Raw genomic sequence first — 144,179 nt, 5'->3', positions numbered from 1 at the left:
GGTCCCTCTGGAGTGGGTTTTATGTTGTTGGTCGGTTTGGTTTTCCTCGTTGATGTTGCGTCGGTTTCTTCTATTTGCCTCTCGGTTGGCTCCTGAGCAAAAATCAGCTGGAGTTAAGCACACCTTCCCCAGAACGAGGGCCCTGTGAAGAGTTGACTCAATTCCCCTTTAACTCAACTCAACCACAAAGAAAACTGACTCCCACCTTCTTAACTCAACTCTACAACTCAGTGCAAAAAGCTGACTCCAACCTCCAACCTCCAACCCCCAAAAACCTCCAGCCTCCAATACCTTGTGTGTTTTTTTGCAGCCTTTCCTTATAGGCCGTTCATCTTCGCGCCAAAACTGCATGCCATTATCTTGGGTCTTCCTTGAATAAAATGGGTTGTGAATGGCAGTTCGATGTGTATCGATCTATCTGGAATGGGAGATTAGCCACACCTCCTGTATCCTGTCGCTCGCTGATGATTGTTCACTATCTCGACAGAGGTGCCACTCTGTCTGGGCTGGCCAAAATGATTGCATCAGACCTGTGGGCCTTTGTTTAATTATTCAAACTGATACCCTTTGTGTTGCCTTGTATATTACTGGGGGGATTTTCCTGGACATGTTGCCTCTTCTGTGAGGGTTTTACACGAAAAGCTGGAGAAATATCCTTTTAAAATATAAATTTGCCTTGTATCCATTTTCCTGGAAGAACCGAATGTACACTCTTCCCACTTACGGTAGCTGGCTCATCTCCTGTCTGGTTCCATGCCCCTGCAACACTGTCTGTTACTGTACAGGGTGGCCAGAGTCCCATCATCCTCCACGGTTTACAGGCTCTGGGCTGCAGTTGGTCATTTTAAACATGGCATCTTCCCGTTCTCCCTGCCACATGTCTCCGTGGTTGGTTTTGCAGAACCTTACAGTCCCCCGTTAAAACACTGTGTCTCAGGGTGTTTTCAAAATGTGAAGCAAATCCTTTTCCCTCTCACAGAGCCAATCTTCCCCAAATCTTACCTAAACCCACAATAAAATATTAAAATACACCAATGGTAGTCACACATTTGGAATCAATACAATACTGAAAATGTAAAAATGCTTCTCAACCAATACCCTTCACCAAAATCATAATAGTACATAGTATCAGACATCATAGTATTACAGATAGGGAAGTACGGACCTTTTACAAGGTACAGACTTTTCTTTACAGTGCAATACATTCGGCTCGCACAATCAGTCCCGTCATACTGCATGGACTTTGCGAGCCCTCCCTTTTCGTTTGGCCTTTGACTTGGCCTCCCACATAGCTTTCTCAATTTTTAAACAACGGCCCTTTCTCCTAAGCTGGCAGCGGATCACCAACAAATCAGCTACGATGATCAGCTGTGCCACTACCAGGGCGTGAGAGAGGATGAGGTCCCAGGCTCCCAATTTTACTGTTTTTTGTTGTAGGGTGAAATAATGTTTCTGGGATTTTTGTGCTGCTTTGAACAGATCTGGTAAAACTGGAACAGGGTATCCGAAATGTGCTACATAATTGTCCATGCTATTAATCATTGATGCCCCGGTGTTGAAACCGGTAAAAACATCATTCCAGATCCCTCTTCTGTGTCTTTTTGGTTTGACGTTGTCTTTGGGTTGTAGATGGTACAGCAAAATCTTATTCAAATAGCCAAAAATCAAGCTCGTAGAATGTCCTGAACATTTCTCGAAGGAGAGCCTGGTAGAGGTGTTCTGTCTCTTTTGGGCACCACTCAGGTAGGTGCACCTCGATAAGGTTTAGGATGACGGAGGCCACGGCGTAGTGGACCCCCTGGTATAGCAGCTTGTCCGTGGGAACCAAAACCAAACCGTTCTCTGGTCCCTGGGTGGTGGTAGGGCATCTGTCCGTCTCAGTTGGTTCGGTCAGGGCTGTGGGCAGGGGCTGTCTGGGGTGTGCGCTTAACTCGGTGGCATGGATGGAGCTGGGGTGGTTTACTATGCATGCGGCCATGCTCCAGTCCCATCCCATCCCCTCCCCTTCATCCCACCACTGTCGAGAGAATGCTATGGAGATGCCTGCCGGGCATATCTTCTCTGATCCCCACATGCACACACACACTTCTAACTCCGCCTCCCACCATTTATCCCAACACACACTCACTCCCCCCTGGGTGCCCGTGATGGTCCGCTAGGTGCTGTTGTCCAGTCTCTCCCAATCTGCTGTCGGGTTTCCCATGTCCTTGCTCAGCTTCCTGAGCCACTACCACCTTCCCACCGGGATGTGCCCCTTACAGTTCAGGCGAACCCTCTTCCCAACCACTACCCTAACCCGGGATGCGGTCACCTCAATGCTGGGGCAGGAGACTGATGCTTCCCCATACGTGACCCCGGGGTGGCTGGAGTATCTAGTGGAATTGGACCCCACCCACCCTGGCCACCTTCCCCTGTGGGTATATATTGCGGTCCCCTCTACCCCTGGTGTCCCTTCTCCTGTGATGACAGTCGGTGCCTGCCCCCCCAAGCATCCAAAAATGATGGCTTCTTCAGTCTCTCCCCAGTAGCCGATGCACATTCTGATGTAGGTGCACAGGAGCAGGACTTTCCTCATCTCTGGTTCCTCTTCTGAAAGACAAAATCTCATTTGGTTCAAAAACCCTGAGCCTCCTGGCTCATCCCTCCCCCATTTTCCACTCTGGCTATACCTCACAGTACCCCTGCACGGGTTTAAACTGTGTGTGCCTATTGGTCTGACCGCAAACCGCAATTTTACTGTGGAAGTCAAGGGGTTTCAACTAATAAACACTTGAAACAACAAACAAACCTTACACAAAAGAGGAAGTGAGAGAAAAAAAGAAGTCCAGGCTCCCTATCCTATTGGCTCAAAAGCCTCACTGTTATACTCCCGATATTGCAGAGGCCAGCTGAGCCCCACTACACTAGAAAAATCTTTATATATGTACACACCTATTGCTCTCCTTTTTAACCTGCTTACCACCCTTCCTGGGTGGCTGTGCTAATCCTTGGGATGCTCCTTGGTTTTCCTTTTATGCGGGGGAATGTAGGGGGGAGACCACCTCTCCTTTGGCCTCTAGGGCCGGACTAACTTCCGCGGCCGCTCTGTCTCCCCTGCCAAGGTTTCCCCCGTGCTTCGGGTGGTGCTTACTGGGCTGGTACAGCACCTCACCCCCTCCAGGGATGGCTCACTGCCCTCGGGAGCAACGAAAATTCCCCCGGCAGGCTTCTCACTGCCGGGGACTCCCGTATCCTCTGGGGGCTTCGGGTTGTACAAGAGTTCCACCCGAAACCACTCGCAGCTGATACTCTCACAGCGTTTCCTCTGTTCTTCTAGGGACCACTCACTGCTGGGACTCGCCGCCACCCTCTCTCCTGCAGGCTCTGGGCTGTCTGCACCGAAAGCTAGGCTATCTCCGACAGGCTCCTCACTGTCGGCGGCCCCTTCCTCCGGTACAACCCCTTTCCTGTCAGGAGACTCTCGTTCTTCCAGGGACCATTCACTGCTGGGACTCGCCGCCACCCTCTCTCCTGCAGGCTCTGGGCTGTCCGCACCGAAGGCTATGCTAGCTCCGACAGGCTCCTCACTGTCGGCAGCCCCTGTGTCCGGTACAACCCCTTCCCCGCCAGGAGACCTTGGCTGCGGGGTCACGTCCAGTGACTGGCTGCCTGCCCTGCACAGTCCTTTTCCCTTAGTACCTCTCGGGAAAGTAAAACAGGCTGCTAGGGGCAGTGGCACCCTTGGCTGCAGAGTCCGAGTGGATCTCCTAACGGGTGGAGGTGGGTCCTCGTCCCATATGTAAGGTGAGAATCCTCCTTCCTGTGGGTCCCAAATCTGTGGGTAGTTTGTACCTGTGAAGCAACTCATAGCTCCTTGTGGTGGGATCGGTGGGGCTGCAGTGGTGGGCTGGGGGCCTGGGCTTCCCGTCGGGATTATCCCTCCGGGCTGTCCTTTCCCACGAGGTTTTGCCTTGTTGGGGTTAAACAGTTTACATTGGTTAATGTGAAACCATTTAACCCGGCAGGGCATCTTGACCATGTATACCATGGGGCTTGCCTTGTCGACAATGCTGTAAGGCCCCATGTATAGTGCCTCAAAGACTCCCACCCTGGCAAGGTTGCGGACCATGACCTGGTTCCCCACCTGCCACTCGTGGTGTTTGCTCGGTTCCAGCAGCAATCGGTTGGTCTGATGCTGCTTCCCCATGTTAGTGGCCGCCTGCCAGTGAATCTGCTTGAGGTGCTCCAACAGACTCTTGGTAAAGCGGTCCCTATTCACCTCGATTACCTGAGCTTCCATCAGGACCGGGGCAAGTACATGGGTGGGGGTTCGCATGGCTCTTCCAGTCATGAGCTCGTATGGGGAATACCCCGTGCTTTTCGACTGGCTGGCCTGGATCCCCATCAAGACCAAGGGCAACCTCTCCACCCACCTCTGCGGGGAATCCCCAGTCTCCTTCCTGAGTTTTCCTTTCAAGGTCCTATTCATACTAGCCCCGAGGACTGGGGGTTGTAGGCGACGCACCACTTCCCCTCAATCCCCAGCACCTTAAGGGTTGCCTGCATGACCTGTCCCGTGAAGTGGCTCCCCTGCTCGGACTCCACGCACTGTAGAAGTCCCCACCTGGAGAACACCTCCCTAACCAATATCCTCGCGGTCCGCACTGCTGGAGGTCCAGGGCCAAAGCCACCCCTGCACTCTCTTTGCGTCCCCTGTCCGCCCCGGATATCTGCTATGGGGCCTGCCTCGAGCGGGTTCCACTTGGTTCCCGTTCGCGCTCCCTCTTTGGCCAGTTGATCTGCCTTTGGTTCCCTGCAGTCCTGGGCTCATGTTTGTAATGGGCCTTTACTTTGTGAATGCAAATGTCTGCCTCAGTCCCTACTGCCTGCATGATGTGCTGCAGTAGGGGTTTTATGGCCAGGGGCTTACCGTCTGCAGATGTATACCCGCGACGGGACCAGATGGCTAGGTACTCCGTGCAGGCATTGCAGGTGAACATACTATCTGAACAGATGGTATAGGGCCATGGGAATTCGTCGGGGTGGGTGACTACGTACATGACTGCCAACAGTTCAGCATGCTGGGTGCTCATTGTGGTTGGGAGCTTTATGGCCCTGGCAATGCCTGCCTGGGGATCATAAATCCCGCACCCTGTGAGCCTTTCCCCCGCCACCACCGTGCTGGACCCGTCAACATAGATCTCCCGGCCGTGGGGATGGATCCCTGCCCGGAGCCCTATGTCCACGTCCCAGACCCCCTCAACGGAGCAACGGTGGGCTTTCCCGGGGTACAGCATGTTGGCTGACAGTCGGGGCTCACACATCCCTTTTACTCTCAAATCCATCTGTGAGAGCAGGAGGGTCCAGCGAGCAATGCATGCGCTACTCACTGTCCCATCCTTAATTCTCCCATCCAGCAGCATCTGAGTGGGGGTGTGATGAGTGAGGAGGGTGATTGGGGACACCCCTGTAAACACCTGCGACCGCTTCACAGCCCAGTGGGTGGCCAGCAGATGCCTTTCACAGTTTGAGTAACCCCTCTCAACCTCAGTGAGGACCCTGGAGGAGTAGACCACCGGCCTCAGCTGGCCGTGCCGCTGTTGCATCAGCACAGCACTTAAGCTATCCCCGCTGGCTGCTACCTCCAGGAAAAATTCCTCACCCTCATCTACTGCTCCCAGGGCCGGAACTTTCTGCAGGTCTCCCTTGAGGCAGGTAAACGCTGCCTCACAGTCCTCATCCCACTCCCACTCCACGCCTTAGCGCACGAGCCGGGTAGGGGGGCTGCAATGGCTGTGTAATCCTCAATGAAGTCCCTGAAGTAACCGGTCAGACCCAGGAATGACCTCACCCCTGTAACTGTAGTCGGAGCCAGTAACTCCTGAACTGCCCTCCTCTTAGCCTCATCAATGGCTCTCTCCCCTGCCCGCACAGTCAGCCCCAGGAATTTTACCCCTGTCTGGCCGATCTGTGCTTTCTTAGGGTTTACTTTAAAACCCTCCTCGTGCAACAGTCCCAACAGCTCTGCCAGCAGGGGACCGTGCTCTTCCTCCGAATCGGAGAATAGCAGCAGGTCGTCCACATACTGGACTAGCTGTCTGGGTCTGCTGAACTCGTTCAGGCAGTTGGCCATACACTGATGAAAAATGCTCGGGCTGTTGTGGAAGCCCTGGGGAAGACAGTTCCAGGTATACTGCTGTCCTTTGAATGTAAAGGCGAATTTGTACTGGTTCTCCCGCCACAGCGGGATGGACCAGAACCCATTCGAGATGTCCAGCACCGTAAAGACGGCTGCGGACGCGGGGATGGCTGCGACTAGGTCGGCTATGGCTGCCACTGTGGGCGCACAGGCAGGGATATTTTTATTGAGGACTCGGTAGTCCACCATGGCCCTCCAAGAATTGTCCATTTTCCTAACCGGCCAAAGTGGAGAGTTCACGTGAGGCTATTGGCCTCAGCACTCCCTGTCTGACTAGAGATCCCGATGCGACCTCTAGGTCTGCCTTAGCCTTCCTGGGAAAATTATACTGCTTCTGGGGCCTAGACATGGGGTCCCCATCTACTCTGACCTCGACCCCATTTACCCGTCCACAGTCGTGCTTATGCCTGGCAAATGCCACCAGGTTGGCCCGCACAAAAGCCTGATAGATCATCGGGGTGCCGTCTACCAGAGCGCCGAGGTCATATCCCTCCTTCGGCTTTACAGTGCAGAGGGAACCCTTCCCCTGCTTCCCCTGGATGACTGCTGTACCTTCCCCCTCCCTGGTGTCAGCTGTGCCCCACAGACAGTGGTTCCTCAGGTCAACCAGAATTTTCTGGCCGCTGAGGAAATCTGCCCCTAGGGTGCCTATGTGTATCTGCAGTGGTTTGGAGAAGAAGCCCTCGCATTCTTCTCCAGTGGAGCTGGTTAGGCAGTAGGGGATCCCACTAGTTAGGGTGAGGTGGTCGGGTCGTCTACATGAACCAGGGTGCATGAGGCCCCTGTGTCCAGCAGATACTCCCCCAGGACCCCCTCAACCCCCATCATGACACATGGTCTGCTCCACGCATCATAGGTGACTGGGCAAAGGTACGCGGGTTCCTTGGGGTCTAGTCATTGCGGGGTGTTGGTCTGGGCCTGAGGGACTTCTCCCCCGGTCACGGCTGCGACCTTCCCAGTCTGGGTAAAGAGTGCCTGCAGAGCCGCGAGGAGACCCTCGAGTGGGGCGGCAGGGCTGGGCACAGCTGGCTTGGGAGAGCTTGCGGCCGCGGGGACTGGGGCTGAGGTTGGGGCCTGTGGACCTCTCTTTTCCTGCCTCGGAGCCCGGCATTCCCTCCTCATGTGCCCTGTCTCCCCGCACCCATAGCAAACCACCTCTCTGCCTGCCTGCCAATTCCCTTCTTGCCTCCACTCTCTCTTATCAGAGCCGGGGCGGATCTCACACACCTTCCCCTTGGTGGGTTTCTCCCCCCCCGATTCTGTCATTGCGAAAAGAGAGGGTCAGCTGCCTCAGCATCGTCTCCTCTGTGGCTTGGGGGGTCTCTGAAATCGAACCACAGGTTGGCCTGGGCGCGCAACTCCGGTAGGCTGTTTGCCACCAGTGTATGCAGCCAGCGACCACGTCGGTGTGCATCCAGCTGGGTTCGGTCCAAATTCTCACCACTGGCTTCCTCATACACTAGCCACAGTCGATCAGCGAACGCCTGGGGGGTCTCCCCGGGTCTCTGGACAGGGCCTGTACCTGGTCAAACAGACAGCCGGGGTTCAACCCCATGGCCTCCAGGATATCCTCCTGGAGAGCGGCCATTGTTCGCTGACCCCTCTTGCTCTCAGCAGAGAGAGCCTGACACAGGGCTGGGTCCAGTGAGAACAGGAGCAGTTTGCTCCGTTCGGCCTCATCGCAGTCATTTATGTCTCCTACTTGCTCTACTTCCATAAAGTGGACAGAGGGGTCTCCTTTTTGGGTAAGTTTATTCACATGGGCCACCATCTGCCGCAGCTGGGTCGCACTGTGGGGAAGCACGTATTGGTTCTGTCGGGGACCCTCACCCTGACCCACTGCAGGTGGTCCGAATCTACTCTGCCTGATGGAGCACATTGGGGCTGGTCCCGGAAGTTTAGATTCCAGCATTTTATCCTGTCTCTCCTCCGGGATCCCGAATGGGGCTGTGGGAGAGGGCCTGTAGGATTCTTCCTCCCTATCCTCCTCCCCACAGCCTGTTTCACTATGCTCCCCCTTCCACACCTCGGCTGGGCTGATAAGGCACACCACTCCTTTACTGGGTACCTTGCTTTCAGCCCAACCAAGGGCTTTTGTCTCAGCTAGGGCCAGAGCTTTGGTGTCGGGCCGGTTGGGCATTTGAGTCTCGGGCACTTCCAGAGCTTTTGCTCCAGCTAGAACAAGGGCTGCTTTGGCTTCAGCCAGAGCCAGGGTGAGCCGATCAATTTGTTCCTGGAACGATGATCCGCCTCTGCCCTGCTGTGGCACGCCTGAAGCGCAGCCTGTAGCTGGAGACTCTTACCCTCTCCCAACCTTCCCTGGTTCTGAGCCTGGGCAAGTTCCTCCTGCAATCCCCTGACGTAACCTTTTCCCTCAGTTACCTGGGACTGAAGGTACTCCCTGTGGTTGCGATAGCTTTCTCCATCTCTCTCTCATTCCTGCCTCCCCCACTTTAAATCCTGATCCAGCATTTCCCTTTCTTTGCTGGTATTTACTAGCTCCTCTCTCTGCTCAGTTAACTCTGTCTGCAGGACGTCTACCTGCCTGTCCAAGACCTGTATTTGCTTCCGAAAGCAAATCAGCCACACTGCCTTTTCCACTAATCTTTTACGATCTTTACTCTGGCTCCACCTGGCTGCTGCGTCCTCGGGCCGTTCTGCCCTCAGCAGCGCCTGCATCCACTTCCTTGAGCAGTTTATCCTTGCTGTTACATACCTAGCAATCCTACCCTCCATTTTATACGCCTCTCCACCAAGTCTCTTCAACCTCACTCAACGCACGTCCCTTCGTGGTCGCCATTGTAAGGGGAACATAAGACATAAGAACATAAGAATTAGGAACAGGAGTAGGCCATCTAGCCCCTCGAGCCTGCTCCGACATTCAACAAGATCATGGCTGATCTGGCCGTGGACTCAGCTCCACTTACCCGCCCTCTCCCCGTAACCCTTAATTCCCTTATTGGTTAAAAATCTATCCATCTGTGATTTGAATACATTCAATGAGCTAGCCTCAACTGCTTCCTTGGGCAGAGAATTCCACAGATTCACAACCCTCTGGGAGAATAAATTCCTTCTCAACTCGGTTTTAAATTGGCTCCCCCGTATTTTGAGGCTGTGCCCCCTAGTTCTAGTCTCCCCTACCAGTGGAAACAACCTCTCTGCCTCTATCTTGTCTATCCCTTTCATGATTTTAAATGTTTCTATAAGATCACCCCTCATCCTTCTGAACTCCAACGAGTAAAACCCAGTCTACACAATCTATCATCATAAGATAACCCCCTCATCTCCGGAATCAGCCTAGTGAATCGTCTCTGTACCCCCTCCAAAGCCAGTATATCCTTCCTTAAGTAAGGTGACCAAAACTGCACGCAGTACTCCAGGTGCGGCCTCACCAATACCCTATACAGTTGCAGCAGGACCTCCCTGCTTTTGTACTCCATCCCTCTCACAATGAAGGCCAACATTCCATTTGCCTTCCTGGTTACCTGCTGCACCTGCAAACTAACTTTTTGGGATTCATGCACAAGGACCGGAGGGACTGGAGTGCATCATCACGCCCGGCAACCAAATTTTAATTTGATTTTATGTTTTTAAGTTTATTTGTTTTAATTGCCGGTGCTCTTAGTGTCCCCCTCCCCTTTTATAGGGGGCACTTGGAAAAAAAATTTGATTCTGTGCCCAAAAAGAACCCCCCAAAAAAAAAGGACCTTGTAAATGTTGGTGTTTCCCCCAGATCGGGGGGCACGGTTTAATGTTTTTTGTTTACTCCTAAAAGAGTTTCATGCACAAGGACCCCCAGGTCCTTCTGCACCTCAGCATGTTGTAATTTCTCCCCATTCAAATAATATTCCCTTTTACTGTTTTTTTTCCCAAGGTGGATGACCTCACACTTTCCGACATTGTATTCCATCTGCCAAATCTTAGCCCATTCGCTTAACCTATCCAAATCTCTTTGCAGCCTCTCTTTGTCCTCTACACAACCCGCTTTCCCACTAATCTTTGTGTCATCTGCAAATTTTGTTACACTACACTCTGTCCCCTCTTCCAGGTCATCTATGTATATTGTAAACAGTTGTGGTCCCAGCACCGATCCCTGTGGCACACCACTAACCACCGATTTCCAACCCGAAAAGGACCCATTTATCCTGACTCTCTGCTTTCTGTTCGCCAGCCAATTCTCTATCCATGCTAATACATTTCCTCTGACTCCGCGTACCTTTATCTTCTGCAGTAACCTTTTGTGTGGCACCTTATCGAATGCCTTTTGGAAATCTAAATACATCACATCCATCGGTACACCTCTATCCACCATGCTCGTTATATCCTCAAAGAATTCCAGTAAATTAGTTAAACATGATTTCCCCTTCATGAATCCATGCTGCGTCTGCTTGATTGCACTATTCCTATATCGATGTCCCGCTATTTCTTCCTTAATGATAGTTTCAAGCATTTTCCCCACTACAGATGTTAAACTAACCGGCCTATAGTTACCTGCCTTTGTCTGCCCCCTTTTTTAAACTGAGGCGTTACATTAGCTGCTTTCCAATCCGCTGGTACCTCCCCAGAGTCCAGAGAATTTTGGTAGATTATAACGAATGCATTTGCTATAACTTCCGCCATCTCTTTTAATACCCTGGGATGCATTTCATCAGGACCAGGGGACTTGTCTACCTTGAGTCCCATTAGCCTGTCCAGCACTACCCCCCTAGTGATAGTGATTGTCTCAAGGTCCTCCCTTCCCACATTCCGGTGACCAGCAATTTTTGGCATGGTTTTTGTGTCTTCCACTGTGAAGACCGAAGCAAAATAATTGTTTCAGGTCTCAGCCATTTCCACATTTCCCATTATTAAATCCCCCTTCTCATCTTCTAAGGGACCAACATTTACTTTAGTCACTCTTTTCCGTTTCATATATCTGTAAAAGCTTTTACTATCTGTTTTTATGTTTTGCACAAGTTTACCTTCGTAATCTATCTTTCCTTTCTTTATTGCTTTTTTAGTCATTCTTTGCTGTTGTTTAAAATTTTCCCAATCCTCTAGTTTCCCACTAACATTGGCCACCTTATACGCTTTGGTCTTTGATTTGATACTATCCTTTATTTCCTTGGTTATCCACGGCTGGTTATCCCTTCTCTTACCGCCCTTCTTTTTCACTGGAATATATTTTTGTTGCGCACTACGAAAGAGCTCCTTAAATGTCCTCCACTGTTCCTCAATTGTGCCATCGGTTAGTCTATGTTTCCAGTCTACTTTAGCCAACTCTGCCCTCATCCCACTGTCGTCCCCTTTGTTTAATCATAGTACGCTCGTTTCTGACACAACTTCCTCACCCTCAATCTGTATTACAAATTCAACCATACTGTGATCACTCATTCCGAGAGGATCTTTTACCAGGAGATCGTTTATTTTTCCTGTCTCATTACACAGGACCAGATCTAAGATAGCCTGCTCCCTTGTAGGTTCTGTTACATACTGTTCTAAGAAACAATCCCGTATGCATTCTATGAATTCCTCCTCCAGGCTACCCTGTACGATTTGAGTTGACCAATCGATATGTAGGTTAAAATCCCCCATGACTACTGCCGTTCCTTTTTCACATGCCTCCATTATTCCCTTGATTATTGCCCGCCCCACTGTGAAGTTATTATTTGGGGGCCTATAAACTACGCCCACCAGTGACTTTTTCCCCTTACTATCTCTAATCTGCACCCACAATGATTCAACATTTTGTTCATTAGAGCCAATGTCGTCTCTCACAACTGCCCTGATATCATCCTTTATTAACAGAGCTACCCCACCTCCTTTCCCTTCTTGTCTATCCTTCCGAATCGTCAGATACCCCTGTATGTTTAATTCCCAGTCTTGGCCACCCTGCAACCATGTTTCTGTAATGGCCACCAAATCATACCCATTTGTAATGATTTGTGCCGTCAACTCATTTACTTTATTTTGAATGATGCGTGCTTTTAGGTAGAGTGTTTTAATCCTAGTTTTTAAACCGTGATTTTTAGTTTTGACCCCTCCTTTATATTCAGTGGCCGTTTTTGTTTTTTGCCTTGGGTTTCTCTGCCCTCCACTTTTACTCATCTCCTTTCTGTCTTTTGTTGTTGTCTCCTTTTTGTTTCCCTCTGACTCCCTGCATTGGTTCCCATTCCCCTTGGTGTGTGGGTTAGAATCCACACTCCCCTGAGGTTCTGTACGTGCAATTTATGAGGATGGGTGAGTAACGAGGCACCAGACACAGTAGGTAAGAGTGCAAAATGGCTAATGTTGTTTATTTAGAATAGTAAACACAAAAATAGAGGGCATAGGAAGAGGTCGTAAATAGCAATAATGGCACAATCTCACTCAACAACACGAAAAATTCTCGCAACAGGGAAGGGGAAGATAACATTCCACCCACACACAACCCCACCTCCCACTTCCACCCTTTTTACCAATTCCTATCCTAAATTGAGAATGTGAGGGAGTTTGGGCTGTACTCACAATACCATCAACTCCGGAGTTCTAGGGGCACTTATTTCAGCTCGGGGTCCCTCTGGAGTGGGTTTTACGTTGTTGGTCGGTTTGGTTTTCCTCCTCGATATTGCGTCGGTTTCTTCTATTTGCCTCTCGGTTGGCTCCTGAGCAAAAAGCTGCTGGAGTTAAGCACACCTTCCCCAGAGCGAGGGCCCTGTGAAGAGCTGACTCAATTCTACTTTAACTCAACTCAACCACAACGAAAACTGACTCCCACCTTCTTAACTCAACTCTACAGCTCAGTGCAAAAAGCTGACTCGAACCTCCAAACTCCAAACTCCAACCTCCAAGACCTCCAACCTCCAACACCTTGTATGTTTTTTTTGCAGCCTTTTCTTATAGTCCGTTCATCTTCGCGCCAAAACTGCATGCCATTGTCTTGGGTCTTCCTTGAATAAAATAGGGTGTGAATGGCAGTTCGATGTGTACCAATCTGTCTGGAATGGGAGATTAGTCACACCTCCTGTATCCTGTCGCTCGCTGATGATTGTTCACTATCTCAACAGAGGTGCCACTCTGTCTGGGCTGGCCAAAATGAATGCATCAGACCTGTGGGCCTTTGTTTAATTATTCAAACTGATACCCTTTGTGTTGCCTTGTGTATTACTGGGGAGATTTGCCTGGACATGTTGCCTCTTCTGTGAGGGTTTTACACGAAAAGCTGGAGAAATGTCCTTTTAAAAAATAAAGTTGCCTTGTATCCATTTTCCTGGAAGAACCGAATGTACACTCTTCCCCCTTACGGTAGCTGGCTCATCCCCTGTTCGGTTCCGTGCCCCTGCAACACTGTCTGTTACTGTACAGGGTGGCCAGAGTCCCATCATCCTCCGCGGTTTATAGGCTGTTGGCTGCAGTTGGTCATTTTAAATATGGCATCTGCCCATTCTCCCTGCCACGTGTCTCCGTGGTTGGTTTTGCAGAACCTTACAGGAGCTAAGATCACACTTACTCATTGTCTACAGTCCTCAGTGGCATTACTTTATTATGAGCTTAACAATTGGTGATGAGATAACGAACAACCAGTGAAAATGCAAAGAACTGTTGGTATCCTGGAGAAATTCTCAGAAGGGGACGATTGGGAGGCCTTCGTGGAGAGACTAGACCAATACTTCGTGGCCAACGAGCTGGAAGAGGACGAGAACACAGCCAAACGAAGGGCGATCCTCCTTACCGTCTGTGCAGCAACAAACTATGGCCTCATGAAGAATCTTCTAGCTCCGGTAAAACCAACAACCAAATCCAATGAAGAACTGCGTACGCTGGTGGAGCACCTAATCCGAAGGAAAGCGTTTTGATGGCAAGGTATCGATTCTACACTTGTCAACGGTCTGAAGGCCAGGGAGTGGCGAGCTACGTCGCCGAACTGAGGCGCCTTGCAGGACATTGCGAATTCGATGGATTCCTCGAGCAAATGCTAAGAGACTTTTTTGTGCTTGGCATTGGCCATGAGGTTATCCTTCGCAAACTATTGACTGTTGAAACACCGAATCTGAGCAAAGTCATAACGATATCCCAGGCATTTATGTCCACCAGCAATAACACCAAACAAATTTCACAGCATAAAGAGGTTTCGGCTGGTACTCTACACAAAGTAACGTCGTTTTCAGGCAGGAATGCATATGGCCGGCAGCTGCACGAGCTCAGATGACCTAGAGTCCGCCATCAGTTGTTAATGTGAGGCAGTTAACAACTTGTTGGTGCTGCGGAGGTGATCATCGAGCCCATCAATGCCGCTTGAAACAGTATGCATGCAAAGGCTGTGGAACAATGGGACACCTTCAGCAAATGTGCAGACGAGTTGCAAACCACCATGTTGCAGAGGAAGATCAATCCATGGTGGATCAGGCTGAACTAGAGACTCGAACCAAGGAGGCAGAAGTGTACGGGGTACACACCTTCACCACGAAATGTCCACCGATCATGTTAAAAGTTGAACTCAATGGAATTCCAGTATCCATGGAACTGGACACGGGTGCGAGTCAGTCTATCATGAGCAAAAAGGCCTTCGACAGGTTGTGCAACAAGGCACATAGGCCCAAGCTTAGCCCCATTCATACCAAGCTAAGAACTTACACCAAAGAGCTGATCCCTGTTATTGGCAGCGCAAAAGTAAAAGTCTCCTATGATGGAGCAGTGCACGAACTCCCACTATGGATTGTACCAGGAGATAGCCCCACACTATTCGGCAGAAGCTGGCTGGGAAAAATCCGCTGGAACTGGGATGACATCCGAGCACTTTTGTCCGTCGACGACGCCTCGTGCTCAGGTTCTGAGCAAGTTCCCGTCGTTGTTTGAGCCAGGCATTGGAAGTTTCTCGGGGGCATAGGTGCAGATCCACTTGGTTCCCAGTACACGACCCATCCACTACAAGGCACGGGCTGTGCCATATATGATGCGACAGAAAGTGGAAATTGAGCTGGACAGGCTGCAGCAAGAAGGCATCATCATGCCGGTGGACCAGTCTGATTATTCCGGTTCTCAAAGGTGACAGCACGGTCAGAATTTGTGAGGACTATAAAGTAACGATTAAATTTTTTCGTAACAGGACCAGTACCCACTACCCAAGGCAGATGAACTATTTGCGACCCTGGCTGGAGGAAAGACGTTCATCAAGTTGGACCTGACCTCGGCCTACATGACACAGAATCTTCGAAAGGCCTCACCTGCATCAACACGCACAAAGGTCTGAGCATCTGCAATAGATACCCGTTTGGGATTCGACCAGCTGCGACAATTTTCCAAAGGAACATGGAGAGCCTGCTAAAGTCGGTTCTGCACAGCGTGGTTTTCCAGGACGACATATTGGTCACAGGTCGGGACACCATTGAATACTTGCAGAACCTGGAAAAGATTTTAAGTTGGCTAGATCGCGTGGGACTCGGGTTGAAATGCTCGAAGTGTGTTTTCCTGGTGCCAGAGGTCGAGTTCTTCGGGAGAAGAATCGTGGCAGACGGCATCAGACCCACTGACGCCAAGACAGAGGCCATCAAGAACATGCCGAGACCACAGAACGTGTCGGAGCTGCGGTCGTTCCTGGGACTCCTCAACTATTTTGTTAATTTCCTACCTGGGTTAAGCACCTTGCTAGATCCCTACATGTGCTACTCCGCAAGGGAGACAAAAGGGGAGGTGCAACGAGACCTGGGTGTCATGGTACATCAGTCATTGAAGGTTGGCATGCAGGTACAGCAGGCGGTTAAGAAATCAAATGGCATGTTGGCCTTCATAGCGAGGGGATTTGAGTACAGGGGCAGGGAGGTGTTGCTACAGTTGTACAGGGCCTTGGTGAGGCCACACCTGGAGTATTGTGTGCAGTTTTGGTCTCCTAACTTGAGGAAGGACATTCTTGCTATTGAAGGAGTGCAGCGAAGGTTCACCAGACTGATTCCCGGGATGGCGGGACTGACATATCAAGAAAGACTGGATCAACTGGGCTTGTATTCACTGGAGTTCAGAAGAATGAGAGGGGATCTCATAGAAACGTTTAAAATTCTGATGGGTTTAGGCAGGTTAGATGCAGGAAGAATGTTCCCAATGTTGGGGAAGTCCAGAACCAGGGGTCACAGTCTGAGGATAAGGGGTAAGCCATTTAGGACTGAGATAAGGAGAAACTTCTTCACCCAGAGAGTGGTGAACCTGTGGAATTCTCTGCCACAGAAAGTTGTTGAGGCCAATTCACTAAATATATTCAAAAAGGAGTTCGATGTAGTCCTTACTACTAGGGGGATCAAGGGGTATGGCGAGAAAGCAGGAATGGGGTACTGAAGTTGCATGTTCAGCCATGAACTCATTGAATGGCGGTGCAGGCTGGAAGGGCTGAATGGCCTACTGCTGCACCTATTTTCTATGTTTCTAACCCAGGTAAACGGTTACTGCTAGCTTGCGATGCATCTTCATACAGGTCGGGTGTGTGTTACAACAAGCTAACGAATCGGGAACATTGCAACTGGTCACCTATGCATCCAGGAGTTTGTCCAAGGCCGAAAGGGCCGACAGCATGATTGAAAAAGAAGCACTGGCATGCGTTTACGGGGTGAAAAAAACACACCAGTATTTGTTTGGTCTCAAGTTTGAGCTAGAAACTGACCATAAGCCGCTCATATCGTTATTCTCAGAGAGCAAAGGGATTAACACCAATGCCTCTGCCCGCATCCAAAGATGGGCACTCACGCTGTCTGCATACAACTATATAATCCGCCACAGACCAGGCACAGAGAACTGCGCTGATGCTCTCAGTCAGCTACCATTGCCCACCACCAGCAGACTTGCTCTTGGTGATAGATGCATTTGAAAATGAAAATTCACCCGTTACGGCCCGCCAGATGAGGACCTGGACCAGCCAGGATCCTTTACTGTCCCTGGTAAAAAAAACTGTGTCCTCCATGGGAGCTGGTCCAGTGTCCCAGGGGAGATGCATGAAGAGATCAAGCTATTCCAGCGGCGCAAAGACGAAATGTCCATACAGGCGGACTGTCTTTTGTGGAGTAATCACGTGGTTTTGCCTAAGAAAGGCGGGGAAATGTTCATATGTGACCTACACAGTACCCACCCAGGCATAGTAATGATGAAAGCTATAGCCAGATCCCATGTGTGATGGCCTGGCATCGACTCAGATTTAGAATCATGCGTGCGCCAATACAACACTTGCTCTCAACTGAGCAATGCACCCAGAGAGGCACCGCTAAATTTGTGGTCATGGCCCTCCAAACCGTGGTCTAGGATCCACATTGACTTTGCGGGCCCATTTCTAGGCAAAATGTTTTTGGTTGTAGTGGATGCTTATTCAAAATGGATTGAATGTGTAATAATGTCTGTAAGCATGTCCACTGCCACCACTGAAAACCTACGAGCCATGTTTGCCACCCACCGCCTGCCTGATGTCCTTGTCAGCGACAATGGACCATGCTTCACCTGCGTTGAATTCAAGGAATTCATGACCCGCAATGGGATCAAGCACGTCACATCTGCCCCGTTCAAGTCTGCATCCAACGGCCAGGCAGAACGGGCAGTCCAAGCCATCAAGCAAAGCTTGAAACGTGTGTCGGAAGGCTCCCTGCAGACCCGCCTGTCCTGAGTCCTGCTCAGCTACGGCACCAGGCCCCACTTGCTCACCAGGGCTCCCCCAGCCAAACTGCTCATGAAAAGGGTGCTCAAATCAAGGCTGTCTCTTGTCCACCCTGATCTCCATGATCACGTCGAGGTCAGACGGCATCAACAAAGCATGTACCATGATCACGCAAACTTGTCACGTGATATTGAAGTCAATGACCCTGTATTTGTACTCAACTATGGACATGTTCCCAAATGACTTGCTGGCACAGTCACAGCCAAAGAAGGGAGTAGGGAGTTTCAGGTCAAACTTGCCAATGGACTAACTTGTAGAAAGCATTTGGATCAAACCAAACTGCGATTCACAGACAGCCACGAGCAACCCGAAGAGGACACCACCAACTTCGACCCTCCAACACACACATAAGTGGCAACCAACATCACGGTTGACCACGAAGCCGAACTCACCATCCCCAGCAGTCCGGCAAGGCCAGTTGCCCAGCAAAGAACCAACCAACTCCCCCACACCTGCATGTGTACCAAGACAATCGACAAGGGAGCAAAAAGCCCCAGATCGTCTCACCCTGTAAATAAGTGTACTATTGACTTTGGGAGGGAGTGATGTTATGTATGTAACCCGAGGCAATCTGTATCATATTGCTATCAGAGGGCATACCTTTTGGAGTCCCAAGGGATCCCAGCATCCCATGGGAGCACTGTATATAAGCGGGCCTCCTATGCAGTACCGGCACTCTGGAGTTGAAATAAAGGAGCTAAGGTCACACTTACTCATTGTCTATAGTACTCAGTTGCATTACTTTATTATGAGCATAACAATAGCTTACCTTGAGGGGGGGTTACCATATTTGCTATGTTTTGCTGTCGTGCTCTGTCAAGCAGCCTAACCTCTGCCTCACTTCCTGCAAAAAGCTTTCCGTTGCTCCAAATGCGAATTCGTCCATTGATCACCTTCCTCTATTCCTTTCAGACGTGGTATTAACGTAAGTGTAAAGTCTTGTCCCCTCAGTACAGATTCACACGAGGCATGTAGTGAAGTCACGGTCACTCTAGACCTGCACCTTTATTTCTCAGCTCTGGAATGCTGCACTTGCCTGAGACCTGTCCTTATATACCTGTCTCTTGCAAGTGCACCTCTGGTGGTAAGGTATGCTGGTGGTTACAGATCATATCTTATTACAGTCATGTATAGCATGTTAGGATACAGTTATATATAATAATGTAAGATACATGACATCACCCTCCCGCAAGGTCTTATTGCCTTTATAGGTTCAGTCTCTCAGGTGGTCTACGCACTCGCATGGAGCATCTGAGTTGTGGTTCAGTTGTTTGCCTTGGTGTCTGTTTTTCTTTGGGTGTGGTTGCTGGTATCTCGCCTGGGCTGTCTGTTTCGATTGGTGTGATTGTTGTTGACTCGCCTGGGCTGTCTGTTAGGATTGCCCTTTCCTCAGGTTATTCAATCTGTCTGTCCACCAGGTGTGGTGTGAGTTCCACATTGTAGTCTGCCTCTGGTTCCGCAGTGTTGTTGGTAAATCTGTTTTGACTTGGTCTACATGCCTCCGGCAGGTTTTGCCATTGTCCATTTGTACTACCAGTAGCCTGTTTCCTTCCTTGCCCGTTACTATCCCTGCAAGCCATTTGGGACCCCTGCCATAGTTTAGTACAAACACTTTGTTCCCTATCTCATTCCATCTCCTCCTTGAATTTCTGTCATGGTACTCAGTCAGCTTACGGCGCTTTGCCTCAACGATTTCGTGCATGTCTAGGAGGATTAATGAGAGCCTTGTTTTTAAAGTCCTTTTCATCAACAGTTGCACCGGGGGGATCCCAGTCAGTGAGTGCGGACGAGATCTGTATGCCAGCAGCAGTTGCGACAGGCGACCCTGCAGCGTGGGACCTTGGATTTTAAGCATGCCTTGTTTAATGATTTGCACTGCTCTCTCTGCCTGGCCATTGGAGGCCGGCTTGAATTGTGCCGTCTTGACGTGATTTATGCCGTGGTCAATGATAAAGTCTTGGAATTCTGCGCTGGTGAAGCACGGACCATTGTCACTGATCAATATGTCAGGGATTCCGTGCATTGCAAACATGGTTGCGAGGCTCTCCACAGTGGTGGAGGTTGTGCTCGAGTTTAAAATGGTGCATTCAATCCACTTTGAAAATGCATCTACAACTACGAGGAACATTTTGCCCATGATTGGACCCACATAGTCTACGTGCACCCACGACCACGGTTTGGTAGGCCAGGGCCAGGGGCTCAGTGGAGCCTCCCTGGGGGCATTTCTGAGTTGGGCACAAATGGTGCACCTTCGGACGCAGAGCTCCAAGTCCGCGTCAATACCATGCCACCAGACGTGGGATCTGGCTATGGCCTTCATGAGAACGATCCCCAGGTGCTCGCGGTGGGGCTCCTGGATAAATGCCTCACTGCCTCGCAGAGGCATGACTACTCGGCCACCCCACATCTGGCAGTCTGCTTGTAGTGATAGCTCATGCATGCGCCTATGAAAGGGTTTTAATTCTTCGGGGCAGGCATTGCGAGCCTCTGCCCAGTCACCGGTTAGGACACATCCTTTTACTAAGGATAACGTGGGGTCGCTGGCCGTCCAGGCTCTGATTTGGCGAGCCGTCATGGGTGAACCTGTGGACTCAAAGGCATTGATTGCCATGACTATCTCACAGTCCTGTTCGTCAGACCCTTCCGTGGTCGCCAGGGGTAGCCTGCTGAGCGCGTCGGCACAGTTGTCTGTGCCTGGTCTGTGCCTTATGGTATAGCATGAGTGCCCACTGTTGAATTCGTGCCGAGGCGTTGGCGTTTATTGCCTTGCTCTCGGATAGGAGGGACGTGAGGGGCTTGTGGTTGGTTTCTAACGCGAACTTGGCCCCGAAAAGGTATTGGTGCATCTTTTTGACACCGTACACGCACGCGAGCGCCTCCTTCTCTACCATTCCGGACCCGCACTCTGCCCGCGAAAGTGACCTGGAGACATAAGCTATGGGTTGTAATTTGCCTGCACTATTGATATGTTGCAAAACGTACCCGACCCCATACGCTGACGCATTGCATGTGAGAACTAGCTTTTTACCTGGGTCAAAGAAAGTCAAAACATTGTTGGAACACAGAAGGTTGTGTGCCTTATTGAAGGCGCGTTCCTGGGTGTCCCCCCAAAACCAATCGCACCCCTTCCTGAGTAGCACGTGGAGAGGCTCCAGCAGCGTGCTTAAGTTCTGCATAAAGTTCCCAAAGTAATTGAGTAGCCCGAGAAAGGCGCGCAGTTCTGAGACATTCCGGGGCCTAGGTGCCAGGCGAATTGCTTCTGTTTTGGACTCTGTTGGGCGGATTCCATCAGCGGCAATCCTTCTGCCCAAAAATTCAACTTCGGGTGCGAGAAACAGGCACTTGGATTTCTTGACTCGTAGGCCTACCCGATCCAACCGCTTTAGTACTTCCTCCAAATTACGGAGATGGGAGTCAGTGTCCCTGCCCGTGATAAGTATGTCGTCTTGAAATACAACCGTCCCCGGGATGGACTTGAGCAGACTCTCCATGTTGCACTGGAATATGGCAGCTGCCAACCTGATGCCGAATGGGCATCGATTGTATATGAAAAGGCCTCGATGTGTGTTGATGGTGGTGAGTAGCTTGGATTCCTCGGTCAATTCTTGTGTCATATACGCAGATGTGAGGTCTAATTTTGAGAAAAGTTTACCTCCAGCCAATGTGGCAAATAAGTCCTCCGCTCTGGGCAGCGGGTATTGGTCCTGTAGGGAGACTCTGTTTATGGTAGATTTGTAGTCCCCACAGATTCGTACGGATCCATCAGGCTTCATGACTGGGACGATGGGACTTGCCCAGTCACTAAATTCCACAGGTGATATAATGCCTTCCCGCAGAAGCCTGTCTAGTTCGTGTTCAATCTTTTCCCTCATCACATAGGGTACAGCTCTGGCCTTGTGATGGACCGGTCTAGCATCCTGTGTGATGTAGATTTTGACTTTGGCCCCTTTGAAAGTGCCCAGACCTGGCTGAAAGAGATGTTCAAATCGCTTTATAACTGTTGAGCAGGAGGTCCGTTCCTCGAATGACATGGCATGGACATCATCCCATTTCCAGTTTAGTTTTGCCAGCCAGCTTCTCCTCAGCAGTGCTGGGGGGTCTCTGGGGACAATCCACAGGGAAAGACGGTTCACTGTCCCTTTGTGTGTGACAGAGAGCATGGCGCTGCCGAGGACTGGTACGATTTCTTTGGTATAGGTCCTTAGTTTGGTGTCGACCCTTGAGAGTTTTGGTCTGTCTCTTTTATGCGGCCACAGTTGTTCAAATTGTTGAGCGCTCAATTGACTTGCTCCCATATCCAGCTCCATGTTGACAGATATCCCGTTGAGTAGGACCCTCATCATTATAGGAGGCGTCCTGTTGTAGGAGCAGCGGCCATTGATCGTGTTGACCCGCTGTACATCGGTATCCCGGGTACTATCCCCACCATCTTCTGGTCCGCTTTCCGACCCATCCGATTCGTATACCAGCCGAGCTGCCGTTTTTTTGCACAGGCGGACCAAATGCCCTGTATATTCACAATTTCTGCAAACAGCCTGCTGAAATCGACATCCCCTTGACGAGTGCCCACCCCCACACCTCCAGCACAGACCTGTTCAAAGTGTTCAAAGTGTTCCCAAAGAATGAACTGCGTCTGGCTGATGTCTTTTGAGCTTCTCTCAGATTGTAGTTGATTGCTCGCATTGTGGGTTGATGAGATGTGAACGGCCGTTCCTGTGGCCCTTGATGGCTTCTGCCTGCTGTCGAGAGCCTGTTCTCCCGGTTTTGTCTGTGTGTGGGGATAGCAGCTTGTTTAGTGCTGTGAACTTTTTGTTCTGATACTTCGTTAGTTGTCGTACCTGCATTGTAAATCAACCTCGTTTCTTCTTCCCCTACCAAGAATGTCTGTGCAACCAGTGCTGCTGCCTCTAAGGTCAGGTTCTTGGTCTCTATGAGCTTTCGGAATTTGCCTGCGTGGCCTATTCCTTCAATGAAAAAGTCTCTCAGCATTTCTCTCCTCAGTTCATCGGAGAACTCACATAAACTAGCCAACCTCCGAAGTTCCGCCACGAAGTCGGGTATGCTCTGGCCACACAGCATCTGTAGTTGTAGAACCTGTGTCTGGCCATGTGTAGGCTGCTCACTGGCTTCAGGTGGTCTCTTACCAGTGTGCTCAATTCTTCAAATGACTTGCTTGCTGGTTTCTCGGGTGCCAACAGATCCTTCATTAAAGCATATGTTTTCGAGCCATAGCTGGTCAAGCGATGGGCTATTCTCTTGTCTGCCTTATCGTCGCCTAACCATTCTTTGGTTACAAAGCTTTGCTGGAGCCTTTCTATAAAGTCCTCCCAATTGTCTCCCGCATTGTACTTTTCATCTGATCCGTTGTTCGCCATTCTGTGGATTCTGTAATCCCGTAACCCGTCGCCACTGTAAAGTCCTGTCCCCTCAGTACAGATTCACACGAGGCATGTAGTGAAGTCAAGGTCACTCTGGACCTGCACCTTTACTTCTCAGCTCTGGAATGCTGCACTTGCCTGAGACCTGTCCTTATATACCTGTCTCTTGCAAGTGCAGCCCTGGTGGTAAGGTATGCTGGTGGTTACAGGTCATATCTTAATACAGTCATATATAGCATGTTAGGATACAGTTATATATAATAATGTAAGATTCATGATAGTAAGCTTGCTGGTTTTCAAAGTCCACAATTTGACAACGCTCCTTTGAGATGGTATAGAAATGTAAGTCTTACAGTGGCGCAAAGTTTCCTGCCCTCAATGGTAAAGCTCCCATTCAGAGGTTTTTCCCATGGCCGGCACTCACCCATAATATTATAATTAAGCTGATCCCAGAAATTTGTCTGGGGTCAATGCTTGTCACAGCGGCCTGTTGCCAAACACATATAAAGAACTGCAATTTACTTCAAGTATTATTATAAATGTGTTGCTCCCTGGAGTGGTATGCCGCCATGTTGCTCCTTCCGCTCCCTCCCTGCTCCGATGCTGCTCGCAGCTGGGGGCTGCACAGGAGAGTAATGGCAGCAAAGAGGGCGACAGGATTGGACGTCACCAAGATCCAGGTCACTGATTGGAGCGTGGGCAGGTGCTGCAGAAGCGGCAAGATCGGGGCGAAGGAGCGGCAAGAGATTGTAGAGGGACGTGATCGGGGCCCTGGAGAGGCGCGAGTTCGGGGCCCAGAAGAGGCGAGCGCTCAGGGGCAGCATGTGCCAGCCCACACTGTGACGTAGAAACATAGAAACATAGAAAATAGGTGCAGGAGTAGGCCATTCGGCCCTTCGAGCCTGCACCTCCATTCAATAAGATCATGGCTGATCATTCCCTCAGTACCCCTTTCCTGCTTTCTCTCCATACCCCTTGATCCCTTTAGCTGTCAGGGCCATATCTAACTCCCTCTTGAATATATCTAACGAACTGGCATCAACAACTCTCTGCGGTCGAGAATTCCAGAGGTTAACAAATCTCTGAGAGTAGAAGTTTCTCCTCATCTTGGTCCTAAATGGCTTACCCCTTATTCTTAGACTGTGACCCCTGATTCTGGACTTCCCCAACATCGGGAACATTCTTCCTGCATCTAACCTGTCCAGTCCCATTAGAATTTTTCTGTTTTCTATGTTTCTATGAGATTCCCTCTCATTCTTCTTCCAGTGAATACAGGCCCAGTCGATCCAGTCTCTCCTCATATGTCAGTCCTGCCATCCTGGAATCAGTCTGGTGAACCTTCGCTGCACTCCCTCAATAGCAAGAACGTCCTTCCTCAGATTAGGAGATCAAAGCTTAACCAAGGCCCTGTACAACTACATTAATACCGCCATGCTCCTATACTCAAATCCCCTAGCTATGAAAGCCAACATACCATTTGCCTTCTTCACCGCCTGCTGTACCTGCATGCCAACTTTCAATGACTGATGTACCATGACACCCAGGTCTCATTGCACCTCCCATTTTCCTAATCTGTCGCCATTCAGACAATATTCTGCCTTCATCTTTTTGCCACCAAAGTGGATAATCTCACATTTATCCACATTATACTGCATCTGCCATGCATTTGCCCACTCACGTAACCTGTCCAAGTCACCCTGCAGCCTCTTAGCATCCTCCTCACTGCTCATACCGCCACCCAGCTTAGTATCATCAGCAAACTTGGAGATATTACACTCAATTCCTTCATCTAAATCATTAATGTATATTGTAAATAGCTGGGGTTCAGCACTGAGCCCTGCGGCATCCCACTAGTCACTGCCTGCCATTCTGAGAAGGACCCGTTTATCCCGACTCTTTGCTTCCTGTCTGCCAACCAGTTCTCTATCCACGTCAATACATTACCCCCAATACCATGCACATTAATCTCTTGTGTGGGACCTTGTCAAAAGCCTTTTGAAAGTCCAAATGCACCACATCCACTGATTCTCCCTTGTCCACTCTGCTAGTTACATCCTCAAAAAATTCTAGAAGATTTGCCAAGCATGATTTCCCTTTCATAAAGCCATGCTGACTTGGACCGATCCTGTCACTGCTTTCCAAATGCGCTGCTATTTTATCTTTAATTATTGATTCCAACATTTTCCCCACTACTGATGTCAGGCTAACCAGTGTTTCAGTCCCAGTTTTCTCTTTCCTTTTTTAAAAAGTGGTGTTACATTAGCTACCCTCCAGTCCATAGGAACTGATCCAGAGTCAATAGACTGTTGGAAAATGATCACCAATGCATCCATTATTTCTCGGGCCACTTCCTTAAGTACTCTGAGATGCAGACTATCAGGCTCTGGGAATTTATCGGCCTTCAATCCCATCAATTTCCCTAACACAATTTCCTGACGAATAAGGATTTCCTTCAGTTCCTCCTTCTCGCTAGACCCTCGGTCCCCTAGTATTTCCAGAAGGTTATACGTGTCTTCCTTTGTGAAGACAGAACCAAAGTATTTGTTCAATTGGTCTGCCATTTCTTTGTTCTCCATTATAAATTCACCTGATTCTGACTGCAAGGGACCTACATTTGTCTTCACTAATCTTTTTCTCTTTACATATCTATAGATCTATATGTGTGCGCACTAGGTCCGTGCAGCAGAGCTGGTCTCCAGTCGTCTTGGATAACCCTTGCTACTGGACCAATACCTAGCTCTGTCAAGCCCGTGTGGTGACTGGTGCAATGGCCACCACACGTTAAAAAAATCCACGCACAGGCATCTTCCACCCTTCAAGATTTCGTTCGGGTCCTGGAATATTTGGTCCTTCATTGAAACACCTGTGAACTCTTTGGCGTGGAAGCAAGTCATCCTCAACTCGAGTGACCGCCTATGATGATGACTGTTATAAAACGCTAATCTACTTCAAGTACTTTCTATGGGCCCAACTTTGGCCCTGACGTGCACCAATTTGTTTGGAGCAAGTTGTTTTTTCTGGCGTAAGTTTAAAAAATGCCAATTTCCCCCCAAAATTTGCTCCAGAGTAAGTCAGTTAGGTACGATTTTTTATGGTCAATTTTTTTTTCAAAAGGGGGCGTTCCCAGACACTTATGCCAGTTTTGGCCATTTATGCCATTTTGGCCAGCAGAAACTTACTCCAAATCGACTTAGGTCAGCGTATGTGGCCAGCTCTGAAAAACCTTGCGGACAGTGAAGAAAAAGCAGCGCACATTCGGCAGACATTAGGGCAGGGATAGGGGAGGGAAGGGAACTGAAGAGGACCTCAACAACCAAGCACCAAACATTGCAAGGAAAAGCTCAAACACTTAAAATTCTAATAAAAATGAAGTAAATCCTGCCGGAGAAATGTGAGCTGCTGGCGCGATATCACAGGCGTGGGGGGGCGGGGGGTGGGGGGGGCGGGGTGGAGCCAGAGAGAGAGAGAGAGAGATGCTGGTATACAAAACGCTCTTTCTCCCGCACCCCCCCAAAACTCTCCTCTTTCCTCTCCCAATACACTCTTTCTCTCCCCCCCCCTCCCAAATTCTCCTCCTCCCCAATACACTCTTTCTCTCCCCTCCAAACTCTCCTCCTCCCCCCCCATGCACTCTTTCGCTCCCCCTCCCAAAACTCTCCTCCTCCCCCCCAATGCACTCTTTCTCTCTGCCCCCCACCCCCCCCAAAACTCTCCTCCTCCCCCCCCCCACAATCAAAACTCTCAAGCAACAACCAATAAATAAAAAATAAAACCGAAGTCCTACCTTGCCCGGGAAGTCAGCGGGCCAGCCGGCCGGTGCGGGAGGCCACTCGGCCGGGGATAGGGGCTGCGAGCATCGGGTCCTGCTCACAGCCCGCAGAACACGCTGGGAGGGCAGGAGCATGCACTCAGGCTTCACTGCGCATGCACGCAGGTGCCGCCACTGTTTTCGGCGCTGGCCTGTTGCTCCGCCCCCCCCACTTCAGAATGCACGCCACACCGGGACTCCGGGGACTCAGAAAAGTGGCCAGGATGGGGTCCCTTTTCTCCAGTGCCCTTAAGTGCGCCGAAAAAAGGGGTAGGGCAAAGTTGGGCCCTATAACTGAACTTTCTAGAGACATTCTAACAGGTAAATTTTCTGCTATGGTTTTTAGTGTTTCCACTTTTTGCTTCAGTTCAAAAGACCTTTATCTGAACCTGGTCCCTGGAAATCATAATTTTATTAACACCTTAAAGGTCACAGATTTATTAATCAACCCGAAAGATTAAGACTTAACTCGTACATCTTGTAACTGTCATTTTATGAAGATTGCTTCTTTTCTACTGATACCCTGAGGTCACTTAACAACCCTATGCAAAAAGCCAAAAACGAATTGTTTTTTTATTTTCGTAACATTTTATTTAGCGTTCTTGGTTTGCACTCTTTATTATGGAACTACTTTTCCTCTTTACAAGCAAATAATGATTTACTAGCCTAGATTTTCCGATCAGGTGCAAGTTCGAATAGAAGTAGGATGGAACACAATTCATGCCCGCACAATGCAAACAGCACTTGACATAACTGGAATTTCTGATGTCAGCTTCATTATAATTTATTTCCCACCCATTCTCGTCCCATTTTATCCCACCTTAGCTGTAAAGAAACCAAATCATGAAATGCTCATGTCACTCCTACTGTAAATTACATGAACTCTGCTCATCAGTAGACCATTGTACAGTCTCCATTTTACGTTCTTTTAGATTTTCCTGAGGAAGATCACTGAGATCCCACTAAGCCTGGCCCTGCCAACACTTTACACCCGCATGCCATAGCTCACTCAGTCAAGCCCTCAATTGAGTGAGTGAGGGATGGCATTATAGGAACAGTGCTTCATAAATCGCCCAAAGGGTGCCATCGAGGTTCATGGGGAAATTGACCTAAAGTATTCCTACAATTGAGTTTTAGCCTGAAAGCTAACAACACAAAATTGAGTTCAGCTGTTGAAGTGAATGTTGGAAAAAGGCTTTTAACTAATACAAGCAAAGCTGAGTGTTGGCCATAGAGTTTCCCAGATAATTTGACCACAAAACTGTTCCAAGCTAAAGCTCCCAAAACCCCTAAGTAATGACCAGAAAGGACCATGGGCTGGATTTTCGATTATTTTTGCATGCATATGCCCACTTAACATCTATTTTAACACTGAAATGATGTGCACCGCCCAGATATTGCCCATTTAGCCACAAAATGGAAACTGACGCCATTTCTCGGTTACTTATCGGCGAGCGTTACTTTCTGCATGTGCGTAGCACTGAAAAAAAATAAGACTGCCCGCTTTTTTTGGGCGGAATCATCAGAATGGGCGATAACTTTTGGGACGTAATTAACGTCAAGATTTAATAATACCGCCCGGCAACTGTTTTTTGTCGTAAAGATCACATTTGCCAAAACTAATGCCCCAGTATATCGCCCATCCTTACTTTCGGCACCTCACACACATCTCGCCCACAATATCGCTCGCCGAAAGAACCGCTGGGAAAAAGTGGAAGTAACTGGAACTACTCACAGCGGTATGGATGCCATGTTCTAAATCACATGTCGCATCATTTAAAAGGCTGCTTTGCTTCAACCTCGGGGGAGTTCGGAAGTACTCTGGAGGTCTTTGGAGGTGATGTGAACATCTGAACAAACATCTTATCATAGTGTGGACGATTGGAATTTATAGGTGTCTTCGTTGGGACATTCATTCTTTGTGAACAATTGGTGGGAAACAGAAAGTTATTGGAATGGGGCCTGTCCTTTCTCACCCTCTCTTGACGATCACTTACATGCTGCAGACTCGAGATGACAGAAGGTACACTCGACAGCATCATGTGCCCAATGTAAGACATGACAGACCGATGAGGAGGACCAGACGTTACACCCTCCAGCAAGTACAGAGAGAAGCAGTCTTACCTCAACTTGTCCGCCACCACTTGCCTTCGGAGACTGCGCTTCCACAAAGAGGTTATCAGTGAAATATGCCAGCTCATCAGGAGAGATCTGCAGCCTGCCAGCACCATCAGGACTGCACTGTCGGTCGAGGTCAAAGTCACCGCGGCACTGTTATTCTACACGTCGGGTTCTTTTCAGGCCTCAGCTGGCAACATTTGCGCTATATCTCAGCATGCCACACATTGCTGCATTAGACAGGTCACTAAAGCCCTGTATGCATGCAGGATGGACTTTATCAGCTTCCCTATGACCAGGGAAGCTCAGACTAAGAGAGCTTTAGGATTTTACCGAATTGCTAACTTCCCAAAGGTGCAGGGAGCAATAGATTGTACGCACATCGCGATGCGAGCACCTTTTCAGGATGCAGAGGTTTCAGGAACCGCAAGGGATTCCACTCCCTGAATGTCCAACTCGTTGTCGACTACCAGCAAATTATTATGGCAATGAATGCTAAATTTCCGGGCAGCATCCTGCATGAGAGCACTATATCTGACTTGTTTAACAATCAGCCACAAGGTCAATGCTGGATGCTTGGTGACAAAGGATATGGCCTCGCCACCTGACTGATGACCCCGCTGCGTGACATCCATACCGAAGCCGAGAAGCGAGAGCCACAGAGCCACTCGCAATATCGTGGAGAAAACCATTGGCGTGCTTAAGCAGCGCTCTAGATGCCTGGAACACTCAGGAGGTGAACTTCAATACCACTCTGAGCAGGTAGCTCAATTTGTGGTGATGTGCTCCATGCTGCACAACTTGGCTATCAGGAGGGGACAAGAATTGCCAGAAGGGTGTGACGGTCCACCTCAGGAGAGAGAGAAAGAGGAGGACGAGGAGGTGGCCCACACAAACAGGCGGATGCTGAAGCCACACCCCCACCTCCCTGTAGACAGTAGGAAAGGGCCCGTGGTGGCATCATACCTGCAAGACTCTTACGTCAGGAGCTCATAAATGAGAGCTTTGTCTGAAAGAACGTTGGTGGTATTTACAAGGCTGACACACTGCTGGGTGTGCAGGTCATACATCAATGGTGGGCATCACCTTGGTGACAGTTCAAGTTTAAATTGATTGAAGTTAAGTGTAATTATACCCTTTGATGTTAAGGAATCACCAGTGTGTAATGGTGCAGCTATCTGAGCCAATGCGCAACAAGGTTATGTTAAATAAAACACTTTTAAACTGACCATTTGTCTGAAATCATAAGTATATGTGTAAAAACCAACCTTTCCTCCTCCCCGCTTCTCTTCCCCACCTCTACCTCTTCCCCATCCCCTCCTGATTCCAAGCCGCCTGGCTGATGACTTCCTCAGGTGATGCTTCATTGGTGGGGGGTGCGGGTGGAGTGGATGATGGCTGAATCGCTGCTTGGGTGGATACAGGAGAGGACGATCCTGAGGTGGGAACGTGCTCCGAGCCAGAAACAAGATGTTGCTGCTGGCTCTCATGTGTGGTTGGTAATGGGGGTGTGGCACCTTGGAGTGCAGTGCCACACTCCAGGACCATTGGGAGCTCTCTGCCACCAGTGTTCCTGATTACCAGCTCCAGGGCCTCCACCATTCCTTCCATGTTATATATTATTTGTTCGACAAAAACTCGGTGCCAACTATGTTCTTGGTGCTTAGTAGGCTTTTTGCTGCTGGTGAATCTCCCTCGTGCCTCCCACAGCAACCAAACAAGCACACACCAAACCCACACATGCTTTCAGTCCCTCTCTGCTCCCTCTCTCTTTGTCTCCTCTTCTGCGCATGTAATGATGACCCCTGATCTCCTGAATCACGGGAAACAAGCGTTGCCATGCCGTTGCTAAGGACGGCGACACTTTACAGCAGAAGTCCAGAGAGATTTAACGCTAACACCCATTTCATGTCGCTCGCAGTAATGCCCAATTTCAAAAATGGAGACTAGGGGCTTTGAGAATGGTCGACAAGCTGGCGATCTGAAAACCCATTTTTACCGCCCACGCCAGAAATAACGCTCACTTTTGGGTGATCTGCACAAAAGTGTAAAATCTAGCCCCATGTTTATACTACATGCATTCCTTACTATATGTGTGAAAAAAATACTCTCAAGAAAAAGGGTTTCGCTGGAGTGAGCAGATTCTTCATGAGGCCATATGTTGGTGCCCCACAGACGGTGAGGAGGATCGCCCTTCATTTGGCAGCGCTCTCTTCCCCATCTCGATCGTTGGCCACGAAGTATTGGTTGAGTCGCTCCACAAAAGTTTCCCAATCATCTCCCTCCGAGAATTTCTCCAAGATGCCCACTGTTCTCTGCATCTTTGGGTTCGCTATCTGTACCTTGCTCCCAGTTGTAGTGTATGGAGAAAGAGTCAGACTGAACACTGAGCTCAAAGTAAAGTGTGACCTTAGTCTTTTATTGCAGGTTTTCAGAGTGCCTCTCCAACCTGTGAAGCCTCCTTAAATACCTGTGCTCTCACGGGATTATGGGATCACTTGACACTCCAGGGGATGAGCCCTCTGGTGGCTGTACAGAGTAAATACAAGTTTACATATATAACAGACTAGAGGGAGGAAGTGAAGCGGTAGATGCAACTGCCAACAGCCTTTCTGGCATTGAAAATTAACTTTTACGTGTGGAGTCTCAATCCTTCAAATTTTAATTATTGTTGGAGATTTTAAAAACATTAAAAATGTAAATAATATTTTTAACTTTTTCTTTCTGTCTCTTTTAATTCTCTCTCAATCTCAGCTTTCTTTCTGCCTCTTTACTTCAGTTTCCATACATGATTATACAATGAATCAAATACTCTAACTTACTTATGAAGCAAATCTCTCAGCACGCAAGTGTTGCTGCAAGTAATGTAAACAAAGTGATGTTGTTTTCAAATCGTAACGTACAGACAGGGCAGGTCACACATACCTGCAGCTACACATCCGCAGGTGTCTCAGAGTCCACCATCAAGGGTGATGAATGCAAGGCCATTAACACCTTGTTGGCGCTGCAGGGGTGATCATTTCCATTCATGCCGATTCAAAGAGTACGTTTGCAAGGGCTGTGGAACAATGGGACACCTCCAATGAGTGTGCAGGCGAGCTGCAAAGCCTGTTAAACCTGCAAACCACTATGTGGCAGAGGAGGATTACAATGAAACAGAGTCTCAGATAGAGGAGGCAGAGGTACATGGGGTAGACACATTCACCACGAATTGTCCCCCGATAATGCTGAATGTTGAACTAAATGTACTCCCGGTGTCAATGGAGCTGGCACCGAGTTTTTGTCCAACAAATAATATATAACATGGAAGGAATGGAGGAGGCCCTGGAGCTGGTAGTCAGGAACACTGGGGTCATAGGGCTCAGAGTGGTCCCGGAGCCCTGCACTTCATCCCAAGGTGCCGCACCCCCATTGCCAACCACACGAGAGCCAGCAGCAACATCTTGCTTCTGGCTCGGAGCACATTCCAACCTCAGGATCGTCCCCTCCCATATTCGTCCAAGCAGCGCTTTGGTCGTCACCCCCCTCCCCGCCCCTCTCAATGAAGCATCGCCTAAGGACCTCCTCGGCCAGGTGGCTTGGAGTCAGAGGGGAAGGGGAAGGGGTAGAAGTGGGGAGGAGGGGAGGAGAAGCGGTGGGGGGGGGGGGTGCTATGGGGAAGGGTTGGTTTGTAAAGAAATACTGATGATTTTAGACAAATGTTCGGTTTAAATGTTTTTTATTTCACAAAGCCTTGTAGCACCTTGGCTCAGATAGCTGCACCATTGCACACTGGTGATTCCTTAACATCAAAGGGATAATCACACTTAACTTCAATCAACTTAAACTTTAACTGTCAGCAAGGTGATGCCCACTATTGATGTATGACCTGCACATACAGCAGTGTGTCAGCCTTGTAAATAACACCAACGTTCTTTCAGACAAAGCTCTCATTTATGAGCTCCTGACGTAAGAGTCTTGCAGGTATGATGCCACCACGGGCCCTTTCCTACTGTCTACAGGGAGGTGGGGGTGTGGCTTCAGCATCAGCCTGATTGTCTGGGCCGATGTCAGCGTCCGCCTCCTCGTCCTCCTCTTCCTCTCCCTGGTGAGGTGGACTGTCAGGCTCATTAGGCAATTCTTGTTCCCTCCTGATAGCCAAGTTGTGTAGCATGGAGCACACCACCATGAATTGAGCTACCTGCTCAGGGTGGTATTGGAGCTCGCTTCCTGAGTGGTCCAGGCATCTAAAGCGCTGCTTCAACACTCCAATGGTTTTCTCCAGGATATTGCGAGTTGCTCTGTGGCTCTCGTTGCATCGACTCTCGGCCTCAGTGTGGGTGTCACGCAGGGAGGTCATCAGCCAGGTAGCGAGGCCATATCCTTTGTCACTAAGCATCCAGCATTGAACTTGTGGCTGATTGTTAAACAAGTCAGATACAATGCTCTCACACAGGATGTGAGCATCATGGATGTTGCCCGGAAATTGAGCATTCACTGCCAGTATTATTCGCTGCTGACTGCAAAATCCAGACTATAATTATGCTCTTGACCACTTTGTGAAAGATGGTTTTGAAATCTATTATCATCAATTTTGACATTATTTTCTCAATTCCTAAATCAAGAGCCTTTCATCATCATAGGCAGTCCCTCGAAATCAAGGAAGACTTGCTTCCAGTCTAAAAGTGAGTTCTTAGGTGACTGAACAGTCCAATATGGGAATTACAGTCTTTGTCACAGGTAGGACAGAGAGTCATTGAAGGAAAGGGTGGGTGGGGAGTCTGGTTTGCCGCACACTCCTTCCACTGCCTGCGCTTGCTTTCTGCATGCTTTCAGCAACGAGACTCGAGGTGCTCAGCGTCCTCCCGGATGCTCTTCTTCCACTTAGGGTGATCTTTGGCCAAGGACTCCCAGGTGTCTGTAAGGATGTTGCATTTTATCAAGGAGGCTTTGAGGGCGTCCTTGAAATGTCTCCTCTGCCCACCCTTTGATTTCTGTCCTCCAACCATCGCTTTAATCATATGGCCACATTGCCCTTAATTCCATGCAACATTATCATTGCCAAAATTCTGTTAGTGGTAAATTATCAATTTTTAAAATATATTCATATAAACCACATCCACTGCATTTCCTTTATTTGTCCTCTAAGTTATTTCTTTAAAGAATTTCACACAGTTGATCAAGCACTTCCTGCCCTTTGGAAATCCATGCTTACTGCCGGATTACTTCATGTTGCTCCAAGTGTTTAGTAATTTCCTCTCATATTATAAACCCTGGAGGTATGTTTTACAAGGACATACTGATGGTGAGGAACCTCATGCACCGCCAGTGCATGGTTGGGGCGTCTGCAATTTTCCAATATGCAGTGTGCGAGGTCCCTTGCTGGATGGGTGTCCTCAGAAAATTAGATTTAGTCGTTTACCGACAACTGAAGTAAGATTAAATGGCCTGTAATGTCCTGGCTTAATCTTGTCTCTTTTTTTAAAGAAATGTGACAGATCTGCCACCCTCCGGTCCTCTAGCACTATTTTATTTCCCACAGATTTTGGAAAATTTTAGTCAGAGACTTCATTATCTCATCTTACCTCATTTTCCTTGGGTTCCTCAGTTGTAAACCATCAGATTCCTGTGATTTGTCTACATTACATTTGTATCACTTCACTTGGAATAACAACCTCTGCTAATTGTTCCACACCTATCTCTGATGCCTGTTATTTGATCAAGTTGATCAAGCACCACTTGCCTTTTAGAAATCCATGCTGACACCTACCTCCCCACCTCTGAAAACGGAAGCAACGTACTTATTTAGTATTTCTACTACTCTCTTCATCCATGAACTCATAACATTAACACAAAATGGACTTGATTCTGTGTGTCAATCAAAGACTGTGAAAACAGTTAACTGACTTCTTATATCATATGGATAGACATTACAGAAGCAGACTCCCCACCAGCACCTTTTCAAAAATAGTCATCAAGAACTTGTATTAAATTTCACATAATTTTAGTTTAAACAGCAAGAACCTAGGAGTACATAAGAGAACAGGCTTTAAGAATAAAAACACAAATAAATATAGGGAAAATTTTCAATTTACAGGCTCCTGGCACAGAGCTCCGGTAATCTTTATCAGGATATTGTACGCACCCAGCCCATAGTTTTGTGTCCACTAATTTTAATAGATTGGAAATGAATGAGATGCGTGCATGTGATTTTCCAATTATGTGCCTCTGGTGGGAAAGTCTCCCAACCAGGAGTCTGCAAGAAGAAAATTTACCTTTACACGTATAACAGTAATAAATCTCTAAAAAAGACTATTAAAAAAAAATTTAAAACATTGCATAATTTGCTATTTTTAAAGCAGGAAAATAATCAAGCTTAGCTTTTACGCTGCCTTGTAATTTGGGAATCTTTATGCAACATTAGCATCTATTTTCCAGCACAGCAGAAGTCCATTGTCAATGAGGGTAAGCTTTTCTCTTTACTTAGTATTTTTGGTATCACATAGCTCCAGTTGCATGTTGTGAATCGTATACTGTTGATGTTGAAGACTTGCTTCTCACTGGCATTTTATATCTCACTTGTTTCCAAAATCTTGAGCTAGATCTCTCCAGTTCATTTCTTTTTCCTGGTTTCCATTTAATAGTGCCTTTTATTTGAATGATATGTCTTATGGATTCTGGAAAATCATTCAAGCAATCAAATTTCTCCAACTCAATTAGAATTACTTTAATTTTATTCTGGATTAAAGCCTCAAATAATCCAACTTGACGTTCAAATCCAGAGTATGCATGGTCATCAGTTGAAGACTTCTGAACCAAAATGATTATCAGCCTTCTGCTATTCCTTATGTTTGTTTCAATAACTTCAACTGCAGCTGTAAAAATAAACCATGCATAAAACTTAATATAAATGTATCTATTCTTGTTAACATCAGTTCTATGAAGAGTTATTTAGTGGTGTACTAAAACTATTGGGGGAGAAATTAGTTCCTGTCATGCCTGTTTTTTGGTGCAAAATTCACCTGAGCAGAGGGCAATTTCTAGATGCAATCTCCCATGCCCGATCCCCATCAGAAGTGTGCTAACATCCAAGTGCCCAGGGCGCCCATTTAAAACAGACATTAGGCTAATCAGGAACCCAACGCTTGTTTTAGTACCACAATGCCAAATTCAGCAAAAACTGGATGGTGCTGCACTCAGTTGTTCCAGATCTGCCATGGCTGAACCAGTGGTTCTCAAAGGGACTATGGGAGGCTGCTTAAAACAGGCAAGTTTTTGTTTTTTAAGTAACCTTAATGCGGATCTAGGAGAAGCTGGACAGCAAACTTCCTGTCTCCAAAGCAATATTGCAGGCTGGTGTCTGCCCATGCTCGTTACCGCTCCAGTTTGCCTGATTGGCATCTGCAGCTTGCTGGTATTATTGAATAGAGGCCTGAGGTCCAATTTGGTGTGGGTCTCGGCCTTCCATCTTTGGGTATGCATTCCAGACACGCCGCTCATTTCGTGCTAGTTCTCAGCGCTAAACCAATTTTTCCCTAAACTTTATTTTCTTCTTAGGAGTTAAATTTGATTGGCACCTTTAAGTTATTCAACTATAAAAAAAAACGAACAACAAAATGTTGCTATTGTATATTTAACCATCTTCTTAAACCACTCTTCCCTGTCTCCACCACATTCACCTCCAACAAAAAGTCTGAAGAGCTCATGGATTTCTTTGTCTCAAAGATTAAGACCATCTGATCAGCTGCCTCTGCGAGTTCCCTTCCTTCCCCTAGCCCATCGGGCCAAACTTCCGCTGAGGCTCTCCCCTGCCTTAACCCTAAACTTGCATCTTTCTCTAGTTTCTCTCTGATCTCCCCTCTTGACCTCTCAAAGCTCATCTTGTCCATGAGACCCACTTCCTGCTCCCTTGACCCTATTCCCACTAAACTGTTGACCACCCAACTTCCTTTTCTGGCTCCCATGTCAGTCGACATTGTAAACGATTCTCTCTCTTAAGATACTAACCCCTCTTCCTCAAATCTGCCATCATCACCCCTCTCCTCAAAAAAACAACACTTGACGCCACTGTGCTTGCCAGCTACTGCCCCATCTCCAACCTCCCTTTCCTCTCCAAAGTCCTTGAATGTGTTATCGTCTCCCAAATCCGTTACCATCTTTCCCGGAACTCCATGTTTGAATCCCTTCAATCAGGTTTCTGCCCCGCCACAGTACGGAAACAGCTCTCATCAAAGTCACAAATGATATCCTTTGTGACTGTGACAAAGGTAAGCTATCCCTTCTCGTCATTCTCGACCTGTCTGCAGCCTTTGACATGGTTGACCTCTCCATCCTCCTCCAACGCCTCTCCACCAATGTCCAGCTGGGTGGGACTGCACTCGCCTGGTTCCATTCTTATCTATCTAATCATAGCCAGGGAGTCACCTGCAATGGCTTCTCTTCCCACTCCCGCATTGTTACCTCTGGTGTACCCCAAAGATCTATCCTTTGGCCTCCTCCTATTTCTTATCTATATTCAGCCCCTTGGCGATATCATCCAAAAACACAGAGTCAGTTTCCACATGTAAGCTGATGACGCGCAGCTCTACCTCTCCACCACTTCTCTCAACCCGTCCATTGGGCTCAAGTTTCCGCCCTCTGGAAAACGCCGCATCTCGATAAGGTGTGCCAACTTTCTGGAAGAAAAAGGGCACCAAAAACTTACCTTGTGATTCTCTGGTCTCCTCAGGACTTCTTCGTGCTTGGCGTGGCGCAGCACAAGGGGTCGGGGGCGGAGCCAGGTCCCGGCGCTGAAAACAGTGCCAGGACCTCTGCACATGCGCGCTAGAGTGTGCGTGCATCTGCAGTAACTCCAGGCCCCCGAGGCTGTGTAGGAGGGGCCCGACCCTAGCTCTGGCCGAATGGGCTCACCGGGCGAAGATCGGACTGGACCTCCCCCCGCCCCCCTCCCTCCCTCTCGTTCAGCCTTCCACCCTCCCTCCCTCCCTCTCGTTCAGCCTTCCACCCTCCCCTCTTTTCTCCTCCCCCTCTTCTTCCCCCCACTCTTCTTCCCCTCCCTCTTCTTCCCCTCCCTGTTCTTCCCCCCCCCCTCCCTCCCCATCATAGGCGGGGCCCGCCCGAAGTGTCAGCGGCGGCGGCGGCCCGACCCGGCCCATTCAGCCTCTTCCCCCTTCCTCTCTCCCCCTCCCTCCTCTCTCTCTCTTCCTTCCTCAATCCCTCCCTCCCTCCTCTCTCTCCCTCCCTCCCTCCTCCTCTCCCTCCCTCTTCTCTCTCCCTCCCCTCTCTCCCTCCCTCCTCTCTCTCCCCCTTCTCTCTCCCCCCCCTCTCTCTCTCTCTCTCCCTCCGTCCCTCCACTCTCCTCTCCCTCCCTCCTCCCCCTCTTGCTCCTCCCCCTCCTCTCCCCTCCCTCTCCTCCCTCCCCCTTTCCTCTTCCCTTCTCTCCCCTCCCCCTCCTCTCCCTCACTCCCCCTCCTCTCCCCATCTCTCTCCCCCTTTCCCCCTCCTCTCTCCCCCTCCCTTCCCCCTCTCTCCCCCTCCCTCCCTCCTCCTCTCCCTCCCTCCTCTCTCTCGCTCCCTCCCTCCTCCTTTCTCCCTCCCCCCCCTCCCTCCTCTCTCCCCCCTCCCCACCCCCTCTCTCCCCCTCCTTCCCTCCTCTCTCTCCCTCCCTCCTCTCTCTCCCTCCCTCCTCTCTCTCCCTCCCTTCCTCCCTCCTCTCCCTCTCCCCCTCCCTCCCTCCTCCTCTCCTCCCCCTCCTCTCCCCTCCCCTTCCTCTCTTCCCTCCCCCCTCTCCTCTTCCCTTCTCTCCCCTCCCTCCCTCACTTCCCCTTCCTCTCCCTCCTCTCCCTCCCCTTCACCCTCTCCCCTCTCTCCCCCCACCCCTCACTGTCAGAAACACAGAGACACTGACAGAGCCAGAGAGAGAGACACTGACAGAGACAGAAAGAGAGAGACACTGGGGACGGGGCCATCCCAGCATGCTGTTGGAGGGCTCCCGGTGCTGCAGTAGGTGAGTAGAATAATTTTTTATTTATTGATTGATTTTTTATTAATTTTTAATTTTTAATTTTTTTGATTTGATTTATTGATTTATTTATCATTTATTATTGATGATGGCTCTTTATTTGTAAAAGTGAAGTGTTTAATGTTTGTAAACTTCCCTCCCCCCCCCCCATCTTTCGTTCCTTACGCCTGATTTTCTAAGTATAGGCAAGGTATTTCTGAGCGTACAAAAATCTACACTTACTCCATTCTAAGTTCATTTGGAGTAAGTTTTCGCTGCCTAAACTTACAAAACAGGTGTAAGTGGCCAGACATGCCCCCTTTTGAAAAAAAAAATCTGTTCTAAAATGAAACTGTTCTAACTGACTAGAACTGGAGCAAACTAAATGCCGAGAATTGCAATTTCTAAGATGCTCCATTCTAAACTAGTTGTTCCAAAAAAATAGGAGCAACTCAGGCCGAAACTTTGAGCCCATAGTCTCTAAATTGTCAGACGGCTTGTCCGACATCCAATACTCGATGAGCAGAAATTTTCCCCAATTAGATACTGGGAAGACCGCAGCCATTGTCTTTGGTCCCCGCCACAAACTGCATTCCCTAGCCACCGACTCCATTCCTCTCCCGAGCATCTGTCTGAGGCTGAACCAGACTGTTCGCAACCTAGGTGTCATATTTACCCTGAAATGAGCTTTCGGCCACATATCCACAGCATAACTAAAACCGCCTATTTCCACCTCTGTAACATTGCCCGCCTCCACCCCTGCCTCAGCTCTTCTGCTGTTGAAACCTCATCCATGCCTTTGTTACCTCTAGACTTGACTACTCCAACACACTCCTGGCTGGCCTCCCACATTCTTCTCTACGTAAACTTGAGGTCATTCAAAACTCGGCAGCCCATGTCCTAATTCACACCAAGTCACGATCATCCATCACCCCTGTGTTTGCTGACCTACATTGGCACCCAGTTAAGCAACACCTCGATTTCAAAATTCTCATCCTTGTTTACAAATTCTTCCATGGCCTCACCCCTCACCATCTCTGTAATGTCCTCCAGCCCCACAAACCCACGAGATGTTTGTGCTCCTCAAATTCTGCCCTCTTGAGCATCCCTGATTATAACTGCTCAACCATCGGTGGCCGTGCTTTCAGCTGCTTGAGCCCTAAGCTCTGGAATTTCCTCCCTAAACCTCTCTACCTCCTTTAAGATGCTCCTTAAAACCTACCACTTTGATCAAGCTTTTGGTCATCTGCCGTAATTTCTTCTTATGTGGTTCGGTGTCAAATTTATCAAATTGTCTTATAACACTGCTGTATTACTACATTAAAGGTGCTATACAAATAAAAGTTGTTGTTATTGTTGTTGTATTATGTTTTGCTCTTTCATCGATCTATTATTTTTTCTAAATATATGCAATACTTAGACTCAGTGTTCTTTTTAACATTTTAAGTAATTGATATACTGTCTCACAGATAACTTTGCAAAGCTGACAAGTTGTGGGTCATAATTTAAAAAATAAGAAAAAAGAACTAAGTGGCTTGTAATGCGATCCTTGATACTAGTGATGCTAACCCATATTGGGCACAGACAACCTGAATTATTGGGCACAGAGCCCTTATTTACAACTATTGCATGTGGCGTACTGTAATGTGGTGGGTAATACTTGGAATTTTGAGGCCCTGCTCATTAAGACCCCCAACATGTGTTATTGAGGTGATGGCCTCATAATGTGGCCTCTGCATTTGAACAAGGTTGTAGTTGTTCAGCAATGTATAAAATATAAACTGGATGCTCGATGGTAAGCCTGATTGTTAGCTATGTCAGGTCCTCTTTCTTAAAGGGGAATCTCCTTGGCATGTGTGGCAAATAAACGCATGAGATAGAGGAGCGAAGGGATCTAGGAGTACAAATACACAAATCACCAGAAGTAGCGGCGCAGGTTACTCATAAAAAGCAAACCAAGCACTGGGGTTCATTTATAGAAGGATAGAATTGAAAAGCAGAGAATATATGTTAAAGTTGTATAGAACCTTCGTTCAACCACACTTGGGAGTACTGTGCACAGGTCTGGTCTCCATATTATAAAAAGGATATAGAAGCATTGTAGAAAATGCAAAACAGATTCAAAAGAATGATACCAGAACTGAGAGGATATACTTATCAGGAAAGGTTGAACAGGATGAGAGTCTTTTCTCTAGAAATGAGAAGGCTGAGAGATGACATGATAAAGGCCTTTAAGATAATGAAAGGGTTTGATAGGGTAGATGTACGGAAAATGTTTCCACATGTGGGGGCTGAACAAAACTAGAGATCATAAGCATAAGATAATCACTAATAAATCCAATAGGGAATTCAGGAGAAACTTCTTTACCCAAAGAGTGGTAAGAATGTGGAAGGCGGACCACAAGGTGTAGTTGATACAAACAGCATAAATGCATTTAATGGGAAGCTAGATAAGAACATGAGGGAGAGAGGAATAACATTATATGTTAATAGGGTTAGATGAAGAGGGATGGGAGGAGGCTCATGTGGAGCATAAACACCAGCATAGACATGTTGAGCTGAAGATGCTACTTGACCCCACAATTTGTCTTTCTTTGCTGGATTTTTTGCTTGTACTAATGAAGCCATCCTAAAACTGTGCCCTATCAGTGGGTGTTTGCCAATTGTATCGAGCTTACATAGCAGTTGTGGATGTTCTACTGGATATATCTCGGTATCTGCTGCTTCTTGATGAGGGAGAAGAGCAGCAGAAGAGGCAGACAAGGCAAGCACATTTACATCTTGGGTGTTCAAAAAGGAACCACCCATATGTTATCAGCATGTAAGCAGGACAAGGCCTTCCTACCTGGAAATGTCAGCATGCTGAGATTACAATTTACCAGAGAGGCTGTGACAGTACTGTGCTGTCTTCTACAACCAGATCTTGAACTAATTTTTATGATATTTCTGCAACAGCAATGGCTCTGTCTGTGGATGTCAAAGTCAACACTGCCTTTAATTTTTATTCCACTGTGTCAGTCTAAACAACAGCAGTGAATATCATCCATTTTCTCATCTTGCAGTGTACAGTTACAGCATGTAGACGCCACATGTATTTTTTTCTAGATTAGGGATTTCAGTTCTTTCTCAATGAGCAACTGTTGAGGCACAAAGGCTATCAAATGGAATACTGACTCATGACCCTTTTGAGGCACAGAGGGTACTGGACCTGAAGAGAGATGCAATCAGTGGATAAAGTACTGAATGGGGTCCCCCAGGGCTCAGTGTTGGGACCAATACTGTTTCTAATATACATCAATGACATGGGTTCTGAAACTCAATGCAAATTGGCTAAATTTGCAGATTATATCAAACTAGAAAGTGTAATGGAATTTAAGGAGACAGCTCAATAGATGAACAAAATATGTGAGTGGGCCAAGAAATGACTGATGAAATTTTATACAGCCAAGTGCAAAATATTAAACATAGGAAGGAAACATACATACTTCACGAATAGTGCTTAAGTAGGTAGGAATAATGTTTAAAGAGATCTGGGAGCCTTATTAGACTCAGTGCAAAGCAGACATCAACACAGGCAATTGAATGTTGAACTATATAGCCAAAACAGTAAAATCCAGATCAAAGGAAGTTGTGATCAAATTGTACAGTGCTCTGTTCATACCACACCTTGAGTACTGTGTACAGTTCTGGTTGTTAAGAGAAAGGAAGACATTCAAGAGCTGGAGATGGTACAGAGAAGATCTACAGGGGCTGGATTTTACGAACCTCGGCAGGTCCGTGATGGGCAACTTTGGTGGCGTGTCCCGGCCCTGTGCCGGCTCCAACCCACTGTGTAGAATGAATTTATCTTGATTGGGCTTGTTAAGCCCGCCCAGCGCATTTACCGGCCAATTAGAGGAAACGGGTCTGGTGACATCATTTGATGACACATCAACCTGTTTTCTTAAAAGGATCATGGCCAATTTTAGTTTGACAGTTGTACTATCAGTGTTCTACTGCATTGAGGTGCTGCAAACACTGACAAGCACTGCACAAAGGTGCAGGGCTGCACCAGGGCTCTCCAATGACTCCCTCCATATGCTTATGGAGTGAGTCACAGCAAGCTGGGAGGTCCTCTTCCCATCTCCCTAGGAGATCAACACAATTGCAGAGGAGGGCACAAGCAGGTGATGTGGTCAGAAGTATCTGGCTGCTGTGCTGCAAACATTTCAATCATCTCAGTAGATCATGAAACATTAGTTCAAAGCCACACTCAATCTCATCCTGCTGTACCTCTCATCACATCCCCATCACTCTGCCTTCCCTACCCTACTCTTGCACATCCTTACTCACACCAACTTACCTTGCACTTCCACCCATCCCTCTCTAACTACATTATCAGTTCCCCATCTCACTAGCCACCCCTCACACTCACCTTCATCCGAATGCAATCATACCAACTAACAACACACAAGGTTAGGGACATGGGTGTTTTATCCGCTGTTCACATAAAGTTTTTGTTAATGTGGTTTCAAACATTGAAATCTTTATTTTCAACACTTTGCATTCTTGGACAGATTTGTGTGCACATTTGGAAGTGGCTTAGTCAGTTGAAGTAAATGGTGAGACATAACATTACCCTCCGCAATGGTGATAATTGTGAAAGGAAAGGCTTGGGCATTGTGGGGATGATTTATAGTGTTGGTGTGGGGTGGTGCCAACCTGGTGCATCATGTGGCAACCAAAGTGTACAGCATCAAGTGAAGTAAATCTGGCTATGGTGAGACCATCCCTGGCATCCCAGGCAGCAATGTGATTGGGTGCTGATGCCCTGTGTCCTGAGCAGCATCAAGGAAGGTTGGTGTTGCTGTTGATGTTGCTGGTGTGCCTGGTGATGCTAGTGTTGGGGCTGATCATGGTGGGGATTCTGAGAACCAAGATGAGAGAGTTCCAAGGGCACCCATGCTGATTGAATAGATGGAAGGTAAATTAGAGATGACAGAGCGATCTGTCAATGGTGGGAAAGGTAATGAGGTCAGACTGGATGGAGACTTGTGTAAAGACTTGCAGTATTCTGAATCTGTATTGGAAATGCAGTTTAGAGAAGCTAGTGGTTAAGGGAACATTTCTCAATCCGCTGGGAGTTTTGACTTGACATTTGAAGCTGTCAACTCATCAGCTGATTCAATGGCCACTGACCTCCTGACTCAGCTTCACAGACAAGGTCTAGGCACAGTGGGAAATCGGTGAGCGACCTGTCAAATCCAAAAGGCTGAAGAAAAAAAACATTGTTAAGTGGCTGTAAACAAGCCACAAATTATTTTAATTGCCTCCCCCACCGCTGTGTGTCAGGTCTGCTCAGCACTGGCTGATTTAACATTTGGTAAAGGCACATGGCGACAGATCCCGACCCACTGGGGAAAAAAACACTTTCCCACCCAATCACCACCAATCGCACCTGCTGACCTCCTGAAAAATATAGCCCTAATGTCCGGGACTCAATTATGAGTTGCTAGCCCTGAATAACCTGCCCCATGTCCCCAGTGCACAGTGTACCAGGAGCACTGAAATATCATAAAAAATAGTTGACTTTGCATTATCGCATAAGATCAGCTCAGAGTGCTGTAGGTGCATGCAGCATCCAAAGAACAGTGCCATCTCTATGCCAGAACTGCATTATCAGCATCCAAAAGAAAAGATAAGCAGAAAGAATTGGAAGAACAGAAAAAACAAATCATAAAGTATTTATTTATATTTGCCACATAAATAATTAAGAAAATAAAGGACTAACTGCACAACATTTTTCTATTAAATAAAATAGAACAGCTTGTAACATATGTCTTATGTTTTAGGAAGGAGGATTCAATTTGCTAGGTTTCTTTATCTCATGCAATTTAAATCAGTTTGCCATCATCTTAATCAGTCAGTATAATGCTGTTTGTAGATCTAGATAAATGTCTACAGTATAATATAAATTTAGATAAAAGTTTCCAATTTTCATTATTATTTTGGTCTAATTAATGACTGATACCAACACTCAGTCGCATTCAATGCACAGTACAAATAATTCTCAACATTACGTTCCTTCATCTTACCCTGACCAGGAAGTTCATCTCTGCCATAAATGAACAGTTTGTAGCCACACTTTTCTTCAAGAATTCGTGGCAAAATGTGAAGAACAAAGTGGTTTGTATTACAGTTATCCAAAGAACCTTTACTCTTAGATCTTGGAAAGATGACATACGCATCAAACATCTTACCATCTGTATGGACAAAGTCAATTATTAGTAATGATAATAATAGATAACGAGTAATTTGCTTGTACCAAATAATGATAGCACTTTTACCAATTCAATAAAATACATAATTTGAAATAGTAATTACTCAATGCAAAAAAGACTTCTTGATCTATGCAGCTCTAAACTCAGATTTACACTGCAAAGCTGCTTATGAACATTATCCTAAACACAGACTGATACTAGCCATTGCTTGATGTAAATAATGAAAACAGAGAGATAGTGTACACTGTTTGACATGCAGAATCTCAAACGGAAAATGACTGCTTAATGTCTACAACACTAAAATCAGACTGATGTCACATACTGGTTGATATAAGTAATACTAAACTATTCAATACTGCTTTATAATAATCATAAACTGAGGACAGTATTAGATTCTGCTTAATGTGCCTAAACTAAACTAACAAACTGTTTGATGTTTATAGCCCTAAACTCAGATTGAGATTGAATACTGTTTAACATGGAAAATCTCAAACATAAATTGATATTACATAAAATTTGATGTATTTAAACATTTCTTAATGAAGTTGACACCCTGGTGAGCATGAGAACAGAACTCCAACATGTAAACATTGGATTGACATCGAACAGTGTACTCATGTCCAATGGGAGTGGAATGGCGACTCCCATATCAACTAATCAGTTCTCCTGGTAAGAAGTTACAAGCCAGGCTCACGATCTGTCCATATAAAAAGGGACTTAGGCCAGGAAATTGCATAGCACCTCGTTTGGGGTCAGTAACATCTGTGTGGCAGGAGTTCCTGTGCCAGGCGCGGAAGTCCCTTCCCGCTCGCGAAATTGGGCTTACCGCCCCTGAGAGGAAGTGGAGCACAAATAAACATGCTCCACTTCCTCTCTGGGGCACTAAGGAGGCGGAAACAGGGAGCGGAGCGCAACGCCACACATTGGGCCATGTAGAGCTGCCGCTTAGAAGGGGAGGGCTAAACTGCAAACTCTGCAGAGCCTTACCTGGACCACTGGGGAATGGGGTGCCATGCCATCAGCCTTAAGCAGAGTGTTGGGCTGCCAGATCATGGTACGGATCCCATGTTCAATGAGACAACAGGCCGCGTCAGGTAAGTCGGCCGATTTTTTTTTATTTACACGCACACCACCTCCCCTTTAACTAGCACCCCGCAAGCGGTCGGCTGCCATGTATACGACCCCTGAAGCTGTTGCTGGCATCACCCAACGCAGCTTCAAAGGGGGATACCGAATTTATGCTCTGGGGCAAAATAAATGTTTTTAATGAGGTACGTAGATTTCTTCGACAAATATAGATCCATGCACCAGCACTTAGCTTCTTCTGAACAAGTCAATCTAAAGCTCTCAATGATTTTGAATTTGAACGCTGGCTAAGTACACTGTAGCACATGGGTGTCCAGAGCATTATGCTCTGGACACCATCATCTTTGGCACAGCAGAGCAGGGCATTTTTGGTTACCGCTGCCGCTAAACTCCCGTGGAATTTACTGGGCATTGGCAGCTGCGCTGCACTTGGGTGAAAAGTCATTTGCGCCCCATTAGTGCCCAATGGGATTCGTAAACTACCCCAATTTCTCCCCCTTAGTTATAGAAACAACCCAGAGAACGATCTGCTGGATGTAAAGGAGTGGAAGAAATGGGGAGCCTCATGTGCCGCTAGGCATGGAAGAGAGAGGAAAAGAAGTAGAAAAAGAAGAATATATTTGACCTTGCATGATATTATACCATGTTTGATACATACAACTCCTCTTAACAGCTAGTATTCATAACAACTTTATTTGCTGGATAAATTTAAAGAGTATAAATCAAATTGTATGAAATAATATTGTACTTACCATTAATGGGTTGGTGGGATTCAAACACTTCACGAAACCAAAGGACAATGTCCACTTTGAAAATCATGTACATTATTATACAGGCCAGAATCACACAGATCAGTGGAACAAAGATCTTAATCACATGAGGTGTCCAATCTGGTGCTGGAAAGAAAATAAAGAATTGTGTTTGCAAGAAAGATGGAATGAATAGGTGATATTTCGTGGCATGGTATAGCATGATTTGACATAATTTTTTTAAATGGCTTAAGAAGGTCTAATCAGTAAAATATTCAAGGATAAAAATGATAATAAATGTTTTTAATGAGGTACGTAGATTTCTTCGAGGATGAAATATAGATCCATGCACCAGCACTTAGCTTCTTCTGAACAAGTCAATCTAAAGCTCTCAGTGATTTTGAATTTGAACCCTGGCTAAGTACACTGTAGTGCATGAGCACTTACATATGCTTTGTATTCACTGGTTAAACCAAGGCCCACCTGCCTGTTTCGGTGGATGTGAAGGATTCCATGGCACTTGTCGAGGAACATAGGAATAGAAGTAGACCATTTAGCACCTCAATCCTGTTCCGCCATTCATTGTGATCATGGCTAATCTGAGACCTTACTCCATATATCCGCTTTTGCCCCATATCCATTAATATCTTTGGTTAACAATCTATCAATTTCAGATTTAAAATTAACAATTGACCTAGCATCAATTGCAGTTTGCGGAAAAGAGTTGCAAACTTCTACCACCCTTTTCATCTCGAAGTTGTCATATATCCTACATGGTTACTGCTTGTACCACACAAGGAGTGCAACCAGAGGGCACTGCAGTGGGAGACTTGTAGGTTACCTGTACAGATGTGCCAGGCCTAGTATAAAAAGTAGGCCACCATGTGTAATCCTCACTCTGGCGTTACATTAAATGGACTAAGGTCACTACAGTTCAAGTACAACACATTGTCTCATGGAGTCATTATCAGAGCATTTGAAGACATAATAATTGGCGACGAGATTACGGGCTTTCAGGCGAAAATGGCTAACTTTGGTACGTTGCAGCAGTTCGCCGATGGTGATGATTGGAACACCTTTGTGGAGAGGCTGACCATTTCTTCACAACAAACGACCTGGCAGGCGACAATCCGGCCACACTGGCTGATAAGCACAGAGCTATCCTGCTAACGATCTATGGCCTCGTCAGGGACTTGCTGGCACCAGCGAAGACAGCGACCAAGACGTACGAGGAGCTTGTAACGCTGATCCAAGAACAACTCAAGCCCAAAGAGAGCATCCTCACAGCCAGACATTGGTTTTATACCCACTGATGACCCGAAGACCAGGAAATTGCAAAATATGTTGCAGACCTCAGGAGGCTGGTGGCACCGTGTGATTTCAGCGACCACCGAACCGAAGCGCTGCGGGATATCTTTGTCATCGGAATCAGCCACTAGGGCCTTCTTCACAAGCTACTATCTGCGGACACCACAATCACACTGCAGAAGGCAATCGCTGTGAGCCAAGCATTCATGACCTCGGCCTGCGGCTCCAGGCGGATGACTCATTCTCAGGACTCAAACCCGGCAAGTACTGTACACAGAATGGCGCCTTTAAGAGGCTGGACTGTAGAACATGAATCTCCTCAAGGGAGAGAGAACAGGCCCCCGAGTCCCTTAACTCAGAGTCCGCCAAGGGGGGCTAATCGAGTAGCACCATGCTGGCATTGTGGAGGAAATCACAGGGCTCACCAGTGCTGTTTTAAAGACTATGTATGTAAAGGCTGCAGCACAAAGGGCCACTCCAGTGAATATGTAAAAGAAATATGTTGATGAAGAGTCTGCAGATGGCCATGAATCCAGCGCGGATTATGAAGCGATAGTCAGAGAGGCAGCTCAGCCCCACGATGAGGTGTATGGCATGTTTACCTGCACCACCGAATGTTCCCCGTTGAGGATGGAAGTCGAGATAGATGGCGGTCCAGTCTTCATGGAAGTGGACACGGGGGCAAGCCAGTCAGTAATGAATCAAGAAGCCTTTGAGAGGCTATGGGACAATCAGGCTGAACGACCCAAGTTGGTCCCGGTTCAGGCAAAGCTGCGCACCTACACCAATGAAGATATTCCAGTCGTTGGTAGTGCAGATGTAAAGGTACTCCATAATGGCGCAGTGTACAAGTTACCTCTGTGGATTGTTGCAGGTGATGGACCAACGCTACTCGGAAGAAGGTGGATGGAGAAGATCCATTGGAGCCAGGAAGATTTCATCCCTCCAGCGATCAACGTCCCCCACGCTCAGAGGCAAAGCAAGCCCTCACCTGAGGTTGGATCTGGCACCAGAGAGCAGACCAGCATAGCACCTGAGGCACAGACCGCGCAGCATGACTGCATGGAGATGATCCAGCTGAGACAACCCGAACACACCTTCCAGGCTCCAGTGGAGGACTGGAGGAAGAAAATCGGTTCCAAAGGCGACTTCCCAGCTTCGGTGGCAGAACCCGGGGAGAAGAGGATCACAGCAGTCGACATCGTGGATGGAAGAAAGATGATGCCCAAACCACGAGATGATGCACTGAAGAAAAAGATGGCGGCAACCAGACCATGAGGTGCAGCGCTGATGGTGCAACACGTGGTACCCAGCAAAGAAAAGGATTGGGGTAAAGATAGCAAAGCTCTCTTAAAGGAGGCCAGCAACCCACCACACTTAAAGGGACAGTTCCACATTTTCAATCAATGTAATAGCAACTGTGAGTTAGATGTAAAATGTGTAATTGATGATCAGAATTGTGTACGTGCAATAAGCAAAGAAATGTCATGCGATTGCCATCGGAGCTACAGTTTATTTACAATGAGTAATGAAACATTGTGCAATGTAGGATTTCAACTGCATTCAGTTAATGCAACGGGCAAACAGCCATCGGGAGCACACAGGTCCAGCGAGCTACCCAATGCTGTAGCCTGCGTCCCTGGGACCAGAGTAATGCACCATGGATTGTGGCCACAAGCAGTTAATATAGACAAGCTGCAGAGCAAGCGATCTCAGGAGGGCAACCGCACCGGTATCAATACCCTGCCCCTGATCGGCTCCACCTCTCGGGCACCCGATGGCACCAATCGCCACGAGTCTGAAAGAGCAAACCTAGCCAAAGCACAGCCCCCAGACCTTATCACCACCAAGGCTATACCCGGGAATGAAGGATCACCCGCAACGGTTCTCCCAAATGGGACCGGGACCAGCCAGGATCCCAAACCAAATAACGCCCAGGCAAGCGAGTCAGCAGTACCCTGTGCACTGCTAGACGATTGCTCCTCAGGGAGCAGCAGCGACCCGGGGCACAAGGAGAGGACAGGGAGGTCACAGGCATCTGTGAACCTGCCCAACGCCAGGAGCAACGGCAAAAGTCCCGAGAGCAGGCAACTTGAGCCAACCGGGTTCCCACTGCCAGCACTGGGCACCGCGCCGCCACCAAACTACCTGGACACCATCCAGCAGTTCTGGCACAAGCTTGTCCTCATGCACCAGTGCTGACCCCAGCACTGGCTCCAAGTATATATCAAGTATGTACCTCACCAGTCAAATGTACTTGCCTCACAACGATACTACAAATGTAATGCTGTCAATGCAATTTTTTTTTTCCTGCACTTGAATGTATATGAATGTAATGAGCCACCAGCACAATCTGTATGTGGGGGGAGAGAATGGGGTGGTCATGGACGCACAAGCAGAAACCACCAGCACCTCTACTCCCACGAAACACCACCTACTCACCCAAGATGGAAACGACCCTCCAAGGATGAACCAGATAGAGCTAAGTCCAGAGCACAGTCAATGCATGAAGGCGATTTGCACTAAGGACTTGGGGGAGAGTGAAGTCATGTATCCTACATGTTTTCTGCTTGTACAGCCACCAGAGGGCACTGCAGTGGGAGACTTGTAGGTTACCTGTACAGGTGTGCCAGGCCTAGTATAAAAGACAGGCCAACATGTGTGATGTTCACTCTGGAGTTACATTAAATGGACTAAGGTCACTACAGTTCAAGTACAACACATTGTCTCGTGGAGTCATTATCAGAGCATCTGAAGACATAACAGAAGTGTTTCCTAACTTAATTCCTGAAAGGCCTAGCTCTTTTTTTTAGACGATGCCTGTTGTGTATGGAGAAAGAGTCAGACTGAACACTGTGAGCTCAAAGTAAAGTGTGATCTTAGTCCTTTATTGCAGGTCTCCAGAGTGCCTCCCCAACCTGTGAAGCCTTCTTAAATACCTGTGCACCCAAGGGATTATGGGATCCCTTGGGACTCCGGGGAATGAGCCCTCTGGTGGTTGTACAGAGTAAATACAAGTCCACATATATAACAATATTCCCCCCAAAGTCAATAGTGTAACTATTTACAATGTGAGTCAATCTGGGGCCCTTCTTGCCCTGGTTGATCGTCTCGGTGTGAAAGCTGGTGTTGTTGAATCATTTGTTGGGCCCTCGCTGGGCTGCTGTGCAGCTGGCCTTGCTGGGCTACCTGGTGTGTTGGGAACTGCAGGGCTGCTGTGGATGATGTGTTCTGCTTCATGGTCAATCGTGGTGTCGGTTGCCACTGGTGTGTGTGTTGGGGGCTCAAAAATGGTAGGGTCCAAGGTGGGTTGCTCACAGTAGTCCGTGAATCTGAGTTTGATTTGGTCCAAGTGTTTCCGGTGAATGAGTCCATTTGAAAATTTGACCCGAAATACTCTGCTCCCCTCTTTGGCCACGACAGTGCCGGGAAGACACTTGGGACCTTGTCCATAATTTAATACAAATACAGGATCATTGATTTCAATCTCGCATGACACATTTGCGCTATCATGGTATGCACTTTGTTGAAGCCGCCTGCTCTCTACCTGTTCATGTAGATCAGGGTGAACTAACGAGAGCCTTGTCTTAAGTGCTCTTTTCATGAGCAGTTCAGCAGGTGGGATCCCAGTGAGTGAGTGGGATCTCATGCGGTAACTAAGCAGGGCTCGGGATAGGCGAGTCTGCAGTGAGCCTTCAGTTATCCTCTTCAAGCCTTGCTTGATGGTTTGCACTGTTCTCTCTGCCTGACCATTGGATGCTGGTTTAAATGGGGCAGATGTGACATGTTTGATCCCATTGCGGGTCATGAATTCTTTGAACTCAGCACTGGTAAAACATGGCCCGTTGTCGCTCACCAGGACATCGGATAAGCCGCGAGTGGCAAACATGGCCCACAGGCTTTCAGTAGTGGCAGCGGACTACTAGCCGACATTATCTCACATTCAATCCACTTGGAGTACGCGTCTACAACCACAGGAACATTTTACCCAAGAACGGGCCTGCATAGTCGACGTGTACCCTAGACCACAGTTTGGAGGGCCAAGACCATAAACTTAGCAGTGCCTCCCTGGGTACATTGCTTAACTGTGAGCATGTATTACATCTGTGAACACTAAGTCTGCATCGATGCTGGGCCACCACACGTGGGATCTGGCTATCGCTTTCATCATTACGATGCCTGGGTGGGTACTGTGGCGATTATTGATGAAGGTGTCTCTGCCCTTCTTGGGGACCACTACTCGATTGCCCCACAGAAGGCAGTCTGCCTGTATAGATATTTCTTCTTTGCGCCACTGGAACGGCTTTATCTCTTCCTGCATTTCCAATGGGACACAGGACCAGCTCCCATGAGGCACACAGCTTTTGACTAGAGATAATAAGGGGTCCTGGCTTGTCCAGATGTTGATCTGCTGGGCAGTGACGGGTGATTTCTCACTCTCAAATGCTTCCATAACCATGGCTAGATCTGCGGGCTGTGCCATTTCCATCCCCATGGTGGGTAATGGCAGCCTACTGAGAGCATCGGCGCAGTTTTCTGTGCCTGGCCTGTGGCAGATGGCATAGTTGTATGCGGACAATATGAGCGCCCATCTCTGGATGCGGGCCGATGCATTGGTATTCAGCCCTTTACTCTCGGAAAACAGGGATATGAGTGGCTTATGGTCAGTTTCCAATTCGAATTTTAGCCCAAACAGGTATTGATGCATTTTCTTTACCCACACACGCTAACGCTTCTTTTTTAATCATACTGTATGCTCTCTCGGCCTTAGACAGACTCCTGGATGCATAAGCAACTGGTTGCAGTTTCCCAAAATCGTTAGCTTGTTGCAATACATACCCGACGCCATATGACGACGCATCACATGCTAGTACCAAACACTAACATGGATCATACAACACAAGCAATTTGTTTGAGCATAACAGTTTTCTCGCTTTAACAAAGGCATTTTCTTGGTTTTTGCCCCAAACCCATTCACCCCCTTTTCGTAGTAAGAGATGTAGTGGTTCTAGCAGGGTGCCGAGACCCAATAAGAAATTACCAAAGTAGTTCAAGAGTCCCAGAAACGACCGCAGCTTCGTCACGTTCTGTGGCCTCGGAGCATTCTTGATTGCCTCTGTCTTCGCGTTGGTGGGCCTGATGCCGTCCGCCGCAATCCTCCTTCCCAGGAACTCCACTTCAGGTGCCAGGAAAACGCACTTCGAGCGTTTTCACCTGAGCCCCACGCAGTTAAGTCGACTAAGAACCTCCTCCAGGTTCTGCAGGTGCTCGACTGTTTTCAGACCTGTGTCCTGGAAGATGTCGTCCTGGAAAACCACGGTGTGTGGGACTGACTTCAGTAAACTTTCCATGTTTCTCTGGAATATCGCCGCCGCTGATCGGATTCCAAACTGGCATCAGTTATAAATAAAAAGACCTTTGTGTGTGTTGATGCAGGTGAGGGCCTTCGATGATTCCTCCAGTTCCTGTGTCATGTAGGCTGAAGTCAGATCCAGCTTCATGTACATCTTTCCTCCCGCCAACGTTGCAAAGAGGTCGTCGGCTTTTGGTAGTGGGTATTGGTCCTGCAGGGAGAAATGATTGATAGTTACTTGTAATCGCCACAGATTCTGACGGTGCCGTCTCCCTTGAGGACTGGGACAATAGGACTGGCCCACTCGCTGAACTCAATCGGTGAGATGATGCCCTCTCTTTGTAGCCAGTCTAGATCGATTTCTACCCTTTCTCTCATCATGTACGGTACTGCTCTCGCCTTGTGATGAATGGGTCGCTCCCCCGGAATTAGGTGGATCTGCACTTTTGTTCTTTGGAATTTCCCGATGCCTGGTTCGAACAGCAAAGGAATTTTTTTTTAAGACCTGTGTGTCGTCAGCAGGGGATAGCGCTCGGATGTCGTCCCAGTTCCAGCATATCTTTCCCAGCCAGTTCCTGCCGAGCAGCATGGAACCATCGCCCGGTACCACCCAGAGTGGTAGCTTGTGCACCGCTCCATCGTAGGAGACCTTTATGGTAGCATTGCCGATTACAGGAATCAGTTCGTTTGTGTAAGTTCTTAGTTTCGTGCGAATTGGAGTTACGACTGGCCTTGAGGCCTTGTTGCACCATAACCTTTCAAAAGTCTTTTTGTCCATGATGGACTGGCTTGCGCCCATTTAGTTCAACATTCAGCATTATCGGGGGACAATTCGTGGTGAATGTGTCTACCCCATGTATCTCTGCCTCCTCTATCTGAGGCTCTGTTTCGTCGTGATCCTCCTCTGCAACATGGTGGTTTGCAGGTTTAACAGGCTTAGCAGCTCGCCTGCACACTCGTTGGAGATGTCCCATTTTTTCACAGCCCTTGTAAACGTATCCTTTGAATCGGCATGAATGGAAATGATGATCACCCCCGCATCGCCAATAAGGTGTTAATGGCCTTGCATTCATCATCCTTGATGGTGGACTCTGAAACATCTGCGGACGTGTAGCTGCAGGTATGTGTAACCTGCCCTGTACATTACAATTCGAGAACAACATCACTTTGTTCACAGTACTTGTAGAAGCACTTGTGTGCTGAGAGATTTGATTCATATTGTCACTGGTGGCTATGAACACCTGGGCTATTGCTATGGCCTTACTCAAGGTTGGGGTCTCTACAGTCAAAAGTTTGTGAAGTATGGTTTCGTGGCCAATGCCAAGTACAAAAAAGTCTCTGAGCATGTACTCCAAGTGTCCTTCAAATTCGCAATGTCCTGCAAGGCGTCTTAGCTCGGTGACATAACTCGCCACTTCCTGACCTTCAGACCTTTTGTAGGTGTAGAATCAGTACTTCACCATCAGAACACTTTCCTTCGGGTTCAAATGCTCTCGGACCAGTATGCACAAATCATCGTACAATTTCTCCGTGGGTTTCACTGGAGTGAGCAGATTCTTCATGAGGCCATACGTTGGTGCCTCACAGACGGTGAGGAGGATCGCCCTTCAGTTGGCAGCGCTCTCTTCCCCATCTAGCTCGTTGGCCACGAAGTATTGGTCGAGTCGCTCCACGAAAGTTTCCCAATCATCTCCCTCCAAAAATTTCTCCAGGATGCCCACTGTTCTCTGCATCTTTGGGTTCACTATCTGTATCTATCGCCAGTTGTTGTGTCTGGAGAAAGCGTCAGACTGAACACTGTGAGTAAAGTTTGACCTTAATCTTTTATTGCAGCTCTCCAATCTGTGAAGGCTTCTTAAATACCTGTGCTCCCAAGGGATTATGGGATCCCTTGGGACGCCGGAGAATGAGCCCTCATGTGGCTGTACAGAGTAAATACAAGTCCACATATATAACAATGCCCCCTTCTCCTGGACTCCCAACCAATCGAAATAGTTTCTGTCTATCTACCCTATCTGTTTCCCTTTCAATATCTTGAAATCGTCACTCAAATCACCCCTTAACCTTTTAAATTCCAGGGAATATAACCCTAGTTTGTGTAATCTCTCCTCATAGTTTAACTCTTGGGGTCCAGGGATCATTCTGGTAAATCTACGCTGCACTCCCTTCAAGGCCAATATATCCTTCCTAAGGTGTGGTGTCCAGAACTGCTCACGGTACTCCATGTGTGGTCTAACTATTGCTTTGTATAGCTGAAGAAGAGCATAGAGTTCTCTTGGAGGCCTAACAGGAACCTGTTCAACCTTCGCCGTCTCCAGGCCAGGTCCAAGACTACCCAAACCTCTGTCGTCGAGCTATAGTACGCGGACGACACCTGCGTCTGCGCACATGCAGAGGCTGAATTCCAGGACATAGTCGACATATTTACTGAGGCGTACGAAAGCATGGGCCTTACGCTAAACATCCGTAAGACAAAGGTCCTCCACCAGCCTGTTCTCGTCGCACAGCACTGCTCCCCCAATCATCAAGATCCACGGTGCGGCCCTGGACAACGTGGACCATTTTCCATACCTCGGGAGCCTATTATCAACAGGAGCAGACATTGATGACGAGATTCAACACCACCTCCAGTGCGCCACTGCAGCCTTCGGCCGCCTGAGGAAAAGAGTGTTTGAAGACCAGGCCCTCAAATCTACCACCAAGCTTATGGTCTACAGGGCTGTAGTAATACCCGCCCTCCTGTATGGCTCAGAGACAGGGACCATGTACAATAGGCACCTCAAGTCGCTGGAGAAAAACCACCAACGATGTCTCCGCAAGATCCTACAAATCCCCTGGGAGGACAAACGCACCAATGTTAGCATCCTCGACCAGGGCAACATCCTCAGCATTGAAGCAATGACCACACTTGATCAGCTCCGCTGGTAGGCCATATTGTCCGCATGCCAGACACGAGACTCCCAAAGCAAGCGCTCTACTTGGAACTCCTTCATGGCAAATGAGCCAAAGGTGGGCAGAGGTACCATTGCAAGGACATCCTCAAAGCCTCCCTAATAAAGTGCAACATCCCCACTGACACTGGCGAGTCCCTGGCCGAAGACCGCCCTAAGTGGAGGAAGTGCATCTGGGAGGGCGCTAAGCACCTCGAGTCTCATCGCCGAAAGCATGCAGAAATCAAGCTCAGGCAGCGGAAAGAGCGTGCGGCAAATCTGTCCCACCCTCCCTTACCCTCAACAACTATCTGTCCCACCTGTAACAGGAACTGTGGCTCTCATATTGGACTGTTCAGACACCTAAGGACTCATTTTAAGAGTGGAAGCAAGTCTTCCTCCATTCCGAGGTACTGCCTATGATGATGATTCCATCAGCATGGGTGCCATTTATGCTGTCTCACCCTGGTCCTCAAAAGCTGACCATGATGAGCCCCAACACCAGCAGCCCCAGGCACATCAGCAGCACCAACAACAACACGGCCAACCTTCTTCTCAACCACCTGATGTTGTACAGGTAGGAGGGCAACAGCACCCGAGCACATTGCTCCATATGTAAATAGAATCCCTATAAGTAAAATAAAAACCCCCTTTCTGATTGGTTAGCCCGGCCCATGTGATCCCAGGGACGGTTGTGAACCGTATGATCGCCTGGGATATGTGGGCCTCTACACATGCGTATGCGTAGAGCCCAAGGAGCGTGAGTCTCCGTGGATTCAGGACCATCAGGTAGGTTTATAGTTTTATTGTGGTTGGGAGGCATCTGCCCATGGGAAGCCTCCGACCACAAATTCAGGCCCAGAATCATGCATGGTGCAGGAAGTTTATTCATTCATGACACCATAAAGAAGCTGCCTCTAAATAATAAGAGCAATGTGGATGGAATAACTTTCAGGCCAGATAGTGGAAGGATGAATAAAACCCATCTGATATCACAAAAATAAGTAAGTTGGTGAATCATTTGAGTCACCTGCTTCTCGGTAAACCTTTCACGATATTATTTATATTCCCTTGGATAATGACTGACAAAATAGTCAGCTGTCCTGGCCCTTGGTTTGAGGAGCGAGAGATGATGAGTTTCCTATCACATCAACAATTATCCATCATTGACGTGAATTGGTGATCTTAAGAAGGTACTGCTGAAAAAGGCGACCAGAAAACCATGGATGCATTCGAAACCGTATACTCTTCCACAGAAAGTATGAACAAATATTCTTTGTGAGTTAATTGCCAAGCCATTGTATGGACCACCCTGAAAGTATTAACCCCTACTCAAGGAGTACACAATAAATATGAACAGATCTTATCAGTGCTTCCAGGCTTAAATATTACCTTATATACAAATTTACACATGCATAGACTATTGCTACACCAAATAAAAATATAGCAAAATATCCTTATTTCAATAATAAGCTAGCTTCAAAAGCAAAACCTTACATTGAGGTGCAATTCGAAAAAAACTAGAACAATGTCCTCGATAATTAATTGCAAAACATTCAAATGTGGTTTGAAAGTCTTCCTCAATGATCTTGGAGATAATTAGAGTTCTCAGAATAACTGTTGCATGATGAACTTCTGTTTTATTACTGTGAAAGGTATAAAATGACACAATTAGTATAAGCATGTTGACCAGACAAGTTGCAACTTGCCAATGCTGTTTATTAGAAACTCGACCATTCTGAATTTTGCTTCTTTTTTATGTATTTAAAAATATCAGTTCAAGTAAATGCAATAAAAACTATTGTAAATGTTAGCTGATCATGGATAGTTGGGGATCTGGATCAGTTGTGACATTTAGCTGCCAAATAGGGTTGTGTTTAAACTGACCTGTCCCTTTAAGACATTGCCCAGTCACACCCAGCGGTTAATTAGAAACTAATTGCTGGGGAAATTTCTGTAGATTGTAAATTCCTACCTTCTATACTTGGAGACAATCAGATCATGAAGATCAGAAAAAAAACAGCAGGAAGTGTGAGGAGTGTATGTGAGATGCAAGACTTATATACCAGGTGAGTGGATCTCCAGTCGTGATGCTCATGGTAACTTGGGAGATAGGGGAAGTGATTTTCATCTCTGTACTGCCCCAAGCCAGTAGTGGAATAACAAATATGTCAGAAATCAATTCCCACTAACTCCTGCTTTCACAAGACTCCATTCGATATTTGAATCAGGCCTGGGGCAGATAGCAGCCACTCGAAGCACATGGGAGCTTCATTAAAATATGGAGAAGAGGACGTGGAATGACTGCATGCCATTTTCAGTCCTGTGGAAATTCTGACAGCGAGTCGCCAGCTTTCATGAGCCTTAATACCAGGTGCAGCTATTTATTGATTGATTTATTTAATTGCCCGAAGTTCCTTTTATTGACTGCAGAGGGATTGCCATCAGGAATACTTCAAGGTGACATGTTGGGAAGAAAAGGGTATCAGCCTCCTTGTATTACTCTCCTTTAATTGTCCCCATCCCTTTAAATTTATCTTACACCCAATTCTTGTCTCCTACCAGTGGTGTCATCCACAAGCTCTCAGAACCCTCCACAGATGATCACAGTCCTAGGAGAAGCAGCAGGAGTTTATCTTGCTAGACCATGATGATTTCTGTCTCCCCAAGCATGTGTGCACAATCAGGGGTGAATCTCCATCGGGAGTCTTCCCAGTTTCATGCAAATTAGCTGATGCCACAAAATATATCAGAGTCAGTGGTACACGCAGAAGTTCTGCCAGTACATCGGCCTCTGTGTCTCGACTCTCACAGGGAGCAAGACTCACTCAAAACAGTAGTATGAGAAACAGAGGCTAAAGGTATATCAAGTAAAGGGGCAACAAGACCCAAAAATGCAGCAAAGACCAATTGGGGTGGGTATATGAGCTGATGAGAATTCAAGTTCAAAGAAAGCTTTAGAGCTTGAGCACAGAGCTTGGAGACAGAGCTGGGTGAATGCAATCGGAGTGGATTGCAAGCAGAGTGGAAGAATTTGGTGAGAGCAGGAATCGGTGGAGAGGAGGATGGCAGTTGAACCGTCTAACTGAAAAGGAGGGGTGGAGACACAGAACCCAAGGATTCTAAGTTAATAGACCTGAGAGCAGATCTGCGGGAGAGCGAGAGGAGCGACGGAGATAAAGGTAGGCCGAAGAGCCCAGAGGGAGCGCGAGCTTTAGGAAGTGAGGTTAAAAAAAACTAAAGTGACATCAGCACAAGGAAATATAGAAACAGAGAAAATAGGAGCAGTAGTAGGCCATTCGGCCCTTTGAGTCTGCACCGCCATTCAATATGATCAAGGTTAATCCTCTATCACAACACCATATTCCAGCTTTTACCCCATACCCCTTGATGCCCTTTGTTTCTAGAAATGTATCTATCTCCCTCTTAAATATATTCAGTGACTTGGCCTCCACAGCCTTCTGTGATAGAGAATTCCACAGGTTCACCACCCTCTGAGTGAACAAATTTCTCCTCATCTCAGTCCTAAATTTCGTACCCCATATCCTGAGACCGTGACCCCTTGTTCTAGACTTCCCAGCCAGGGGAAACATCCTCTCCACATCCAGTCTATCCAACCCAGTCAGAATTGTATACGTTTCAATGAGATCCCCTCTCATTCTTCTAAACTCTAGTGAATACAGGCCTAGTCGACCCAAACTCTCCTCATACGACAGTCCTGCCATCTCAGGAATCAGTCTGAATCACTGCACTCCCTCTATGGCAAGTATATCGTTTCTTAGGTAAGGAGACCAAAACTGCACACAATACTCCAGGTACGGTCTCACCAAGGCCCTGTATAACTGTTGTAAGACATCATTGCTCCTGTACTCAAAGCCTCTTGCAATGAAGGCCAGCATACCATTTGCCTTCCTAACTGCTTGCTGCACCTGCATATTTGCTTTCAATGACTGGTGTACAAGGACACCCAGGTCTCTGTACATCGACACTTCCCAAACCATCACCATTTAAATAATACTTTGTCCTTATGTTTTTCCTATCAAAGTGGATAACTTCACATTTATCCACATTATACTGCATCTGCCATGTGTTTGCCCACTCACTCAACCTATCTAAATTGCCTTGCAGCATCTTTGCATTCTCCTCACAACTCTCAAGAGGAGCTGATTGGTGAGTAGTTGGTGATTGTGTTTTTTTTAAGTCTTGAGTTTATTTCTATTAAGTTAGTCTATTAAATAGAGGCAAGGCAGGTCACCTCAGTCCCATGGAATGTACATCTTCTGCTATGTGGAAACTCCAGGACGCCTCCCATGTCCTGGAGAACCTGAAGCTTCAGGTTTTGGAGCTTGAGCGGCAGCTGGAGTCACTGCGGTGCATCCGTGAGGTTGTTAGTTACATGGATAGCACATTTCAAGATAGTACACACCCTCTCTGCCTGTACACTCTAGGGTGACCACCAGACAGACAAGGAGCACCAGGCAGGTAGTGCAGAAGTCTCCTGAGTGCATCTCACTCTCTAACCGGTACTGATAAGGACGATAGTTCCTCTGAGGAGTACAGTCAGAGCCAAGTCCACGGTACCACGGATGACTCAGCTGTACAGGGGGTGAGGAGAAAGATTTGAAAAGCAATAGTAAAAGGGGATTCAATAGTTAGGGGAACAGACAGGGGTCTCTGCAGCTGTAGATGTGATTCCAGGATGGTATGTTGCCTCCCTGGTGCCAGGGTCAAGGATGTCACTGAGTGGCTGCAGAATATTCTGAGGAGGGAGAGTGAACAGCCAGAGGTCATGGTCCATATCGGCATCAATGACATAGGTAGAAAGAGGGATGAGGTCCTGCAGGTGCGTTTTAGGGAGCTAAGAAAGAGATTAAAAAGTAGACCTCAAAGGTAGTATTCTCCAGATTTCTTTTAGCACTACAAGCTCATGAGTATAGAAATATGAGGATAGAGCAGATGATTGTGTGGCTAGAGAGATGGTGCAGGAGGGAGGGCTTTAGATTCCTGGGACATTGGGACCAATTCTGGGAGAGGTGGGACCTGTACAGACCAGACAGGTTGTACCTCAACAAAGCCGGAGCCAATATTCTCTCAGGGAGGGGGAGGGCGACGGGACGGTTGATGGTTCTGTTGGGGAGGGTTTAAACTAAATTGATAGGGGAATGGGCACCAGGATGTAGCATTAGAAAGGAGAAATAAGGTACACAAAGGAGTGGGAGAGATAGATAGCACTAGAGTAAGAAATAGTACAGTATTAGATGGGGTCAGACTAAGAGAGAATACATGAAGGTATAAGATAGGTTTACAGTGCATGTGTGTAAACACACAAAGCGTGCTAAATAAGATTGGTGAGCTACAGGTGCAAATAGCCACATGGGAATATGATATCATGGAGATAATGGAGACCTGGCCCAAAAAAGGGCAGGATTGGGTACTAAATATTCCTGGAGATATGATGTTCAGGAAAGATAGGGAAAGAAAGAAAGGAGGTTGGGTGGCAATATTGATTAAGGAGAATATTACAGTGCTTCTGAGAGAGCATGTCCTGGTGGGGTCAAGAACTATTTGGTTAGAGTTAACAAACAATAGAGGTGCCATTATACTACTAGGTGTATTCTACAGGCCACCAACTAGTGAGAAGGATTTAGAGGAGCAAATTTGCTAGGAAATTACAGAGAGGTTCAAGAACTACAGAGTAGTGATAATGGGGGACTTCAACTATTCTAATATAGACTGGATAATTATAGTGTAAAGGGCAGAGAATGGGAGGAATTTCTGAAGTGTATTCAGGAGAACTTTCTGGATCAGTACGTTTCTGGCCCAACGAGGAATGAGGCATTGCTGGATCTGGTTCTGGGGAATGAGGTGGGGCAAGTGGAGCAAGTGTCATTCGGGGAACAGTGATCATAGTATCATAAGGTTTAGACTAGATATGGAAAAGGACAAGGAGCAATCTAGAGTAAAAAAATACTTAATTAGAGGAGGGCCAATTTCAGTGGGTTGAGAATCAATATGGCCCGTGTAAATTGGAATCAAAGATTGGCAGGCAAAGCTGTAATCGAACAATGGGCTGCCTTTGAAAAGGAGATGGTTTGGGTACATTCGAGGTACATTCCCACAAGGAGGAAAAGTAGGGCAACCAAAGCCAGAGCTCCATGGATGATGAAAGAGATAGAGAGTAACATGAAGCAGAAAAAGGGGGCATATGACAGATGTCAGGCTGAGAATACAAGTGAGAACCAGACTGAATGTAGAAAGTTCAGTGGGGATGTGAAAAAGGAAATAAGAGATGCAGAGAGAGTATGATAGTAGATTGGCAGCTAACATAAAAGGGAATCCAAAAGTCTTCTATAGGCATATAAATAGTAAACAAATAGTAAGAGGAAGGGTGGGGCTGATTAGGGACCAAAAAAGAGAACTACACATGGAGGCAGAGGGTATGACTGAGGTACTAAATGAGTAATTTGCATCTGTCTTTACCAAGGAAGAAGATTCTGCTAAAGTCAAAGTGGAAGAGGAGGTAATTGAGATACTGGATGGGATAAAAATTGATAAAGAGGAGGTACTAGAAAGGCTGGCTATACTTAAAGTAGATAAGTCACCAGGACCAGATGGGATGCAACCTAGAATGCTGAGGAAAGTAAAACTGGAAATTGTAGAGGTACTGGGCATAATCTTCTAATCCTTAGATATGGGGCTGGTGCCAGAGAACTGGAGAATTGCAAATGTTACACCCTTGTTCAAAAGGGTGGAAGGATAACCCCATCAACTATAAGCCAGTCAGTTAAACCTCAGTAGTGGGGAAGCTTTTTGGGGACAAAATTAACAGTCACTTGGACAAGTGTAGAATAATTAGGGAAAACCAGTACAGATTTGTTAAAGGCAAACCATGTTTAACTAACTTGATTGAATTTTTTGATGAGGTAACAGAGAGAATTGATGAGGGCAATATGGTGTACATGGACTTCCAAAAGGCATTTGATAAAATGCCACAAAATAGGCTTGCTAGCAAAGTTGAAGCCCGTGGAATAAAAGGGACAGTGGCAGCATGGATCCGGAATTGGCTAAGTGACAGGAAACAGAGAGTAGTGGTGAATGGTTATTTTTTGGACTAGAGGAAAGTACACAGTGGTGTTCCCCAGGGGTTGATATGTGGACCACTGCTTTTCTTGATATATATTAATGACTTGGACTTGGGTGTACAGGGCACAATTTCAAAATTTGGAGATGATGCAAAACTTGGAAGTATAGTTAACAGTGAGGACGATAGTGATGGACTTCGAGAGGACATAGACAGGCTGGTGGAATGGGCGGACACGTGGCAGATGAAATTTAACGCAGAAAAGTGCAAAGTGATACATTTTGGTACGAAGAACGAGGAGAGGCAATATAAACTAAAGGATGCAATTCTAAAGGAGTGCATGAACTGAGAGACCTGGGGATATATGTGCACAAATCATTGAAGGTGGCAGGCCAAGTTGAGAAGCGGTTAAAAAAGCATATGGGATCCTGCACTTCATAAATAGAGGCATAGAGTAGAAAATCAAGGAAATTATGATGAACCTTTATAAAACACTGGTCCGACCTCAACTGGAGTACTGTGTACAATTCTGGGCATCCCACTTCAGGAAGGATGTGAAGTCCTTAGAGAGGGTGCAGAAAAGATTCACAAGAATGGTTCTAGGGATGAATGTGGATAGTTATGTGGATAGACTACAGAAGCTGGGGTTGTTCTCCTTGGAGCAGAGAAGTTTGAGAGGAGATTTGATAGAGGTGATCAAAACCATGAGGGGTCTAGACAGAGTAGATAGAGAGAAACTGTTCCCATTGGCAGAAGGGTGGAGAACCAGAGGACACAGATTTAAGGTGAATGGCAGAAGAACCAAAGGCGACATGAGGGAAAACATTTTTATGCAGTGAGTGGTTAGGATCTGGAATGCGCTGCCTGAGAGGGTGGTGGAGGCAGATTCAATCATGGCTTTCAAAAGGGAATTGTGTAAGTACCTGAAGAAAAAAAAATTGCAGGGCTACAGGGAAAGGATGGGGGAGTGTGACTAGCTGAAGTGTTCTTGCAGAGAGCTGGCGTGGACTCGATGGGCCAAATGGCCCAATTCTGTGCTGTATGTAAGCTAGCTGTCAATCCAGATCGACTTTTCTTTGATGGACTGCGCATGAGTGATTTTTTTAATGTTTTTTTTTTAAAGAAACATTTTACCCGTGATTTCGGGGGTGAGATGAAGAGGAAGGAGAGAGAATGAGAAGGAGCAGCAAGCTAGTCAATGGTCAGTTATTTTAAAAACACATTGCAGAGTTAAAAAATATTCATAACAACTAAGAATTCTACAGTTTGAAGAATAAGAAGACATATTTTACAAAGCAAAATTCATAACAGAAATTTTATGGAAATGTAAAAAAAATGCAAACGTAGGAACATCGAAAAGGATGGGAGGTTGAGGGCACTTGCCTTCGACGAGACGGAGTTACCTGCCCTTCTCGAGCATATCACAGAGAGGTACTCAGACCTAACAAAGGGTGGTCATAGAAAGCCCACCCCTGCAAAAGGAGTACAATAGGATATGGGACGAGATCGGGGAGGCTGTGTCCTCCATAAGTATCATGGTATTCACCGGGGAAAAGTGCTGCAAGAGGTGGAACGATCTGGTGAGGGTCGCAAGAGTAAGCAATGATTTTATTTATGCACCCCGCCATGTGCCATGTACCATGTAAATGTAGGTTCAGTGTCACATGGATGATTTTATTTATCTTAAGGTTACGGAGATGTATTTGTGCTTTCAGGCAATGACAAGCGGATCAACGCAATGTTTTTTATGTGTGTGTGTGTGTGTCTGCGATGTTAAATGGATTGAAGATTTTTACTTTACTTTCTGCAGAAGAAGACATCTGCAATAGCAGCCAATCAGCGGCGCACGGGGGGTGGACCCACAACCCAAAAGCCTCTGACTGAAATTGAGATACGTGCCCTGCCCCTGGTTGAGAATAGCAACCGAGCCACCACCAGCATTGGAGCTGACCCACTCACACAGGATGATAAGTTGAATACAATCCCCAGTCTGTGTTACGGTCCTCTCATGTCATGTAATGTAACTGTAACTGCAATGTTGGCCTGTTGTTATGTAATGTAAGTTTATTGCACTGTAATGTTGGCCTCATGTGATGTACTGCAATGTTGGGGGCAAGTTACGCAATGCATACATGTATTGTCTGTCTGCGATATGTAATGCAGTACTGCAGCAGTGGTGGACATTTAAGTAAGACGGCGATAAGTCACTGTACTATATACTCATGTAAACCTGATCCCTCCCCTGGTGTTGAGCATTTTTAAATGTTGTTTTGTACTTCCAGACTCGGACGATTCAGACTACACCAATACAGAGAGACCAGATGACAGACCCAGTGCCTCCACCTCTGGCGTCACCCAGCCCTCTCCCGACTTCAGCACTGGCAGAGATGAGGAAGATGAAGAGGAAGAGCTGCTGATCCTGGAGCCAGTGGAGGTGGAGGTGGAGGTGGAGACGGAGGAGGGTACACCGGCTCCATGTGGGCCAGCTGGAACATCCTTCACCACTGAGTTTGTATTCAGGGGATTCCCCCATGACTCCTCTGATTCTGTGGGACCAAGTGGTGCACAGCAAGGCACCCCCAGTGTTGCAGCACCTTTTCCGCAGCGACAGAGGTTGGTGCAGGAAAGGTTGGTTGCTGTAGGTGTGTACAAGAACATGGTGCATCTGTCACAGGCCAGCGTCGACATAGGTTGAGAGCTGCTCAAGGCGATGTCTACGATAGATCGCGACTCTATCAGAGCGGCAGTCAGAGGATATGTCGCGTATGATACCGCGATGGAGCGGACCGCTGACGCCATCGAAGCCATGCGGCAATCGATGGGATCGGGACAAGCCGCGGAACCTCCCCCCCCCCCCCCGTGCCATAGTAGTCAGGTCGACAGGTGGGAGCTGACATCCTCTTCCAGCCCTGAAGCTGTGCCTTCCACATCACCGAGCTTCTCCTGAGGCCCCATTTATTGCGCCTGCAATGTCTGACCCCCAACGACAGCAACAGCACTCGGGGTGCGGTGCTGCACGCCGGCTTGGTACCAGCACGGGGAGGTCCGGGCTTAGAGGGAGTGGGAAAGGGAAGGGCGGGAGTAAGAAAGGGGGAATAGTCCCAAGGATGGTGTAGCTCGTAGTCGATAACGAGGTCGAGGTCGTGGTCGAGGACAGTAAAGGGTCTTTTGTTGTACTTATTCATTGAATAATTTAAGTTTGATTTGTAAAAGTTTATTAAACTTGTAAAAGTTTTGTTAAAGTTGTTATTAAAGTTGCGAAAATTTTGTTAAAGTTGTTATTAAAGTTGTTACAGTTGTTTTATAGTTATAAGTTTTACAAAGTTTTAAAATTGTTGTATATTTTTGATATTTTTGCATAAACGTTTGAATTGAATTTAAGCACTCTTGTACCGTATCAAACTTTTGGGGTAACAGTCATCAGGGTCCCAAAGCGCAGCTCTCCACATTCAAGCAAAGCGATCATTTATAAACCTTCTCACATCTGGTTCCTCCATTTGATAGGTAGTCAGCAATACAGGCTGAGAAAGTAGTGGCCCCATTTTGTTTAAACCTCCATAATATTTTTCAATTAAAAAAATACAACTAAAATGCCTTTTATCTTAATAAGTTACTCAGTACCAATAAAGATACCTTATCCACTCTAAATTGCACTGTAAAATCACTGTTCACCTCTGAAATACAGAGGTGCTGCTTTAGCTGACAGTTCCCGATTTCCAAAATGGCGGCTCCATGCACTCTGTTCATTCCCGCCCACTGAACATCGCGTAAAACCACCTTTTGAGGACGGTATGCAGCTCCGGTGGTATGTCGGTGGTATGCAATGAAAATCGGACGTTTTGGGCGGTATGCAGGCGGTCCTGCACGGTGGATGGTGTGCATACCGCATGTCAATGATGAATATTCCGCCGAGCGGTATGTCAGTGGTATGTAGGTGTTTTTTGACCAAAATCGCATTTTGGAGCGGTAGTGGGTGGTATGTCGACCAATTTCAGGGCCCTGGTATACTCATTTCCTGGTTGCAAAGCAGAGGAAAGCTGGGCTCTATGATAAAAAAAGGTAATTTATATAGGGTAAATTCTGGGAGGCTTCACCCTTGGTGTAGAGCCTGTTAACTCTCAACAGAAATCAGACAACAGGGTATGATGTACAATATTTACAATTTATCATTGATTCATTTTAAGCACCATAGAACTGGAAGCATTCTGAGTCAAGCACACAGAACTCCCTGTCCAATTCACCACAATGCAATCCTGTTGAATGATGCTCCACATTAGGAAAATTGACCCTATAATGTAAAATCTTTTTCTCAATCATATACATCTTAAATTGTGCTCCTTTCCACAACTCCATGCCCCAATATTTGCATAGATTAGGGCTGTGCAAGAAGGAGGCAGATGGAGTGTAATGTGGGGAAGTGTGAAATTATCCACTTTGATAGGAAGAATGGAAAAGCAGTCTATTTTGTAAAAGGCCAGAGACTAGTAAATGTTGGTATCAGAGGGATGTGTGTCCTTGTACCCTGTACATGAATCATAGAAAGTTAGCATGGAGGTGCGGCAGGTAACTAGGAAGGCAAATGGTATGTTAGCCTTTATTGCAAGGGGATTGCAGTATAAGAGTAAGGAAATCTTACTGCAATTGTACAGGGCTTTGGTGAGACCACACCTGGAATATTGGTCCATAATTTGTGGCCCCTACGGGCATGTACGAGGTGCGCATGCACCCGTAAAGGCTGTGCAAGTTCCGGGTTTCCTCGTACGGACCGGTTGTGTGAATACCAGGAACTTACGATCTATCAAGAATTTTCCTGACAGATCCAACATCCCTGGGAAAAGGGCGCCCGTGGTCAAAGAGTTGGACTATTTGCCCAACTTCTGCCCAGCGAATGCATAAGGCCTGTTTTTACCAGCGTGTGAGTTTAAAAAAACATTAAAATAATTGTTTATCAATCATTTATACATTAAAAAACCTGTACAATAAGCTAAGTTTATTTTTAACCCCTTTACAACATTTAAATGTATTTTTCAATAATATTTGCAGTAGATATTTAATTAAATGTAATTTTAATTCATTTTAAATATGGATTTTTAAATTTTATTTATTTGATGTGTACATGTATTTTTGGGGGCATTCCCATTCATGCTTATGGGGTTTCTATACAATTACACGTGGCTCTGGGCACAAATACACAGAAAATCGCATCCGGTGTAGTGGTAAATGGGAAAGAAAGAACCTTTATCACTGAAACCTTTATTTGTAATCTTTTCATTAATCTGTTAAGATGGATGCAGCAGGAGTCAAGTACTCAGTGTGGCGTAAATCCAGCAATGTCTTTTTCACGACAATATGGTGGGTTTACAGAAGCATTTGAACTTTTTTCATACATTACCCACTCCACCATTAAGCTTTCATGTTAGCCAAGGAATTAAAAGTAAAACACACATTTGAATTCCTTGCTTAATTCTGAATCCATCATTGCGAACTTCGATGTTATTCACTTTCCAGATAAGCACAGAAATTTGCAGCTCTCCAAATCCTAGAAAAGCTTCACAGGACACAATCAGCTCTGAGCCTGTGAAATAAAAATAACACTATGCAGCCTTAAAACATCTTTCATTAAAACATTGTTGCAGAGTTCACTTTCAAGTTTAAGTAAAGAGGTTACTGCCAATGTAAATAAATCTACCAAGTTCCCTCTCACAATGAGTTTCTAGTTTCACTGCAAATATTGAGGTTGAGATTCCACAGAGGTGATTGCTGGAACCCGTAGGACTTACTGATGATTCAATGTTTACTATTTTAATATAATTATAATTTATTTATTTTCTTTATAATTATTATTGAGTCATAAAGAACTACAGGAGCTAAATTAACCACAGAGCAATATTAATTCATAGTTAACATAATCTTAATTAAAGTAACATCAGCAAATAGTTTCACTAATCAGAAAATTTACCAGCATGATCCCAGTCTAAAATTACGACCTACATTATTCAACACTGAAATGTTAGTTTACAAAGATAACACTTCCATTTGCATCAGCACAAGACACACTATGGATTAGTTGATCTGTATCTATGTTTATCCTTATAACCTTCAGTTTTCTCCCATCTACTGCTCTTCTCTTTTCAAGCCAATGACTCAAACTGGGCTATGGTTCCACCAAGGCAAGCAACCCTTTCGTACGTCACCCAAATGGCCATTGTTCATGCGAGAGAGGAGCAATGGCAGATATTGACCTGGAATTTGCAGTCAGCTGCTGCTGGCCCCAAAGAGATCTATGTGTCAACAACTTCGGGTTTTCCGACATTCAATTCAAAGCAACGATGTACAGTGGAGATTCCCTTGTGCGAACTGCTATGGCAAAAACAAGCTGTCTGAGCAGCCAATCAAAGCGCAGAATTCTAACAGACAGTGAACAAGGAAGTGAGTAAACTCTTAAAATTCTAAGGGGGCGAAAGTGCCCCGCACCATGATTGGGGGCGGTAACCTTCCAGGGGCAAGAACTTGTAGCACCCGGCATGTAAGTCCCACCAGTCGCTGAATTGGGCTTACCACCCCTCAAAGGAAGCAGAGCGCAATCTCAGGCGCTGCACTTTCATTGGGGCCGGGTCCCAGGGCACTACTGGGGTGGAGAGGGAAGCGCTTCAATGCCACTTCCCTTCGCTTAAAGGGGAGGGTCGCTGTGCACTCTGCCAGCCTCTGATGGCCACCACTGGGCCACTAGGGCAGCGTGCAACCAGGCCAGCAGCCTGGCACCTGCGAAGCTGGTGTTAACATCTGCCCATACCAGACTCACGGCCCTCGGGGAATCTTCCCCCGCAGGGTGTTAAGGGGTTGGCACGGGGTTGCCGACACGGCGATGACGTCATCGCTGGCTGCACAATGGCTCAGGATGCTAACTGCGGGGCACGCCGCTGCCATGGCAGCACCTCAGCAACCTCCCAGGCAATTTCTTGGGGGTTGGTCACGCCCCCCCCCGTCTTCCCCCGGGCAAAAATTGTTTTGCTATAAAAAGGGGCAATTTTGCCCCTTGACTGTTCAAAAATGATAGAGAGAGCAAAACAAAGATTGGGCTTCTCATATGAGGAAAAGGTAAACCTGAACTAAAGATGGACAAACTTTTTAAAAAGTTTTAAAATATTTTAAAGTTTCTTAAAAAATTTAATTTTTATTAAATTGGACAAATTTCACACTGCAGAACATTTAAATTAGTTTTCCGGTCTCTGAACATCTGTTTAGCAATTATAACACTGTTAAAACCCCAGTTACACCTAATCCCTTTGGGTCGAACATTAGTGGGGAATTTAACAGCGTACTAACTGCGAAAGAAGTTTTCGTCAGTTTCTCTGATTTGGCTGGTTACAGATTGCTGGCATTGTGGGAGGAGGCGGCGGGGGTGGGGCACAGTGCAGCCTGTTTCGGAGCTGTCAATGACAGACCGCAACTTCAGGATTTCTGCATGCCCATGCGCCAAATTCTGAAGTGCAGTCAGTTTCAAAGGTGGAATGACGGCAAACACTGCCAGTTCGCCGTCAGTATTATTATATCTAAACCACTCTGGCCTCACTAATACCCATCCATATGTGCTTTCCAGCAGGACTCACTGGATAGCAATCAAGAATGGGAAGTCTGGCCAATTTTTACCTCAGCTGTACAATACTGAGACTAATTGTAGCAACCCCCCCTATCATTTCCTTGGCAGAAATCTGCTAACTAAGTGGAGATCAGGGATCAAACATGTGGGGACAAGGGGTAATTATCAAATGCTACACAGCCATTTCTCACCTAAAAAACAGATGACAGGCAGAGGATAATCACTAGGGGTCCACCTGGTGCAGTGGACACACAACAATCCTGCCTGTTTCGACAGCGGCTTTTTAAACATGCAAATCGGGATTCTACATCATTGTAGGATCGAATTGCATTTTTTAAGTACAATTAAGTGAAGAGTGTGTTGCGGATGCTCAGCCCATTTGTACTAGGCGGTGTACAGGCTAACCAGTGGCCCTTAAGGTAGCTGCTCCACATAACAGATCCAAATTGCTTTTTTTTTGTGGGGCCAGAGGATCTGCCCGTTACCAGCCCATGCTTGCGCCCTTCAGGGATCGGTTCCCTCCCTCAGGCCTGACCTGACAGCTAGCACTGTGTAGAAACCGGATGATTTCCAATCCTTCCACAATCAACAAGCTACAGCAGGAGACCCGTTCGGTCTCAACAGCTGCATTCAAATGAGGCCCGGATCTCAAAACGGTTTGGGCTTTTGACTTTGCCTCCGAGCTCCACCGACTTCACACTTATTTTAGGCATATATTTAAAATCGCCCTCATTATCTTCCTGTCCAAATGGCTCAGTATCAAAACACATGGGGGTAGAAATTCACCTGTGCCTGAAATGCGGCACACTTACCGTTTTTGAAATGTTCTGCCCATTGCAATGGACGAGACGGCCTATCCGTCGAAATTCAGCTCTTCATGGTTTTTTTTCCAGCGGGGTGCAAGTGGCCTCATCATGGAAGTGGGGGCGGAGCGGAGTGGCCATCACTAGCGGGGGGAAGTGGCGGCGGGATTGAGTGTCCGTCGCTGTCAGTAATCAGCGCCGCGCTGATGACATCATGGCGCTGGCGCATCACAATGACTCCCCTGCAGTTGGCCAACAAAAAAAATCATTTCGGCGACAGCAGCGCCACCTCCCCTTTAAGGGCAGCCGGGCCGCCATTTCACAGAGGGTGCACCGACAGTAAAAGCTGTCAGGGGCGCTGGTTGGGGGCATTGGCCTGAGCAGGCAGCATCGCTCCAACGGTGCAATTTCAAGTAAGGGGCAATTTTGGTACGGCAATTTCATGAGGGGGGCCCAGCCAGACGGTAAGGGGTTGGCATGTGCACGCCGCGGTAGGAAAATGAGCAGTCCTGGACATCGCTCCGCTCCCAAGGAAGGGCAATTTACAAACTACCAGCCTCTCTGGTGACCAGAGAGTCGCCGGTCATTCAGCGCCGCCCCATGGCCGCCACTTTCAGGTCAGAGGCCTTATCGGAAGGAGTCATTTCGGCCCCATGGCCTTTTGGCTACTGAGCCACCAGGAAAGTCTTTTTTCATTTTTCATAAACTGTGTAACATAATTCCATTTTCATTTTGAAAGCCACCTAGGACTTTTTTTTCTCTTGTTAATCTGCATAGCGTTAACTGTTTTGACTACAGGTCTGTTACACATAAAAGACATATATCCACTACTTTGGTGAAAGAGAGTTTTAATTCCTCACTTTGCTCGAGGCTTCTGAATTTTTCACCGGGTCTCCACTACTTGTGTGTTTATAAGCCAAGATAAGTAACCTGCTGTAATCTACACCATCTATGCTTTTCAACATATTAATGACCTGGATCATATCCCTCCCAAGCTCCTTCAAGATCAAATTAAAATAACATGTGGGTAAACAGTGCAGGAAAAATAAGTACACAAACATAGAAATTTTTACAGTGACATTCTGAAAAAAGTGTAGAAAACAAAGAAATAAAGAAAGAAGAAAAAAGGGAACCAGTGCATCAAAATATTTATATGCAACTTTCTCTCAATGCAATTAGCCATTGTCCATGCAATTAGCTAGTGTTGCTTTCTTCTATCCTGTGTGATGCATGATAGCTCCAAAAACAATGCCCCTGGCAATGACTGAACCTTTACAGTTAAAACAACAGTAGTGTTCCTTATGGAAGTCTAATTGGCCTTTGCATGTGGTCAAAGATAAACAATCACTGCACAAGAAAATGTGCTGTAAGGAATATTTGATACAGAATGAAAACACCATGGTGTATGAATATTTATTTGGACTTACCAAGTCTTGCTTCAATTGTATTATTTTTAGGATTTCTCAATTCTGGTTGTATCACATCGATTGCTGAAATAATCAATTCTAAATGTAAGGATCACAGTCTAAAGTATTCTGTGTACAACCACAAATGTCCAGAAATAGGAGCTGCTGGATTCAGATAAATGATAGCATTAATTTAGAAATATTATAGATTGTACATATATTTTCCTGTGTCTGGAGATTACATGGCCTCAAATTTGCCAGGGACTCCTAGTGTAAATCAATATACGTGTTAGTGTAAGTACAGTGGAGAAGGAGGAATATCAGGCAGGATGCAGAAACATCAGGTCCCTGATATTTACCTGGAGGTGAAGAGGGTGTGGGTGAGGCCGGCAAGACCAGAAACACAGAGATCCTGCCAATCTTAACAATAGGACCTCATTAACATATTGTAGTGCTACCTCGCACCAGCGTTAATGTTTTAGGTCGATGACCTTTTGACAGAACTTTTGTACAAGATTTTATATATCTGGTCCACAGTGTTATATTAAATCACAAGATGACATGCAAATAATACAACCTTGTTCCCAGACCCGGTGATTTATTTTTATTCATCCATGGGATGTCGGTGTCGCTGGCAAGGCCATGCCCATCCCTAATTGCCCTTGAGAAGGTGGTGGTGAGCCACCTTCTTGAACTGCTGCAGTCTATGCGGTGAAGGAACTCCACAATGCTGTCAGGGGGGGGAGTTCCAGGATTTGAACAGAGGAGGTTGAGAGGAGACCTCATTGAGGTGTACAAAATATTGAGGGGCCTGTACATAGTGGATAGTAAGGGCCTATTTCCATTGGTGGAGGGGTCTATAATGAGGGGGCATAGTTTTAAGGTGGTTGGTGGAAGGTTTAGAGGGGATTTGAGGTGGGGCTCTTCTTTACACAGAGGGTTGTGGGGATCTGGAACTTGCTGCCTGGAAGAGTGGTGGATGCAGAAACCCTCACCACTTTTAAGAGATGGTTGGATGGGCACTTAAAGTGCAGTAACCTGCAGGGTTACGGACCTAGAGCTAGTAATTGGGATTAGACTGGATGACCTGGACGGCGCAGATATAATAGTAAGTTCTGCAGGGAATAGAATACGGCCAGCGTGATCTCCTGGATTGGTTTTGATCACCTAGATGGGGTCGGAGAGGAATTTTCCCAGATTTTTTTCTCCCTAAATTGGCCAGGTTTTTATCTGGTTTTTGCCTCTCATCACATGGCTCTGGTTGGGGTGGAGTGTAGAATGTTTCAGTATTAGGGGTGTCGCAGTTTTGTGAGGCGGACTGGTTGGGCTGGGTGCTCTTTGCCTTTCCGTCATTGTTCATAGGTTTATATGTAACCTTTAGGGCTGCTGACCAAGGGCCATGCGGCTCTTTTTCGGCCGGCATGGACATGATGGGCCGAAATGGCCTCCTTCTGAGCTGTAAATTTCTATGTTTCTATGTTTCTATTTTGAACCAGCGGCGATGAAGGAACGGTGATATATTTCCAAGTCAGGATGGTGCGTGACTTGGAGGGGAACTTGCAGGTGATGATGTTCCTATGCACCTGTTACCCTTGTCCTTCTAAGGTGGTAGGGGTCACGAGTTTGGGAGGTGCTCCCAAACAAGCCTTGGCGAGTTGCTGCAGTGCATCTTGTAGATGGTGCACACTGCAGCCACAGTGCAGTTGCAGCAACACTCAAGAAGCTCGACACCATCCAGGACAATGCAGCCCACTTCATTGGCACCCTATCCACCACCTTCAACATTCATTCCCCCAACACCGGAGGGCATAGACTACTTCATTCAGAGTGTCTGCTCTGCCTTCCGTGAATGTCAAATATTGGTGCAGGCAGCTGCCAGAAACATGTAAAATACTCGGGTGGAATCAGATGTGGAGGTTATCAGTGCCCAGTTCACCACACCTATGCCTGCACGCACAGTAGGCCTGCAGATTTTTGGAGCCCATATATTTCAAGCCTGATGTAGGGATTTGTGTGGTTTTAAATTTGTTATTTTATATTTTACCTTTTTTCAATTAATGTTTATATAAATCATATACAAGTGCACTGTATTCTTTCTATATGTTTAGAAAACTATGTAAAATGTTGTTTGTCCACAAGTACATGTATGAAATGTTAAAATATATAAGAAATATATTTTTATGCCCTGAGATATGTAATGACATCATTAGGAAATGTACACATAAAAATCATTGAAAATCTATACATATGATATATAAACCTCAATTTTGGTACATGTGGTGCACACATTTGATCAATATCCCATTCTATTGATGCCACTGTACTAGATATTGTCAACAGTGACATGCAATAGCGGCTAGTTTATAGTGGAAGTATTGGGGTCAAGTTTCGGCCTGAGTTGCTCCTATTTTTTTGGAGCAACTGGTTTAGAATGGAGTATCTTAGAAATTGCAATTCTCGGCAATTAGTTTGCTCCAGTTCTCATGAGTTAGAACAGTTTCATTTTGGAACAGATTTTTTTTTCAAAAGGGGGCGTGTCCCATCACTTACGCCTGTTTTGAAAGTTTAGGCAGTGAAAACTTACTCCAAACTAACTTAGAATGGAGTACATCAGTCATTGAAGGTTGGCATGCAGGTACAGCAGGCGGTTAAGAAAGCAAATGGCATGTTGGCCTTCATAGCGAGGGGATTTGAGTACAGGGGCAGAGAGGTGTTGCTACAGTTGTACAGGGCCTTGGTGAGGCCACACCTGGAGTATTGTGTACAGTTTTGGTCTCCTAACCTGAGGAAGGACATTCTTGCTATTGAGGGAGTGCAGCGAAGGTTCATCAGACTGATTCCCGGGATGGCGGGACTGACCTATCAAGAAAGACTGGATCAACTGGGCTTGTATTCACTAGAGTTCAGAAGAATGAGAGGGGACCTCATAGAAACGTTTAAAATTCTGATGGGTTTAGACAGGTTAGATGCAGGAAAAATGTTCCCAATGTTGGGGAAGTCCAGAACCAGGGGTCACAGTCTAAGGATAAGGGGTAAGCCATTTAGGAGAAACTTCTTCACCCAGAGAGTGCTGAACCTGTGGAATTCTCTACCACAGAAAGTAGTTGAGGCCAATTCACTAAATATATTCAAAAAGGAGTTAGATGAAGTCCTTACTACTAGGGGGATCAAGGGGTATGGCGAGAAAGCAGGAAGGGGGTACTGAAATTGCATGTTCAGCCATGAACTCATTGAATGGCGGTGCAGGCTAGAAGGGCTGAATGGCCTACTCCTGCACCTATTTTCTATGTTTCTATGTTTCTAAGTGTAGATTTTTGTACGCTCAGAAAATCCTTGCCTACACTTATAAATCAGACGTAAGGAAGAGAGATGGAGGGGGCGGGGGGAAAGAGAAGTTTACAAACATGAAACACATCACTTTTACAAATAAAGAGCCATCATCAATAATAAATGATAAATAAGTCAATAAATCAACCAATAAATCAATCAAAAAAAATTTAAAATTAAAAATAAAAACAATTTAAAAATCAATAAATAAAAAATGACGTTTCTACTCACCGACTGCAGCACCGGGAGCCCTCCAACAGTGTGCTGGGATGGGGCACCCCCAGTGTGTCTCTCTCTGTCAGTGTGTGTCTCTCTCTGTCTGTCAGTGTGTGTGTGTCTCTCTCTCTCTGTCTGTGTCAGTGTCTCTCTCTCTCTGTCTGTCAGTGTCTATGTGTTTGACAGCCAGGGGAGTGGGGGGGGAGGAGCAGTGGGGGGAGAGGAGCGGGAGGGGGGAGAGGAGAGGGAGGGTGTGGAGAGGAGAAGGAGGGGGTGGAGAGCAGAGGGAGGGGGAAGAGGAGAGGGAGAGGGAAGAGGAGAGGGAGGGGGTGGAGAGGAGAAGGAGGAGGGGGAGAGAAGAGGAAGGGGGGGAGAGGAGAGGGAGGGGGTAGAGGAGAGGGAGGGGAAAGAGGAGATAGGGAGGGGAAAGAGGAGAGAGGGAGGGGAGGGAGAGGAGAGGGAGGGGGAGAGGTGAGGAAGGGGGGGAGAGGAGAGGGAGGGGGTGGAGGGGGGGAGAGGAGAGGGAGGGGGAAGAGGAGAGGGAGGGGGTGGAGAGGAGAAGGAGGAGGGGGAGAGGAGAGGAAGGGGAAAGAGGAGAGAGGGAGGGGAGGGAGAGGAGAGGGAGGGGGAGAGGAGAGGGAGGGGGAAAGGAGAGGGAGGGGGAGAAGAGAGGGAGGGGGAGAAGAGAGGGGGGGAGAGGAGAGGGAGCGGGAGGAGAGGGAGGGGGAGAGGAGAGGGAGGGGGAGAGGAGAGGGGGGAGAGGAGAGAGAGGGGGAGAGGGGAGGGAGGGGGGAGAGGGGAGGGACGGGGGGGAGAGGAGAGGGACGGGGGGGAGAGCGAGAGGGAGGAGAGGGGCGAGGCTGAATGGGCCTGGCCAACGAGAAGAAGCCGGGCCGAAGACTTCAGGTGGGGCCCGCCCCCAGCAAGGTGCCGGGTGGGCAGGCCCCGCCGAAAACGTGAAGAGGGAGTGGACCGGAGCTGAAGGGGTGGGGGGAGGCGCGGGGGGAGCCGGAGCGGGGCGGGAGCGGGAACTGAGGGGGGGGGGGAGGGGGAGTGGCAGGCATCAGAGCGGGAGCTGGGGGGGGGAGCGGGAGAGAGCCAGAGGAAGCGTGAGCTGAACAGGGGGAAGCCAGAGCCACAGCCAGAGCAGGAGCTGGAGTAGCGAGATGCAGTCCGATCTTCGCTGCCCCAGTGAACCCATTGGGCCAGGGCTAGGGGCGGCGTGCTTCGGCCCCTCCCACACAGTTTCGAGCACCTGGAGCTACTGCACATGCGCGCCCACTGTAGCGCGCATGTGCAGAGGTCCCGACACTGTTTTCAGCGCCGGGACCTGGCTCCACCCCCACAGCTTGTGCTGCACCACGTCGAGGGCCTGGATCGACCTGAGGGAGTGGAGAATACCGAGCTAAGTTTTCGGCACGGTTTTGAGCGTGGAACTCAGGCGTGGCTCGTGGGCCTACGCCGTTCTAGGCGCCGCCCGAAACTTGACCCCATAGCTTCCTGCGATTGTGCAATCTGACTATCTAGTTCCACAAACTGCTCGAATGTTTCCACCACTTTTTTCAGTAACTTGACTTACATTTTATTTTTAATTCTGTTGTTCTTGTTACATAAGAACAGAAGAACATAAGAATTAGGAACAGGAGTAGGCCATCTAGCCCCTCGAGCCTGCTCCGCCATTCAATAAGATCATGGCTGATCTGGTCGTGGACTCAGCTCCACTTACCCGCCCTCTCCCCGTAACTCTTAATTCCCTTATTGCTTAAAAATCTATCTATCTGTGACTTGAAACATTCAATGAGCTAGCCTCAACTGCTTCCTTGGGCAGAGAATTCCACAGATTCACAACCCTCTGGGAGAAGAAATTCTTTCTCAACTCGGTTTTAAATTGGCTCCTCCGTATTTTGAAGCTGTGCCCCCTAGTTCTAGTCTCCCCCACCAATGGAAACAACCTCTCTGCCTCTATCTTGTCTATCCCTTTCATGATTTTAAATGTTTCTATAAGATCACCCCTCATCCTTCTGAACTCCAAGGAGTAAAGACCCAGTCTACTCAATCTATCATCATAAGGTAACCCCCTCATTTCTCGAATCAGCCTAGTGAATCGTCTCTGTACCGCTTCCAAAGCTAGTATATCCTTCCTTAAGTAAGGTGACCAAAACTGCACGCAGTACTCTAGGTGCGGCCTTACCAATACCCTATACAGTTGCAGCAACACCTCCCTGCTTTTGTACTCCATCCCTTTCGCAATGAAGACCAACATTCCATTCACCTTCCTGATTACCTGCTGCACCTGCAAACTAACCTTCTGTCATTCATGCACAAGGAGCCAATGGTAGAGCAGTAGAGGCGTGTCCTGCTCAGTTGGAGCTGTGAGCAGTGAGGAGAGCTGCTAGCAACTTGAGCTCCTGCCTGGAGAGCCCTGAGACCAGCCCAGGAAAAGAAGGAAGGAAGGGGCTTCACCTTCAACTTTTACCCAGAGGGAGAGGAGGAGAAAAGAAAACTTTGCAACAACTTCATCATTTCTGCAAAGAGTTGGAGAGAGGGGGAAAAACCACAACAACAAACCAGTGTGGAAGGAGGGAGACTCTACATTCTACAGGTGGGTGTGGGTGCATTTCCCCAAACAGACTTTGTTGTATCGGTGGGGGGAGGAAAGAAGACTACTGAGGGCCGGAACATCGCGGGGGGTGTGTGTGTGTGTGGTAGTGTGCGTGGGGGCTGTGCTTACAACTAGGCCCCCCCCACAATTGGAACCCCCCCCACCCCCCACATTTGCCTAGCCTGGGATAGCTGGAGCTACCAGGCTGAAGATTGTTTGTTTTTCTTAATCACCCTATTAAAGATCGTTAGGAGTGCCTGGTGGCTCCAGCTACTCCAGGTGAAGACATCTTCTCCCCCCACCTGAAGACCACCCCAAAGACTTTTGTGTTTTGCCATCTGGGGAGTGCACCCACCCACAGCTGCGAGGGGAGACCTGCCCTCGCAGCCCCCCCCCCTTCCCACCCCCCTCTCTCTTTCTCCGTTACCCTCTGTTTCTCCCCTCTCTCTCTGAGAACCCTTTCCTTCCAAATTAATAAAAAAAAACCCAATTAAGACAACTGAGCAGAGGGAGCAAGGCCTCTCCCCAATTGTCAACGAGGGGAGAGGTGCCTCGTTAAGGGCTCCTCTGCTCAGTTAACATAAGAGGCCATTAAAGACCATTAAGGCCTGTGACTTTGGGGTGGGTGTAGCCCTTAAAGGGACCCCGTGATGGCGACCCCATCCACGCCGGTGGCAGGGCCAGCAAGGACGTATGCGCAGGCGGTGTCCACATCCACGGCACCTCCTGCGCCACCCGCTGCCCTGCCACCATTCAGACTTATAACCAGGAAACACGGGGTCAAGAGCTACACTCACCCCACAATGAGCATTGAGGAGTGCGTGCGGGCGATGGCTGGGGTAGTCGGCCCCTCGGCCATTGTCGCAGCCTCCAAGATGTCTGGGAAGGCCGTGTTCTTCCTGGGGTCGGAGCGGGCGGTGTCCCTGGCCCTTGAAAAGGGGCTCACGGTGGGCGGGACGTTCCTGCCGGTGGACCCTCTCGAGGCCACCGCGCAGAGGGTCATCGTTTCAAACGTCCCGCCCTTTGTTTCCGCTGAGCTCCTCCTCCCTCACCTACAACAACTGGGGGAGGTAAGGTCAGGGATCAACCCCATACCGCTCGGCCTCAGGGAGAACAGCCTGCGCCACGTGTTCTCCTTCCGCCGCCAGCTCTTTGTCCGGCTGGCGCGGGAGGAGACGACGGAAGGTCATTTTAATGTGGTGCACGAGGGGACTGCCTACCGCGTCTTCTGGACGTCGGACGGCGTGCGGTGCCATGCCTGCAGGGAGGTGGGGCACGTTCGCAAGAACTGCCCCGCCTCCAAGGCCGCCAAACCACCGAAGGCGGCCAAGGCTGGCGCCGCCGCCACCCCTCCCCCTAGTTGCGTCCGCGTGCCGGGAGCCATGGGTGCGCGGGCATCGTCGGAGGCCTTTGTTTTCAGGGCCTCCGGCGGGGGGGAGGGAGAGCGTCCGAGCGGAAAGAAGGCGCGGAAGAAGGAGAAACATCTAGAGGCGGGTCCCCTCGGTGCGCCGGAAAGTCTGACCACCGCGCTCAGCCCAACCCAGTCACCGGCGAGCGCGGGGTGCCCCGAGCCCGTGCCCGGGCCCTTGAATACCACCACAGAGGGGCCCAGGCGCGGGCAAGAAAAGGAAAAGGGGGGGGCGGAGCGGGAGGCCTCGGCAGACATGGAGGTCTCCCTGACTCCGCGCGCCCCCAGGAACAAAAAGAGGCACCGCCCCAATGAGGCGGAGGGGGAACAACATCCCTCCGCGGAGGAGGCGGTGCCCGCCGCGTGTCCCGCGTCCCCCACCAGCGCCCCCAAATTGCGCTGCAGGCGCGAGGAGTCTTTCCCCGGGGAGGGTGAGACAGTTGAGGCTGCCCAGCCTCTGCCTCCCGGGGATGGAGTGGAAGATCTGCCTGTCGTGGGGGGCGTGGGGACCGCGGAGGAATGCGTAGCCGCCGGGCCGGGCGTCCCGGGGACTGAGGCGGGCGAGGCCGAAAAGGCCGAACCTGAGCCTGCCCAGCTATTATCCAACTTCCCCCGGGAGTCGCTCGACCCGGCAGAAAAACAATTAAATAAATATGACACTGTAGATGCTGGGCCGGGGGGTGGCAGCGGGGAGGGGGAGGAACACCCACCCTCGCCCCTTACTTTGGAGCTGGAGCACTTGGAGGGCCTGGGGATTTCCTATGGCCGGGTCTCTCCTTGTTCTCCGGTTCCTGGGGCGGAGGGGGAACCCCTTCCGCTGTCATTTCCCGACCCAGCACCATTTTTAAAAGAGCCCAGTGGGGACTCCTCTGCCGACGATCCTGGGGGTGGGATCGGGGCAGTGCCAGGGCCGGTTGGAGCGGCCGGTTCATTTGCCGTACCTTGTGCGGTCGATGGGCCGGCTGCTGGCGGCCACCTCCCGGAGGAGGACGGGGACTCGGTGGGGGACGCGGGTGAAGACCTAGAGACCACCGCCAGGGAGGCGGTGGATCTGCTCGCGGCCGCCGCTGAGGCCCTCCTCGTTCCTGCAAAGGAACTCCGGGACTTTTTGGCCCAGAGCCGGGGTCGCCGCGACCAAGCCCGACTGGCCCTGGAAAAATGGTCCGAGCCGGAGCTGATCAAGGGGTCCGTCCGCGCCGCCGTTAAAACCTTGGCCGCGGGCGGGCCCTTGACAAAGGAGCAGCACCTTGAGCTGCGCGAGCTCGAGGGACTCCTCGCTGGGCTGCGGAGGGAGCGGAGTTCAACAAAAGACTCCGCTCCCTCCCCCACAATAGGTTAAGGTAGAGGTTGCACTATGCTTTTGCCATGAAGATAACCATAGCCAGCCTCAACATCAACGGCGGCAGAGGGGCACGCCGTAGATTTGACAATTTTTCGCTCCTGCGGGAGGGGAAATATGCGGTGTGCTTCCTGCAAGAAACCCACACCGTTCCGGGAGACGAAGCCACGTGGCTCCTGGAATGGCAAGGAGAGGTCCGCATGAGCCACCTCACCGCCATTTCTAGTGGGGTGGCCATCTTGCTGGGCCCGCATTTTCAGCCGGAGATCTTGGGGGTCGAGGAGCCCGTGCCAGGCCGCTTGCTGCACGTAACGGTTCGCCTGGGGGACGTGCCGCTCCATCTCGTGAACGTGTACGCCCCTCATCCCGGCCCGCAGCAAACGCGCTTCTTTGAAGAGGTGTCCGCTCTTCTTGGCTCCGTCGACGTCGGCGACTGCATTGTCCTCGGGGGGGATTTTAACTGCACCCTCGAGGCGAGGGACCGCTCCGGTGCCCCGCAGTGCATGACGGCGATGGAGAAGTTGAGGGACCTGGTCGGGTCCTTCGACTTGGTGGACGTCTGGCGAAATCTCCACCCCGACTCCAGCGCCTTTACTTGGGTGAGGCCTGGAGTTGGATGGTCTAGAGTCGACCGCCTTTACGTGTCTCGGGCGTACGTTTCCTGCGTCCCGGCGGCCTCCATGCGGCCGGTGCCGTGTTCGGACCACCACCTGGTGTGGGCGGAGCTCGCTTCGCTCCGCGCGAGGACGGGGTCCGCGTACTGGCACTTTAACAACCGGCTGCTGGAGGACGTGCGGTTCCAGGACTCGTTCCGTCGATTCTGGTCCGACTGGAGAAGGAAGCAGGGGGGCTTCCCCTCCTTGAGGCTATGGTGGGACGTGGGCAAGGCTCACGTCCGCGTCTTCTGTCAAGAGTACGCGAGGGGGTCGACCAAGAGGCGGGCGGCCAGAGTCGGGCGCCTAGAAAAAGAGGTGCTCGACCTGGAAGCCCGTCTCGGTCAAGTCGTCCAGGACCCGGCCCTGCGGACGGTGTACGAAGCGAAGAAGGCCGCGCTGAAGGACCTGCAGCTCGTCGGGTCCCGAGGCGCGTTCGTGAGGTCGCGGATCCGGTTCCTGCGGGATCTGGACCGCGGCTCCCCCTTCTTCTACTCGCTGGAAAAAAGGCAGAGTGTCCGTAAGCAGCTCTTGACGCTGCTGGCCGACGACGGCTCTCTCGTCTCGGATCCGGAGGGCGTCAACAACAGGGTCCGTGAATATTACGGGGCTCTGTTCTCTCCGGATCCGTCCAGCGAGGAAGCGCGTAGAGTTTTGTGGGAGGACCTGCCGAAGGTCAGCCCGGAGGGCGCCGAAAATCTGGAAGCTCCGCTAAGCCTGGCGGAGCTGACCGGTGCCCTCGCCCGGCTCTCGAGGGGAAAATCCCCGGGGCTGGACGGGCTGACCGTGGAGTTCCACAGGGCGTTCTGGGACGTCCTGGGGGGCGACTACGCGCGGGTCCTGGGGGAAAGTCTGGCGACCGGGGAGATGCCCCTCTCTTGGCGCAGGGCAGTCATCGTCCTGCTGCCTAAGAAGGGCGATCTCCGCCTCCTTAAGAACTGGCGCCCGGTCTCCCTCCTCAGCACGGACTACAAAATCTTCGCCAGGGCGATGTCTGCTCGCCTTGGTGCCGTGCTGGACCACATGATCCACCCCGACCAGTCATACACGGTCCCGGGCCGGACAATCCACGACAACATCCATCTGGTCCGGGACCTCATCCATTGCTCCCAGGAGGCTGGTCTGTCGGTCGCCTTCCTATCCCTCGACCAAGAGAAGGCGTTCGACAGGGTGGATCACGACTATCTGCTCGGAACTCTGCGCGCTTTCGGGTTCGGGACGCATTTCGTCGCCCGGATCCGACTTTTGTACGCCGCCGCGGAGTGTCTGATTAAGGTTAACGGGTCCTTGACGGCGCCCCTTCGCTTTAGGAGAGGGGTGCGCCAGGGATGCCCCATGTCCGGCCAGTTATACGCCGTTTGCGTGGAGCCTTTCCTGCGCCTCTTGCGGACGAGGTTGACGGGACTGGCTCTGCAAGGGCCGGGCGTGGAGGTCGTCCTCTCGGCTTACGCCGATGACGTGCTCCTCGCGGTAGAGGATCCCGCTGACCTGCGGAGGATGCGTGAGTGCCAGGAGATTTACTCGGCCGCGTCCTCCGCCAGGATCAACTGGGAGAAATGTTCCGGACTCCTGGTGGGTCAGTGGCGGGTGGACTCCCTGCCGGAGGAGCTCAGGCCTTTTGCCTGGAGCACGACCCATCTCCTCTATCTGGGAGTCTACCTTAGCCCCGACGAGGAAGCCTGGCCGGCGAACTGGCAGGAGCTGGAGGCCAAGGTCGCCGCTCGCCTAGGGCGCTGGACAGGACTGCTCCGAGTGCTGTCCTACAGGGGTCGAGCGCTAGTCATAAACCAGCTGGTGGCCGCAATGCTGTGGTACCGGCTGGTCACTTTGACCCCTCCCCCTGCGTTTGTCGCCAAGATACAGAAGAAGCTGGTGGACTTCTTCTGGAACAACAGGAAGCACTGGGTCTCTGTCGCGGTCTTGAGTCTCCCGCTTGAGGAGGGCGGTCAGTCGTTGGTGTGCGTCAGCGCCCAGCTCGCGACTTTCCGTCTTCAGACCCTGCAGAGATACCTTTACGTCGAGCCCCCTCCTAGGTGGTGCGCTCTGGCGAGGTATTTCTTCCGCCAGCAGCTCGACCTCAATTATGACACGCAGCTCCTGTTTGTGAACTTGGGGGGTGCCAGGACCGCCCTCCGGGAGCTGCCTGTCTTTTACAGGGAACTCATCAGGGTCTGGAACAAAGTCTCCACCAAGCGCAGCTCTCCGCCGGCTGGAGTGGCGGCCGTCCTGCAGGAACCGCTGCTCGGGAATCCGTACCTCCACGGCCGAGGCTTCATGTGGCGGTCGGAAGAGAGGGCTGTGGCTGGTGAGGTGACCAGGGTCAGGGACCTGCTCGATGGCGGAGGAGCGGGCTGGATGGCGCCAGTCACGCTGGCGCGGCGCCTAAATTCTGCCAACGTCCGCCGCGCGGCCGATGCCATCGAGTCGCTAAAAACAGCTCTGGGCCCTGACTCCGTTAGGTGTATCGAGGAGGCTCAAGCACGTGGGGAGATCCCGTCCGAACTGACCCCCGTCCGGACGGAATTCCTCATCGGCGCCAAACCCCGGAACCTCCCTCGGGGGCCGGCGCCTCACAACTTGAGCCGCCTCGGGGAAATCCCCTCCGTGCCTTTCAGTTCCGCGCGGAGGGGTTTCCTGTACGGGCTGCTCCTGCACACCCTCAACTTTGCCATCCTCGCCGGCCGTCCGGACACGCCATGGCGCACCATCTTGCCGTCCGGAGGAGGCGGGGGTCCCCGATGGAGGGCACTCTACGCAGGGGTCCTCCCACTATTCATCGGGGACTTGGCCTGGAGGGTGGTGCACGGAGCAGTGCCGTGCAACAAATTTTTAAGCCGGTTCACGGACTCCCAGGCCGCCTGCAATTTCTGCGGTCTGGAGGAGTCCGTGTTCCATGTTTTTATTGAATGCACAAGGTTGCAGCCCCTGTTCCACTATTTGAAGGGGCTGCTCCTGAAATTCTGGCTGCACTTCAGTCCCACTCTCCTGATCTTTGGGCACCCTGTGCGGAGGGGAGCGGGTAGGTCCGAAGGCCTCCTCGTAGGACTGCTCCTGGGCACGGCCAAGGGTGCCATCAGCCGGTCCAGGCAGCGGGCGGTCGAGGGGGTCGTTCAACCTGACTGCCTGCCTCTCTTCCGCTCTTACATCCGGTCCAGGGTGTCCTTGGAGATGGAGCACGCGGTGTCCACCGGTACGCTCGCGGCCTTCCGCGAGAGGTGGGCACCGGAGGGACTGGAGTGCATCATCACGCCCGGCAACCAAATTTTAATTTGATTTTACGTTTTAAAGTTTAATTTGTTTTAATTGCCGGTGTTTTTAGTGTCCCCCTCTCCTTTTATAGGGGGCACTGGAAAAATTTGATTTTAGCGCCCCAAAAAAAAAACCAAAAACCAAAAAAAAAAAGGGGCTTGAAAATGTCTGCTGTGTCACCCAGGTCGGGTGGCACAGTTTAATGTTGTTTATGTTTTGCAGGTAGACTCCTAAAAGAGTTTCATGCACAAGGACCCCCAGGTCCCTCTGCACCACAGCATGTTGTAATTTCTCCCCATTCAAATAATATTCCCTTTTACTGTTTTTTTTCCCAAGGTGGATGACCTCACACTTTCCGACATTGTATTCCATCTGCCAAACCTTAGCCCATTTGCTTAACCTATCCAAATCTCCTTGCAGCCTCTCTGAGTCCTCTACACAACCCGCTTTCCCACTAATCTTAGTGTCATCTGCAAATTTTGTTCCACTATACTCTGTCCCCTCTTCTAGGTCATCTATGTATATTGTAAACAGTTGTGGTCCCAGTACTGATCCCTGTGGCACGCCACTAACCACTGATTTCCAACCGGAAAAGGACCCATTTATCCCAACTCTCTGCTTTCTGTTCGCCAGCCAATTCTCTATCCATGCTAATACATTTCCTCTGACTCCGCGTACCTTTATCTTCTGCAGTAACCTTTTGTGTGGCACCTTATCGAATGCCTTTTGGAAATCTAAATACACCACATCCATCGGTACACCTCTATCCACCATGCTCGTTATATCCTCAAAGAATTCCAGTAAGTTAGTTAAACATGATTTCCCTTTCATGAATCCATGCTGCGTCTGCTTGATTGCACTATTCCTATCCAGATGTCCCGCTATTTCTTCCTTAATGATAGTTTCAAGCATTTTCCCCACTACAGATGTTAAACTAACCGGCCTATAGTTACCTGCCTTTTGCCTGCCCCCTTTTTTAAACAGAGGCGTTACATTAGCTGCTCTCCAATCCGCTGGTACCTCCCCAGAGTCCAGAGAATTTTGGTAGATTATAACGAATGCATCTGCTATAACTTCCGCCATCTCTTTTAATACCCTGGGATGCATTTCATCAGGACCAGGGGACTTGTCTACCTTCAGTCCCATTAGTCTGTCCAGCACTACCTCCCTAGTGATAGTGATCATCTCAAGGTCCTCCCTTCCCACATTCCTATGACCAGCAATTTTTGGCATGGTTTTTGTGTCTTCCACTGTGAAGACAGAAGCAAAATAATTGTTTAAGGTCTCAGCCATTTCCACATTTCCCATTATTAAATTAAATCCCCCTTTTCATCTTCTAAGGGACCAACATTTACTTTAGTCACTCTTTTCCGTTTTATATATCTGTAAAAGCTTTTACTATCTGTTTTTATGTTTTGCACAAGTTTACCTTCGTAATCTATCTTCCCTTTCTTTATTGCTTTTTTAGTCATTCTTTGCTGTTGCTTAAAATTTTCCCAATCCTCTAGTTTCCCACTAACCTTGGCCACCTTATACGCATTGGTCTTTGATTTGATACTTTCCTTTATTTCCTTGGTTATCCACGGCTGGTTATCTCTTCTCTTGCCGTCCTTCTTTTTCACTGGAATATATTTTTGTTGCGCATTATGGAAGAGCTCCTTAAAAGTCCTCCACTGTTCCTCAATTGTGCCACCGTTTAGTCCTTGTTTCCAGTCTACCTTAGCCAACTCTGCCCTCATCCCACTGTAGTCCCCTTTGTTTAAGCATAGTACGCTCATTTCTGACACAACTTCCTCATCCTCAATCTGTATTACAAATTCAACCATATTGTGATCACTCATTCCGAGAGGATCTTTTACGAGGAGATCGTTTATTTTTCCTGTCTCATTACACAGGACCAGATCCAAAATGGCTTGCTCCCTTGTAGGCTCTGTTACATACTGTTCTAAGAAACAATCCCATATGCATTCTATGAATTCCTCCTCCAGGCTACCCCCTGCGATTTGATTTGACCAATCGATATGTAGTTTAAAATCCCCCATAACTACTGCCGTTCCTTTTTCACATGCCTCCATTATTCCCTTGATTATTGCCCGCCCCACCATGAAGTTATTATTTGGGGGCCTATAAACTACGCCGACCAGTGACTTTTTTCCCTTACTATCTCTAATCTCAACCCACAATGATTCAACATTTTGTTCATTGGAGCCAATATCATCCCTCACAACTGCCCTGATATCATCCTTTATTAACAGAGCTAACCCACCTCCTTTCCCTTCTTGCCTATCTTTCTGAATCGTCAGATACCCCTGTATGTTTAATTCCCAGTCTTGGCCACCTTGCAACCATGTTTCTGTAATGGCCACCAAATCATACCCATTTGTAATGATTTGTGCCGTCAACTCATTTACTTTATTTCTAATGCTGCTTGCATTTAGGTAGAGTGTTTTCATCCTAGTTTTTAAACCATGATTTTTAGTTTTTACCCCTCCTGCAGCCCTTTTATATTCAGTGGCCCTTTTTGTTTCTTGCCTTTGGTTTCTCTGCCCTCCACTTTTACTCATCTCTTTTCTGTCTTTTGTTTTTGTCTCCTTTTTGTTTTCCTCTGTCTCCCTGTATTGGTTCCCATCCCCCTGCCATATTAGTTTAACTCCTCACCAACAGCAGTAGCAAACACTCCCCCTAGGACATTGGTTCCGTTCCTGCCCAAGTGCAGACCGTCCGGCTTGTACTGGTCCCACCTCCCCCAGAACCTGTTCCAATGCCCCACGAATTTGAATCCCTCCCTGCTGCACCACTGCTCAAGCCATGTATTCATCTTTGCTATCCTGCGATTCCTACTCTGACTAGCACGTGGCACTGGTAGCAATCCCGAGATTACTACTTTTGAGGTCCTACTTTTTAATTTAACTCCTAGCTCCTTAAATTCGTCTCGTAGGACCTTATCCCTTTTTTTACCTATGTCGTTGGTATCAATGTGCACCATGACAACTGGCTGTTCTCCCTCCCTTTTCAGAATGTCCTGCACTCGCTTGGAGACATCCTTGACATTATACTTCTTGCCAAGGTGTTCATATTCAAGTTTATACGTGTACATTCCACCACTTTTTTAAGTTACATTTTTTTTTTAAATAACATGATTACACTTGAATAATATGATCACATTTGTGGGAGATGCTATGACTGGCTTTAATGCTTCTTCCATGAGAGGTTCTGCTGCATATTTTCTTAGAGGATGAGTCATAGGATGCAGTGTTGTATAATGTAAGCTCTCTAGACAGCAACACTTCCTACATTCCTGGCAGAGTCAAAGCCCGCTCCCACCCACCCCGCCCCCCCTGCACCCCAAGCCGCACAACAATTTTTCTCTTCTCTCGTATTCCTGTAAATTGCAAACTCGATGGGTTCTCTCTATCTCCCTCGCCTCAGTGGAGACTTTATCTACTCCCCAACAGGCTATTCTACTCTTCAGGAGCTTTTTTTTTTCTTAACACATCTTACAACAGTATAGTTGCCCCTCTCTCAGCTCCTCAGTAGAGTTGATTTCTGTCTCTTCCTTTCCCCATCCCAACAGGATGAGTGGAAGCTGTAAGGAACTATCTCCCTCTTGTCTTCCACCAGCCTATCCCTGAACAGAGTCTCTTTCTCTCTCTTGCTCCTTTGACGGTCTCTTTTCTTTAGCCCCAACTCACAGAAGTATCTGTCTCTCTTTCTTCTCTCTCCATTCCATGGGTCACTGCAGTTTGGTTCATTTGCCAAGTCCATATCTCAATCTAACAAAGTAGCTGTCTCCTAAAGATCACATTACATTGTAGGTACAGAGTAGATGTTAGTATTACTGAACTGTTGAATGGTAACATTATTTTCTTTTAAACTCATATTTCTAAAGAACTTTTGTAATGCACTTTAGACAATTTATCCAGATATCAAATATACATGAGATACACAAACAACAAATTCTGAGTACAAAACTACTTTCATTTTATACTTCCAATTGTCAAAGCACTGTGTTCTGTGAATTCATGCACATAAAATAACAATTCATTTCATAAGCCACATTTTCCTTCAAGCCTCCTATGTTATCTTCTTGCAGTCCACTTTACAAATGAGATAGCAGTCAACCTGTTCCCAGGTATCTTTCACTGTTTCTCTTCTACCAATTACATAAGAGCACAAAAATTGTCCTAAATATTTACCTGTGTGACTCTGTAAAACAGATTATACTGTTCAAAATCTATATTCTTAGTTGTGGTAGGAGGAAGACTGGTAAATTTATTACTTGACTTACCTTTTATTTTTAATTCTGTTGTTCTTGTTACATTATACCTCTTGCCAAGGTGTTCATATTCAAGTTTACACGTGTACATTCCATTATCTTCAGCATTTGCATCTCTAATTAAAAGTTGGTTGCCATTTTTGTCGTATTTTTTATTGTCAACTGTAATAGGATTACAGTTCTGAAAAGAAAATCAATGTTATAAGTGCATAAATCCCTATTTTTAAACTATCAGTCATGAAGGCATTTTGGCCTCTTCATCATCATCATCATCATCATCATAGGCAGTCCCTCTGAATCAAGGAAAACTTGCTTCCACTCTTAAAAATGAGTGCTTTGGTGGCTGAACAGTCCAATATGAGAACTACAGTCCCTGTCACAGGTCACAGTCCCTGTCACAGGTCACAGGTAACTTCAATAAGTCACCAACATGTAATTTTCCAATTCATACATAACTTACTGGCAGTGAGAAGTTAAACCATCCAACCACTGAATGTTAGCAGTGATCAGTGGTAAATAACATAATGAGCTGGAAACAGAGCCGCTAATTACTATCATTTACCTCCTCATCACAATGAAAGAAAGACTTGGATTTATATAGCGCCTTTCACATCTCAAAGCCAATGAAGTACTTTTGGAATGCAGTCACTGTTATAATGTAGGAAACGCAGCAGCCAATTTGAGCACAAACAGCAATGTGATAATGACCAGATAGTTATTTTTTGTTATTTTGATTGAGGGATAAAAATTGGCCGAGAAAAGAAACTGGAGGTGGACCCCCAATCACAGAAGAATGTAGCAACAAACTGTAGTAACCTGGAGTTGATCTTTTGTCATAGCACCTTTTATTGGCGATACTCGCAAAAGCATGTTTTGTAGTTATGATGGCATCCATCTTGTCTGGCAATACCTGATTAAACCCATGAGTTATTGCCCCTAACTCAGTTGTATCGAGTGTATTTTGTAAGATATAACAAATTGGCCACGAGGATGGGATCCTGCTAAACAGGGAAAACATCCACTAGTAATCCAGCTTAAATACTTTCGGGAACATTGGTGAGTTTCGACCCGAAAAGGAAGTGTGACAAAGTCACAGTTCAGTGTGAAGCACGAAACATACCACATTGAGGGGGATGTGGATAGTGAGGAGAGTGCACCAGTGGCCAGTAACTATACAATGTACAAGACATTGTCACAACATAAAAAGCCACCGGTGGTCGCAAACGTATTGATTAACGAGAGTACAGTGTCCATGGAAGTAGACACTGGAGCCTCAGTTTCAATTTTAAGTCTGTATTTGGGGATGACAACTCCCCCACTACGTAATGGTACTGATGTAGAGTTATGCATATATACAAAAAATTCCAGTGGTCGGTGGTTGTACAGTAGTCGTAGAACACAGTGGTCAAACAGCTCAACTCCCATTTCTCGTCGTATCAGGTCAAGGGCCAAACCTTCTTGGACACCATCTATGATTAGCATGGCAGGACATTCGCCAGGTGAGACTGGCGTCATCCGCCACAGCAATTATGGAGCAACTCGAGGAGTTGTTTCGCGATGACTTGGGAGAACTCAAAGGTCAGGCAGTACAAATAAACATTAAATCAGGTGCTAAGCCCAGGTTCTGCAAGACAAGAACCGTGCCTTTCGCAAAGAAACAATAGGTGGAAGACAAGCTTGATAGACTCCAGAAAATTGGGGTCATTGAACCAGTGACATTTTCTCGTTGGGCAGCACCCATTGTTCTAGTGATTAAAGAGTCCGGTAAAATTTGAATCTGGTGATTATAAGGCCACGGTCAGTCAAGCAGCTAATACAGATACATACCCCCTTCCTCGTGTGGAGGAACTCTTTGCCACAATGTTAGGTGGCAAAACATTTCGTAAGCTAGATTTCAGCCATGCCCATCTGCAACTCGTACTGGATGAGGAATCACGTGAACTAGCGACAATTAATACCCACAGAGGATTATTTCAGTACACACAAATGCCTTTTGGTATTTCAGTGACACCTCCAATCTTCAACGGACAACTGAAAGCTTGTTAGCCGATATGCCGCAAGCGGTTGCTTTTCTCGATGATGTCCTTGTGACAGGGCATAACAATTCCGAGCACAGCACTAATCTTGAGAGGGTACTTATCCATCTATAAAGCACAGGACTTCGCCTGAAGCGAGAAAGATGCGTGTTCTTTGCACCAGAGGTGGTGTACCTCGGTCAAGCATCAACGCTGCAGGCCTGCATCCCACGATGGGGAAAGTGCAGGCTGTGAGGGATGCACCAGTACCCCATAACATCACAGAGTTAAAGTCGTATTTGGGTCTCCTCAATTACTATGCTAAGTTTTTGCCGAACTTATCGTCAGTTTTAGCTCCATTGCATCGTCTGTTGAGGAAACACATATGCTGGTCATAGAGTCCAGCACAGGAGGAAGCGGCAAATCTGTCCCACCCTCCCTTACCCTCAATGACTATCTGTCCCATCTGTGACAGGGACTGTGGCTCTCGTATTCTAAGGACTCATTTTAAGAGCGGAAGAAAGTCTTCCTCGATTCCGAGGGACTGCCTATGATGATGATAATGATGTTTTGTAGTTATGATGGCATCCATCTTGGCTGGTAATATTTGATTAAACCCACGAGTTATTCCCTCTAACTCAGTTGTATCGAGTGTATTTTGTCAGGTATAACACAAACATTAATGACAATTTGGAGGTGATTTTTTTTTGTTTTGTTTTCTTTTTTGGAATTTTTATTATTTTAAAGTTCAGTATTGTTTTTATTTAATCTTATTTTATTTCATTTTATCTTATTCCACTGTCAAATGTATCCAACAAGAACAGGTATAAGGCAAAGGGGAAGTAATCCCAATTGGAAGGGCCCTCGTCATCCAACATACCCGATTGAATATCAGCAACCAAGACCAAACATGCATTGCTCTCAGCATATGGAAAGCAATGCCAACAAACTCTCTCTGGGGCAGTTAAAAATGACTGGGTGACTTACCCGCCAATGTCCCATTTGGATCCCACCCAATGTTCCCTTTAATATTTTTTTCCCTGCGCGGGCCCTTTAAATTTGCTATGCACCATCTCTTCCAGCGGCAACAGCTGGTGAGCGGCCTGCATGGAACCTGGCAATCGGTGAGCAGCCACACCTCTCATGGGAAACATTGATCCCACCATCTTCAGTATTAATCTACTCTTCTGAACAGGCAATAAAGGCCCGATGTCATCGGGCCCCGACCCCGACTTTAACTGCAACCTGAGCGAAGAAGCTGCTGCAGCTTTCTGCCAGGTTAAGTCAAGTGAGAAGAGAATTGGAAGCAGAAGAAGCCATTCAAGGCAAGTTCTTTTACTTTCATATATGGAACCATGAAGAGTAGGAATGATTCTCCGAACCCAACAAGAAAATGTAGATCTTCCCCACCCTACACACACTTACCTCTGTGCCAGCAGATGATCAAAGGTCACCTGAATTTCCATAGGGAGTATCAGAGCTGTGGGGTTACTGTCCGATATAAACCCACGCACCCATCTAACAAGGCTCTGTGCCCAGCAGCACAGCCTTGCTGAATTTGCACTGTAGTTCCATGAAAATTATTCACAATGAGTATTATCTCATGGGTTGAGCAATTTATCTGTGATATAAAATGTAGTAAAATACATTACATTTTCTGTTTCGTTTTATAAACATTTTGTCTGATGCACCTACCTTGAACCATTGTAGAACTGAAAACTGTTGAAAATAGTCTTCTATCTCAGGACAAGGAATGTGTGTAGAACCTGGGGATGTGATCCAGAGTGGCTCAAGTACATTGCTATGAAAGCATTTGTTTTGTGGTAGTTGAAATACGTTTACATGGTTAACCTCCATTACGCAGTAAGTTGTATTCCTGAAGTGTAATATACAATAAACAAATTAATAAAATCTTGATCAGTTATAATATTTATCAAACTATTAACATGTAAATTTAAATAGATTGGTCTTTTATAGAGTTCAACCATTTAGTTACCTCAAAAAATGTCTGCTATTAATCCTCATGCAAGCCTCCTCCCTAAGAGCATTACATTTTAGCTTAGGTTATAAATTTCAGTTGTAGGACATATACTCAATCCTATCAGTTTAGTTGTAGTTTCGATTGGGTAGCTTTGAGGGAAGCAGTCCTGAAAAGCAATCAGTAGAAATACTGATATGTATAATACTAATATGGACATTGAATATAATTGGATTATTGCAATTTAAATCTAATATTTGTTTAAGATAAAAGGCACACAGAAAAGCAGAGGCAGTTTAGATATAAAGCAGGAGGTATGGTTTAATGGATTAAAAAAAAGGAATAAATATAGAGGACTGCTTGTGGGCATGAAACATTTTGCATTTTAACAGGAACTTCTAATCAGATAGACTCCCGCCTGCATCAATATGGGAGCTCGGCGGGCGGGAGGTCAGTTGCGCCACTTGGCCGTCCATTGACGTCAACAGGCGGTTCCCAGTGGCTCTTCCCTCCTGCTCACTCCAGGCCACCTTGAACCTGGCAGTGGGCAGATCTGCAAGAGCAATGTCGGCAGCAGTGGCCAGTTAGTTGATGAATTTTGGCTCCACCAACTGGGTCAACACTTAAAAATGCAATATCTGCGCTTTCATGTTGTGGGTATGTAGCTCAAGTTTGCCAAATATTATAAGAATGGGACATATTTCTTCTATTAGTCAGATAAACATTTCATAGGCAGATGGAAGCCTACAGTCACACACTCAGTCTAGAGGGATCGGTAACATAGTGGTTATGTTACTCTGGTCAAATACTTTGGTTCTGTCTTCACTAAGGAAGACATGAATAACCTCCCGAAAATGCAAGAGGACTGAGGGTCTAGCGAGAAGGGGGAACTGAAGGAAATCTTTATTAGTCAGGAAATTGAAGGGACTGAAGGCCGATAATTCCCCAGGGCCTAATAGTCTGCATCCCAGAGTATAAGGGAAGTGCCTAGAAATAGGTGATGCATTGATGGTCATTTTCCAACATTCCATGGATTCAGGATCAGTTCCTATGGATTGGAGGGTAGCTAATGTTTAAAAAAGGAGGGAAAGAGAAAACAGGGAATTATAGACCGGTTAGCCTGACATCGGTGGTGGGGAAAATGCTGGAATCAATTATTAAAGATGTAATAGCAGAGCATTTGGAAAGCAGTGACAGGATCAGTCCAAGTCAGCATGGATTTATGAAAGGGAAATCATGCTTGACAAATCTTCTAGAATTTTTTGAGGATGTAACTAGTAGAGTGGATAAGAGAGAACTAGTGGATGTGATGTATTTGGACTTTCAAAAGGCTTTTGACAAGGTCCCACACAAGAGATTAGTGTGCAAAATTAAAGCACATGGTATTGGGGGTAATGTATTGACCTGGATAGAGAACTGGTTGGCAGACAGGAAGCAAAGAGTGGGAATAAACGGGTCCTTTTCAGAATGGTAGGCAGTGACCAGTGGGGTGCCGCAGGGCTCAGTGCTAGGACCCCAGCTATTTACAATATACATTAATGATTTAGACAAAGGAATTGAATGTAATATCTCCAAGTTTGCAGATGATACTAAGCTGGGTGGAAGAGCGAGCTGCGAGGAGGATGCTAAGAGGCTTCAGGGGAACTTGGACAGGTTAGGTGAATGGGCAAATGCATGGCAGATGCAGTATAATGTGGATAAATGTGAGGTTATCCACTTTGGTGACAAAAACAGGGAGGCAGATTATTATCTGAATGATGACAGATTAATAAAAGGGGAGGTGCAACGAGACCTGGGTGTCATAGTACATCAGTCATTGAAGGTAGGCATGCAGGTACAGCAGGCAGTAAAGAAAGAAAATGGCATGCTGGCCTTCATAGCGAGGGGATTTGAGTATAGGAGCAGGGAGGTCTTGCTGCAGTTGTACAGGGCCTTGGTGAGACCACACCTTGAGTATTGTGTGCAGTTTTGTTCTCCTAATCTGAGGAAGGATGTGCTTGCTATTGAGGGAGTGCAGCGAAGGTTCACCAGACTGATTCCAGGGATGGCAGGACTGACATAAGAGGAAAGATTGGATCAGCTAGGCTTATACTCACTGGAATTTAGAAGAATGAGAGGGGATCTCATAGAAATGTATAAAATTCTGACAGGACTGGACAGGTTAGATGCAGGAAGAATGTTCAGGGGACACAGTCTAAGGATAAGGGGTAAGCCATATAGGACCGAATTGAGGAGAAACATTTTCACCCAGACAGTTGTGAACCTGTGGAATTCTCTGCCACAGAAAGTTGTGGAGTCCAGTTCGTTAGACATATTCAAAAGGGAGTTAGATGTGGCCTTTGTGGCTAAAGGGATCAGGGTGTATGGAGAGCAGGCAGGGTGGGGTACTGAGATTGCATGATCGGCCATGATCACATTGAATGGCGGTGCAGGCTCGAAGGGCCGAATGGCCTGCTCCTGCACCTAATTTCTATGTTTCTATGTTTCTATGTTACTGGACTGGTAATCCTGAGACCTGGACGAATGATCCGTAAACATGCGTTCAAATTCCAGCAAGGTAGCTGGGTAATTTGAATTTGGTTAATTAAATAAATTAAATTAAATCTGGAATAAAAGACTAGTATCAGTCATGGTGACCATGAAATTATACGGATTGTCGTAAAAACCCATCTGGTTCACTAATGTCCTTTAGAGAAAGAAATCTGCTGTCTTTACCTGGTCTGGCCTATATGTGACCAGGTCCACAGTAATGTGGTTGAGTCTTAACTGCCCTCTGAAATGGCCTAGCAAGCCATTCAGTTGTAACAAACCGCTATGAACGACAATAATAAGAATAAAACTGATGGACCATTAACCTCAACACCGACTTCAGATACGACAATAGCACACACAGCCCATTCGACCCTGCAAAGTGTTCCTTAGTAACATAGAAACATAGAAATTTATGGCACAGAAAGAGGCCATTTCGGTCCATCGTGTCTGCGCCGGCTGACAAAGAGCCACATGGGCCTTCGTCAGCAGCCCTAAAGGTTACATACAAACCTATGAACAATGACGGAAAGGCAAAGAGCCCCCAGCCCAACCATTCCGCCCCACACCACTGCAACACCCCTTATACTAAAAACATCTACATTCCACCCCAACTGGAGCCATGTGATCTCCTGGGAGAGGCAAAATTAGATAAAAATCCAGGCCAATTTAGGGAGAAAAAATCTGGGGAAATTCCTCTCCGACCCATCCAGGTGATCAAAACTAGCCCAGGAGATCACCCTGGCCGTATTCTATTCTCTACAGTATTACCATTATATCTGCACTGACCAACAAAAGGTCATTCAGTCTAATCCCAATTACCAGCTCTAGGTCCATAACCCTGCAGATTACGGCACTTTAAATGCCCATCCAACCATCTCTTAAAAGTGGTGAGGGTTTCTGCATCCACCACCCTTCCAGGCAGCGAGTTCCAGATCCCCACAACCCTCTGCGTAAAGAACCCCCCCCCTCCTTCAAATCCCCTCTAAACCTTCCACCAGCCACCTTAAACTATGCCTCCTCATAATAGCCCCCTCCACCAATGGAAATAGACCCTTACTCAATATTTTGTACACCTCGATAAGGTCTCCTCTTAACCTCCTCTGTTCCAATGAGAACAAACCCAGCCCATCCAATCTGTCCTCATAACTAAGATTCTCCATTCCAGGCAGCATCCTAGTAAATCTCCTCTGCACCCTCTCTATTGCAATCACATCCTTCCTATAATATGGCGACTAGAACTACACACAGTACTCCAGCTGTGGCCTAACCAAAGTTTTATACAATTTAAGCATAACCTTCCTGCTCGTATATTCTATGCCTTGGCCAATAATGGCAAGCATGCCGTATGCCTTCTTAACCACCTTATCCACCTGGCCTGCTACTTTCAGGGAACCTGTGGACCAATGGTGGAGCTTTGGAGGCATGGCCTATTCAGTTGGAGCTGTGCTGTGGTGAGAGAAGGAACTCCCTGCTGAAGCTCCTGTCTGGGAGGCCTTGAGTGAACCCTGAGACCAGCCCAGGAAGAGGAGGAAGGGGCTGGCTTACTACAATTCAACGTCCAGAGGGAGAGGAGGAGAGCAGAACATTTATCAACTACTTACTACAGAGAGTTGGAGAGAGGGTGAAAAGAACAACCTGAGAAAACACCATCCAGTGTGAAAGGAGGGAGAGCCATTTCTACAATCTTCGACAGGTGGGTGTGTTTTGGTGCATTCCCCGAAAGACTTTGTTGTATCGGTGGGGGGAGGAAAGAAGACCATCTCGTGGGCCGGAACATCGCGGCGGGTGTGTGTGTGTGGAAGTGTGTGTGGGGGTCTTGCTTACAGCTAGGCCCCACACACCACTGAAGCACCCCTCCCCCATTGCCTAGCCTGGGATAGCTGGAGCTACCTGGCTGAAGAATTTTTAATTACCCTATTAAACATCGTTGGGAGTGTGTGCCTGGGTGGCTCCAGCTACCCCAGGTGAAGACATCTTCTCCCCCCACCTGAAGGCCATCTACAAAGACTGTGTTTTTTGCCATCTGGGGAGTGCACCCCAAGAAACACCCACCCATCGCTGTGAGGGGAGACCTGCCCTCGCAGCTTCCCTCTTTCCCACCCCCCTCTCTCTTTCACTCTCTCTCTGTCTCTCCCCTCTCTCTCTGAGAGCCCTTTCCTCCTAATTTGGAAATAAGACAATTAAGACAACTGAGCAGAGGGAGCAAGGCCCCTCCCCATTCGTTAACTAGGGGAGAGGTGTGCCCCATTAAGAGCTCCCTCTGCTCAAAACACCAACGAGGCCAATTAAAGACCATTAAGGCCTGTGACTTTGGGGTGGGTGTAGCCCTTAAAGGGACCCCGTGATGGCGACCCCATCCACGCCGGTGGCAGGGCCAGCTAAGACGTACGCGCAGGCAGCGTCCACATTCACGGCACCTCCTGCGCCTCCTGCTGCCCTGCCACCATTCATAACAAAAAAACACGGGGTCAAGAGCTACACTCACCCCACAATGAGCATCGAGGAGTGCGTGCGGGCGATGGCTGGGGTAGTCGGCCTCTCGGCCATTGTCGCAGCCTCCAAGATGTCTGGGAAGGCTGTATTCTCCCTGGGGTCGGAGCGGGCGGTGTCCCTGGCCCTTGAAAAGGGGTTCACGGTGGGCGGGACGTTCCTGCCGGTGGACCCTCTCGAGGCCACCGCGCAGAGGGTCATCATTTCAAACGTCCCGCCCTTTGTTCCCGCTGAGCTCCTCCTCCCTCACCTACACCAACTGGGGGAGGTAAGGTCGGGGATCAATCCCATACCGCTCTGCCTCAGGGAGAACAGCCTGCGCCATGTGTTCTCCTTCCGCCGCCAGCTTTTTGTCCGGCTGGCGCGGGAGGAGACGACAGAGGGCATTTTAATGTGGTGCACGAGGGGACTGCCTACCGCGTCTTCTGGACGTCGGACGGCGTGCGGTGCCATGCCTGTAGGGAGGTGGGCACGATCGCAAGAACTGCCCCGCCTCCAAGGCCGCCAAACCACCGAAGGCGGCCAAGGCTGGCGCTGCCGCCACCCCTCCCCCTAGTAGCGTCCGCGTGCCGGGAGCCGTAGGTGCGCGGGCATCGTCGGGTGCCTTTGTTTTCACGGCCTCCGGCGGGGGGGGAGAGAGAGCGTCCGATCGGAAGGAAGGCGCGGAAGCAGGCGAAACATCTCGAGGCGGATCCCCTCAGTGCGCCAGACAATTTGTTTACCGCGCTCAGCCCAACCCCATCACCGGCGAGCGCGGGGTGCCCTGAGCCCGTGCCCGAGCCCTTGACCAATACCGCAGAGGGGTTCGGGCGCGGGCAAGATAAGAAAAAGGGGGGAGTGGAGCGGGAGGCCTCGGCAGACATGGAGGTCTCCCTGCCTCCGCGCTCCCCCAGGAACAAAAGGAGGCGCCGCTCCAATGAGGCGGAGGGGGAACAACATCCCTCCGCGGAGGTGTCGATGCCCGCCGCGTGTCCCGCGTCCCCCACCAGCACCCCGAAACTGCACCGTAGGCAGGAGGACTCTGTCCCCGGGGAGGGTGAGACAGTCGAGGCTGCCCAGCCTCTGCCTCCCGGGGATGGCGTGGAAGAACTGCCTGTCGTGGGGGGCATGGGGCCAGCGGAGGAATGCGTTGCCGCCGGGTCGAGCGTCCCAGGGACTGAGGCAGGCGGGGCTGAAAAAGCCGAACCTGAGCCCGCCCAGCTATTAACTAACTTACCCCGGGTGTCGCTCGGCCCGGAAGAAACGGAAAAAATGAACAACTTTAACGATTCTGTACACGCTGGGCCAGGGGGTGGCGGCGGGGAGGGGGAAGAACAACAACCCTCGCCCCCTACTTTGGAGCTGGGGTACTTGGAGGACCTGGAACATTACTTTGGCCAGGTCTCTCCGTGTTCCCCGGTTCCTGGGGCGGAGCAGGAACCCCTTCCACTGTCGCTTCCCGACCCAGCACCACTTTTAAAAGAGCCCAGTGGGTACTCCTCTGCCGACGATCCTGGGGGTGGGATCAGGGCAGAGCCAGGGTCGGATGGAGCGGCCGGGCCATTTGCCGTACCTCGTGCGGTCGACGGGCCGGCTGCTGGCGGCGACCTCCCGGAGGGGGACGGGGACTCGGTGGGGGACGATGGAGAAGATCTCAAGTCCATCGCCAGTGAGGCGGTGGATCTCCTCGTCCCCGCCGCTGAGTCCCCCTTCATTCCTGCAAAGGAACTCCGGGACTTTTTGGTCCAGAGCCAGGGTCGCTGCAACTGAGCCCATCTGGCCCTGGAAAGATGGTCCGAGCCGGGGCTGCTCGTCGCGTCCGTCCGCGCCGTCACTAAAACCATGGCCGCAGGCGGGCCCTTATCAAAGGCGCAAGGCCTTGAGCTGCGTTGGCTCAAAAGGTTCCTCGCTGGGCTGCTGAAGGAGTGGAGGTCAACAAACGAGTCCACTCCCTCCCCCACAATAGGTTAGGTAGAGGTTGCACTATGCTTTTGTCATGAAGATAACCATAGCCAGCCTCAACATCAACGGCGGCAGAGAGGCACACCGTAGATTTAACAATTTTTCGCTCCTGCGGGAGGGGAAATATGCGGTGTGCTTCCTGCAAGAAACCCACACCGTTCTGGGAGACGAAGCCACGTGGCTCCTGGAATGGCAAGGAGAGGTCCGCATGAGCCACCTCACTACCACTTCTTGTGGGGTGGCCATCTTGTTGGCCCCGCATTTTCAGCCGGAGATCTTGGGGGTCGAGGAGCCCGTGCCAGGCCACTTGCTGCACGTCACGGTTCGCCTGGGGGACGTGCCGCTCCATCTCGTGAACGTGTACGCCCCTCAGCCCGGACCGCAGCAGACGCGCTTCTTCGAAGAGGTGTCCGCTCTTCTTGGCTCCGTCGACGTCGGCGACTGCATTGTCCTCGGGGAGGATTTTAACTGCACCCTCGAGGCGAGGGACCGCTCCGGTGCCCCGCAGAGCATGATGGCGATGGAGAAGTTGAGGGACCTGGTCGGGTCCTTCGACTTGATGGACGTCTGGCAAAATCTCCATCCCGACCCTAGCGCCTTTACTTGGGTGAGGCCTGGAGTAGGATGGTCCAGAGTCGACCGCCTTTACGTGTCTCGGGCGTACGTTTCCTGCGTCCCGGCGGCCTCCATGCGACCGGTGACGTGTTTGGACCACCACCTGGTGTGGGCGGAGCTCGCTTCGCTCTGCGCGAGGACGGGGTCCGCGTATTGGCATTTTAACAACCAGCTGCTGGAGGACGAGCCGTTCCAGGACTTGTTCCGTCGATTCTGGGCCGACTGGAGAAGGAAGCAGGGGGGCTTCCCCTCCTTGAGGCTATGGTGGGACGTGGGCAAGGCTCATGTCCGCGTCTTCTGTCAAGAGTACGCGAGGGGGTCGACCAAGAGGCGGGCGGCCAGGGTCGGGTGCCTAGAAAAAGAGGTGCTCGAACTGGAGTCCCGTCTCGGTCAAGTCGTCGAAGACCCGGCCCTGCGGACGGTGTACGAAGCGAAGAAGGCCGTGCTGAAGGACCTGCAGCTCGTCGGGTCCCGAGGCGCGTTCGTGAGGTCGCGGATCCGGTTCCTGCGGGATCTGGACCGCGGCTCCCCCTTCTTCTACTCGTTGGAAAAAAGACAGAGTGTCCGTAAGCAGCTCATGACGCTGCTGGCCGACGATGGCTCTCTCGTCTCGGATCCGGAGGGCATCAACAACAGGGCCCGTGAATATTACGGGGCTCTGTTCTCTCCAGAGCCGTCCAGCGAGGAAGCGCGTAGAGTTTTGTGGGAGGACCTGCTGAAGGTCGGCCCGGAGGGCGCCGAAAATCTGGAAGCTCCGCTAAGCCTGGCGGAGCTGACCGGTGCCCTCGCCCGGCTCTCGAGGGGAAAAGCCCCGGAGCTGGACGGGCTGACCGTGGAGTTCCACAGGGCGTTCTGGGACGTCCTGGGGGGCGACTACGCGCGGGTCCTGGGGGAAAGTCTGGCGACCGGGGAGATGCCCCTCTCTTGGCGCAGGGCAGTCATCGTCCTGCTGCCTAAGAAGGGCGATCTCCGCCTCCTTAAGAACTGGCGCCCGGTCTCCCTCCTCAGCACGGACTACAAAATCTTTGCCAGGGCGATGTCTGCTCGCCTTGGCGCCGTGCTGGACCACATGATCCACCCCGACCAGTCCTACACGGTCCCGGGCCGGACAATCCACGATAACATCCATCTGGTCCGGGACCTCATCCATCATTCCCAGGAGGCTGGTCTGTCAGTCGCCTTCCTATCTCTTGACCAAGAGAAGGCGTTCGACAGGGTGGATCACAACTATCTGTTCGGAACTCTGTGCGCTTTCGGGTTCGGGACGCATTTCGTCGCCCGGATCTGACTTTTGTACGCCGCCGCGGAGTGTCTGATAAAGGTTAACGGGTCCTTGACGGCGCCCCTTCGCTTTGGGAGAGGGGTGCGCCAGGGATGCCCCATGTCCGGCCAGTTATATGCCATCTGCATGGTGTCTTTCCTGCGCCTCCTGCGGACGAGGTTGACGGGACTGGCTCTGCAAGGGCCGGGCGTGGAGGTCGTCCTCTCGGCTTACGCCGATGACGTGCTCCTCGCGGTAGAGGATCCCGCTGACCTGCGGAGGATGCGTGAGTGCCAGGAGATTTACTCGGCCGCATCCTCCGCCAGGATCAATGTTCTGGACTCCTGGTGGGTCAGTGGCGGGTGGACTCCCTGCCGGAGGAGCTCAGGCCTTTTGCCTAGAGCACGACCCATCTCCTCTATCTGGGAGTCTACCTTAGCCCCGACGAGGAAGCCTGGCCGGCGAACTGGAAAGAGCTGGAGGCTAAGGTCGCTGCTCGCCTCGGGCGCTGGACAGGACTGCTCCGAGTGCTGTCCTACAGGGGTCGAGCGCTAGTCATAAACCAGCTGGTGGCCACCATGTTGTGGTACCGGCTGGTCACTTTGACCCCTCCCCCTGCGTTTGTCACCAAGATACCGAAGAAGCTGGTGGACTTCTTCTGGAACAACAGGAAGCACTGGGTCTCTGCCGCGGTCTTGAGTCTCCCGCTTGGGGAGGGCGGTCAGTCGTTGGTGTGCGTCAGCATCCAGCTCGCGACTTTCCGTCTTCAGACCCTGCAGAGATACCTTTACGTCGAGCCCCCTCCCAGCTGGCGTGCTCTGGCAACGTATTTCTTCCGCCAGCAGCACGGCTTCAACTATGACACGCAGCTCCTGTTTGTGAACTTGGGGGGTGCCAGGACCGCCCTCCGGGAGCTGCCTGTCTTTTACAAGGAACTCACCAGGGTCTGGAACAAAGTCTCCACCAAGCGCAGTTCTCCACCGGCTGGAGTGGCGGCTGTCCTGCAGGAGCCGCTGCTCGGGAATCCGTACCTCCACGACCGAGGTTTTAGGTGGCGGTCGGACGAGAGGGCTGTGGCTGGTGAGGTGACCAGGGTCAGGGACCTGCTCGATGGAGGAGGAGCGGGCTGGATGGCGCCAGACACGCTGGCGCGGCGCCTAAATTCAGCAGACGTCCGCCGCGCAGCCGATGCCATCGAGTTGCTAAAAACAGCTCTGGGCCCCGACTCCGTTAGGTGCATCGAGGAGGCTCAAGCACGTGGGGAAATCCCGTCCGAACTGACCCCCGTCCGGAAGGAATTCCTCATCGGCGCCAAACCCCTGTCCACAAAAAGCAGGACCAATCCAGCAAAAGATAGAAAGAAGAAAAGTAAAAGTGGAGAGCAGAGAAACCCAAGGCAAAAAGCAAAAAGGGCCACATTACAGCAAAATTCGAAAAGGGCAAAGTGTGTTAAAAAGACAAGCCTGAAGGCTCTGTGCCTTAAAGCGAGGAGTATTCATAATAAGGTGGACGAATTAACTGCACAGGCAGCAATTAATGAATATGATATAATTGGCATCACGGAGACATGGCTCCAGGGTGACCAAGGCTGGGAACTCAACATCCAGGTGTATTCAACATTCAGGAAGGATAGACAGAAAGGAAAAGAAGGTGGGATAGCATTGCTGGTTAAAGAGGAAATTAATGCAATAGTAAGGAAGGACATTAGCTTGGATGATGTGGAATCTGTATGGGTAGAGCTGCAGAATACCAAAGGGCAGAAAATGCTAGTGGGAGTTGTGTACAGACCACCAAACAGTAGTAGTGAGGTTGGGGACAGCATGAAACAAGAAATTAGGGAAGCGCGCAATAAAGGTACAGCAGTTATCATGGGCGACTTTAATCTACATATAGATTGGGCTAACCAAACTGTAGCAATACGGTGGAGGAGGATTTCCTGGAGTGTATGAGGGATGATTTTCTGGACCAATATGTCGAGGAACCAACTGGAGAGCTGGCCATCCTAGACTGGGTAATGTGTAATGAGAAAGGACTAATTAGCAATCTTGTTGTGCGAGGCCCCTTGGGGAAGAGTGACCATAATATGGTAGAATTCTTTATTAAGATGGAGAGTGACACAGTTAATTCAGAGACGAGGGTCCTGAACTTAAGAAAAGATAACTTCGATGGTATGAGACGTGAATTGGCTAGAATAGACTGGCGAATGATACTTAAAGGATTGACGGAGGATAGGCAATGGCAAACATTTAAAGATCACATGATTGAACGTCAACAATTGTACATCCCTGTCTGGAGTAAAAATAAAATGGGGAAGGTGGCTCAACCGTGGCTAACAAGGGAAATTAAGGATAGTGTTAAATCCAAGGAAGAGGCATATAAATTGGCCAAAAGAAGCAGCAAACCTGAGGACTGGGAGAAATTTAGAATTCAGCAGAGGAGGACAAAGGGTTTAATTAGGAGGGGGAAAATAGAGTATGAGAGGAAGCTTGCTGGGAACATAAAAACTGACTGCAAAAGCTTCTATAGATATGCGAAGAGAAAAAGATTATTGAAGACAAATGTAATCCCCTTGCAGTCAGATTCAGGTGAATTTATAATGGGGAACAAAGCAATGGCAGACCAGTTGAACAAATACTTTGGTTCTGTCTTCACGAAGGAAGACACAAATAACCTTCCGGAAATACTAGGGGACTGAGGGTCTATTGAGAAGGAGGAACTGAAGGAAATCCTTATTAGGCAGGAAATTGTGTTAGGGAAATTGATAGGATTGAAGGCTGATAAATCCCCGGGGTCTGATAGTCTGCATTTCAGAGTACTTAAGGAAGTGGCCCTAGAAATAGTGGATGCATTGGTGATCATTTTCCAACAGTCTATCGACTCTGGATCAGTTCCTATGGACTGGAGGGTAGCTAATGTAACACCACATTTTCAAAAAGGAGGGAAAGAAAACAGGTAATTATAGACCGGTTAGCCTGACATTAGTAGTGGGGAAAATGTTGGAATCAATTATTAAAGATGAAATAGCAGCGCATTTGGAAAGTAATGACAGGATCGATCCGAGTCAGCATGGATTTGTGAAAGGGAAATCATGCTCGACGAATCTTCTGGAATTTTTTGAGGATGTAACTAGTAGAGTGGACAAGGGAGAACCAGTGGATGTGGTATATTTGGACTTTCAAAAGGCTTTTGACAAGGTCCCACACAAGAGATTGATGTGCAAAATTAAAGCACATGGTATTGGGGGTAAGGTACTGACGTGGATAGAGAACTGGTTGGCAGACAGGAAGCAGAGAGTCGGGATAAACAGGTCCTTTTCAGAATGGCAGGCAGTGACTAGTGGGGTGCCGCAGGGTTCAGTGCTGGGATCCCAGCTTTTTACTACATACATTAATGATTTAAATGAAGGAATTGAGTGTAATATCTCCAAGTTTGCAGATGACACTAAGCTGGGTGACGGTGTGAGCTGTGAGGAGGATGCTAAGAGGCTGCAGGGTGACATGGACAGGTTAGGTGAGTGGACAAATGCATGGCAGATGCAGAATAATGTGGATAAATGTGAGGTTATCCACTTTGGTGGTAAAAACACGAAGGCGGAATATTATCTGAATGGTGGCAGATTAGGAAAAGGGGGTATGCAACGAGACCTGGGTGTCATGGTACATCAGTCGTTGAAAGTTGGCATGCTGGTACAGTTGGCGGTGAAGAAGGAAAATGGCATGTTGGCCTTTATAGTTAGGGGATTTGAGTTTAGGAGCAGGGAGGTCTTACTGCAGTTGTACAGGGCATTGGTGAGGCCTCACCTGGAATATTGTGTTCAGTTTTGGTCTCCTAATCTGAGGAAGGACGTTCTTGCTATTGAGGGAGTGCAGCGAAGGTTCACCAGACTGATTCCGGGATGGCAGGACTGACATATGAGGAGAGATTGGATCGACTGGGCCTGTATTCACTGAAGTTTAGAAGGATGAGAGGGGATCTCATATAAATTTCTGACGGGACTGGACAGGTTAGATGCAGGAAGAATGTTCCCGATGTTGGGGAAGTCCAGAACCAGGGACACAATCTAAGGATAAGGGGTAAGCCATTTAGGACTGAGATGAGGAGAAACTTCTTCACTCAGAGAGTTGATAACCTGTGGAATTCCCTATCGCAGAGAGTTGTTGATGCCAGTTCATTGCATATATTCAAGAGGGAGTTAGATATGGCCCTTACAGCTAAAGGGATCAAGGGGTATGGAGAGAAAGCAGGAAAGGGGTACTGAGGTGAATGATCAGCCATGATCTTATTGAATGGTGGTGCAGGCTCGAAGGGCCGAATGGCCTACTCCTGCATCTATTTTTCTATGTTTCTATGTTTCTATTATTACCCATCATCAGCAAAGTGATGGAAGGTATCCTCAACAGTGTTATCAAAGGCACTTGCTTACTAATAACCTGCTTAACAATGCTCAGTTTGGGTTCCGCCAGAACATCTCGGCTCCAGACCTTATTACAGACTTGGCCCAAACATGGACAAAGGAGCTGAATTCAAGAGGTGAAATGAGAGTGACTGCTCTTGACCTCAAGACAGCAATTGCCCAAGTGTGGCATCAAGGAGCCATAGAAAGATTGAAGTCAATGGGAATCTGGGGGTAAACTCTCCACTGGCTGTAGTCATACCTAGAACAATGGAAGTTGGTTGTGATTGTTGGAGGCCAATCATCTCAGCCACAGAACATTGCTGCAGGAGTCCCTCAGGGTCGTATCCTAGGCCAAAACATCTTCAGCTGCTTCATCAATGATCTTCCCTCCATCATATGGTCAGAAGTGGGCACGTTCGCTGATAATTATACAGTGTTCAGTTCTATTCGCAGCTCCTCAGTTAATGAAGCATTCTGTGTCCACATGCAACAAGACCTGGACAATATTCAGGCTTTGGCTGATAAGTGCAAAAAGCATTCATGCCACACAAGTGCTAGGCACTAACTATTTCCAACAAGCAAGAGTCTAACCACCATCCCTTGATATTTAATGGTATTACCATCGCCGAATTCCCCACCATCAACATCCTGGGGGTCACCTTTGACCAGAAACTTAACTAGACCAGCCACATAAATACTGTCACTACAAGAGCAGGTCAGAGGTTGCGTATTCTGCGCTGAGTGTCTTCTCTCCTGACTCTCCAAACGCCTTTCCAACTTCTACAAGGCACAAGTCAGGAGTGTGATGGAATACTCTCCACTTGCCTAGATGGGTGCAGCTCCAACAACACTCAAGCGGCTTGAAACCATCCAGGACAAAGCAGCCCATTTTATTGGCACCCCATCCACCCTACACCACCGGTGCACCGTGGCTGCAGTGTGTACCGTCTAGAAGATGCACTGCAGCAACTCACCAAGGCTTCTTTGGCAGCACCTCCCAAACCCATGACCTCTACCACCGAGCAGGACAAGGATAACGGTTGCATGAGAACACCATCACCTAGAAGTTCCCCTCCAAGTCACATACTATCCTGACGAGGAAATACATCACCATTCCTTCATCATTGCTGGGTCAAAATCCATTTAGAAAGATAGAAAGACACGGATTAATCAAGGACAGTCAGTAGTGATTTATTAAGTGAAGGTCGTGTCTGACTAACTTGATTCAATTTTTCGAGGTGGTAATTAGGAGAGTCGATGAGGGCAGTGCATATGATGTAGTATATATGGATTTTTAGCAAAGCTTTTCATAAGGTCCCACATGGCAGATTGGCTAACAAAGTAAAAGCCCATCATCATCATCATAGGCAGTCCCTCGGAATCGAGGAAGACTTGCTTCCACTCCCAAAGTGAGTTCTTTGATGGCTGAACAGTCCGATATGCGAGCCACAGACCCTGTTACAGGTGGGACAGACATTCGTCGAGGGAAGGGGTCGGTGGGGCTGGTTTGCCGCGCGCTCCTTCTGCTGCCTGCGCTTGGCCCCCTTCCATGCTGTTAATTTTATGATTCTATGATTCTAACTCCCTCCCTAACAGCACTGTGGGAGTACCTTCAACCGTTGGAGTGCAGCAATTTAAGAAGGCAGCTCACTGCCACCTTCTCAAGGGCAATTAGGGATGAGCAATAAATGCTGGCCTTGCTAGCGACACCGATGTCCCATGAACAAATTTTAAAAAAAATCATTTTGGGTCTGGGAATCAGTTTGTATTATTTGCATGGCATCTTGTGATTTAATATAACACTGTAGAACAGTTATATAAAATCTAATACTGCTGTTAGTCAATGTAATAAAGCTTGTTATCAGAAAAAACATTGTGCATGAATCATAAACAAAGTTATTTTCGCCGGACTAATAACCCTTTGTTGCAATGGTAACCACTAAGAAATTCACTAACAGTTTCCATGCCCAGTCAGCCAGGTGGCATTAATCTTTACATCTCTAATGAATACTCAGTGCAGCCCACAAGCATAGTCATGCAATGTAACCTTGGATAGGTTAATTGAGCGGGTTAGCAGAATGGAGAGAGCTACTGAAGGAGATGCAGCAATGTTATTGGTTCAATGGAGTCTGCTCCACCAGCGATTAGTGGGCACAGTTGCACCGAGGCAGGGCCAGGGGCAAGCTAGAATTGGCAATGGTTGTTGTTTTCTCTTTTGATAACTATGCATCCATACCATTCTACCATTCCTCCCCCTGAAGAATTCACATGCGCCCAGAAAAAGTGCAGAACCCGTCAGCTTCTCAGCTGGCAACAGGACCATCTCATACACTGCTCAATGCACTACACCCATCACTCATTTACCAACAATCTCTACCTATCACGACTCATACATCACAATCATGGCTTCACTTCACCCTCAGAACTTTACCGCTGCGGCAATATGCACACCCACATCTCACACCTTGCACGCACTGACAGCTATTCAACTTTGGTAGGCACATCACCCAAACACATTGTACAACCCTAACTGACACACTTCGCTTTCTCTTGCAGGCCAAGGTGGCTCACAACCATCGGGAACAGCAGCAGACGGAAGGCGGCCAAGCCGCTATACAGACCTTGAGCCAACTGGAGGGGTCATTGCTCGGCATTATTGGAGGGGAAGTCACCAAAGCCGTAGCAACGACCAAAGTTGAAGCTCTTGGGGACAATGACTGTATGCTCATTCCTAATCCTTCTTCTCACATCCCACTTCCTCCATCACACAATCTCTTCTCACTTACAAGCTGCTGATGCTGTATGCATGGATATCTTGCTTTCCCCCACTCCCCTCCCCATAACCTGACTCTTATACCTTTCTGCTTTCAGATAACCAAGAACTGCCAGCAGATCAACCTGTCCCCGAAATAATGGAGGAGAGTGGAGATGAAGAAAGCACACTGTCGCTGCATCAGACACTCGCAGACACCAGTTCAGAAACTGGCACTGCGAGGAATGTAGAGGGTAATATAGATGAACGACCTGCACATGGCGAGGCACTGGGCACGAGTGGGCTGCAGCAAGACCAGGGGGAAAGGGTAGCTCGGGGGCCAACTCCCCGGAGGGTGAGTTCATGCATGAGTTCTGCTACACATGACTTAGATAATGACCTCGATGGTGCAGCCTTCAGAAGGGTGGTGGGCATGCGCAGTAAAATGCTAGGTGCAATGGCAAGCCTGCCAGAGAGCCTCTTGGCAATATCAAGGAGCATGGAGGAGTCTGGATCTGTGTGGATGTGGCTTTGTGCAAAGATTGGAATCAATGACTTCCAGGATGGACCTTGTGGACCTGTGTATGATGTCACAGCTTCCATTGCAGCACAGGTGGAAGCGATCCAACATCTCAGTGCTGCAGTGGAAGCTCAGACTGCTCTCCTGCTGGCTCAGCTTGCTGACATGCAGCATCAGACTGCACTCATTCAGTCTCCACTAGCTGCCACCTAAGCTCAGACTGCTGACATCATGGCTTGGTTTACAAGTGTCCAAAGGGGTTTGCAGGATGTTGCAGCAGGCCAGCAATCTGTCCTCCAACAGATTGCTAGGAATAGAAACATAGAAACATAGAAAATAGGTGCAGGAGTAGGCCATTCGGCCCTTCGAGCCTGCACCGCCATTCAATGATTTCATGGCTGAACATACAACTTCAGTACCCCATTCCTGCTTTCTCACCACCCCGGCTTGGTGGCAGTGGATCTGTGGAGTAGGGACCTGCTGTCCTCTCTCAGGATGACAGTATTCCTAATCCCACCACTATTACTTCGCCATTGCCCTTGCAGCTGCCTCTCATGCCAAGGTGGTGCGGTCTCCAGCTGGGCCTTCTAGGTCCACAGCTTGCTAAGGTCATCCTACAAGGCTCCCCCATGGAGACTCAGCAGCCTTCCACCAGCCTTGCTGCAGCCACTGGGGTAGCACTGCATAGGAGCACGAGAATAGGAAAAGGTGCACGAACGACAGGCACTAAAGAATTGCACGAGGGTGATTAGTTCATATTGAAATGTTAGTTGAATACTGATGAATTTATTAATTTTATTTGCTTTGTAGTGGCTCTCATTTCAGCTTTGTGCCCAGGAGGACACTGTGATGTTCCATGACAGAGGGACGGTATGATTGGGGTTGTGTTGAGGAATGGGGATCTGGGCTTTCATTCACTTGAATCAGAATCTGATGAGGTGTTCACGGATAGCTCATGCGTAAGGGAGATTTGCTGCCTGCCTCCTCATCCTCCTCCTCTTCCTCGTCCTCATGCTCCTCTTCCTCCACCACTCCGTCGTCCTCTTCCTGAGGTCATTCCGCAATCCCTGCTGGCAATGGCTGTGCCCTCATGATGGCCAAGTTGTGAAGCATGCAGCAGACCATAACCAAATGGGACACCCGTTTGAATCAGTACTGGAGGGCTCCTCCACAGCAGCCAAGGAAGCGGAACTGTTGCTTCAGACGCCCGATGGTCTGCTCGATGATGTAACTGGTGATAGCATGGCTCTCATTAATTGAGTAATGGCGACGAGTGGTGGGGTTGCGGAGGGAAGTCATCAGCTAGGTTCAGAGCAGATAGCCCTTGTCTCCTAGCAGCCACCCTTGAGTTTGACGTGGTGGCTGAAAGATCGCTGGCACACCGGACTGACGCAGGATGAAGGCATCATGACTGTTGCCAGGATAGTGGGCATTCAGGATATCCTGGGCGTGGTCGCACAACAACTGCACGTTAAGGGAGTGGTAGCCTATGTCATTATGGAACATTTCAGGATTGGTATACAGTGCCGACAAATCCACAAGGGTGCAGTCGATGGTGCCTTGTGCACTCCTCCTGCCTCTCTCTGTTCAAAGAGAAGACAATCATAGAATCATAGAAATTTACAGCACGGAAGGAGACCATTTAGGCCCAACGTGTTCACACCGGCTGACCAAGAGCTATCCGGCCTAATTCCACTTTCCAGCTCTTGGTCCATAGCCCTGTAGGTTACAGCACTTCAAGTGCGCATCCAAGTATTTTTAAAATATGGTGAGGGTTTCTGCCTCTACCACCCTTTCAGACAGTGAGTTCCAGACCCCCACCACCCTCCAAGTGAAGACATTTCCCCCTATATCTCCTCTGAACCTCCCCCCAATTACTTTAAATCTATGCCCCCTGGTTGTTTACCCCTCTGCAAAAGGGAAACTGGTCCTTTCTATCCAGGCCCCTCATAATTTTATATACCTCAATCAGGTCTCCCCTCAGCCTCCTCTGTTTCAAAGAAAACAGACCCAGCATTTCCAATCTTTCCTCTTAGCCACAATTCTCCAATGCAGGCAACATTCTTGAAAATCTCCTCTGCACCCTTTCCAGTGCAATCACATCTTTCTTGTAATGTGGTGACCAGAACTGCATGCAGTACTCCAGCTGCAGCCTAATTAGTGTTTTATGCCGTTCAAGCATAACCTCCTTGCTCTTGTATTCCATGTCTTGACTAATAAAGGCAAATATTCCATATGCCTTCTTAACCACCTTATCTACCTGGTCTGCTACTTTCAGGGGTCTGTGGACCTGCACTCCAAGGACCCTTTTTTCCTCTATACGTTTCAGTGTCATACCATTTAATGTGTATTCCCTTGCCTTGTTAGACCACCCCAAATGCATTACCTCATGCTTATCCGGATTGAATTCCATTTGCCACTGTACTGCCCACCTTACCAGTACATTGATATCTTCCTACAGTCCGCAGCTTTCTTCTTCTTTATCACCGAGAGCTTATTTTAGTGTCATCTGCAAACTGCTTAATCATACCCCCAACATTCAAGTCCAGGTTATTGATATATACCACAAAAAGTAGAGGACACAGCACTGAGCTGTGTGGCACCCTACTGGATACAGCCTTCCGTCACAAAAACACCCATCAACCATTACCCTTTGCTTCCTGCCTCTGAGCCAATTTTGGATCCAACTTGCCACTTTGCCCTGGGTCCCATGGGCTATTACCTTCGTGATCAGTCTGCCATGTGGGACCTTATCAAAAGCATTGCTAAAATCCATACACACTACATCATACGCACTGCCCTCATCGACCCTCCTTGTTACCTCCTTAAAAAATTTAATCAAGTTAGTCAGACACGACCTTCCCTTAACAAATCCATGCTGTCTGTCCTTGATTAATCCATGTCTTTCCAAATGCAGATTTATCCTGTCCCTCAGGATTTTTTTCAATAATTTTCCCACCACCGAGGTTAGGCTGTCTGGCCTGTAATTACTCGGTTTATCCCTTTCTCCCTTTTTAAACAAAGGTACAATGTTAGCAGTCCTCCAGTCCTCTGGCACCACACCTGTAACCAGAGAGGATAGGAAAATGATGGTCAGAGCCTCTGCTGTTTCCTCTTTTGCTTCTCTTAACAGCCTGGGAGTCATTTCATCCGGGCCTGGGGATTTATCCACTTTCAAAGCTGCTAAGCCCCTTAATACTTCCTCTCTCACTATGTTTATCTCGTCTAATATTTCACAATCCTCCTCCCTCATTGCAAAGTCTATATTGTCCCCCGCTTTTGTGAAAACAGATGCAAAGTATTCAGTAAGAATCATACTCACGTCTTCCCACAATGTAATCCCTTCTCCTGGTGTAGAGATCCTCTGTGACTTCCGGAGTGCAGTGATGGACGTTGAACTGGGAGATGTTATCTATGTCTCCTGCTGCAGACGGGAAGGATCCGCTGGCGAAGAAATTTGGGCCACGGTGACCTACTGGGAGACCTGTGATTGCCCTGCTCTGAGGCTGGAGGTCTGGTTGCAGGAGGTGGCAGAGTTCTGTGACCACCTCCTTGGCGAAGCAGTGCCTCTAATACAGTGATCCTCGCTTACATGGAGATAAGAGAAGTGCTCTTGGAAGACTCGAGGTGGTAAGGCCTCCTGTTGAGAGCCCTCCTGGCCCTCCTCTTCCTCCGTCTGCTCGCATCTTTTCCTCTGTCTCGCTGCTTCCGTTCCCTCTCCTGAAGCATGAGGGGGACTGCAAATAGAACCCCCATGACTGAGATCTTGTGTGTGAGCAGAAGGCTTTAAATACAAGTGAAGGTTTTCTCCACTTACACCAACACTCACTGACTTGAAACAAGTTAAGAAAGCTGCAAGAGTTGCAGAAAGTCACACAGAGCCAGTCAAACTGAAACATGTCAGCTGAAAATTGTTGATGATGATCCCTTTAAATAGCACCGCTGGAGGCTCCTTCCTACAAATGAACACTTGCTCAGCTGGTCGTGAATAACACAGGCCGGTAAATGGAGCGGCAAATGTGTAAATAGCAGATTGGGCATCAAGTGTGCGTTGCACACTCACTGACGTCACGATCTGCCGAATCTGAATATCTTCAGTGAGCGCGAGCATCGGCAGTGCCACCGACCTGCCAAAAATGGCAGCCGCCACGGGATCCACTGGAAGTGGGCAGATGTGAGGCGGCACCATTTTTTCACCAGAACAGGCTTTAACAGCCAGCGCTAACACCTGCAATTTCTAGGCTTCAGACTGTTAGGAAGGGAAACATTAGAATCAGGACAATTTGGTAAATAAAATACGTTGGCATTGGCGTTCTAGAGTGTGCAAACATTTTAATTTGTTTGGCTGAGGAAAAGACATATACAGTGAAGAGGAATGGTTTTCCTGGAAGATAAATAGGGTAACAGGGCAACTGTTGATGATAGTGATTTATTGCACGGCATGGTGTACACTGAAATGAGGAAATGTGCAAGGGGTGATTATGAGAAAGTGTCTTCCCTCTGTTTTCTGTTGCCTATGTGAAAAGTGACATACCTACTTGCTCTTGCAAACAAGGCAACAGCATCTGCTTTATACACGATGCACTACAGACTAACTGATGTCTCCAGTGGCACCCTGAAAAGAACACAAGGCAAAAAAACTCAAGGCAACAGTCATTTTTGCACCATGCGTGCCTTGGAACTAAACTGGAGGTTTCTCCTGCAGCATGTTACTTTGTCACTATTTCTCTCATGAATCATAACCTCCAAAGGCATTGCTTGTCTGTCAGGCCAGATAGATACGTTGAAGCATTAATGCTTTGCATGGCCCACAAACACCTTCCCACCTTGCGGGTCCCTCTTTGCCCACCCTGGATTACCTCCTCCCTCTTTAAGGCTCCACTTATGGCTCAACTTGGCGAAGAAACCTCCAGATTTCCCACCCACCCCAAACAACAAGTTGTCCGTCAGCACTGGCAGCTCGCCGAGATTAATCAAATGATTCTCAACCATAAAAATGGTTTGTTCTTTGCACCAATTCCATCAGGTGGGTTGCAGGCTTGCCCAATGGAATTGGACATATGAATATTCATCCCAGTGATTCAGTAATTTATGCAAAATTTAATAGATGAAGAACAGAAAATAAAAGCACTCAGCTACTGTTCTGCTATTCTCCATTTCACCAGCCAACTCATATCAACTACTTTTACAAACCCAGAATCAGGGCATCCCTCTTTAAAACTGGAATAATTCAATCATTCAGTATGTCTTTTTCATTTGCAGTACTCACCAGAGAGCACAACTGTAAGTCCCAAAGTCTGTCAATGACGCAGGCAAAAACCAAAGGTAAAGGCCTTGTGAATGAATTGGCTTTCGTTGATCAGTGGTTATAAGATCAACATTATTTTTACAGCATTGAAATGTAAGGGAACCATTTTTATCTAGGTTCAATAATGTTCTACCAAAATATTTTATTTGAAATGCCTCTTGTTGAAGAATTTGTTTGTCTTCTCCATTTTCAAGATCAACGCAGTCCTGTGGAACTGTAGAAAGAAAACCTCTTTTAAATTACGAAAATATCCATAATATTCTTGGTTTGCAGTTTAGTTCATGTGATTATATGACTCAAGATGTTGGTCAGAAGATATATAGTACAGATAGGGACAACCTTGTTTTAGGATACAGCATTAGTTCATAGGATCCTCCCATCTTTCCTAAATCTAGCAGCATAACCCTCTATTCCCTTCTCCCTCTTATGCATATCTAGCCTCCACTTAAATGCATCTATACTATTCGCTTCAACCACTCCCTGTGGTATTGAGTTCCACATTCTCACCACTCTTTGGGTAAAGAAATTTGTTCTGAATTCCCTACTGGATTTCTTGGTGGCATTCAAATAATTGGGCCAACTAATAATACACTTAAATCCTAGTTTTAGCAAGACCGTTCTTACTGAGTGAATATAACATTAAATTCTTTAAGTTAGACACCAGATGTAGCCTAAAACATCTGGTTGGAAAGGCAGAAGTGCAGCGGGAGGAGACTCCTGCCTGCCTCTTCACCCAGCATTTGCCCTAGTCCCAAATACCGGGCGGGGATGGTGTCACTTAAATATTTGGGGCAGGATACAAACACCTGTAGAGATGCAAAAAGAGAGTTACCACCAGAGAGAAGAGTAAATTAAAAAGAAATCTGTCTGGTCTGTTCTTCCAACAGCAATTCATCCTTCAGGGATTGAATGCTATTAGCCTTCTCCACTGAACGCCCTCCTTAAAGCATTTATATAGCATCGTTAATGAAGTAAAATATCCCAAGGCGCTTCACAGGTGTGTTAACAAACAAAATTTGATACCAAGCCACATAAGGAGATATTAGGACAGGTGACAAGAAGTAGATTTTAAGGAGCATCTTAAAGGAGGAGAGAGGGGTGGAAGGGACAGGGGGGTTTAGGAAAGGAATTCCAGAGCTTGAATGGGATCTACATCTGCTCTTAGCCTGGAACACCCCCAAACTGCCAGTGTGACATGACTAGAATGGGCAGAAGAAGCATCTGCCCATTCAGATTATTTTTTTGTTGTTATGTTATAAGCTCGTAGGTGGTCTTCTGATTCTTTGAACTTCTCACGCAATAGCTGCTGTCGCAAAACTACGAAGAAAGAAACTCATCTATATGCACCCAAACTCTCAGGTAAATGCTATAATTGTTGCAGGTGTCACATCATGTGGTCAGCTGTCACGTGATCAAACCTCCAACAATACATCAAAAAAAGGTGGCAACCCTACTAACAAGTCCTTGTCAACATTCATTCTCTACACAAGAAAGTAGTCCTAATCAGATTTACCCATCCATATCCCTTTATGTCCTTTCCTTCATAGAATCACAGAATGATACAGCAGAGAAGGAGGCCATTTGTCCCATCATGCCTGCTCTTTGAAAGAGCTATACAATATGTTCCACGCCCCTGCTCTTTCCCCATAGCCCTGAAAATGTTTCCCCTTCAAGTATTTATCCAATTCCTTTTCAAAAGTTATCATTGAATCTGCTTCCACCAGTCTTTCAGGCAGTGCATTCCAGATCACACGGTTCGCTCCATGAAAACAATCTTCCTTATGTCGCCTCTGGTTCTTTTGCCAATTACCTTAAATCTGTGCCTCCTGGTTACCAACCCTTCTGCCACTGGAAACCGTTTCTCCTTACTTACTTTGTCAAAACCCTTCATGATTTTGAAAACCTACAGCAAATCTCCCCTTAACCTTCTCTGCTCTAAGGAGAACAACCTTTGTTTCTCTAATCTTTCCACATAATTGAAGTATTTCATCCCTTGTACCAGTCTAGAAAACCTTCTCTGTACCCTATCCAAGGCTGTGACATCCTTTCTAAAGTATGGTGCCCAGAATTGTCCACAATACTCCCACTGGGGCCTAACAAGTGTTTTATGAAGCTTTAGCATAACTTCCTTGCTCCATCATTTTTAAGGTTCCTAATTAAAATTCGTTTGGGCAATCTCAAGCTATCTGGGGGCACTGTTGAGAAGACATGATCTAGTTTTGCATTCTACACATGAACTTCTAAATGTTAAATTGTTCTTTTATTCTAACAAGACCAACAACAACAATTTGTATTTATATAGCACCTTTAACATAGCAAAACGTCCCAAGGTGCTTAAAAAGAGTGATATCAATAAAAACATTTTTGACATCGAGCCACTGAAGGAGATATCAAGACAGATGATCAAAAGCTTGGTCAAAGATGTAGGTTTTGTGGAATATCTTAAAGGAGGAGAGAGAGAGGCAGAGAGATTTAGAGAGGGGATTCCAGAGCTTAGGGCCAAGGCAGCTGAAAGCACAGCCGCCAAAGATGAAGCGATTTAAATTGGGATGCACAAGAGGCCAGAATAAGCGAAGCGCAGAGATCCCAACGGCTCGTAGGGCTGGAGAGATCAGGAGGGGCAAGGTATGAAGGGATTTGAAAACAAGGAAGACCATGTTAAATGAGGCATTGTTGGATCAGGAGCCAGTGTAGGTCAAGAAGCATAGGGGTGATGGGTGAACGAGACTTGGAGTGAATTAAGATATGGGCAGCAGAGTTTAAATGAGCACAAGTTTATGTAGTGTGGAAGATAGGAGACCGGCCAGGATAGCATTGGAATAGTCAAGTCTAGAGATAACAAAGGAGCAGATGAGCTTCAGCAGGGTTGGAGTCATGCAATGTTAAGGAGGTGGAAGTAAGCAGTCTTGGTGATGGAACGGATATGTGGTCGGAATCTCACCTCGAGGACAAATACAACACTAAGGTTGTGAACAGTCTGGCTCAGCTTTAGACAGTTGTCAGGGAAGGAGACGGTGGCAAGGGAATGGAATTTCTGCCGGGGACCAAAGACAATGGCTACAGTCGTCCCAATATTTAGTTAGAGGAAATTTCTGCTCATCCAATATTAGATGTTGGACAAGCAGTGTGACAAATCAGAGACAGTAGACGTGGTCGTGAGACAGAGCTGAGTATTGTCAGCGTACATGTGGAACCTGGTGTTGTGTTTTTGGATGATATCTCCGACGGGTAGCATGTAGATGAGAACTAGAAGGAGGTCAAGGATAGTTCCTTGGGGGACTCCAGAGGTAACAGTGTAAATTTACCATGACAAAGCAATTTAATTTAAACTATTCCCTTTGTTCAATTTACCTCGTATAGCCTCAATTTGATAGATGTGTGCAGTGAGGATGATTGACAGTAAAGATGCCATTCCATTTCTGCAGAAATTTGAAAAACCATGTGTTAATTAGAAACTTCAAACTCTGAAGTCTTTAGAAATCATACTATATATATAATAAATAATAAAGCAAGTGGTACTTTGGTAAAACTGGTACAGATTTTATTAACACACTTCAGTTTATATAGATGATTAAATGTATTAAAATTACACATGGGATACAAACAATTTATTTTTCACTTGAAAACTGGTAGCTGATGTAACAGACTCACAAACAAGCTGTGAAAACATACTCCATTTATGAAATAAATGGACAATTCTATTATTTCTACTTTTGCATATACTGATTATAAAATTTGCATTAAAATATTTAATCACTTCTCAAAATACATTTGATTTAACTTTTCTAATCTATTCTAATAGGCATTATTATAATCCCTTATAATAGTTATGTTACTACTCTAGTACTCCAGAGGCCTGTACTAATGATCTGGAGATGTGAGTTCAAATCCCACCACGATATCTATGGAAATTAAGTTCAGTTAATTAAATAAACCTGCATTAAAAAGCAAGTGGTACTTTGGTAAAACTGGTACAGATTTTATTAACACACTTCAGTTTATATAGATGATTAAATGTATTAAAATTACACATGGGATACAAACAATTTATTTTTCACTTGAAAACTGGTAGCTGATGTAACAGACTCACAAACAAGCTGTGAAAACATACTCCATTTATGAAATAAATGGACAATTCTATTATTTCTACTTTTGTCGTAAAACCCATTTGCTTCACTATATCCTTTATGGAAGGAAATCTGCTGTCCTTACCTGGTCTGGCCTATATGTGACTCCAGACCCGAGCAATGTGCTTGAATCTTAACTGCCCTCTGAAATGGGCTAGCAAGCCACTCAGTTGCAAAAAACTGCTACGAAAAACAATAATAAAACTAAACCAAACTGACCCAGGTTCCGGCTTCGGAAAGGACAAAGGCACACCCACCTAGTCGACTCTGCAAAGTCCTCCTCACTAACATCTGAGGACTTGAGTCAAAATTGGGAGAGCTGTCACGCAGACTTGTCAAGCAATAGTCTGACATAGTCATACTCACAGAATCATACTTATCAGCTAATGTTCCAGACTCCTCCATCACCATCCCTCAGTATATCTTGTCCCATGGGCAGGACGGACCCACCAGAAGTGCCGGCACAGTCGTATGCAGTCAGAAGGGAATGGCCCTAGGAATGCTCAGCATTGACTCCATGAGGTCCCTTGGCATCAGGTCAACATTGGGCAAGGAAACCTCCTATCGCTCTTTCTCAGCTGATGAATCAGTACTCCTCAATGTTGATCACACTTGGAAGAAGCACTGAGGGTAGCAAACGTATAGAATGTACTCTGGGTGGGGGACTTCAATGAGGGGTTCAGTAGCACCACTTCTGATCGAGTTGGATGTGTCCCGAAGGACATAGCTGCCAGACTGGACCTGTGGCAGATGATGAAAGAACCAACACGAAGGAAAAATCTATTAAACCTCGTCCTCACCAATCTACCTGTCGAAGATGCATCTGTCCATGACAGTATTGGTTGTAGTGATCAATGCACTGTCCTTGTCAAGTCCAGATGAAGTCCCACACTGAAGACAACCTCCATCGTGTTGTGTGGCATTACCACTATGCTAAATGGGATAGTTTCAGGACAGATCTAGCAGCTCTAAACTGGGCATCCATGAGACGCTGTGGGCCATCAGCAGCAGAACCTCATGGCCCGGCATATCATTCGCTCTACATTACCATCAAGCCAGGGGACCAACCCTGGTTCAATGAGGAGCATGGAAGAGCATGCCACTAGATATACCTAAAAATGAGGTGCCAACCTGGGAAGCTGCAACACAGGAATACATGCATGTTAAACATCGGAGGCAACATGCTATAGACAGAGCTAAGCTAATCCAACAACCAATGGATCAGATCAAAGCTCTGCAGTCCTGCCACGTCCAGCTGTGAATGCTGGTGGACAATTAAACAACTAATGGGAGAAGCAAGAGGGTCCATGAACATCCCCACCCTCAAAGATGGCGTAGCCCAGCAAGCGAGTGCAAAAGACAAGGTTGAAGCATTTGCAACCAACTTCAGCCAGAAATGCTGAATGGATGATCCATCTCGGCCTCCTCCTGAGGTCCCCACCATCACAGAAGCCAGTCTTCAGCCAATTCGATTCATTCCATGTGATATCATAAAATAGCTGAGCGCACTGGAAGCAAAGGCTAAGGGCCCCAATAACATTCTGGCTGTCATGCTAAAGACTTGTGTTCCAGAACTAGCTGAGCTGCTAGCCAAGTTGTTCCAGTACAGCTACAACATTGGCATCTATCTGACAATGTGGAAAACTGCCCAGATATATCCTATCCACAAAAAGCTGAACAAATTAAACCCTGCCAAATATCGCCCCATCAGTCTACCCTCAATCATCGGCAGATCAATCGACACTTGCTCACTAACAACCTGCTCACCAATGCTGTTTGGGCTCAACCACTCAGCTCCAGCCCTCATTACAGCTTTGGTCCAAACACTAACAAAAGAGTTGAATTACAGAGGTGAGTTGAAAGTGACTGCCCTTGACATTAAGGCAGCATATGACTGAGTGTGGCATTAAGGAGCCCTAGTAAAATTGCAGTCAATGGGACTCAGGGGCAAACTCTCCACTGTCTGGAGTCATACCTAGCACAAAGGAAGATTGTCATGGTTGTTGGAGGCCAATCATCTCAGCTCTAGGACATTGCTGAATGAGTTCCTCAGGGCAGTGTCCTAGGCCCAACCATCTTCAGATGTTTCATCAATGATCTTCCCTCCATCATAAAGCCAGAAGTGGGGATGTTCGCTGATGATTGCACAATGTTCAATTCCATTTGCAACTTCTCAGATAATGAAACAGTCCATGCTCGCATGCAGCATTCAGATTTGGGCTGACAAGTGGCAACTAACATTCACGCCACACAAGTGCCAGGCACCAACTATCTCCAACAAGACAAAATCTAACCACCACCCATTGACATTTAACGGCATTACAATCACCGAATCCCTCATCATCAACATCCCGGGGGGTCCTCATTGACCAGAGACTTAACTGGACCAGCCACATAAACACTGTGGCTACAAGAGTAGGTCAGAGCTGGATATTCAGTGGTGTGTATCTCACCTCCTGTCTCCCCAAAGCACTTCCACCATCTACAAGGCACAAGTCAGGAGTGTGATGGAATACTATCCACTTGCCTGGATGAGTGCAGCTCCAACAATTCTCAAGAAGCTCGACACCATCCAGGACAACGCAGCCTGCTTGATTGGCACTCCATTCATCATCTTAAAGATTCACTCTCTCCACCACCAGTGCACCGTGGCTGCAGTGTGTACCATCTACAAGATGCACTGCAGCAACTTGCTGGGGCATTTTCGACAGCACCTCCAAAACCTGCGACCTCTACCACCTAGGAAGACAAGGGCAGCAGGTGCATGAGAACACTATCAACTCCAAGTTCCCCTCCAAGTTACACACCATCCTGACTTGGAAATATATCGCCGTTCCTTCTTCATCGCTGGATCAAAATCCTGGAACTCCCTCCCTAACAGCACTATGGGAGTACCTTCACCTCACAGCCTGCAGCGGTTCAAGAAGGTGGCTCACCACCACCTTCTCAAGGACAATTAGGGATGGGCAATAAATGCTATCCTTGCAAGTGATGCCCACATCCCAGGGACAAGCAAAAAAAAATCACAGAGGAGGCTTTGTGCTCTTCCGTCTTCTGAACTGCTTGTCACTTCTCTCCATATCTGAATTGAAGCTGTTATGTTAAAAATTTTCGAAGCAATAAATTATGTTGTTGAGTAATTGCAATCCTGAAAGGGTCGCTCTCTGGTGTGTGTTTTTTTTCTGGGATTATATCTCAGCATTGAAATAAATTTTTAATTAGAGCAGCAGATTAATCTTTATGGGCTTTGAATAAAAAAGAGAAATTATATGGATTCAGAAGAGGACGTTCCAATAGAGAACTTACTTTGTCCTCTTGAAGCAGCATTCCACTTCAAGAGGCAGCTGCATTGCTTATGCCATGATGCAAACTGCAAAATTAAATCACCATCAGCAGCAATTTCAGTGTTTTATTCTTGTTGTGTCCTTAGATGCTCTAATAATGACTCCACGAGACAATGTGTTGTACTTGAACTGTAGTGACCTTAGTTCTTTATTTGTTAACTCCAGAGTGAAGATCACACCTGGTGGCCTGCCTTTTATACAAGGCCAGGCACACCTGTACAGGTAACCTACAAGTCTTCCACTGCTGTGCCCTCTGGTGGCTATTCATGCTATTCATGACATCCTCAGCATCGCGGATGCTCCAGAGTAAAAGTAAATCCACCGCAGCTCCAGTGCCGCAATGCGGTCTGTCAGGTGCTGCAGCCAGATACACTTCCCGCACATGTAGTCGTCAGGGACATTGAAAGCGTCCCTGACTTCCCACATAGCACAGGAGCAGCATGACATGGGTCCGAGCTCTCCTGCCATGACTTAATCCTTAGATTAACTTAAATCTCTTCTGTATCCTCAATAGTGCAATCACATCTTTCCTGTAATGTGCTAACCAGAACTGCACAGAGTACTCTAGCTGTGGCCAAACTAATGTTTTATACAGTTCTAGCATTAACTCTCTGCTCTTCTATTCCATGCCTTGGCTAATAAAGGAAAATATTCTATATGCCTTCTTGACCACCTTATCTACTTGTCCTGCTACCTTCAGGGATCTGTAAACATGTACTCCAAGGTCCCTGTGTTCCTCTCCATTTCTCAGTGTCCTACCATTTGTTGTATATTCCCTTGCCTTGTTAGCCCTCCCCAAATGTAGTACCTCATATTTCTCTGGATTGAATTCCATTTGCCACTTTTTTGCCTACCTGACCAGTCCATTGGTATCTTCCTGCACTCTACAGCTGTCTTCCTCACTATCAACCACACAGCAAATTGTTTGTATCATCTGCAAACTTCTTAATCATGCCCCCTACATTGAAGTCTAAATCATTGATATATACTACAAATAGCAAGGGAACGAGTACTGAGCCCTGTGAAAACCCCACTGGAAACAACCTTCCAGTCACAAAAACACCCATCGACCATTACCTTTTGCTTCCTGCCTCTTAGCCAATTTTGTATACAGCTTGCCACTTGGCCTTGGATCCCATGGGCTTTTACTTTTTTGACCAACTTGCCATGTAGGACCTTTGTCAAAGGTCTTACTAAACTCCATGTAGACTACATCAAATGCACTACCCTCATTGATCCTCTTCAAAAAATTCAATCAAGTTAGTCAGACATGACCTTCCCTTAACAAATCCATGCTGACTGTCCTTGATTAATCCGTGACTTTCTAAATAATGATTTATACTGTCCCTCAGAATTATTTCCAATAGTTTTCCCACCACCGAGGTTAGGCTGACTAGCCTGTAATTATTCGGTCTATCGCTTTCTCCCTTTCTAAACAATGGCACAACATTAGCAGTCCACCAGTCCTCTGGCACCACGCCTGTAGCCAGAGAGGATTGGAGAATGATAGTCTGAGCCTCTGCAATTTATCTACTTTCAAAGATGCGAAACCTCTTAATACTTCCTCTCTCTCTCTGTTTGTCCCATCTAATATTTCACACGCCTCGTCCTTAACTACAATATCTGCATCATCCCTCTCTTCTGTGAAGACAGATGCAAAGTATTTATTAAGAGCCACGGCCACGTCTTCTGCCTCTGCACATAGGATAGCTTTTTGGTTTCTAATAGGCCCTAGTCTTTCCTTAGTTTATGTATTAATATAATATGTTTGGGTTTTCCTTAATTTTACTTGTCAATATTCTTTCATGCCCTCTCTTTGCTTTCCTAATTTCCTTTTTAATTCTTCCCCCGCCCCTGCACTTTTTATACTCCTCTAAGCTTTCAGCTCTCAGTATGCTTCTTGACATCCAAGGGGCTCTAGTTTTGGGAGTCCCGCCATTTTTCTTTGTAGGAACATATTTGCTCTAGACCCTCCCTTTCTCCTCCTTGAATGCCTCCCACTGCTTGTGCCTTATATATGATGGAAAGGCTTTGGGCAGTCAGGAGGTGAGTCACTCACCACAGAATACCCAGCCACTGACCTGTTCTTGTAGCCACAGTATTTATATGGCTGGTCCAGTTAAGTTTCTGGTCAATGGTGACCCCCAGGATGTGGATGGTAGGGAATTTGGCGATTGTAATGCCGTTGAAGTCAAGAGGAGGTGGTTAGACTCTCTCTTGTTGGAGATGACCATTACCTGACATTTGTGTGGTCCAAATGTTACTTGCCACCTATCAGCCCAAGTCTGAATGTCGTCCAGGTCTTGCTGTATGCAGGTTCGGACTGCTTCATTATCTGAGGAGTTGCGAATGGAATTGAACACTGTACAGTCATCACTTCTGGCCTTATGATGGAGGGAAGATAATTGATGAAGCTGGTGAAGATGGTTAGGTCTAGGACAATGCCCTGAGGAACTCTAGCAGCAATGTCGTTCAGCTGAGATGATTGGCCTTTAACAACCATAACCATCTTCCTTTGTGCTAGGTATGACTCCAGCCAGTGGAGAGTTTGCCCCTGATTGCCATTGACTTTAATTTTACTAGGGCTCCTTAATGCCACACTCAGTCATATGCTGCCTTGATGTCAAGGGCAGTCACTCTCACCTCACCTCTGGAATTCAGCTCATTTGTCCATGTTTGGACCAAACCTGTAATGAGGTCTGGAACCGAGGTGTCCTGGTGGTACCCAAACTGAGCATCAGTGAGCTGGTGAAAAAATGGAACAGAAAGATATGCTGAAAGGCTGAGATGAGGTAGATAGAATGGGAGAGGACTCTAGTGGACTGTAAACACAAGCAGTTTATGCTTTCATTTCAGATTTACAGCATCGCTAGCAGAGGAAAGAGGAAGACGCAGGAGAGGAAGATGCAGAAGAGGAAGACACAGAGAGGAGGAAGCTGAAGAGGAAGGATGCAACCCAGACAGCCCCCTTCTGGCTGGGATATCCGGGATGGAATCATCTGTCTCCAGTCCCAGTGACCACAACCCCAATTGCTCTTTCAATAGTTGTCCCATGCCTTACCTTCCCTCTGTTACTAACCATCACAGCAGCTTCTTGGCTACAATGCTAGAATAGAAGTCACCACAACACAAACATTCCAATATAACTTTATATATCTATCCATCCACTATGACATCAAGAAATCAACCCATTACTCTTAGTGGCTGTCTTTTGTATCCCTTTGCCTATCCTACTGATGTCACGTAGTGCTACCCCAGTGGCTGCAGCATGGCTGGTGGAAGGCTGCTGACTTTCAGTGGGGGACATTGCAAATGGTCGACTTTGAGGAGCTGGGAGTGTCAAATCGAATGACAGTGTTTCTTTTTCTTCTTCTTCTTCACTCTTCTCTCCCTCTTCTTGGTCAACCATTGGCTGGGTAGGCTGAATTTCTAGGGTGTGTAAAATGAGGAAGGCATAATGGTGGAGTTGTGGTAAGGAGAGGGCAGAAAAGCAAGAGATGCATGTGAAAAGGTGGATAAGGTATGAGGATACCAGCATCTTGTATCCTTTCAGCCCCACTACTGACCAAGGCCTCAACCATGCCCCCCAAGAATGGCCAGCACCGTCTCCTCAAAGGGGGTGAGGTGAAGCTAGGAATGGGATGTGTGCCTCGTGATTGTTACAGATTGTTGGTAGGTGAGTGATTGAGGGTGGAGGGGCGGTCGTGCATTGAGAAGTATGTGAGGCTAGTGGTACAGTTGTAGGAGACAGCTTTTGAAGATGCATTCACTGACCTTGACTACTGGTCTGAGGTCATGAAGCTTCTTTGAGCACTGGAGTCAGGTGCTGGGGCGATACTGCCAGCAGTGATGGCCTTGGTGATGTATTCCCACATCGTTCTCTCATGGAGGGACTCCTGGCCCCTGTGGATAGAGGACCTCTCTTGCAGTGTTGAACCCCTACACAAAGCTGGAGTGCTGTGTGTGAGAACCTGGGTGCCCCTTTCCTGGCTTGCTGAGCCATTTGTGTTAGTACTGAAGATGGCAGTTGAGCTGTAAGTGTTAAAAACTGCATATTTTTGCATCATTTAATTTTTTTTCATTTCAGAAGGCATTGCCGTTTTAAGAAAACAACCATACTTTCTGAAATCAGAGCCTTGCTTTTAGAAAGCTCTTCTAGCAGCAACAACGCTTGGGCAAGCTACATTCGAGCCTCCTGCCAGGGCCAACAGCACCTGGATTGTATTCCACAGTGAGTTAAACGTTGGGCTAATGATAATTAGTCCCCAGCACCAATTTTCCAGTCCTGCCTGCACCCCCATTTTCGGCGGCCATTAATCCCCGGCCAAGGTGGCACTGGCAGCTTTTGTGGCAGCTATGAATTTCTACGCCCATAATTTTAATTTTAGCTAGTAGCCTTTTATGTGGAACGTTATTGAATACCTTCTGGCAGTTCATGTTAACTACATCTATAGACATTTCCCTGTCTATTGCATTAGTTACTTCCTCAAATAATTCAATTAGATTTGTTAGACATTACATTTTAGAAATGTATGTTGGCTCTCTCTAATCAGCTTAAATTTCTCTAAGTGTTCTTTAAAATTTTGAAAAGTTAGTTCCAGGCGCAAACGATGGCTAACTTCTGCTAAATTGGGCTTTAGCACCCCAGGAAGGAAGGGGGTGGTAAAGGAGTCACTAATGACCTCAGTGGAGTGCTGCAGGGGCATTAATGGCAGAGTGTTACCCAATTTCAGGTGACTTGTATTCAGCAATCATCCTTCAATCCTTCACACTGGCTGATTCCAGCTCTTAAAGGGGAGGTTATAACAAGCTGCACCTGTTCATTTCTAGCAGTGCTGCATTTGAGGGAGAGCTGTGAGCTACTGAGACAACTTTCTGGGATAGCTACTGGAAATCCTGCTGCAAGGGAGAGGGCCAGGCGATTCAATGATGTGGCATTAGAGGCATTGGTGGGGCAGTGGAGAGAAGGAGCGATGCACTGTTCACTGCATTTGAAAGGAGGCCATTGCCACAGATTTTCATGGTCGTGTGGAGAGAAGTGGCTGAGGAGGTGTCAGCCAGCACTGGAGTCGATCGAGCCCTGACACAGTACCGGAAGAAGTTGAACGACCTCAATCAGCTGGGCAAGGTGAATACATGTTTCCATACCTCCTACATATCAGCCTCTGAGCACTTTGTCTGTGCACACTGAACAAACCACCACTCCCTCACCACTCGCCCACCAAACATGTATCACTACAACTACTACTAGGCAGTCCCTTGTGACGAGGATGATGCTCTTCACACCAAAAAATGTTGGGCTCACAGGTGCTACAATGAGTTACATCTTAAAGAGTGGAAGATGCCTGTACATGGATTTTTTTAACATGTGGTGGCCGTTACACACCAGCCACCAGACGAGCTTGACAGAGCTAGGTCTTGGTCCAGTAGCGGGGATTGACCAAGACGACAGGAGACCAAGCTCTGTTTGCACCTCCCTCTGATGTTATATGCTGTGCCGCTCCTGGGCCATGGCCTCGCCATTGTTAAATGCTGCGTCACCAAACATGTGCAGCTACTCAAACTCACATCCTCCTCTCACACCGTGCCTACATTCACAACGATTTAACGATAACAGACATATCTCCCACATACATAGCTGGACTCTTACTCACACAAGTTCCTTTCTTTTGCAGGCCATGATGGCACAAAATAGGAGGGAGCAGCAGAGGACTGGCAGGGTGAACCTCCACTGCAGGAGCTGTTTGCCTTGGAGGAGCGAGTGCTGCGGCTTATTGGCCCGCTGGTGATGGGCATTGTAGCCGGCGGAGACGTCGACCCTGCTGGGGGCAACAACATTACTTTATCCCCTCTTCTTTTCTCATCCCAACAGAAGGTTTTATCACTTTCCAGCTCCTGATGCTTTCTGCCTTCCTTGCTCTATTCCTGCCCCCGTGGCCTCATCCTAATGCAAATCTTGTGTCATTTATGCTTTCAGATAATCAGCAAGCAGAGTGCAGCCTGTACCTGAGACCCCCCCCACCCACCACAACGGACGACGACGACGACGTCAAACACTGCGTCATTTCATCTCTCACCCGCAGGCTCCAGTTCCGAGACTGGCACTACGCAGTCTTTAGAGGTTAGCTTAACAGAGAGGTCTGCACTGGGTAATGCACCAGGGCCTAGTGGGCTGCAGCAAGGTCAAAGGGAAAGGGTAACCCGAGAGCCAGCTCCCCAGAGGCAGAGTTCGCGCATGAATTCTGCTGCACAGGACTCGGATGAGGACCTCGATGGGGAGGCATTCACAAGAAGGGTGATTAGCCATGCACTCCAATGTGATAGGTGCCTGAGAGCCTCTTCGCTGTGATAAGGAGCGTGGAGGAGTCGAGTGCGGTCAGTGCTTCAATGCTGGCCTGATCGAGAACACTGATGTTGGTGCGTCTATCCTCCCAGGGCATTTGCAGGATCTTGCGGAGACATCGTTGGTGGTATTTCTCCAGCAATTTGAGGTGTCTACTGTATATGGTCCACGTCTCTGAGCCATACAAGAGGGCGAGTATTACTACAGCTCTGTATACCATAAATTTGGTGCCAGATATGAGGGCCTGATCTTCAAACACTCTCGTCCTCAGGCGACCGAAGGCTGTGCTGGTACACTGGAGGTGGTGTTGGACCTTGTCGTCGATGTCTGCCCTTGATGATAATAGGCTCCCGAGGTATGAAAAGTGGTCCACATTGTCCAAGGCTGTGCGTGGATCAGGCCAACATCCCCAGCATTGAAGCACTGACCACACTCGACCAGTTCCGTTGGGCGGGCCACATTGTCCGCATGCCTGACACAAGACGCCCAAAGCAAGTGCTCTACTCGGAACTCTGCAGACAATCCCCAGGTGGGCAGAGGAAACATTTCAAGGACACCCTCAAAACCTCCTTGATAAAGTGCAACATCCACACCGACACCTGGGAATCCCTGGCCAAAGACTGCCCTAAGTGGAGGAAAAGCATCCAGGAGGGTGCTGAGCACCTCGAGTCTTGTCGCTGGGAACATGCAGAAAACAAGCACAGGCAGCAGAAGCAGCGTACGGCAAACCAGACTCCCCACCCATCCTTTCCTTCAACGACTGTCTGTCCCATCTGTGACAGAGACTGCAATTCCCGTATTGGACTGTACAGTCACCTGAGAACTCACTTTTAGAGTGGAAGCAAGTCTTCCTTGATTTTGAGGGTGCCTATGATGATGATGATGTGGGAGTCTGCCTCCAGTATTGCACAGAGCCCTGCACACATCATAGAGCCCATAATTTCCAATCTGCAGACGCTGGTGGACTCCCAGAGAGACTATGCAAATCCAGACCTCAAGATGCATGTCATGGGCGATGTGGCAGCTTCCATTGCAGCACAGCGGAAGCAACGCAACTGCTCTCATGCAGTCTCAGCTGGATGCCATGCATGGTCTTAGTGCTGCCATGCAGTCAATGATTGCTGGCATCGAGTCTCAGACTGTCTCATGCAGTCTCTGCTGGATGCCACGCATGTTCTGACTGCTGCCACCATCGCTGGGCCCATCACAGTCAAACAGGGATTTCGCAGGTTGCAGCAGGCCATCAATCTGTGCTCCAGCAGATTGCTGGGGATGCTGATGTGCTGCCCCGGGGGAGTGGCAGTGGGTCAGTGAAGCAGGAACATAGAAACATAGAAAATAGGTTCAGGATTAGGCCATTCGGCCCTTCAAGCCTGCACCACCATTTAATAAGATCATGGCTGATCATCACCTCAGTACCTACCTCTTTCCTGCTTTCTCTCTATACCCTTGATCCCTTTAGCCATAAGGGCCATATCTAACTCCCTCTTGAATATATCCAACAAACTGGCATCAATAACTCTCTGTGGTAGAGAATTCCACAGGTTAATAACTCTCTGAGTGAAGAAGTTTCTCCTCATCTCAGTCCTAAATTGCTTACCCCTTATCCTTAAACTGTATCCCTGGTTCTGGACTTCCCCAATATCGGGAACATTCTTCCACTGCCACTCCGCCATTGCACTTGTCGCTACCTGTCGCCCAGACTGCAGCCGCCCAGCCTGAGTTGGTGCAGTGCATAGGCGGGCCTTCCAGGCCCAGAGCTGGTAGAGGGCATCCATCTGGCCCTGACACAGAGCAAACACAGGGGCAGATTGTGGACAAGCTGTAGAATAGTTAAACCAAGTGTTAAGAGGGGATATAAGGAATTACACAAGTGTGATTGTTAAACATGTTTGTTGTTTGTGATAGTGTTAAATGTTATGAGATAAATTTTAATTGGAATGTTGCATCTTTGGTGGTGTCTCTCTATTCAGTTTTGGGGCTGTGGTATGGAAGGGGAAATAGATGTGTTGATGGGGATGCGCAGAGGAAGGGGGAAGTGGGATGGAATTTTCTGGAACCGAAGTCTGATGATGCAGTCATGCACCCCTCTTGCAGAATCACGATTGAGTGGCTTCCTGCTCCGTCGCTGGTGTTGCTGCTCATCCTCGTCGTCGTCCTCCTCCTCTTGCTCTTCTTCCTCCTCCTGCGCCTGGTGGCAATAGTTGCGTCCTCAAGATGGCCAAGTTGTGCAGCATGCAGCAGACGACCACGAAAAGGGGCACCCGCTCAGCTGAGTACTGGAGGACTGCTCCCGAGCGGTCAAAGCAGCAGAACCTTTGCTTCAGCACTCCGATGGTCTGCTCAGTGTTGTTCCTGGTGGCGGCGTGGCTCTCATTATATGAGTGCTGGGCTGGAGTGTTGGGGTTGCAGAGGGGAGTCATCAGCCATGGAGAAGTCCGCTATCCTGGCAAAGCCACATGCACACTCCAGCTGCTTCTCTTTGGTCATGGGGAAGCAAACATTGTCCCTTCTCCTTCTGTACAAAGCATCTGTGACCTTGCAGATGGAGAAATGGATGGCAAACTGGGAGATCTTGGAGATGTCTCCTGTTGCACACTGGAAGGATCCACTGGCATATAAATTGAGCACAATGGTGACCTTGACTGCTGTTATGTTCAGAAGAACTCCACAAGACTGTATACTGTAAGCTCAAACTGATGTGACCTTAGTCTCTTTAATAAGACTCCAGAGTGCCAAAACAACAAGGTCACAAGCCTTTTATACCAGCACATCATGAGGTGTGGGTGACCCGTAGGACTCCCGCAGTCATGCCCTCTGGTGGCAAATATATACAGCTACATACATAACATCACTCTCTCCAAAGTCTTTGATACAACTACTTACAGGTTGAGATGGTCAGGGGCCCTTCGCTCCCAGATTGATCGTCTAAGTTCGAAGCTAGATGGGGGTGAGCCGGTCAGGGCATCGCTGCACTGCATTGCAGTGGGTCTGGCCGGACTGTCCTGGGGGACGGGTTCTTCTTCATGGTTAGCAGCAGGGTCGATTGCTGGTCGTGTATGTTGTGGTGGGTCATCAATGTTGTTGTCTTCTTCCGTTTCTTCCTGGTTGTCGGTGAAATGCAACCTGGTTTGATCAATATGCTTTCTGCACATTTGGCCATTTGTCAATTTGACTACAAACACCCTACTCCCCTCCTTCATGGACTAGGGAGAGCCTTGTCTTGAGGGCCCTCTTCATAAGAAGTTTGGTGGGTGGGACCCCTGTGAGTGAGTGGGGTCGTGTCCCGATAAGCGAGCAGAACGTGAGACAAGCGGGTCTGCAAGGAGCCATCCGTCACTCACTTCAGGCTCTGCTTAATCGTTTGGACTTCCCGCTCCGCTTGGCTGTTGGAGGTGGGCTTGAAAGGAGCAGACCTGACATGCTTGATGCCGTTGCGGGTCATGAACTCGGAGCTAGTGAAAGGGTCCATTGTCACTGACCAGGACGTCAGGCAGGCCATGGGTGCCAAACATTGCCCTGAGATTTTCAATGGTGGCTGTGGATGTGCTGGATAACATTATCACACATTCAATCCATTTGGAGTAGGCATCCACAACTATTTTCCCAAGGAAAGGACCGGCATAATCCACATGAATCCTGGACCATGGTTTGGAGGGCCATGACCACAGGCTCAGGGGAGCCTCCCTGGGCACATTGCTCAGTTGTGAGCAACAGTAGCATTGGTGCATGCATGATTCAAGATCTGAGTCGATGCCGGGCCACCACACATGCGATCTGGCAATGGCCTTCATCATGACGATGCCTGGGTGTGTCGTGTATAAAGGTCCCCCTGCCTTTTTTTGGCAAAACCAAGCGATTACCCCATAATAAGCAGTCAGACTGAATAGACATTTAATCTTTGCGGCGGTGAAAAGGCTTAAATTCGTCCTGCATTTCCCCGTGAATGGCTGACCAGTTCCCGCTTAGGACACAACTCTTTACTTGAGATAGCACCGGGTCCTGGCTGGTCCAGACTTTGAACTGGCGAGCCGTGACGGGTGACCCCTCACTCTCAAAAGCCTCCATGACCATTGCCAAGTCTGCGGGCTGTTCCATTTCAACCCCGGTGGTGGGTAGTGGAAGCCGGCTGAGTGCATCAGCACAGTTGTCGGTGTTTGGTCTGTGGCGAATAACATAGTCGTCAGCGGATAGTGTCAGTGCCCATCTTTGGATGCAGGCTGAAGCATTGGTGTTTATACCTTTGCTTTCAGAGAACAGTGAAATGAGCGGCTTGTGGTCAGTTTTGAGCTCAAATTGCAAGCCGAATAGGTACTGGTGCATAAACGCACACTAAGGCCTCTTTTTCAACCATACTATAGGCTCTTTCAGCCTTTGAAAGGCTCCTGGACGCATATGCAACCGGGTGGAGCTTCTCCGATACATTGGCTTGCTGTAGCACACCACTGATCCCATACGATGAGGCATCACAAGCTAGCACTAATCATTTGCATGGGTCATATAGTACAAGTAACTTATTAGAGCATAACAGGTTCCTAGCCTTCTCGAAGGCTGTCTCTTGAGATTTAACCCAAACCCAGTCATTACCCTGACATAGCAACATGTGCAAAGGCTCAACCCAGGTAGAAAGTTACCAAAGTAATTGAGGAGTCCCAGGAACGAACGTAGCTCCGTCACATTTTGGGGTCTAGGTGCGTTCTTGATAGACTCCGTCTTGAAGTCCATGGGCCTGATGCCATCAGTTGCGATCTTCCTCCCCAAAAATTCAACCTCTAGCACCAGGAAAACATACTTGGAGCATTTCAGCCTGAGTGCCACTCTGTCCAGGCGACGCAGAACTTCTTCCAGGTTAATGAAGGTGTTCTGTGGTGTCACGACCGGTGATCAGGATGTCATCTTGGAACACGATTTTAGCAAGCTCTCCATGTTCCTCTGGAATATTGCAGCAGCCGAACGAATCTCAAAGGGGCATCGGTGGTAAATAAACAGTCCCTTGTGCATGTTAATGCACGTCAGCTTTATTGAGGAATCAGCCAGCTCTTGAGTCACGTAGGCAGAGGTCAGGTCCAACTTGGAAAATGACTTCCCGCCCACCAGCGTTGCAAATAGGTCGTCTGCCTTCGGTAGTGGGTACTGGTCCTGTAACGAGACTTGGTTGATTGTCACCTTGTAGTCCCCGCAAATTCGGACCGTACCATCGCTTTTCAAAACTGGGACGATGGGACTGGTCCATTCATTGAACTCGACAGGTGAAATGATTCATTCACATTGAATTCAGTCCAGCTCGATCTCGACTTTCTCCCTTTATCATATAAGGGACTGCCCGAACCTTGTGATGGGCAGGCCGTGCATCCGGGACTAGGTGGATTTGCACCTTGGCTCCCGTGAAGTTGCCAATGCCTGGTTCAAATAGCGACGGAAATTTGTTTAGCATTTGAGCGCACGAGTCATCATCCATCAAAGACAGTGCTTTGATGTCATCCCAGTTCTATCGGATCTTTCCTAGCCAGATTCTGCCGAACAATGTTGGACCATCGCCTGGAACAATCCATAGTGATAAATCATGCACAGCTCCATCGTACGATACCTTCACTGCCGCTCTGCCAATGACTGGTATGAGCTCTTTGGTACAAGTGCGCAGCTTTGTATAAATCGAGCTTAGTTTTGGCCTTTGTGCCTTGTTGCCCAGTTTCTCAAAAGTCTTCTGGCTCATAATTGATTGACTCGCCCCTCCGTTTCCAATTCCATGGAAACTGAAATGCAGTTTAATTTGACTTTCAACTTTATCGGAGGGCTCTTGGTGGTGAAGGTTGATAAGTTCATAACAAAGGATGAAACTGAGTACTTTGTACAATGAGCAAGTGTGACCTTAGCCCCTTTAATAATTACAATGCCTGGGTGGGTGCTGTGCAGTTCACAAATGAACGTATCTCTGCCTTTCTTGGGCAAGACCATGCGATTGCCCCACAACAGACAGTCCGCCTGCAGGGACATTTCGTCTTTGCGCCTGTGGAACGGCTTAATTGCCTCCTGCATCTCTGCTGGGACGCTGGACCAGCTCCCATGGGGGACACAGTTTTTTTACCATGGACAGTAAAGAATCCTGGCTGGTCCAGGTCCTGATCTGGCGGGCTGTAACGGGGGACTTTTTGTTTTCGAATCATCCATTACCATGAGCAAGCCCATTTCCACCCCAATAGTGGGCAATGGCAGCCGACTGAGAGCATCTGCACAGTTCTCTGTGCCCAATCTGTGGCAGATTACATAGTTGTATGCCGACAGCGTGAGCGCCCATCTTTGGATGCAGGCAAAGGCATTGGTGTTAATCCCTTTGCTATCGGAGAACAGTGATATGAGCGGCTTGAGATCAGTTTCAAGCTCAAACTTGAGGCCAAAAAAGTACTGGTGCATTTTCTTTACCCCGTAAATGCATGCCAGAGCCTCTTTTTCAATCATGCTGTTGGCCCTTTCAGCCTCGGACAAACTATTGGATGCATAAGCGACCAGTTGCAAAATCATCGATTCGTTAGCCTGTTGTAACATTCACCCGACCCCGTATGACGACGAATCGCAAGCTAGCACTAATCGTTTACATGGGTTATACAGAACAAGCAGTTTGTTTGAACACAACAGATTTCTGGCTTTCTTAAAGGCAGCTTCTTGTGATTTCCCCCATACCCAGTCGTCTCCCTTGCGCAGTAGTGCAGGTAGGGGTTCTAGCAGGTTGCTTAACCCAGGTAGGAAATTACCGAAATAGTTAAGGAGTCCCAGGAACAACCGCAGCTCTGTCATGTTCTGTGGTCTAGGCGCGTTCTTGATGGCCTCCATCTTGACGTCGGTGGGTTTGATGCCATCTGCTGCGATTCTTCTTCCCAAGAACTCGACCTCCTGCACCAGGAAAACACACCGAGCGTTTCAACCTGAGTCCCACGCGATCCAACCGACTAAGAACTTCTTCCAGATTCTTTAAGTGCTCAATGGTGTCCCGACCTCTAACCAATATGTCGTCCTGGAAAACCACGGTGCAAGGTGTTGTGTATCTGTAAAGCATGCACTCCCATGTTCCGCCACCAGGGAGCGCATCCCCTGAAGTCCCAAGGGATCCCAGCATCCCTTGGGAGCACTGTATATAAGCTGGCCCCTAAGGCCTGTTCCTCACTCTGGAGTGTCTTATTAAAGACTAAGGTTACTGTTACTTTAACCTCCCTGTGTGCAGTCTCAGCTGTGTTAGGAACACAATAACTGGTGACGAGAATACGAATCCAATGCAAAGATGCAGCGAACTGTGGACATCCTGGAGAAGTTCTCGGAGGGTGAGGACTGGGAAGCCTATATCGAACAGCTAGACCAGTACCTTGTAGCCAATGAGCTGGACGGAGAAGGAAGCGCTACAAAAAGGAGAGCGGTCCTCCTCATGGTCTGCGGGGCACCGACCTATAGCCTCATGAAGAATCTTCTGGCTCCGGTGAAACCCACAGATAAGTCGTATGAGGAGCTGTGTACACTGGTTCGGGAGCATCTTAACCCGAGGGAGAGCGTGGTGTTGGTGAGGTATCGGTTCTACACGTGCCAGCGATCTGAAGGTCAGGAAGTGGCGAGCTATGTTGCTGACCTAAGGCGACTTGCAGGACAATGTGAGTTTGATGGCGACCTGGAGCAGATGCTCAGAGACTTTTGTACTGGGCATTAGCCACGAGACCATCCTACGAAATCTTTTTATTGTAGAGACACCGACCCTCAGTAAGGCCATTGCGATAGCACAGGCGTTTATGTCCACCAGTGATAACACCAAACAAATCTCTCAGCACACAAGTGCTAGCAATGCTCATAAATTAACTGGAACTGTGTTTGCGAGCAGAAATGTACAGGGCAGAAACCACGAGTCTGCAACTGCCAGCAGGCCTCAGGTGACCCAGATGTCTGAGTCAGCAACAAAGGATGAATGCAAGACAATTCACACCTTGTTGGCGTTGTGGAGGCTTCCATTCAGCCTATTCATGCCGCTTCAAAGGCTATGTTTGCAAGAGCTGTGGAACAATGGGGCACCTCCAACGAGCTTGCAAACGAGCTGCAAGCTCTGCAAAACCTGCTAACCACCACGTGGCAGAGGAAGATCGGTCCATGGTGGATCAAAGCAATTTCGAGCCTCAGAGAGGAGGCAGATGCCGAAGTACACGGGGTGCACACATTTTCGACGAAATGTCCATCTATAATGCTAAATGTAAAATTGAATGGCTTACCCGTAGCCATGGAACTGGACACTGGCGCTAGCCAATCCATCATGAGTAAAAAGATGTTTGAGAGACTGTGGTGCAACAAGGCACTCAGACCAGCCCTGAGCCCCATCCACATGAAACTGAGAGCGTACACCAAAGAGCTCATCACTGTTCTGGGCAGCGCCATTGTTAAGGTCACCTACGAGGGCATGGTGCATGAACTGCCACTCTGGATTGTCCTGGGCAATGGCCCCACACTGCTTGGAAGGAGCTGGCTGGACAAAATCCGCTGGAACTGGGATGACATCCGAGTGCTATCACATGTCGATGAGGCTTCATGTACCCAGGTTCGTAACAAATTCCTTCACTTTTTGAGCCAGGCGTTGGAAACTTTTCCGGGGCGAAGGTGCAGATCCACTTGGTCCCAGAGGCACGACCCGTTCACCAAGGCGCGAGCGGTACCTCACATAATGAGGGAGAGTGTGGAAATCGAGCTGGACAAGCTGCAACATGAGGGCATCATCTCCCCAGTGGAATTCAGTGAGTGGGCCAGCCCGATTGTTCCAGTGCTCAAAAGTGATGGCACGGTCAGGATTTGCGGCGATTATAAAGTAACTATTTAATTGTGTCTCACCACAGGACCAATACCCGCTACCTAAGGCAGATGACCTATTTGTGACGCTGGCAAGAGGCAAGACATTTACCAAGCTTGACCTGACTTCGGCCTACATGACGCAGGAGCTGGAGAAGTCTTTGAAGGGCCTCACCTGCATCACATGTACAAGGGGCTCTTCACCCGTTTGGAATTCGGTCGGCTGCAGTGATCTTCCAGAGAAACATGGAGAGCCTACTCAAGTCGGTATCACGCATGGTGGTTTTTCAGGACGAGATATTGGTCACGGGTTGGGACATCGTCGAGAACCTACAAAACCTGGAGGAGGTCCTCCAGCGACTAGATTGCGTAGGGCTGCGGCTGAAGAGGTCGAAATGTGTCTTCGTGGCAACAGAAGTGGAGTTTTTGGGGAGAAAGATCGCGGCGGACGGCATTCGGCCCACAGACACCAAGACAGAGGCTATCAGGAATGCGCCCAGGCCACAGAACGTCACGGAGCTGTGGTCGTTCGTGGTACTCCTCAACTATTTTGGTAACTTCCTACCGGGGTTAAGCACTCTCTTAGAGCCCCGACATGTGCTATTGTGTAAAGGTGAGAACTGGGTATTTTGAAAAAAACAAGTAATTGCTTTTGAGAAAATCAGAAACATTTTATGCTCCAACAAGATGCTTGTATTGTATAACCCGTGTAAAAGACTTGTGCTAGCATGTGATGCATCGTCGTACGGAGTCGGGTGTGTATTACAACAAGCTAACATTGCGGGGAAGTTGCAGCCTGTCGCCTATGCTTCCAGGAGCTTGTCTAAGGCCGAGAGGGCTGACAGCATGATTGAGAAAGAGGCATTAGCGTGTGTTTTTGGGGTAAAGAAAATGCATCCGTACCTGTTTGGCTTCAAATTTGAGCTGGAAACCGATCACAAGCCCCTCATATCCCTGTTCGCTGAAAACAAGGGGATAAATACTAATGCCTCAACCCACATACAAAGGTGGGCACTCGCGCTATCAGCGTATAACTATACCATCCGCCACAGGCCAGGCACCGAGAACTGTGCGGATGCTCTGTCGGCTACCATTGTCCACCACAGGGGTGGAAATGGCGCAGCCTGCAAACTTGTTGATGGCGCAGCCCGCAGACTTGTTGATGGTCATAGAAGCATTTGAAAATGATAAATCACCTGTCACGGCCCGCCAGATTAGGACTTGGACCAGCCAAGATCCTCTGCTGTCCCTAATAAAAAACTGTATACTGCATGAGAGCTGGGCCAGCATCCCCGTTGAAATGTAAGAGCTAATCAAGCCGTTCCAGCGGCGAAAGGACGAGCTGTCCATTCAGGCAGACTGCCTGTTGTGGGGGAACCGCGTAGTGCAACCCAAAAAGGGCAGGGAGGCATTCATCTCGGATTACCACAGCACCCACCCGGGTATAGTAATGATGAAAGCGATAGCCAGATCCCACGTGTGGTGGAACCGGTATCGACTCTGACTTAGTGTCCTGTGTACGGCAATGCAATGTGCGCGCTCAGTTGAGCAACGCGCCCAGTGATGCACCACTAAGTTTGTGGTCCTGGCCCTCCAGACCATGGTCAAGGATCCATGTCGACTATGCGGGCCCGTTTCCTGGTAAAATGTTCCTGGTGGTGATGGATGCTTTTTCAAAATGGATTGAAAGTAAAATAATATCGGGAAGCACCGCCACCGCCACCATTGAAAGCATGAGGGCCATGTTTGCCACCCACGGCCTGCCTGACATACTGATCAGAGACAACGGACTATGTTTCACCAGTGCCGAATTTAAAGAATTCATGACCCGCAATGGGATCAAACATGTCACCTCGGCCCTGTTTAAACCAGCCTCCAATGGGCAGGCAGAGCAGGCAGTACAAACAATCAAACAGAGCCTTAAATGAGTCACAGAAGGCTCACTCCAAACCCGCCTATCCCGAGTACTGCTCAGCAACCGCACGAGACCCTACTCGCTCACAAGGGTGCCTCCGGATGAGCTACTCATGAAAAGGACACTTCAAACCAGGCTCTCGCTAGTTCACCCCAACCTGCATGATCAGGTAGAGAGCAGGCGGCAGCAACAAAATGTAAACAATGGTCACGCCACTGTGTCACAGGAAATTGATCTGAATGACCCTGTGTATGTGCTAAACTATGGACATGGTCCCAAGTGGTTCGCGGGCACGGTGATCGCTAAAGAAGGGAATAGGGTGTTTGTAGTCAAACTCGACAATGGACAAATTTGCAGAAAGCACCTGGACCAAACGAGGTTGCAGTTCACAGACTGCCCTGAACAACCGACAGCAGACATCACCTTTTTCGAGCCCACAACTCACACCCAAAGGATCAACGACACTACCCCGGACCAGGAAATTGAACCAATCACGCCCAACAGCCCAGCAAGATCAGGCTCACCCAGCAGGACCAACAACACGCCAGCCCAGCGAGGGCACAGCCAACACACCAGAACAGACATTTGTACCGAGGCGGTCCACCAGGAAAAGAAAGGCTCCCGACCGCCTCACCTTGTAAATAGTTTTCACTTTGACTTTGGGGGGGGGGGGAGTGATGTTGTGTATCTGTAAAGCATGCACTCCCATATTCCGTCACCAGGGAGCGCATCCCCTGAAGTCCCAAGGGATCCCAGAATCCCTTGGGAACACTGCATATAAGCCGGCCCCTTTGGCTTGTTCCCCACTCTGGAGTGTCTTAATAAAGACTGAGGTCACTGTTACTTTAACCTCCCTGTGTGCAGTCTCATCTGTGGTAGGAACACAATACAAGGAACTGACTTTAGCAGGCTCTCCATGTTGCATTGGAAGACTGCCAACCGAATCCCGAACGGGCATCTGTTATCGATGAACAGACCTTTTGTGCGTGTTGATGCAGGTGAGACCTTTCGAAGACTCCTCCAGCTCTTGCGTCATGTAGGCCAAGGTCAGGTCCAGCTTGGTGAACGTCTTCCCTCAAGCCAGGGTCACAAATAGGTCATCTGCCTTGGGTAACGGGTACTGGTCCTGTAGCGAAAAACGGTTGATCGTTACTTTATAGAACCCACAAATTCTGACCGTGCCGTCCTCTTTAGGTACCGGGACAATCAGACTGGCCCACTCATTGAATTCCACCGGCGCGATGATGCCTTCTCGCTGCAGCCTGTCGAGCTCAATTTCTACTTTTTCATGCATCATATATGGTATCGCCCTTGTCTTGTGGTGGATGGGTCGTATACAGGGGACCAAATGGATCTGCACTTTCGCCCCCGAGAAACTTCCAATGCCTGGATCGAACATCGATGGAAACCTGCTCAGAACCTGGGTAAATGAGGCGTCATCGACGGACGAAAGCGCTCGGATGTCGTCCCAGTTCCAGCGGATTTTTCCCAGCCAGCTTCTGCCAAACAATGTGGGGCCATCCCCCAGCACAATCCACAGCGGGAGTTCGTGTACTGCTCCATCATAGGAGACTTTGACTTCAGCACTGCCAATTACAGGGATTAGTTCCTTGGTATAAGTCCTTAGTTTGGTGTGAATGGGGCTGAGCTTGGGCCTGTGTGCCTTTTTGCCCCACAGCCTGTCGAAGGCCTTTCCATAGATGCTGGAATTTCATTCAGTTCAACTTTCAACATTATTGGTGTACATTTCTTGGTGAATGTGTGTACCCCGTACACTTCTGCCTCCTCGGTATGAGTCTCCAATTCAGCCTGACCCACCGTGGATCGCTCTTCCTCTGCAACGTGATGGTTTGCAGAGTTTGCAGCTCACCTGCACATTCACTGGAGGTGTTCCATTGTTCTGCAGCCATTGCACGCATAGTGCTTGAAGCGGCATTGATGGGGTCGATGATCACCTCCACAGCGCCAACAAGGTGTTAACTGCCTCACATTAACGACTGATGGTGGACTCTGGGTCATCCGAGATCGGGCAGCAGCAGCCGGCGTGTACGTTCTGCCATGTATATTCCTGCTCGAAAACGACGTTACTTTGTGCACAGTACTGGCCGAAACTTCTTTACTCTGCAAAATCTGTTTGGTGTTGTCGCTGGTGGACATAAATGCCTGGGCTATCGTTATGGCTTTACTTAGATTCAGAGTTTCAACAGTTTGCGAAGGATTGTCTCATGGCCAATGCCCAGTAAAAAAAGTCTCTCAGCATTTGTTCGAGGAATCCCTCAAATTCGCAATGTCCTGCGAGACGCCTTAGTTCGGCGACACAGCTCGCCACTACCTGGCCCTCCGACCGTTGACCTGTGTAGAACTGATATCTCGCCATCAAAACGCTTTCCTTAGGATTTAAGTTCTCCTGGACCAGTGTACACAATTCTTCATAGGATTTAGCTGTTGGTTTTATCCCGGAGCTAGGAGATTATTCATGAGGCCATAGGTTGTTGCCCCACAGACAGTTAGAAGGATCGCCCTTCGTTTGGCAGTGTTCTCATCCCCTTCCAGCTCATTGGCCACAAAGTATTGGTCGAGTCTCTCCACGAAGGCCTCCCAATTGTCCCCTTCTGAGAACTTCTCCAGGATACCAACCGTTCTTTGCATTTTCACGCGGTTGTTCGTTACCTCGTCGCCAATTGATAAGTTCAGAACAAAGGATGAAACTGAGTACTGTGTACAGTGAACAAGTGTGACCTTAGCTCCTTTTAATAAGACTCCAGAGTGCAGGTACCTCGTGGGTGGCCTGCTTATATACCGTGCTCCCAAGGGGTGGGGCTCCAACAGGTAGGCCCGCTGGTGGTAGTGTAATACAGGTTACAAGGGGTTAAATACATATCAAAGGTGTGTACCCCATACACTTCCTCTTCAGCCTCGGGTTGAGTTGCCTCTCTTATTCGTTCAATGTGATCCGCGCCGGATTGATCATCTTCTGTCGACTCTGCCATGTGGTGAGTCGCAGCACGTTTGCACATTTGCTGGAGGTGCCCCATTGTTCCGCAGCCTTTGTGCACATAGTGCTTGAATTGACATTGATTACA

At 48.1% G+C, this 144,179-nt stretch overlaps 1 protein-coding gene and 1 long non-coding RNA gene across 2 annotated transcripts; both read right to left on the bottom strand.

The window, feature by feature from the left end:
- Window positions 1-35,556: 35,556 nt before the first annotated feature.
- LOC139274795 (interleukin-1 receptor type 1-like) lies at window positions 35,557-116,675 on the bottom strand (the record flags this gene model as incomplete). The annotated part of the gene is made up of 9 exons (XM_070891489.1): window positions 35,557-35,980; window positions 45,180-45,347; window positions 47,204-47,347; window positions 58,289-58,437; window positions 69,318-69,447; window positions 73,703-73,765; window positions 90,764-90,932; window positions 94,462-94,642; window positions 116,521-116,675. Coding segments are annotated over 9 exons (1,536 nt in total), but the record flags the coding sequence as incomplete, so codon positions are not given.
- Window positions 116,676-116,711: 36 nt separating this feature from the next.
- Window positions 116,712-133,318, bottom strand: LOC139274794 (uncharacterized). The gene is made up of 3 exons (XR_011595609.1): window positions 133,260-133,318; window positions 119,911-119,978; window positions 116,712-116,773 (listed from the first exon to the last, which is right to left on the bottom strand). It is a non-coding gene; the product is annotated as an uncharacterized lncRNA (long non-coding RNA).
- Window positions 133,319-144,179: the final 10,861 nt, after the last annotated feature.

This window comes from Pristiophorus japonicus, chromosome 10, assembly GCF_044704955.1.
Source record: "Pristiophorus japonicus isolate sPriJap1 chromosome 10, sPriJap1.hap1, whole genome shotgun sequence".
NCBI lineage: Eukaryota > Metazoa > Chordata > Chondrichthyes > Pristiophoridae > Pristiophorus > Pristiophorus japonicus.
The sequence above is the reverse complement of the archived record's forward strand: the minus strand, read 5'-3'. Positions and strand labels throughout refer to the sequence as shown.